General features: G+C 41.2%; 1 protein-coding gene across 7 annotated transcripts; it reads right to left on the bottom strand.

Moving 5' to 3' along the window:
- Positions 1 to 45,662: 45,662 nt before the first annotated feature.
- On the bottom strand, positions 45,663 to 137,557 carry LOC108700468 (kinectin). 7 transcript variants are annotated; one of them, XM_041575133.1, is made up of 46 exons: positions 137,400 to 137,557; positions 121,158 to 121,728; positions 117,261 to 117,416; positions 115,171 to 115,344; positions 113,467 to 113,597; positions 109,263 to 109,376; positions 108,613 to 108,753; positions 104,427 to 104,533; positions 101,850 to 101,982; positions 101,670 to 101,757; positions 100,656 to 100,801; positions 98,968 to 99,036; positions 97,112 to 97,143; positions 96,818 to 96,896; positions 95,658 to 95,705; positions 93,692 to 93,729; positions 90,597 to 90,687; positions 89,898 to 89,966; positions 89,335 to 89,372; positions 88,250 to 88,340; positions 88,087 to 88,121; positions 87,814 to 87,904; positions 87,398 to 87,466; positions 85,306 to 85,343; positions 84,058 to 84,148; positions 83,235 to 83,303; positions 80,980 to 81,017; positions 80,799 to 80,889; positions 79,914 to 79,979; positions 78,612 to 78,652; positions 76,198 to 76,288; positions 76,032 to 76,109; positions 74,995 to 75,032; positions 73,471 to 73,561; positions 71,924 to 72,010; positions 66,882 to 66,971; positions 65,399 to 65,479; positions 64,924 to 65,013; positions 64,651 to 64,743; positions 62,535 to 62,606; positions 61,192 to 61,275; positions 60,215 to 60,298; positions 56,627 to 56,710; positions 51,050 to 51,142; positions 48,550 to 48,673; positions 45,663 to 46,276 (listed from the first exon to the last, which is right to left on the bottom strand). In XM_041575133.1, exons 2-46 carry the CDS (start codon positions 121,681 to 121,683, stop codon positions 46,272 to 46,274), a joined length of 4,185 nt encoding a protein of 1,394 aa, XP_041431067.1. In that variant the 5' UTR covers positions 121,684 to 121,728; positions 137,400 to 137,557; the 3' UTR covers positions 45,663 to 46,271. The 7 variants fall into 7 exon arrangements, with proteins under 7 accessions (XP_041431067.1, XP_041431070.1, XP_041431071.1 ...); XM_041575136.1 differs by lacking the exon at positions 60,215 to 60,298; XM_041575137.1 differs by lacking the exon at positions 71,924 to 72,010.
- Between the last annotated feature and the right edge of the window lie 6,622 nt (positions 137,558 to 144,179).

Below are 144,179 nucleotides of genomic sequence, written 5' to 3'. Positions count from 1 at the left end.
GCGGATTTCTAATGGGGAACTGAGCGCAGTATTCAGCTGTCACTCATTCGTCATGTGGATAACATTAGCTGAAACGAAAGTTACCAATTTATTTTAAAAAAAAAACCATGAAGATACTTCTAAAAATCCAGCTAGAAAGGCTGTGCTCACAGTGCAAGTAAAGTGTCTTTGATCTTAATAATGATCTTGTAGACTACTTTAAAAACCTGTTTTTTAAGGGCAGAGACACACGCTCAGATTCGGGAAGATTAGTCGCAAAGCGACAAATCTCCTCTTCTTTGGGGAGACTAATCTCCCCGAACTGCCTCCCACCAGCTAGAATGTAAATCGCCGGCGGTATGGCAATCGGTGCGCTTCATTTTCCGAAGTCGCCTCGCGAGGTGACTTCGGAAAACGAAGCGCTCCGACTGCCATCCCGCCGGCGATATACATTCTAGCTGGTGGGAGACGTTTCAGGAGATTAGTCCTCCCTGAAGAAGAGGCGATTTATTGTCGGGCGACTAACCCCCCCCCAAATCTGAGTATGTGTCTCTGCCATAAATCTCCCAAATCTGAGCATGTGTCTCTGCCCTAAAAGTGTGCAATATACTGTAGAGCAGGGATCCCCAACCTTTCAAATCCATGAGCAACATTCAGAAGAAAAAGGAGTTGGGGAGCAACACTAGCATGAAAAATGTTCTTGGGGTGCCAAATAACTGCTCTGATTGGCCACTTGGTAGCCCCTATGTGGATTGTCAACCTAGATTGAGGTTCTGTTTGGCAGTACACCTGGTTTTTATACAACCAAAACTTGCCTCCAAGCCAGGAATTCAAAAATAAGCTCCTGCTTTGAGGTCACTGGAGCAACATCCAATGGGTTTGGGAGCAACATCCAATGGGTTGGGGAGCAACATGTTGCTCATGAGCTACTGGTTGGGGATCACTGCTGTAGAGAGAGAAAACATGACTTTTTTGCCTCCATGGTCAAGGAATTACCTGCTCTACTTTCAACCTGACCAAACAACAGTAGACATATCTTGCCTTATAGAAGGACAGCTTGGCATGAACTCTACTTAGGTGTTGCCATAACCACAACTCCACATACTGTTAAAATAATAATGTCACGCAATACATCTATAGAGCTTTCAGTACAGTTTCGGCTCCATCTGCATCTCTGATTACTAAAGAGGAACATAAATGGCTCACCAGGCCATTACTACCAATCATGAAGCCATTGCCACTGGGCACGAGAAGGTCTATCATAGGTCAACAAATGGTAAGTCAGGGCAGCAGATAATTTAATTTAGGGATCTCTAAAGGATCAATTCATTCCATATAGGATGGACATTAACAGAACAAAATTAGCTTTACTACAAACCAGCAAGTTAATAACTGCACATGCATGTAAACAGATCCCATTTTTTGCTGTGCCATGTACATTTCTAAATAAATATAATTACTAGTACAGCAAGTACAAAAGAAGCCTGGACTTTAGCTACAGTTTTCCATTAAGTCACACCATCCATCATCCTGCAGGAACTTATTTGCATATCAGCAGGACCAGCACTCAGAGGTTAACACTCACTCTACAAAAATACTTAATGGTTACTAACAAGCGCAACACTTCTAATTGTCTCTCTAAATGATTGGTTAGGCATAGGGTTAAATACATATAGGCAATCAAAACAAGACTCTGGCCATACTTGCTAAAATTAGGAAATGTATTTATTTTTGCTGGGTTGTTTTTTTTTTTTTGCATATTTTTTTATAGAGTCCTGATTAATCCACATTAGACTATGCGCATTTTTACCAATCTTCCAGGCACGGAAGGATTAAATTAAACATTGTGGTGATGGCAGCTGGTCTGTTCTAGGTTGATAAGTAGTCCGGTAGCCGTATGTGCTACTTATCTGATCGCTTTGCCAAAAATATAATTACTTTCATACATCTGAAAACACACACATTATATATATATATATATATATATATTCACACACACACAAACGTTTACACACACACACACACAAACACATATACATGAAATTATTGTAAATACTTTTTACCATGTTGTGCACTTTGCTACTTTTTTAATCATGTTTTCCGGTTACATTTATCTATTACGAAAGTCTTTATATTAGAGAAGTCCCAAAGTCTTAGTCTGGGGGGTAAGTTTAGAGTTGTTGTTTAATAACAGCATGAGATTGAAGTGCTGCAACTTGTTGTACCGAACCTATAGGGCACTCACTCACGAGTGGTTGTAGCTGCGCTTCCCTGCGTTCCGTTTTTCTGCGTTCAGCCGCAGGGGAGCGCAGGAATAGACGCATTACATTTTATCCAATGGGGCTGTACTCACACAGGCGCCTGTAGGTGCCTACACGCACCTGTGTGAGTACAGCCCCATTGGAAAACATGTAATGCGTCTATTCCTGACGCAGGGAAGCGCAGCTACAACCACTCATGAGTAAGAGCCCTTATAGGGAGCACCTGCAAAACCAAATAATCTTTGCAAATCCTATTGAAAGATACAGTAGATACATATGAGTAGGTGTTAAAGATGTAGGTTAACAAAGAAACATTATGGGAAATGCTTTGCTTTTGCTAGAGACTGGCAATGTCAGACAGGGATCACATGGGAATGTGGCGGTCAAATTGTCTGGTGTGCCATAGCCGTAGGGCATTATTGGGTAACATTAAGGGGCAGATTTATCAAGGGTCAAATTTTGAGTTTATGGGAGTTTCTAAAAACTCCCGTAAACTCCAATAAACTCGAAATTCGGAAGGAAAAAAAAAGACCAATCGACTTTTTTTAAATTCGGGTGAATAGGATTTACCTGCAAACTCGTATTGAATTTGATCAAATTCAATATGAGTTTTTTCACAAAAAAATAAAAAATATTTTCAAAAGTCCACTAAACAACTCCAAATTGATTGTAGGAGGTCCCCCATAGTCTAAAACGCCAATTCGGCAGGTTATAGATGGCGAATAGTCGAATTCTAATTCTTTTGAATTTTGAAATTGGAATTCGATTTTTTTTTTGTAACTCAAATCGAATTTGGACTATTCCCTAGTCGAATTACACTAATATAAACTCGAAATTCAAATTCGAAAATTCAAATTTTCAAATCGATCCTTGATAGATCTGCCTCAAATTGAAGTCTTAGTTGAGAATATAGGGAGAACATTTAACAGAAACCAATAGTATTACAAATTCTCTGGAGGGGTATGGTTAGCTAGTTTTGGGTGTGGATTAGTTTGTTATTAACTCAAGCGTCTGTACTTAGTTAATTGAGTGAGCTGCCGCCCCCCCCCGCCCCCCCGCCCTCTCGCCCGTGGGCCGCCCCCCGCCGTGCCGCCCCCCTCGCCCTGCCTCGCCTCGCCCTCCCCCGCTCCCGGCTCCCCCCGGCCCCCTCCGCCCCCCGACTCCCCTGCCCCCGCCGGTCCGTCCGTCCCCCCCTTGTCGCTGGCCCCGCGCCCGCCTTCGGTCTCCCGCCCCTCCCCTGCTTGTCCGCCCCTTCCCCCCGGTGCCCGCCCTGGGCGCCGGGCCTGCCGCCGCGGTTCCCGCTCCGGCCCCCCCCCCCGCCCTTGCCGCCCTCCTCCCCCCCCCCGCGCTCGTGTCCCCGCCGCCTCTCCCCGCCCCTCGCTTCGCCCCCCCGCCCCGCCCATCGCCCCGCCTCGCCCCCCGCGCCCCTCGGGCCCCCCGTCCCCGCCGTCCCGGGCCCCCCTCGCCCCCCCCCTGCCTCCTCTGGCCTTGCGGCCCCCGGTCCGCCCGCCTCCGCGTTCCCCCCCCCCCCCCCACCCCTCCCGCCCCGCCTGCCTCTCCGGCCCCCGCCGCCCCCGCCCGCCCTGCCCCCCCCCTGCTCGCCCCCCTGGCCGGCGCCGTTCGTCCACTTGCCCTTCCCTCTCCCCCGCGCCCCGCCGCCCCGGCCGCCCCCCCGGCCCCCTTGCCCCTCGTCCCCCCGCGCCTCCTGCCCCTCCCCCTTCTGTCCCGCGCCCGCCGCCCCTCCCCCCTCGCCCCCTGGCGGTTCGCCCGCCGGTTCGTTCCCGCCTTCCCGTCGCCCCCGCGGCCCCCCCTCCCCCCGCCCGCCCCTCTTGCCGGTCCTGCCACAGCCGCCGCCGTCCCTCACCGCGTGCCCCTTGCCGTGACATTCCCGTGCTCCGCGCGTTCCCCGCCCCGGCGGTCTCCGGCCCCGGCTGTGGGCCTCGTCTCCCGGTCCGTGGCCCCGCCCTGCCGCCCGCCTCGGGCTGCGCCGGCCCGGCCCTCCCGCCCGCCTCCGCCCGCTGGTGCCCCGCCCCCGGCCCCGCCCGCTGCTCCGACCCCCGTGGCCCCCCCCCCCGCCCTGCCGCGTTGCGCCTGCGTCCCCGGCGCGCGCCCCGCGCCGCGCCGGCCTGGCCCCCGGTCCGGTCGGCCCGCGCGCGCCGCCCCGCCCCCGCCCGGGGGCCGCGCCCCCGGTCGTCCGCCTCCCACGCGCCCGCCCCGCCGCTCCCGCCGGCCCCTCGCCCCCTCCGCCCGGGGCCCCCACGGCTTGGTGTCCTGTGCGTCGGGTCCGCCGGGTGCCCCCCGCCCGGCGCCCCCTCCCGCCGGCGGCGCCCTCCCGCCCTCGCCTGCCGCCACGCCCCCGCCCCGCGCTGCTCGGCCCCCGTCCCCCCCCCGCCCCGCTCCCCTCTCCCGCACCCCGCGCCTCCGGCCCCTCGGGCCTCGGCCGGGCCCGGCCGGGCGCGTGGGGCCGCCTCGCGCGCCCGCCCTGCCCGCCCCCTGTCCGCCGCCCTTCCCGCCCTCCTCCTCGGCCTCCGTTCCCCCCTCTTCTCCCTGCCGCTCCGGCGCCTCCGCCGTCCGCCGCCCCCCTCGGCTCCCCCCCCCTCCCTGCGGCCCTGCCGCTTGGGGGCGTCTCCCCCGCCCCCGGCCGGGCCGCCCCCCGCGCCCGCGCCCCCGCCCCCTCGCCTCTGCCCGCCCCGTCCTCCCCGTCCGTCCCCCCCCCCCCCCCCGCCCCCCCCTCCCCCCCCCCCCCCCCTCCCCCACCCGCCCCCCCCCCCCCCCCCCTCCTCTACTCCCTCGCCCCCGCGCCCGCCGCCCCCTTCTTCCCCTTCCCCCCGGCTTCCCGGCCCTCGGCTCCCGGTGGGGTTCCCGCGCGCGGCGCCCCGCCCCGCGCCCGCTCCCCGTCCGGCCCCCGGCTCCTCCCCGCCCGCCTGGCTGGCCCGGTGCTTCCGCGCGCTCCGCCCGGCCCCTCCTCCCGCCCTGGCCGCCCCTCCTTCGCCCCTGCCGCCCCCCCCCCCGTCCCGCCCCCGCTCATCCGCCCGTGTCTCCGCGCGGGCCCTCTCCTCACTCCCCCGCCCCTCGCCCCCGGTCCCTGCCTCTGCGCGTCCCGCCCGCCCGTGGCTCTGATCGTGGGCCCTCGGCCCGTGCTCCTGCCTGCCCCCCGCCCTCCGCCTCCCGCTCACCTCCCTCCCCCCGCCTCCCCGCCGCCCCCTGCCCCGCCCGCGTCTGTTCCCCGTCGCCCCGGCCCCCTCTCGGCCCCTCCCCCCCGCCCCCTGGCTGCGCCCCGCCTCCCCCCTCCCGCCCCGCTAGCCCTGCTTCCCCGCCCGCCGCCCCGCGCCGGCCGTCTGCTTCTCCGGGGCGGCCGCCGCCCCGCTCCGCCCCCCCCCTCGCCCGCCCCGTGGCTCCCCCCCCTCGCCGCCTGGCCCCCTCTCGCCCTCCCCCCCGCCGCCCTTCCCCGCCTGCCGCCGCACCGCCCTCCCCCTCCGTGTGTCCCCTCTCCCCCACCTCCCGCCGCCCCCGCTCCCCCGCTCCGCGTCCCCCGTGGCTCTCCTCGTGACCCTGCCCGCGCCGCCCGCCCCTTGGGTGCTGGCGTTGGCTTGGGGCGGCTGGTCGGGCCTTGGCTGGGTGTTCCTCTTTGGGGGCGGGTGGTGCGCGCCGTGGTGCGCGGGGTGGGGGTTGTGTGTGTGTCCAGTGGGGCGTTGTAGGGCGTGCCGCCGCCCCGCCCCACGCCCCGTCCCCTGCCGCGGGGCCCCCGCCGCTCCGCCGCCTCCCCCGCCCCCCCCCCGCCGCCCCCGCCCCCCTGGCCGCCCGCCCCTCCCGCTCCCTCCCTCCCGCCCCGCCCCGCCCGCTCTTGGGCGCCCCCGCTCCCGCGTCCCCGGACCTTCGGCCCCGTTTCGCCCCCCCCCCCCCCCTGTGTGCCGCCCGCGCCCACCGCCGCCCCTAGCCCCGCCCGGCCCTCCCGCCCCCGCCGCCCCGGGCTGGTCCGCCCGTCCGCCGTCCTCGCCGCCGCCCCGCCCCCGCCCGCCCCTCCTCCTGCCTCGCTGTCCTGCTCTTCCGCCCCCCCTGCCCCCCGCGGCCCCCCCTCTGCCCTCCCGGCGCTCCCCCCCCGCTCCGTCCTCCCCCGCGCCCCCCGCCCCTCCCCGCCCCTCCCCCCCCCCGCGCCTCCCTCCGCTCCGCCTCCCCGCCCTCCTGCCCCCCCGCCCGGCCCCTCTCTCCCGCTCCCTCTCGCGCCTCCCCCCTCCCCTCCCGGCCTGGGCCCCACCCCCGCCGCCGCCCGCCGGCCCTGCCCGCGCCGGCCCCTCCGGTGCCCGCTTCTCCGGCGGCCCCGGAGCCTAGCTTTTGTGGGATAGTTAAAACTCCACACTCTCGACTAGTTTAATAGGACTCCAGACTTTGATTAGTATTTTATATGGTACTGTGTAAGAAAATGGTTTTAAGTGTAACTGAGCTGTATTGACTATAACTATAAAATCTAAACTATAGTAGTGTTTCTACGTCAGTTTTACCAGTGCAGGGCAACACTACATGATATTTTCATTGCTTTAAGGATAGGGCCACACGGGAAGATTCGCCACGTCTTTGAGTCGACCAATCTCCCTAAATGGCTTGCTGGTATCTCGTACCCGCTAGCGATAAAGTCGCCTGCGCCTATTCACGCGCGGCGATGCGTTTTTCAAAGTCGCTCGAAATTGCCTCACGAGATAACAGAAAGCCATTCAGGGAGATTAGACGCGGCGATTAGTCGCCAGGCAACCCCGTGTGGCCTAGCCCTAAAACACTTTCATTTTTTTGAGTTGCTGTTCCTTTAAGGAGGAGTAGAGGGTGCAATTCTTTGGTGTTGATGTGGATCTTAGCAGTGGGGACGCAGCGGACAGAGCACCTGATATGATATGGAACAGCTACAGGGAAGGTGAACTTTGAGTGGTCCTTTTGTTTTTCAGTGAAGTGTCTAAAAATGGCAAAACCCCTTGCCGTATCCAAAAGATCTTATTTTTTTCAGGAGCTGCAAATTTGGGTACCAGCTGTCAGTTTATTCTATTAGGTAAAAGCCAGAGTGCCTCTTTTCTTTTTAGTTAAGCAAAACAGATGTATCTTTCCCCTTCTTTAGTGTCCTTCTGGTTATTTATAGAACTTCCTTTGATTCTGTTATATTCTCATTTTTTACTTTGTAGAGATCATTCAGCTTTTAATGGAGCATGAACAGTTTTGATCAACATATGGCACTACAAGTTAGTCTGCTCTTAATCGGCCTAATACTTAGAAAGACTGTCCCCCTTGAGGCCAACATGAAGCGACAGTGGTGACAACATTTCTAGAGGTTTTCGGTAAACGTCTTTACTCAAGTGTTTATGATTTGTGCTCACTAAGAGCTGAATAATCCAATCTATACTCACAGACGAGTGGCTGATTATTATTATAACTGAAACCTACAACTCATTCCATAATTTATTACAAAAAAGGATCAGGACAAAACATTACATTTATTATGTAGTCAAAAAGGATTTTGCTTTAGAACAAAAAAGAAATTATAGGCGAGTCTGTTACAAAGAAACATCACAATATGAGTATGGGATCTATTATCTGGAATGCTTGGGACCTGGGGTTTTCCTGTTTTTGGGATCTTTACGAAAATCTTTTCCACAGCTGAATTTGTGTTTGTGCAAAAGAACCTTGAGACTTTTTTTTATCAAGTTTCTCAAACGCAAAGAGAATGCTGGTCTAGAGCATAGCGTTCGAATAATGAAAGTAAACATTTGATTGGTTGATATGGGTTACATGAGTTGGGAACCAAATTTCCATGTTATTACATAGTTATGGTATTTGGTTGGTTGTAAATTCACCAAGTGCAAATTCATGGCGGAATTCTGCCACATCGAAAAAAAATTGGACCTCACATCAGAATAGTCGCACATAAAAATTGTTGCACGTCAAAATTATTCGGATGTACATTGACCCATTTGGACAAAATAAGCGTGCATATAAAAATTGACGCGGGTGTCTAAATTGGCACAATTTTTATATGCGCGCCTATTTTGTCCAAATGAATTAAAGTCAATGGGCGTCCAAATAATTCGCCGATCACTACTTTTTGGGACTTTGGCTCTTCGTGACTTTAGCTCTTCGGGACATTGGCTCTTCGGGACTTTGGTTGTTCGGGACTTCGGGATCACTCGCCGATCACTACTTTTTGGGACTTTGGCTCTACGTGACTTTGGCTCTTCGTGACTTTGGCTCTTTGGGACTTTGGCTCTTCGGGACTTTGGTTGTTCAGGACTTCGGGACTTTGGCTCTTCGGGACTTTGGTTCTACAGGACTTTGGCTCTTTGGGACTTTGGCTCTTTGGGCCTTTGGCTCTTCAGGACTTTGGCTCTTTGGCAGGTGTGGCACACGGCTATTTTGAAAACTGCAGCACATCCGGGCTTCCCTTTAGGCCTGGTAAAACAGTACCCCCTGTGCCCCCTGATGGCGGCCCTGGTGTCACACACAATGTAACCTACAACACTTAAATACCCCTCCGAATTGTGTCTGTAAGTTGTCCTCCCACTTAGTCTGTAAGCCCTACGGGGTAGGGTCCTCCATCTTTTTGTCTCCTTGACACTGAGCACTTAATCTGTATTGTAATTATATTTTATATTTATGTGAATTGTATTTCTAATAATGTCCTTATTGTTAATTATTATTGCAGTGACTCCTTGTTTGTTACTACTTATTTATTGTTTTGCTGTGCAGTGCTTTGCTCTCAAGGAGCGCTATACAAATAAAAATATTTTTATATTTTTATATGCGCGCCTATTTTGTCCAAATGAATTAAAGTCAATGGGCGTCCGAATAATTTGCCGATCGCTACTCTTTGGGACTTTGGCTCTTTGGGACTTTGGCTCTTCGGGACTTTGGCTCTTCGGGACTTTGCCCCTTGATGGCGGCCCTGGTGTCACACACTGTAACCTACAACACTTAAATACCCCTCCGAATTGTGTCTGTAAGTTGCCCTCCCACTTAGTCTGTAAGCCCTACGGGGTAGGGTCCTCCATCTTTTTGTCTCCTTGACACTGAGCACTTAATCTGTATTGTAATTATATTTTATATTTATGTGAATTGTATTTCTAATAATGTCCTTATTGTTAATTATTATTGCAGTGACTCCTTGTTTGTTACTACTTATTTATTGTTTTGCTGTAAGGTGCTTTGCTCTCAAGGAGCGCTATACAAATAAAAATATGCATAGTTATACAACATGGGTTTCAATATAGCAGCACTGGGAATCCTGGGAATCGGAATTCAGCAACAGCAGGAGAATTTTGCCTCTGGTCTTCAACGTGCACAGCAGTGGTACTGTACAACCAGAATAATAGGAGTTCCCTATTATACAGACCACCCGACATTGCAAGTGATTAAACATCATTCAGTTCACTGGATTATTTATATGGCCCTTCATCAGTCTTGTAAGGGCTTCCAGCATATACCAGCACTTTTGTCAGGGACTGCTGTGCAGATAGTGTTATTACAATATGAAGGGACATAAAGACTGCAAACTCAGTGGAAATCCCTCATTAACTACAAGGCGCTTGTCTGTGGAATGTGTGGAATTTCAGCCACGGTGTGATCTATCTTTCATTGTGTGAACAAGTAAATGAATGACATTGAAACCTTGTATATCCCACTGAGAGGCCCTGGTAGAAATGCTTTGGGGTCCCATTCAGGAACAAGGCCACCAACCACATCAAATGGAAATGTGCCCAGCATGCAACTTTCTGTGAATCTGTGGTTGTTTCTAAACAGAGCTAAAGAAGTCAAACCCACGGGGATAAATAAGGATTGTTCTGCTCTGCTCAAAGAAGTGTTTTGTTGAATGTGATTGAGCTGGATTCCCAACATTCCCTTTCCTACTCTCTTAGACACCCACCATCAGAAACTGCCATTTCACTACCCCCAAATTCAAAGGGCACAGATTCTTTAGAGAATGTAGATCCTCTGGAAATAAAAATAATCTTGCTTTAGTTAGCTTTATTCATTGTGGATTATAATTGCCTTAAACTGTTGATTTAATGCCTTTCTTTAATGCCATTATATTATTGACTAAGGTGTATGGGAAAATGCACCAATGAAATAATATTGCCCTTATTCCTTTGCGTTATAGTATAGTAGTATACAGTGTCTGCTCCACATGTGGCGCTCATTTGTGAATATGATGTTTAAAATGCCTGTTATCCATTTTCTGTAGTGATTATACTAGAATTTCTAGGGTTAGTATGCCTGTTATCCCTTTTCTGTAGTCATTATAACAGCATTTCTAGGGTTAGTTTGCCTGTTATCCCCTTTCTGTATTAATTATAATAGAATTTCTAGGGTTACTATGTCTATCTCTTTTCTGTAGTGATTATAACAGCATTTCTAGGGTTACTATGTCAGTTATCCCTTTTCTGATATAATTATAATAGCATTTCTAGGGTTAGTATGCCTGTTATCCCTTTTCTGATATAATTATAATAGCATTTCTAGAGTTAGTAGGCCTGTTATCCCTTTTCTGATATAATTATAATAGCATTTCTAGGGTTAGTATGCCTGTTATCCCTTTTCTGATATAATTATAATAGCATTTCTAGGGTTAGTATGCCTGTTATCCCTTTTCTGTAGTAATTATAACAGCATTTCTAGGGTTAGTATGCCTGTTATCCCCTTTCTGTATTAATTATAATAGAATTTCTAGGGTTACTATGTCTATCTCTTTTCTGTAGTGATTATAACAGCATTTCTAGGGTTACTATGTCTGTTATCCCTTTTCTGATATAATTATAACAGCATTTCTAGGGTTAGTATGCCTGTTATCCCTTTTATGTAGTAATTATAACAGCATTTCTAGAGTTAGTAGGCCTGTTATCCCTTTTCTGATATAATTATAATAGCATTTCTAGGGTTAGTAGGCCTGTTATCCATTTTCTGTAGTAATTATAACAGCATTTCTAGGGTTAGTATGCCTGTTATCCCTTTTCTGATATAAATATAATGGCATTTCTAGGGTTAGTATGCCTGTTATCCCTTTTATGTAGTAATTATAACAGCATTTCTAGGGTTAGTAGGCCTGTTATCCCTTTTCTGTAGTAATTATAACAGCATTTCTAGGGTTAGTATGCTTTTTATCCATTTTCTGTAGTAATTATAACAGTATTTCTAGGGTTAGTATGCCTGTTATCCCTTTTCTGTAGTAATTATAATGGCATGTCTGGGGTTATGTTTTGATGTTTTGGTAAAATGGGCATAGTGTTTAGGGACATGGCCATTTAGTAGCCATGGTCCAAAATAATGTGTTGGACAACCCCCCCCCCCAAAAAAAACAACATAATATAGGGGTTTGAATTTACTTCAATAGGAAATAAATTTACAGATAACTCTAAAATAATTTAACATTTTTAATAAATGTATTACAAAACCCCATCCCCCCCTTGACCAGTGGGTCTGCTTCCTCTGTATTTACTCCACTGGTGTTCCCCTTTAAGGCTGAATTGAACTTGTCTGTATCGTTTTAAGCAAAGTTTTTTTTCTATTTAACAAGCAGTCATATTTAGTGCACACACAGAACATACATTCTTTATTAAGCACTGCACAGTGATAAAAGTATTCATTAAATGAATAGGTTTCCCAGACTCCGGCTTTAACTGGAACTGTTTCCATGAATGGTTTTTATACATAAATCATGTATTGAATATTTCATTCTGCGCTATAAATATATGAAGAAATAGCAGAAATGTGTTATTATAATCATTGCCAGAAGTAGGGAAAAAAAATCAAATTCTTTTTAATGTCTTAGCTACAATATTTACAGTGTTTCCTGACCTGGTAACCCCTGTGTATTATTGCTGAATGCTTGAGTCAGGTTGCAAAGGAATGTTGAATTTATAGCACCTCATAAACTCCAGAGATCAGCGTATCTAAATTAAATTAATATGTTGCATTCATGCAAAGATGTAAATAGTTATAGAAATCGAGCAAAAGCCAGAGAAGGATATAAAAGCCAAAGGCTTATTGTTCTACAAGCCTAGAAAATGCTCAGTAGATTTACCTTCTGCAGACCTACTCTCTTCCAACAGCATTTTGCCTAAAACTTACTGTGACCCAAGTAAATCAATATGGGGCAATAAGCAAGTGATAGGGTTCAGTAATCTCTTTAGCAGGCTGATTTTTAGCACTAGAGTAATAACCCATCATTCTGCTTCATTGAACAAGTGAATCTCTTCCCAATATGTCCACCTTGATTTGGAGGATATGGAGCTGATCCAATTGTGGGCCCAAGGGTCCAACGATCAGATCACAATGCCATGAATACAGACAGGGCCGCCATCAGGGGGGCACAGGGGGTACAAGTGTACCAGGCCCAGGCCTGAAGGGTGGCCCGGCAGTGCTGAACTTTTCGAAAGAGCCGGGCCCCTCTTGACAGCGCCAAAGCCGTGCCACCCTTCCAAAGTCCCGAACAGCCAAAATACGGAAGTCTCAAAAAGCCAAACAGCCGAAGTCATCATCATCATCATCATCATTTATTTATATAGTGCTGTCAAGATACGCAGTGCTTTACTGCAGTTATAGCAAACAGGGAATAAATGGTGGATAACAAACAAGGATTACAGAGTACAATGGGGTTAGAAGGACCTAGAGATTAGAGTTTACAAACTAAAAGGTTAGGGTACAATTGAGACATTAGGATTATATAAACATTTTGTCATTTTTGATACATCAATGATTAATTAAGGTACATCGAATAAGCCTCTTTAAACAGATGGGTCTTTAAGGAGCGCTTGAAAGTTTGGAAAGAAGGAGAAAGTCTGACAGCTTGTGGCAGAGAGTTCCAGAGAAAAGCAGAAGCCCGAGAGAAGTCTTGTAGACGAGAATGGGCAGAAGTGACCAGAGGAGAAGTGAGGCGAAGATCAGAAGCAGAGCGAAGGTTTCGTGAAGGAGTGTATTTGGAGATTAGAGATGAAATATAGGGAGGGGTTTCATTATTAAGGGCCTTGAATGTGAGTGTAAGTAATTTGAATTTGATTCTAGAAGAGATTGGGAGCCAGTGAAGGGACATACATATGGGAGCAGCTGATGTTGAGTGGTGAGATAGATGAATGAGTCTAGCGGCCGCGTTTAGAACAGATTGGAGTTGTGAAAGGTGACTTGTTGGAATACCTGTGAGGAGTAAGTTGCAGTAATCAAGGCGGGAGATGATGAGAGACTGAATCAGTGTTTTAGTTGATTCTGAACTGAAATAGGGTTGTATTCGAGCAATGTTGCGCAGTTGAATACGGCAAGATTTTGCAAGTGTTTGAATGTGTGGTGAAAAAGACAGATGAGAGTCTAAGATAACTCCTAGGCAGCCTGTGTGGTGGAATGAAAGGTGGTGTTGTTTATGGTGAGTGATATCTGAGGGACAGGGGAGGATATCAGAAGAAGTGCCCTTGAGTATGAGAGCTTCTAAATGGGAGTAAGTAGAGACACCATGATTGAAGACCAGATAGTATCAGACAAGCCCTTTTATGGCATTATTTACAAAAATGGGGTTGAAGGGGGTGTCGTGGTTAGTGATGGGCAAATAAATTCACCAGACACAAATTTGTGGCGAATTTCCACGTTTCGCCGCAAGCAAATTAATTTGTGAAACTGCGGCAACAATTTCCCAACAAAAAATCCAGTGCATCCAAAATTATTCAGACGATGATTGGACCAAATAGTCGCGTGTATAAAAATTGTCGCTCGCATCAAAATAATTTTGATGCCTATTTACTTCAATGCTTTTAATGAATTTCGCCCATCACTATTGTTGATGCAGAAAATAATCTATTTAGAAAAATTGCAACCTGGCCCCTTCTTCATTATATTCTTGGAATTGGGTTTTCTATTGTTATGCCACTGAAAAAGCCCCATATGCTAGACCTAGCTAAGTACTTGCAAATATATAGTATCAAAGTAACAAATGTTCTCCTAAAGTTCTAAAAATTATACATAGTTAGTTACATGTTCTTTCACTGTGGGTTTAGCTAACTAAATTTAGCAGCATCAGCCTACATACAGACTACAAGCTGCCAATGTTGAAAGATTTACAAAGAATACAATTACCTTGCTTTGTGGATTGTTACGATCCAGAGAAAGAGATTTTTTATATATTTGGGACCTGCAAAAAAAAATTGATGACAAGCTTTCCGTACTAAAAATATACTGACATTGGATTGTGCCACAAAGAGCAGTATTATCCGCATTCTTTGTAATTTCTACTCAAGCTCTAGTCATTGTGGAGAAGAAACAGAAAGGTTATTTTTTATTAGCTTCCATTTAGGGAAAATATCTAGAATTTTAAATTAAGAGAAAGTTAACAGAAAGGCCTCCACTATTACTGCTAGGAATCTGCAGATATATATTATTTTAAAGAATCTCTTGGACTTAACATCTAGGGTGACACAGGGAACTTTCACCATCTCCATTGATTGTACAAGAAGTCAATCCTGTTATATTTTGGTAGCCGAGGATGAGTAGAGTATAACAGTGCTTTAATAGCAGGCTCATGCAGCCATTACATAACAGTAAGCAACTCTAACACCACATTTATTCTTGGCACGAAAAAGTTCTTTATAGCAGTTAGAGCAGTTTCATAAGTATCATCAGGTAATGGTAATGTATAGAATATACGCTGTCCCTCTGCTCCAAGGCAGTGAATAAGTAAAGCACGCTTTCTAGCAGCAGAAATCTCCCCTTGGTCAGCAGCAATAATGTAGTTTTCAAACATAGGGATCCAAGCAGTAAAAGGTATTGTATGCTCACTAGGGTTTGGAAGAAAAGCTGCAGGCTGCTGCAGAGGTAGAAGAGACATCTCGTTGTCAGTTTGTTATGTTTTGGTAGCCGAGGATGAGTAGAGTATAACAGTGCTTTATTAGCAGGTTCATGCAGCCATTACACAACAGTAAGCAACTCTAACACCACAAATCCCTTCTGTGAAAGCCAACATAAGTTCAGCCCTTGTGACTGTGAGGGAAATGCTGAAGACTGATAAGTGGTAAGTCGGTTAACAAAACTGAATGTGATTTGGTACTAAAGTCAATGGGCGTGCGTTTAATTGTCACCGGCATCTGAATTGTCACAGCGGCAGAATTGTCGCTGGCATGGGAATTGATTGATTTATTCGCCAGTGGCGAAACACGGAGATTTGCCGCATATTCGTGCCTGCCGAATAAATTTGTCCATCACTATTTAGCATGCTTTTCCAATCATAACATCTTGATACTTGACATTTTGAAGACAAGTACTGTAGGAAATGTAAAGGAGAAGAGGTGAAGTTGAACAGGTGGGTTCAATACCACCAATTTTTTTTTTTTTTTTAAAAAGTAAAGTTAGTTTACATGTTTTTTGAATATGTAAAAAAAATTAGAAGAAGGGGTGGAACCATTATTATCAGAGGGAGGTCAAATAGTTGATGAGAGCAAGGAAAAAGCAGAGATTCTAAACTGTTATTTTTCATCTGCCTAACTAACTGAGGAACCAGCTAATGAAGGCTTCCTTTTTTACATCCCAATTCTAATATAACTATTGATGCATAGGTGACTTAGGAGGAAATTCAAAATAGACTTGAACATGTAAAGGTAAACAAAGTACGAGGATTAGATGGTATTTATCTCAGGTTACTAAACAAGCTTAGCTCTATAATTGCCAAACCTCTAATTGCTAATGCTGTGCCACTATTTAGTTCCCTTAAAACTGTTGCCCTGTTAGGAATAAAGGATACAATATGGGAATACATTGCATTACAAATCACAATGCTATGGGGCAGATTTACCAAAATGTGAGGTTAGAGCAGGGGTCCCCAACCCCTGGGCCAGCCCAGTACCAGTGCCGCAGACAGTCTTGAACTGGGCTGTCAAGCCTAGGGGACAATTAACACAGTGCATTGAATTGGACGCTGGACCCCTCACGACCTCTTCCAACCCCCCCCCAACTCCCTCCCCCAGTCCTTGCAAAAAAATTTGACTCGACACCGATCCCTGGGCAAAAAAAGGTTGGGGAACACTGGATTAGAGCTCACCACAGAAAAATTCACTTACTTGACAAAGGGACTCCTCAATTGACCCTTTCGCTTTCAGCCATCCCACTGAACCCATTGTTACATACTGTAATGAAACACCAGGTGCCAAAAAAGGTGTAAAATGGCCATTGCATTTATTCACATTTTATCAAATAAATAGGACCTTGCCAGCCTCACCCACGGCAATATTCAAAGCCAGAATTCCATAAGAGATCACTACTATGCTCTGCCTCTCCTCACTAGAGATCAGCACTATGTCATTATATCCACCACTGAGTATTAGGCTACCTCTGCCTACAAAGAGGATGACCCCAAACTTCAAAAACCATCTGGAGGAGCCTCAGTTAAATGAGCTGCCCCTTATCTCACTTCCTAAAAGGCTACAGTTAGGGAGGGGTTTGTTTATACAGAGCCAAAGTCAATAAGAACTGGACTGTTACATATTTTCAAATGAAATTCGTAGGCAAAAAAGTATGTTCAGCACAAGCTCTAGTCATTAAACTAATAGAATAAGGGGAAAAGGGTATACTTAACTCTGCTCTATATCTTGGAATAAAGTATTCTTTTATTTATGGACTCTTGTTAACAGGGAGCAAACAATGAAGTAGCCATATACCAATCACTCATATCAAGCATTTGGGGGGACCATAAATGCTTCTGGCAACGGTTTCAAAGCCTTCAAAGGTCTGAGAAAGTAATGGGTTATTTCTTAATAGCAGGTCAATTATATGAGTCAAAAGGTCACTCTTCTAGGGTTATGGCATGCCAGACATTTAGATCATATGAACAAAGTATAGACAATCAAAAAGAGAGAATGGCCAAAAATGATAAATGCTACAAGTAGTATGATGCCTGCGATTTTCATCCATATCACAGTGGTACCATTCAGTAAAGCCAAACTATTCAGTATATTTTATCCTTCCAGATCAAGGGAAAAAATCATAGGGAATTTGAATTTTTTTTTTTAAATCTGAATTGAATTTGGACTATTCCCTAGTCGAATTACACTAAAATGAACTCGAAATTTCAATTTAAAAATTCAAATTTCGATTTGACCCTTGATAAATCTGCCCCTACATGTTTCGGGCCAGCATGTCTTTTGTCAAGTGTCTTGACAAGTGTGTAATTTCTGGTTATATTGTAACCCATGTCGTCTTTTTGTCTTTTTAAAGACTGCATTTGTGTTCTTTTCTTTGCAAAGTATTACAGGGGACATTTACCATTAGGAAGACAATGTGCACAGTGTGCAAATTGCAAGAAATAGACAAAATGCACCCTTGATTTTTAGGAAAAAGGAGATGCCCTTTAAATAGGTGTAAATATGTACGATAGTAGTAACCTTTAACATTAGTTCCACTAGCCAATATATTGCTGCCTCCATTGCATTCCAGAAGCAGTATGAATGCTGGACAGGATTCTCTGGATATGCACATTCTATTTTTATTTTTACAAAATGTATAGTCCGTTACCACTCATTAAAATGTTCAGCCTATAAATAGCCTATTCTAAAATAAACATTTGCCGGCATCAAAAGATTTTTGACGCGCGTCGGAAAAGTCGCGCGTCAACATTATTTGGACGCCCATTGACTTTAATCAAAAATTGACAAGAGCGTGAGAATTGATGTGGGTGTCAACATTTGTATTTTGCTAATTTTGCAGGAAATTCACGGATTTTTCGCCAAAGCAAAACTGGACAAATTTGCCCATTATTACCATAGAGCAATCAAGGAAAATGCAGGTGCTTTATAAATAAATGATCATAATATTTTAATTATAATGGCTATTAAAGCATCTGCCTAGTATCTGCGACTATGTTCTTATGTCAGCCCCTGACAAAGGTCCAGTTATTTTGTTTGCAGCCCAATGTGTTGCCAAGTGAGTCATGCAGAAAACGAAGTGAAGCGGATCATTTCAATAATCTCTTCACACCTGAGTGGCCGTAATACAAGGTCAGAGCTAAGGCTGTTTGATCACTCATTGCTCCCATTTGCTTGTTACTTAGGAAATGGTCCCCTTAGAGAGTAATTTGGGCTTTGCCAATAAATGGCTCGGTGGAAAGCATCAATTCACATCTGTGATGTGCTGGGAATTCCCATCTTGCCGTCATATATTATTTTGAGGAATGAGACTGAAGTGAAAAAAGGAAAGATCAAATCACTGTAGAACTGGCACTGAGGAGCACAAGACAAACATGTCTAATATAATTTACAAGACTGTCAAATAAAAAATCCTTATTTAGCTTTTCCCAAATGTATAACTCAGTGTAAAAATATCATGTAAAAACAGTTTATTTTAACCTCGCAATTTTTTATTTGACTATATTAGCACAGGCCAGCACAGTCAGCCCCTTGACCATGCAATAATGTACACAGTGATGCAGAACATAGGGGGTTATTTACTAATCACGGAATGCCCGAAATTCCCCGATATCCGAAAAATTCTTGATTTTTTTGTGTTATAATAGGCTTAAATCTTCTGGAATTTATTAAACCCCGAGGGCTAAAAAGCCAGAATATAAAACCTGTCATCTCAAACCTGTCGAGGTTGCATAAAAGATTTTTGGTTGTGTCGGGGGTTTCGGGTAATTTCATGATGTTTTCAGGGGGAAAACTCAAAAAATTCGGAGTTTTCAGGGGAAATTCACGAAAAAATATTGAAATTCTGAGCTTTTTCCGCAAAGGTAATTTTCAGGAAAATATAATAATAAATAAGCGTGGAAAACCCGAGCGGTTTAGATCGGAGTTTGTAGCAGCCGATATTGAGATAAATTCGGACTTTGATAAATAACCTCCATAGTGTGCAAAGAACAAATAAATGGCCCATTGCAGACTTTTTTTTTTTTTGCTTTGCAAACCTTTACATAACTCAATAATTCTGGATGTTGTTTTTTTTTATAAATAGGCCCCTATCTGTAACAATTACTGTCTCTGATGTCTACAAAGTAAAGGAGAACATAGAGTAACAGCTGCCTGGTAGATCTAAGAACAACACTAAATAGTAAAAACCCATGTCTCACCGAGACACATTCAGTTACATTGAGAAGGAAAAACAGCAGCCTGCCAGAAAGCATTTCTCTCCTAAAGTGCAGGCACAAGTCACATGACCAGGGGCAGCTGGGAAATTGACAAAATGTCTAGCCCCATGTCAGATTTCAAAATTGAATATAAATAAATCTGTTTGCTCTTTTGAGAAATGGATTTCAGTGCAGAATTCTGCTGGAGCAGCACTATTAACTGATTCCTTTTAGAAAATGTTTTTTTTCCATGACAGTATCCCTTTAAAAACTGTGAGATCTGGCATAAGATCTTACAGATGTTAGTGCTGCAACTGTTGCCCCATGCTATTCCCGGCCTTCTAAATACAGAGAAAAACTATGGGGATTGTGTGTGTGTTTTTTTTAGTACAAATAACCATAATTCATACTGGACTGAAAGCAGATGGAGTATGGGTGAATGGAAATCTTTTGTATTCCTGCTTCTGCTAAAGGTGGAACAATAACTTTAATATCTCCCAAGGTGATGGGAGTAAACAAAAAAAAATCCACAGGTCCACAGGTAAGGGAGTAAGTAAGAGAAGGAAAACAGCAGCCTGCCAGAAAGCATTTCTCTCCTAAAGTGCAGGCACAAGTCACATGACCAGGGGCAGCTGAGAAATTGACAATATGTCTAGCCCCATGTCAGATTTCAAAATTGAATATAAAAAAAAATCTGTTTGCTCTTTTGAGAAATGGATTTCAGTCCAGAATTCTGCTGGAGCAGCACTATTAACTGATTCATTTTGAAAAAAACATGTTTCACATATTGTAAAAAAAAAAAAATGAACTATGGGCTCCTTTGTAAAAATTGCAAACACAATCCTCATTTTAAACGCTACCTTGGAAACGTTTCTTTGTGATCGTGCTGTAAGGTAAACGCTTATCCGTGTGTTCAAATATCCATCAATTAGCGATTGCAGTGAATCCCCCGCTGCGTTTATGATTACAGACGCATTAATCTAACGAGCGTATTGTACGCCCTCCAAGTGGCGTTTTCATGGAACAGATGTTGGCTCCAGCCATTTGTTTTCCCCTGTTCTAACAGATGAGACGGATGCGCATGTCATTTCGCTACTGGGTCAAAAATCCTTCTAAAGTCGTAAAATGCAAATGCTAAATCTACTACTGAATAAACAAGCATAATAAGCTGGGAAACAAAAGCCTTTTTCAATTTAAATGGGGTGGCTTTATTCTTTTATGTAACAGACCTGTGTTCTAGGCCCATAAAAACCCTGCCTTACGTTCTTGGCTCTTGATCCTATAATTTCGGCTGACGGAGTGTAATTTAAAGCCTGTTTTGAGAATAACATGAAGATGAAAGTTCTGATGACCTCTCCCATGTCCACCAATGTTCAGCAGGGATTATTTTTTACAAGTTAGGGCTCTTATGTTGTTACAGCCATCAAACTGTCACGCATGAAGAATTTATAACCTTACGTTTTACGACTGATTTGTTTTTTTTTTGTTTGTTTTTTAAATGTTATGTTAGTAGTGTTCTATAGACCAATAAATAAAATTGCAGCAATCTTACATCTCTTCTGCAAAATTAAAAGGTTATCATTATACTTGTGGTCTGCAGGATTATCATAAACAATACAGCCCCAATTACAGTTTAAAAGAATATCCGGTTTATGTGGATAAAGGACACCGTTGCCTCAACCGAATTAGCCCCAACAATTATTTCAAGCAATTATTCTTATCCTTCATTTTATTTATACTCACCACAGTTGTATGCAGCACTATACAGCCTATATATATATATATATCCATTCATTATTTTATACATTGCCAATATTGTACGTAGCCCCCATGAAATAAAGAATGGACGAATTTGACCAGTTTCGCTTCGCCAATAATTCGCCTCCGGTGAAATGTCGCAGACGCCCATTAAAGTCTATGGGCGTCAAAAAATGTTGTCGCGCGACTAAATTATTTTGACGCACGTCTTTTTTTTTTTTTTGACACACATACAAGTCTATGGGCGTCATTTTTTTGGCAAAACGACGCGAAAAAATTTGCCTATCCCTACGTCGATTACTTCTAATAAATTGACTTTATTTCCTATATTGTAAAAAATAGAAACAAAGGTAAGTTTAACTATGAATTATGATAGAATGGCTAATTCTAAGCGACTTTTCAATCTGCCTTTATTATTTGCTTCTTTCTTTTGACTTTTCCCAGCTTTCAAATGGGGGTTACTCCATCTAAAAAACAAATGCACTGCAAGGCTACAGATTTATTGATATTGCTACTTTTTATTATGCATGTTTTGTTTAGCAATGCACCAAACCCACTATTTTGGATTCGGCCGAACCCCGAAACGTTCGCTAAAGATTCGGCCGAATACAGAATCCGAATCCTAATTTGCATATGCAAATTAGGGGTGGGAAGGGCAGTGTCGGACTGGTCCATCGGGATACCAGGAAAACTCCCGGTGGGCCCAGGTATCAGTGGGCCCTCCTGCTTCTAAACATTTTGCCCATTTCATGGTTATTGTCTATTTCTATGAGAATAAATAGATGGAATAATAGATTATAGTATTTAAAGAAAAGAAAATAGGAGAATAGAGGTTGAGTAAGGAGAGGAAGAAAATAATATTTAGAGTGGGCCCCTGGTCTAAGGGTTTTTGGTGGGCACCTGGTGTCCCAGTCCGACACTGGGGAAGGGAAAAAATTTTTACTTCCTTGTTTGTGACAAAAAGTCAAGCGATTTCCCTCCCTGCCCCTAATTTGCCTATGCCAATTAGGATTCGGTTTGGCCAAAAGTAATTTGGACCCTAGCAACCAGATTGCTGAAATTGATTGAAATTGTGTAAAGTATTCGGTTCCAAATGGAATATGGTCTATGTGACCCCTTCATGTAGAAGTCAATGGCAGATGTCCTGTTGATATCCTGATCTGCACTGCTTTTTGTTCAATAATCCGAAAAAGCGTCAAATCCCAAAAAGTCGCGATGTTCTGCAACAAATCCGAAAAATTTGTATTTCGCGGTTTTATTGAGATTTTTCCCGCACAAGAAATTTTCAGAAAAATGTATTGATAAATAGGGGGATAAAGTCAGTGCGGATTTGGTCAGAGTAGTTTTCAGAATATAGCGAGAACTTTTTGGATTTTGATAAATAACCCCCCTAATGTGTAACACTATTTTGGTTCAGCATTTAGTGCCCGCAGGGATGTTACAATAATATTATAATTAATAATTATTATTTATATGAAATACTTAACTGTACACTCTTCACTCTATTTCAGTACAAAGAGAACTGGTGTAGGTGGCTCTTAACAAATTGGAGAATAAATTAGAATCCAAGAAGGCAGCTAATATCAGCAGCATTCTATATTACTCATATTATATTACTATATATATATTATATATATTATATTACTATATATTACTATAGATATTATTATATTACTATATTGCTCATACTCATATTATATTACTCATTCTATATTACAGAACAATACTCAAGTCCAGAGGGATAGTGGGTAATGTAATAAAGGGGGCAAAGTTTGCTATAAATCTAGTCAAGTATAGCAAACACTCAGCACCCGTTATCCTGAAAGACAGTGGGGTAACTAGATATTTTTGGGCCCCACAGCAAATTGTTTTTTTTTACCCTTCTGTGTAGGGTAGGGGGGTATACACTTATCAAAGGTATAGGAGGCGTCTAGAGGCTCTTGCATTTGCAAAAGGAGCTAGAGTTAGGGGGTTATTTATCAATGTCCGAATTAATCTCAATATAGGCTGCTACAAACTCCGATCTAACCCGCTCAGGTTTTTAGCGCTTATTTATTATTATTATTATATATATATATTATTATTTGCTTTGCGGGAAAAGCTCAGATTTTCACTATTTTTCCGTGAATTTTCCCCCGAAATCTCCAAATTTTTCAGAGTTTTCACCCGAAATCTCCAAAAACATTGTGAAATTGCCGGAAACCTCCAACACAACCAAAATCAATGGGACTGTTCCCATTGACTTTTATGCAACCTCAACAGGTTTGAGATGCCGTGTTTTTATATTCGGGATTTTAGCCCTCGGGGTTTAATAAATTCTATATTTTATAAAAAAACTTTTTCATATGACTGTATTTATACATTGCCGTTAGTGTAGGGGGTAGGGTTTTTTTTTTATTAAAGGTTTGTTTCTCCTTTAAGGCAAAGTGGAGGGGCAGGCAATATATGATTATCAAGTAACATCTTCTACTATTTGTATTCCGCAGATAAAACATTGGAAGAAGAATAAATATATTGTGCATCTGGCCATTGCAGCTATCCGTAAATCTATTTTTTTGCACTAGATTCAGGAAACTTCCCCAGATTTAAAGGTTATCTCATCTCAGGCAGTGTCGGACTGGCCCGGCGGGACACTGGGAAAAAACCCGGTGGGCCCTGACCCTTAATGGGCCCCCTCCGGGCCAGTCCCCTCTCCCGATTGCCAAAAGAAAAGTTTTTTTTAGGCACTGCGCAGCGTCATGTGCACATGCGCGGCACCTATTCATTCTGGAGCGAAGAGTGGCAACTTCACACGGGCGCGCAGAGCGCACGCTCGCCGCGTCAGAGTAGGGGGGCAGGGGGTCGGAGGGGGCCCTAGACATTAGTCCCGGTGGGCCCCCCAGTCCGACCCTGATCACAGGTCTCTCTGCATGGATGAAGCAATAGGTTTAAGACATGGTAACATGGGCTTTAGAGAGAATTTTCTAAAGCTTTGGTCTCCATATTTTAAAATTCTGGAGTCTGAGGATAAAGTCTTTATGGAGAAGTTTATGTATAATTCTGACGAAGGCTCTTCTCTATATATTCACTGCAGTTCCAAGATTAATTGACGAGGTGATAACTCTGTCCATTAATTTGGAAAATATTTTGTTTGTTTGGTCGGTAGAGAGGAAGATCTTATTTTATATAACTTTACTTGATGATTTTTTGTTATTTGATGTTTTATTTGTAATGGATTGTTATGTAATAATTCTTTTCTTTTATTATGTAAATTGACTCATGACTCATGGTGAGCTTTGCTATTTTCGCTCTGTCTATGCAAAATACCAATAAATATAATTGGAAAATAAATAGAAAAAAAAAAAAGAATCACAACAAATATAAAACAATGCAATGAAAGCTTTTTTCGTTTTACTTTTTTTTTTCATATTGCATGCCATTGTTCAATGTGTCACAGTCTTTAGTTATCAAACTCTCAATGCACGAGTCCAAACTCTAGATTGTCGGAATTCAGTCATCAGTCGATTTATGAGGTCATCGGTCAACTAAAATAGTGTGGATTGTGTCTGATAGATTTGATTCCAGACCCCACATAAACTACATCTCTCCAAGGTAACACTGTTTACCAAAATAAACATGCATTTATTTATTCTTAAAAAAAATATATAGTGAATAAAGTACCCCCTCTTGTAAAATATAAGGATATTATAAGTTACCGAGGAGTTTCATGACCCTATAAAAACACGAGGCCGAAGGCCGAGTGTTTTTATACAGGTCATGGAACTCCGAGGTAACTTATAATATCCTCATATTTTACAACTGGGGGTACTTTATTTATTATAATACACAAATTTTAGTGAGTCATGTGACAGAAATTACATCACTACTCACCGTTTATAACTGATGACATCACTACTCACCGTTTATAAGGATATAATTTACAAGATATTCATGGCTTTTGTGTATTATATATATATATATATAATACACAAAAGCCATGAATATCCTGTAAATTATATCCTTATAAACGGTGAGTTCTGATGTCATCAGTTATAAACGGTGAGTTCTGATGTCATTTCTGTCACATGACTCACTGAAACTTGTGTATTATAATAAATAAAGTATCCCCAGTTGTAAAATATGAGGATATTAGAAGTTACCTCGGAGTTCCATGACCTGTATAAAAACACTTGGCCTTCGGCCTCGTACTTTTATATGGTCATGAAACTCCTCGGTAACTTATAATATCCTTATATTTTACAAGAGGGGGTATTTTATTCACTATATATATATATATATATAAACTGAACAACAAAAAACTGCACTCACAGGACTTGTTAGGAGAAAAATAAAATTATTGCAAAGTTTCGGCTCCTATACTTGAGCCTTTTTCAGGTGGTGAAGAAGGCTTAAGTATAGGAGCCGAAACGTTGTAATAAATTATTTTTTATTTTTCACCTAACAAGTCCTGTGAGTGCAGTTTTTTTTGTTCAGTTTACATAATTTTTATAACCTGCACCCTGGCAGCTGCTTATTTTTACAAGAGTGCTCCAGCTCTATGAATGATATATGTATATATATATATAAGGCAGGAGTTTAGGAGCTTAGTTGTTAGATTACATAGCACAATAAAAGAATTCTGCACTATCATTGTGAATGCCCTTTGTTATATGAGACAGGGTGCTGTAACATTTCATAAGGAAAAATGGCACATTATTAATACAGCCAGTTAGGTCATGTCACATAAAAGTTGAAATGTTGCTCAGATGAAAACTGAAATCATTTATCATTGCTGCCTCAAATAGATAGAAAAAAAGATAGAAATAGCTGAATGGGCAGGTAATGATCTGATAACTTTCAGTTTTTAGTTTGATGTAAGGCATCAGTGGGCAATACCAGATTTCGAATGCTTCTGCCTCCCCCCCACGGCAAAAAAAAAGTTACAGACGCAATTACTAAACCCAGCTAAGCCTAACAAAGTGCAAGTACATTTATTTTAACTGAAGTTATATAGTTCTGCCTACAAATCACCATGCTGTTGTTGAAGAGTAACATTGTCCCAATGAAGACTCACTGTGACATGTATCACGGGCATCCAAGGCTATACATGACCAACTGTGATGCACTTTATAAACCAACTGGAATGCACTTTAGAGACCAACTGGGATTCACTTTACAGACCAACTGTGTAAAAACAAAGGGGCCAAGTACAGAGCCCTGTGGGACTCCACTGACAACAGTGTATTAAGAGTGTATCAAAAGCTTTAGCAAAGTCTAAGTAGATCACATCCACTGCCACCCCAGAGTCGAGGTTCCTGCTCACCTTCTCATAATAGGCAAATAAATTAGTTATGTTAGATTGGTTGTGTAAAACCATGCTGGTACAAACTCACTTAACAGATACAATCCCTGTATGGCCTTTTGCAGCTCTAGCAGCATAGCAAGTTTGGGCAAATCTCTAGCAAGGTACTTTCTGTCAGGGGTCCTATCAGCTCCCAGAAGTCCGGACCATGGAGGAAGCCCAGGGTCAGAAGTCCAGGTCGCGGTAGCCAAACGGTTAAGCAGAAGTCATGGTCAGGAAACAGGCAAGAATTCACAAGGCAGGCAGCAAGGGGTCAAAGTCCAGGAATCAATCAATATATAATAATACAGCACCCAGGTACTCACAGGAAACAAGACCTATAATTGGGCAAGGATTTGGTGTCCTGGGTGCCCTTTTATTTTGATTTTGGCGCAGCAGTACCCACGTGTCATGCATGGGTGCCGCCATCTTGGATTTGTGACCACCGGGAAGGTAAGACGTGCCCACGGGCGCTCTTGGTGGTCCTAACAGTTGTCCTAACAATTTCAGAGCACACTCATGGATTTCTGTGACACTCCACCATGCTTAAGGTCCACTCTGTGGCTTAAAATCCCTTTATGGGTTCTCTATTCTAAACCTACCTTCCATATCCATGAAATTGATAATGCAGTTGGTTTTAGTGATGGGTCAATCTCACCAAATATTTGCAAAATGGTAAAAATTACCTAAATGCATTGAAGTCTATGGGCAACAAATTTTTTTTGACACGTGACAATTTTTTTTCACCCATTAGAGTCTATGGGCGTAATTTTCGTGGCAAAACTCATCACTAGTTGGCTTCTCTCTGGCTTTAAGAAATGACCACCCCTTGGTTAGTTCTAAAATATCTCTGCTGGTTATTTTGTACTGTATATTATGAATACACGTGCATAATTTCTTTTGTTGTATGTTTATTTGGCAACATGTTAAAACATAATTTCCTTTGCATTGCCTTAAAGGAATACTATACTCCCAAATTTAATACTTAAGTTTTATATCAAATTAAGTGGCATACTGACCCAATAGGCTGGATTAATTATATCTTAGCTTGAATGAATTACAAGGTACTGTTTCATTATTGCAGAGAAAAAGGACATAGAATTAGAATTATCCGTAATTCTCAGCATTCTGGATAAAGGGTTTCCAGATAATGGATCCTATATCAGTATAAGTAAATATTGCCCTTTTACATCTCATGCCTTGAGCCACCATTTTGTGATGGTCTGTGTGCTGCCTCAGAGATCACCTGACCAGAAATACTGCAGCTCTAACTGTAACAGGAAGAGATCACCTGACCAGAAATACTGCAGCTCTAACTGTAACAGTAAGAGATCACCTGACCAGAAATACTGCAGCTCTAACTGTAACAGGTAGAGATCACCTGACCAGAAATACTGCAGCTCTAACTGTAACAGGAAGAGACCCCCTGACCAGAAATACTGCAGCTCTAACTGTAACAGGAAGAGATCACCTGACCAGAAATACTGCAGCTCTAACTGTAACAGGAAGAGATCACCTGACCAGAAATACTGCAGCTCTAACTGTAACAGGAAGAGATCACCTGACCAGAAATACTGCGGCTCTAACTGTAACAGGAAGAGATCACCTGACCAGAAATACTGCAGCTCTAACTGTAACAGAAAGGGATCACCTGACCAGAAATACTGCAGCTCTAACTGGAAGAAGAGTGGAAGCAAAAGACAGAACTCTGTCTGTTAATTGGCTCATGACATACCTCCCAACTGTCCCTTTTTCGGAGGGACAGTCCCTCTTTTGACAGCTCAACCCGCAGTCCCTCATTTGTACTGGAAAGTCCCTATTTTCTCTGCACTGAACAGCCAGAAAAAGAAACAAAGTTTCTCACTTAATTGGCTTTTAGCAGAGAGCCCAGAACAGCTAACAGGTGCAAATAAGATACTATGTAACAATTTTGAGACACAAAAACACAGTTTAGTTGAGGAGAAATATTTTCAAATTTTCATAACCTGGCAAATTTTGTAAAATGAACATGGTAATTAGGGGGTGTGGCCACAGAAAGGGGTGTGGTCAAAAAAATTGCTGCACTACGTGCGGGAAAAAATTTTTTGTCCCTCTTTTTACTTCCAAAATGTTGGGAGGTATGTCATGTGACCTAACATGTATGGTTTGTTTGTGTGCACCGTGAATCCTAGGATCCCAGGGGGCGGCTCTTATTTTTTAAAATGTTACTTTTCTATTTATGATTGACTAGTAGCGCAAAATACTAAAAAAAGGATATTATTATGAAAATGGTTTATTTACATGAAGCAGGGTTTCACATATGAGCTGTTTTATGAAAATCAATTTTATAGAGACCTACATTGTTCGAGGGTTATAGTTTCCTTTAAATTCTCAAGACTCAGAAAATAATTTTTATATAAATCCTTTACTTTGTTTCGTAAACATGTAATCCCGACAGCATTTTCCTGTCGCTGGTGTATCCTGACACTATAACAGCCTCCCTCCTGTTGTTGACACAGCGTGATTAACGCACAGCTACAAATTTAATACCATTGATCCTGCAATTGCGGAAAGAGTCAAGGGAGGGTTTTATTCATTTCCCAGACACAGATTATCACTAAAATTGCAGGTATACACATTATATGGAGTCTGCTCTGTCAAATCTGATATTATCCAAGCTTCCGGCGAATGGGAAGGTAGCCTGAAATTCAGCTTGACCCCAAAATAAAAAGATAAAAGGTTGACCGCTTATTTCCAGATTAGGTCGTGGACAGGATATGATACCGTACGAAAGAAGTGAAAATAGCACTAAATGGCTTGTGTTTGAATTCCTGTGGGTCTAAAACAGCGTGACAATAAATTGCATGTCAAGGGTTATTGCCAATTCAACAAATGTCTGTTATCTTGCTGGATACGGCCAAGACACAGAATTCTATGTAACTGTTAAATCACTGTAGTCAGGTGGGAATTTTAAAGGACAAGTATATCCCTTGTTCAACATGAATTAATTGATTAGGGTTTGTACTGAACATGTGTTCTGCCTATTGTTTGTATCAGGAAATATCTCTCTTTTATTCATTATTGAGCAGACATGGAGACTGAAACTATTTTATATTTGGGCCTTGTGATGTACTTGTGGAGTTATACAGGTACCAAAGCATTATTGAAGCCTGGGTGCAGTCCCACAATGTGAATGCAAGAGGAAATAGACATCTGCACTCACGGGTGTTATGTGCAAAAATATAAATTTATGGAAATGTATACAGCTGTAGGTCCTAATGCATTTAGTGTGTTAGGACCTAACGCGTTTCGTGCACAAAATGCATTAGGCCATGTCTTAATATGTCCTAATAAACTTTTTGTACTTTTTTTAACTATCGCTTAATTAATTTTTGGAGGATCTCACATTTTTGATCTCTACTTTATGTACATGAGCCTTTGGACTAAGGCGAACTGTGAGTATGGCCTCCTTTTCTCATATTTGATCTATAAAATTGTTTTCACTCCAGTAGTGCTCATACAGGTTGGTTGCACTATTTTCTTTTTCTAGTTCCAAGCGAAACATTAGCCTTACCTTTGCCTAAGCAGCCACTGTGTCACTGACTGACTGATGGAAGCTCATTGCCATCTCCCGCAGGGCTTTTATTGTATTTATTCTCCTATTAGGGCAGAGATACATGCTCAGATTCTGGGAGATTTAGTCGCCCGGCAATAAATCGCCTCTTCTTCGGGGTGACTAATCTCCCGAACTGCCTCCCGCCGGCTAGAATCTAAATCGCCAGTGGTATGGCACTCGGAGCGCTTCATTTGCCGAAGTCGCCCAATGTTTCCTCGTGAAGCAACCTTGGGCGACTTCGGAAAATGAAACAAACCGATAAACATCCCGCCGGCGATTTAGTGGGCGACTAATCTCCCCGAATCTGAGTGTGTTTTTCTGCCCTTAAGGGAAACCTGACATTTCTAATGTTTTAATCATAACGTTGTGATTTTCCTCTGGAACAGAAAAAAAAATATCACAATGTTAGTTGGAAATTATATATATTTTATTCCAGGAACGTTCAGAACGGCAAATGATGTGCTTTAACACAAATCACAATGGTCTCCAGGCTTCCACCTACTCCCTCATCTGCTTCTACTTGGGATGGAGGCAACTCTACATAATTGGTGAAAACAGTCGCCTCAGTTCTGGTGTATTTGTTACCTTTGAGAACTTTCTTCCCAAGTCATAACCAAAGCAGCAGTTTTTCCCAGTTGATAAGATACTGAAGAAACTGGTTGTGTTAATTCTGGAGGTACAACTCCAATCCATTTATGTTTACACAGTGAGAATTCTCGCGCACATGTGCTAATGGGATTAACATTATAATTCTAGTATCACACAAGGACAGTTACAAACACTTTATTCATTAATCTGCCTTTTTTTCCCCCTCAATAGCTTTGTACGCCATGTGAATTAGATTTTGACTGTGTAACTGTGGCAGCTAAAGTGAATTATATTAATGGGATTTTTATTCCAGTGTGGCAGGAGATGCTGTGCTCCAACTGATAAAGCAAGTGTATAGGACAGAGAGAGGGGGGATATAACGGTACTTGGTACTCATGCTCACTGGGCTCTGAGCAGCTGTTGAGGAGCTAAATTTAAAGGGATCCTGTCATCAAAACACATCAGTTAATAGTGCTACTCCAGCAGAATTCTGCACTGAAATCCATTTCTCAAAAGAGCAAACAGATTTTTTTATATTTAATTTTGAAATCTGACATGGGGCTAGACATATTGTCAATTTCCCAGCTGTCCCCAGTCATGTGACTTGTGCCTGCACTTTAGGAGAGAAATGCTTTCTGGCAGACTGCTGTTTTTCCTTCTCAATGTAACTGAATGTGTCTCATGGGACATGGGTTTTTACTATTGAGTGCTGTTCTTAGATCTACCAGGCAGCTGTTATCTTGTGTTAGGGAGCTGCTATCTGGTTACCTTCCCATTGTTCTTTTGTTTGGCTGCTGGGGGGAAAAAGGGATGGGGGTGATATCACTCCAACTTGCAGTACAGCAGTAAAGAGTGATTGAAGTTTATCAGAGCACAAGTCACATGACTTGGGGCAGCTGGGAAATTGACAATATGTCTAGCCCCATGTCAGATTTCAAAACTGAATATAAAAAATCTGTTTGCTCTTTTGAGAAATGGATTTCAGTGCAGAATTCTGCTGGAGCAGCACTATTAACTGATTCATTTTGAATTTTTCCCATGACAGTATCCCTTTAAGGGTTGTAAATTATCAAGTAGAAAATGAGATTGGTCTGTAATATAATCTGATGCTACAGGTTTGCTGATTATTAAACTCTAATGCTAATTACACTGGTTTCTGTGCTGCCATATTGTAGTTATCTGTATTAATTAGGGATGCACCGAATCCAGGATTCGGTTCGGGATTCGGTTCGGGATTCGGCCAGAATTCGGCCTTTTTCAGCAGGATTCAGATTCGGCCGAATCCTTCTGCCCGGCTGAACCGAATCCTAATTAGCATATGCTAATTAGGGACGGGGAGGGAAATCGCATGACTTTTTGTCACAAATCAAGGAAGTAAAAATGGTTCCCCCTTCTCACCACTAATTTGCATATGCAAATTAGGATTTGGTTCGGTATTCGGCCGAATCTTTCGCGATGGATTTGGGGGTTTGGCCGAATCCAAAATAGTGGATTCGATGCATCCCTAGTATTAATTACTTATCAGCCTTATATTGTCACATTTTTAGTCTATTGAGGGAATGTAATAAAAGTAGCAAAGAGCAAAACAATTGGCTTGCTCCATGTTGCAGGACAGGAAAATGAGTCACAGTAAGACTAATGGAGATTAATGGAGAGACAGTTGAAATGCCCTTAATCAAAATGTCCTCACAAGCAGAGGTTCCAACACCAGTAGGGCTTGGATAGCAGTGGGTTAAATGATCTTTATTTCTGGTGAAACAGACAGAAAAGCTTAGTATCTACTGGTTCAATTATTAGAACATGGCGGATAAGTAGGGTTGCCATCTTTTCTGCCGGTGGAGACTGGGCAGGGGAGGGGCCATGATGCGGAGGGGCAGGGCCATGTTGCAGTTGGTGGCGAGACGTGACATCAGGGGCGTTGCGATGATGTGGTTGTTGGCAATTGGCTGTTCGTTGTGTCAATCATGGGGAAAGCCCGGTTTCCCAAATTAGTAATTTTGACCCGGGCAGCCCTTCAAATTACCTAGGGCTGTCTGGGTCAAAACTGGACAGGTGGCAACCCTACAGATAAGCCTGGACTGCCCCATGCTGGTTGGCGGATTTGACCCGGAAAACTCATGTCCAGGTCAAGACAGTCTGCCAGGTTTTCCAAAAAAAGGGAAAAAGGGGCAGTACCCCTCTGCTCGGATTGTGAGCTGCACAAAGGTAGTAACCCTAATTTGGGCCTTGTTGTACTTGGAATGTCAGGGCCTATTTTGACTCCCAGTCCAGACCTGCTCCCTCTGCTGTCCAGGAAGTAGACAACAGGAAAATAAAGACAAGACAATAGTAACACACATATCCAAAATGTCTACAAAAGCAGAGAATCCTGTATCAGGAGGCCCATGAATTATGTGCAGTTTTACTACTGTATATATTTCAGAGATGTCAAATAAATCAATGTTATAGGGAACCCACCATGATTTTACTGTGGGGTCCACTGACATTTATTTACCCCACTGTTTTCAGCATTTACATAAGGGACGTTAAACTGGCGTTTAGCTACAAAGGCTGGAGAGGAGAGAAAGAATGAGATATTCTTCATGTGAATAGATTTTGTTTCCATAAAGGGCTGTTTTTCCCTGGGCCCCTCCGACAAGAGCCCCGTATGGCCGGCACTAGCTGAGGTGTCTGGAACTTGTATAGACCCTGCTGGGATAGAAAGGCTTTCCCTGTTGTGTTCTGTTCACTGTAGGAAAAAACAGAACTCCTGGCAGTTGCAGACGGTGGAATTCTTTATATAGTCTGGAGATTTGGCAGGTGGATGTCGTGTTTAATGATACATTGCAGAAAGAACAGAAGAGGACTCTCCTTATGAGAACACGGCACTGAGGCAGGTGGGCTCTTGTTACTTGGATTAAATAAAAGACAGCCGCAGGCTCTGCATCAGAGTGACAGTCCCACTTAGCAAAATTTATTGCAGCTGAAAAAAGAGGAAAGGCTTGAAGCCATTAAACATCATTTATATAAATCTCAAAGCCACATATTATCATCTGTTTGCATTTAGCTATAGTATCAATATCTAATAACAACAGATCTCTTCATTGGCCAAGTGAACTCGTGTACATGATTAAGGAAAGGTTAGGGATACTGTTAGGGGTGTTTCACAGGAGATTCAGGGGTTCCAGGTGGACACAAGCCATGTCAGACATAAAGCAGTTTTCTTTTTTTTAAATCACCCTAATCAGGTAGGTAGTGATAAATAATATATGGGGCCAAGGTTGGACTGCTGCATTGGGGGCCCACTGGAACTTCAAGTGAAGGGCCCTCCTGGTAGTCACGGGGGACCCCCTCCTGACCTTTAATCTGCCTGCCCCGAAAGACTCTCTGCACACCAGCACGAACACGCTGAAGAACACGCTGAAGAACACACTGAAGACGCTCCACACTTTGGGCCCACTGGGTTTTCTCCTGTGTCCCGCTGGCCCAGTCCGACCTGTATGGGACCTCATTTACATTTTAACTAAAATTAATCTTTCAATTTACTGGATTGCCCATGAATCCTCTCTGGTCTGTGTCTGTATTACTGTACCACTGTAGTGACGGGCATGTCCTTACAATCCTTGACATGTGCCAAATACCTGCCTTATTTCCGCCAGAACTGGCCAAGAAATAATGAACTCTTACAACTTGTCTTACATTGGAATCTTTGTTGACCACAGCTTTATTACAAGACATGATCATTAACAAAACATAACCATAAATATAAATAACAAATAGATATTAGCAGTATGTAACGTATGCCAAAACCCAGAGTAAACCCCGAGGTCCCAGTCACGGCTCGTGCTTCTGCCTATAGCAGCCTCCTTTGGCTTCGGGAGGAGCCCTCCATTACTTGGATGCCGGCAGGACTTACAGTGAGAGGACCAAGGGGAGAGTTCTAGGTAAGTACGGGAACCGTAATGTATAACTGGAACGGAGTCAAGGGAGGTCAAGGGACAGGCCTGGTCAAACCAAACAGACAATACAGTACCAAATCAGGAAACAGAAGTATAGTAGAGGCCACAGGCCTAGCGTGAATTCGCAGTGAATTTCCGCATTTGACGCCGACGACAATTCTTGTCGTCAGTGTCAAAATTAGTGAAACGGGACAAATTAGCCCAATCAATAGTGGTAATGCAGACAGCAGAGGAACACTAGGTCCCTGGTTCAACTCCAGGCAGGTTATCACACTCCACATTGCCAACCAACTATCCCCATTGCCAAGAACCTGCCACCTGCCTGTGACAAGGAGCTATCATCTTCAGAATTCTAGTCTGACCATAAGCCCCAAATATTCACCATACCATGTCAACTTAACCTGTATCCCACCAACACCGGTGACAATAAGCACAAAGGGTTGATCCAATGGAAGGAGGGTGGGACTCTGCTTCCTCTATCCAAAATGGATACCCTCCCTAGTTGTTGCTAATTCAAGTTAACTAAACTCCACCTCCCAACATTATGTAACTAAAGGTGGCCATAGATGCACAAATAATATCGTACTAAACAAATTTTCGTACAATATTCGTTGCGTGTATGGTGGGAAACAAGCCGACCAATATCGGCAGAAGACTTGGATATCGGTTGGCTCGTCGATCAGGTTGGATGGAAAATTTTGATCTTTGATCTTTTGATCTTCAAAGGCACCCCAACATCGGCCATTTTTAAGTGCTGAATCATCAGATACAGGTAAAATTCTATTGTTTTTACCTGTATATCTGACGATTCAGCTCTACACGTGTGTGTTGAAACGAACATCTTTCTTGGAAACATCTTTTCCAAGAAAGATCGTAATTGTTATGTCTTTGGCCACCTAAAGCCCAACTACTAACCCCTGCCTGGCAGTTTTGTCCCGTCCCCGTCATGAGCTTTCAGTACTGATGCATTGCTTGTACATAGCAGGAAGCACAAAGTTTTTTTTCAGTGAATATAAATAAATATTCTAGAATTATGGGAAACCAAATTTGATTATAAGGTGCCTCAAAGTTGACCAAATTCAACGGCAAGTGACTGTGTCCAACCAAAAATGGGGGCTTGATCCCAACATGCCGTAAATCTCCACAAACCTTTGTATGACATCATTGTTTAACAGTATAATAAGTCAGCTCTTCTAACAAGAACACGCTGTGACTTTGTTGCAACCACACTGCTTCTCATTAGGTTCTACCCCTACACAACTCTGTAAAGCTGACCATAGACCCAAAGATAAAGCTGTACAAATCAAAAATTCGTGTGGATCGTCCCGACATTTTTGCTACCATGGCGATCGGTTGTTTCGTCGATTGGACAGGTTAGAAGATTTCTGTTAATGATAATATCTCTGCGATATCAATGGGTGACTGTCACTACTATTTGTCAGATATCATTTTCATACGATTGCTGTCACCCCAGAACATCATCTGATTTGTTCATTTACTACTTTATTTAATCTGAATGGTGGGTTGCAGGTCGGAAGATTGCGGATACAAGACTAAAATCTGCATGTCTATGGCCAGTCCAGACTGTCACTTTAAAGGAGAATTCAACCCCCCACTAGCCCCCCTCCGCTGGCCCCCTTCCCTGCTAAGTGTTACCCCAGAATTGTGTCCCCTGTAGGATTACTGACCGCACATGTAGAGTGAGAGGCGCCATCTTCCAGCACGGTAATCTTCCGGTCTTCTTCCTCCCCTTCGGCAATATCCGTCACCTCCGGCGCTTTTGAAGTTGTTGCGAGCCGAAGATTGATCCAACTGCGAATGCGCCAATACGGCACTCACTTTACACAGATTAGAGAAGCACCAAAGATGACGCCCATGAGCTCCGCTGTGCTCACTCTGCATGTGTGATCAGTAATCCTACAGGGGACACAATTCTGGGGTAACACTTAGCAGGGGGGATTTATCACCGTGGGGGGTTTAGTTCTCCTTTAAAAACCTGACAGTTGGGGGTATACGGTATAGACAGAGTGATGTGACAGGTGTGGGGGAGGGTAATTCAATGGATTCAAAAAAAATTAGACTAGAGGGACATCCCTTACTATAAAACTATCCATTTTAAGTAAAAAAAAAAAATCCTGTTTGGATAATATGATATTCTACTGAAAATCTCATCAAGAAGAAATAAAAATACCTTTCAACTTGGAAATGTTTTTTTATATTCAAAATGTTTTTTTATATTCAAAATTGAATATAAAAAAATCTGTTTGCTCTTTTGAGAAATGGATTTCAGTGCAGAATTCTGCTGGAGTAGCACTATTAACTGATGCGTTTTAAAAAAAAAAAATTTTTTCCGATGACAGGATCCCTTTAAGCAATGTTTATATTCGATATCTCATGTACAGTTATGGTGCTGCTCTTCCTTCAGTTTTCAAAGTGGCACCTTAGTTTCCATCAAGCACTGAAGGAGGAAAAAGTGCTAAACTGGTAAATCAAAATATCCCGTGAAAGAAAATAGAAAATGGGTTCTTTCATTTCATAAATATTCTCTATGACAGTTTCAAAACATGTGGTTGTATTCTTTCCTGTTGTCTGACAGAAGAAAACACTTCTCTTTATCCTAAAAATACTTCTCCTTGGCCAGACATACTTCCTTTTTGAACCGCAGTGTCCATCAGTCAGACGTAAACACGTCACATGTTGCCTTCAGGCCAGTAAGAGGCAAGTCCATATAGTCCTTATTGACTGAATGTTAGAATTACCCATCTCCCCAATACACACACACAGGCTGCAACATCCTACAGACGACTCAGTCCAGTTCTTTGATGTTTGTGATTTGGTGGCTTCCAGTTTAGCAGGCCACAAAATTCTTGGAAATGTCCCCATGCATTCCTTAGGTAATTGCTTGGAACCATCATTAAAGCAACTTGCTACATTGCAATTCTGTATAGTTGTGCTCTGCGTCACTCAGTCCTTCGTGCATTCTGTTCCGGGGCCACCGGGGCTCTTGTCCAGGGCCGCTGTCCCCTCCAGACGCCCCTCCTATGACACCCTGCATGTGCAAAAGGAGCTGTTTTTTTTTTTTTGTAGGGCCAGGAGATTGGGTCCAGCCCGGCAGGGGCCAACCGGGTTTTTTCCCGGTGTCCCGCCAGGCCAGTCCGACCCTGACTGCTGTAGAGGCAGCGCACCCTGTTGCACCCACACTTTTGCTAGAATTTTGGGGGGAAAAAAACATAGTTATTGTGCTTTGCGCATTTCATCAAGGTAAGTAAATGCGACCCTATGATCCAAGGATTTCTCCTTGCATTAATGGCCACCAATGAGTATACATACTGTAGGTATTAGTGTGTATAGTAAGGGACCGCTATATTCTGTTTTGGGAGGAATTCTGTAATTTTAGCATTGCCAAAAACATAAGAAACCACGTTGCTCTGAAAGATTTGTAAACTACCACAGGAGGAAACATTATCCTGATTTAGAACTAACATCAGTGATGTGGTTTTATTTTTCATGACTGTTCTGGTTGTTTTGTTTTCGCAAACATCCGATAAATTGAATAAATAGCCAGTCCAAGTCCTAGGGGTGTATTATGTAGCTCCGTGTATTATTATTATTATATGCTATTATAACCAGATTTAGGGCAAATCTGTCTTCCTTTGCTCCGAGCACCACATTTAAGATGGCCATAGACGCAGGACCGCCATCAGAAATCGCAGGGCCCCCCCCCCCACATTATAACAAAATTGGTGGCCAGGGCCCCTTAAACGTCCATGCCTTCCCAAAGTCAGCAGCTCTCAGAAAGATGGGGGGCCCGGATAATCAAGTAAGTGTGGCGTGGCCGGGCCCCCCTTACCCTCGGGGCCCCCTACAACTCTCCCCCCTGTCCCCCCTAATGGCTGCCCTGCATAGACACAAAGATCCTCATACGATTTTCAGACCGGGTGTGGAGAGTCCAGACATTTTTTGTCCCATGGAGATCGGTCGTTTGGTCGATAGGGAAAGGTTAAAAGATTTCTGTCGGCTGCCGATAATATCTCTGTGTGTATTACCAATTGCTCTTACTTACTCATACTGTCTATCATAAACTCCTAATGTGTGCTGGAATAGGAGCAAGCTTGCCACTGTCTAGAACCCCTCATTCACATGGTCCATTTTTGCATCTTTCACCACTTTAAGGTCCTAGCTTCTCCTTTACTTAGGCCTTCTGCCTCAGGCCCTTCAACCCACCCAAACTCTCCTTTGAGAACTCTATGCCATGGGATAGAGAAGAACAAGAAGGACATAGAAGAAGAGCATAGAACAGGCGGAAAAAAAATATATAATTGAGTTTTAAAGGAAAGGGATTATTCTGACTCATCCTCCCAACCTTCCATTACACACACATATATATATATAAATTTCCGGTCTTACATTATAGTAGTGGATAATAAATAATAAATCAGAACTCTGAGGATAATGGTACACAAGGTACTTTGAGCACAAACCCTCCATAAAGAATGCAAATGAGTGTTGTAGTGAAAAGAATACGTTTCCAATCTAAACAGAACATTCATAACAAGGAGTTCTGTCATTAAAGTGGACTGGGCCATTACTCTATAAGCTGCAGTACAGATATTAAACACTCCAGACTCCACAAGGATTAAATTGCTCCAGCCCAGTGTGAATGACAAAACCAACTCTCAGTATTAAAGGAACAGTAACACCAAAAACTGAAATTGTATCAAAGTAATGAAAATATGATGTAGTGTTGCCCCGGACTGGTAACACTGGTGGGTTTGCTTCAGAAAGACTACTATAGAGAAGGGCTTTCAGTTTTGGGCAATTAGAGCTCCTGGGCATGCAGCATCCAGAATTGCCCCGTGTGCCTTTTTCCTAAGGGTATAGGTACACAAAGGGGGAGATTAGTCGCCCAGTGATTTACTGCACGGCCAGACGTGGCGTTTTTACGTTGCGTTTTTTTAAAAAGAATCGACGGGTGTAAATACGCCACTGAAACTACATGCAACCGTCAACATGCGTTTTTCGTGCGTTTTTCAGTATGTAGGTTTCTTTTCCCAACATGCACTTCTCATTGTTCTCATTGAGAATTTGGACGCCATATTTAAAATATGCTGCGTATTTACGCAAAGTGTGGTCTCAAACCTGCAGATTAGTGATGTGCGGGCCGACCCGAGGGTGCGTTCGGGCCGACCCCTGGACAAAATGCGCGGGCGGGTACGGGTCAAGCTCTTCTCCTGCTCTCCCCGCGATCTAGTACTGACGGCTTCCGGCGCCGGAATTTATAGACTTCCGCCTTCCCCGCCCCTTTTGTGATGTCACTGTGGGGCGGGCGCGGGTAGGGAGCGGGCGGGTTACGGTCGGGTGTGGGTCGAGAAATTCTTAACCCACACATCACTAGTGAAGATCCCATAGAGTATATTGACTTGGTAGTTTCTTGACGTATTGGCGTTTCTGCTGAAAAACGCCAATACTGGCGTCCTGTGGCAGTTTGCAAGCGCCCTGAATGAATTGCCATAGTGCGTTTTCCATTCGTTTCAGTGGTAGTGCAGTTTATGCGTATTTATGCCTACCGGAGCTTTTTTAAAAACGCAGCGTAAAAACGTCACGTCTGGCCTTGCCCTTAGATTGTAGCTGGCGGGAAGGCATTGCGGGGAGATTAGTCACCAGAAGAAGAGGCGATTTGCCGTTGGGCGACTAATCTCCCCCTAATAGCTTTGTGTGCCTCTACTCTTAAAGGGGAAAAGGGTTTATTGAGAGCAGTAATAGGATTTATTGCTGTGGTCAGTTTCTCTTGGCTCAATTGCAGGCTACGGGCTGAAACAGAATAGGGAGAGAAATGAATGGATTTACTGTAATACCATTTAATATTTAACAGTGTTTTGTTATTTAGCCACAATTTCAGATGTCATATATGTGTTCATTCCATGGCTCTGCTTAATTTGCTTCAACTAAGGCTCCTTATCCCTTTCACTGTCATAACTAATCAGCCACAGGCCTTTCAAGCAGCAGCGCAGTGATAATAAAGGGCAATTGATCCTGCCTTGTCTTGTAGCGTATATATATCTAGAATTCCTGCCACAAAGCAACACACAGTTTCTGTTGTTTGCCAAGAAGGAAACATCAATAGTTATAGGTACCAGTAAACGGATTCCCTGTTGCGAGAATAAATAGTGCAAATAACTTTCCTGCCAGTGATGAAAACATTTTTACAGATCTAAATCTGCAGCTGACAGTTGGTTACCACTGAAGTCTACAGCAGGCAGTCAATAGTAGCAGGCGTTATATGTTTGTATATACAAATTTGCAGCGAATTTCGTCGCCAGCGAATAAACTCGCAAATCTCCCGAAAATTCGTTTTTTTCATGAAAATGTCCAATTTTCAAGATTTTTTGTGTGAAAACCTTCAAATTTCACGATTTTTGAGTGGAATCCTCAGAATTTCACGATTTTTGAGTGAAATCCTTCAAATTTCATGATTTTTTGGTGAAATCTTCAAATTTCATGATTTTTGAGTGAAATCCTTCAAATTTCACGATTTTTGAGTGAAAACCTTCAAATTTCACGATTTTTGATTGAAATCCTTCAAATTTCATGATTTTTTGGTGAAATCTTCAAATTTCATGATTTTTGAGTGAAATCCTTCAAACTTCACGATTTTAGAGTGAAAACCTTCAAATTTCAAGATTTTTGAGTGAAAACGTCCGAATTTCACGATTTTTGAGTGAAACCGTTTGAATTTCACGATTTTTTCGGTAACTTTCCAGTTTCATGATTTTTCGTGAATGTTTCGGCTGTTTGCAAATTTTGTGGGAAATTCGCAAATTTTCTGGCGAAACGGGACAAATTCGCCAATCACTACTTGTGACATTTTAGCTTCACAGGATCCCTTACATTAGTGCATATGTGTGTTTGTGCATTATTTGCTTTGAAGAAGAGCAGGTGTTTCTACCGATCAGCAAATTAAGGGTTAAACGGTGTATTCTTAGAGCTTGGGATGAACTTTGTCTCCCCTGTTTGTCAAGTGAGTCTCTTTGCTGCTAGAATTGTTACTAAAAGCTGTGCATTGTCTTCTACATCACAACAACTTACATAACAAATGTCAGTGTAAGCAAAGCAATAAATGTAGCTCTGCTGCCCTTGGAGTGATCACTTAAATGGACACCATCAAAGAAATATAAGATTTATCCTTTATAAGTGTAGGGGACTGTGACCCTATGTATAGTGCAATTCACTAAAGATGGGTCACCAAGGGAACCCTTAGCTACTAAACGGAGTAATTCCCCATTTCCTGGTGTATAGCAGGACTCATTGCTATCTTGGGTTTGGCCACAAGGTGGCAGCATGCTCTGATATAAAAGGGTGAGCCATGTGGCTCTAGGGGCTTTTTGCCAGATGCTTCTCCCAAGAACTCTCCAAAGAGGAGGGGGGGAGAGTTCCAAGTGGAGCCCTTATTAGTCAGGACCAGTCAGGGGTAGCTAGGTCTTGTAATAGCCTCTCTAGGAGAGTCAGACAGATATAGAACTACCTATATTGAGTAGGTTTTGGGCTCCACCAAGGAGATTAGAAGGGATTAGACTCCCCAGGGCCTTGGTTCTAGACAGGGAACAATAGAAAGGTAACAGGGATTTAAGGTGGATATACACAGGCATATTAAAGATGGTGATATCGGTCCTTTAGAACGATTCAGCATTTTATCGGCCCGTGTGTGTGGGCTTCCGACGGGTCCTCCCGATCAATATCAGGCCAAAAATCTGCCATATATCAGTCGGGCAGGTTTGATTTTTCCTGCAACCGAGTACCCCATCTGCTAGTTGATGCGGGCCTTTGACCTATCGTCAGCCATTTCTTTCATTATAATCCGTTGGTGGGCATATCGGTTAAGATCCTCTCATTTGGCATCCTTGCCAAATGAGTGGATCTTCTAGACCAGTGATCCCCAAACAGTAGCTCATGAGCAACATGTTGCCCCCAACTCCTTGGATGTTGCTCCCAACGGCCTCAAAGCTGGTGATTATTTTTGAATTCCTGGTTTACAGGAAAGTTTTGGTTGTATAAAAACCAGGTGTACTGCCTGTAGGCTACTAATCCCACATAGGGGTTACCAATAGCCAATCACAGCCCTTATTTGGCACCTCCCAGGAACATTTTCCATGATTGTGTTGCTCCCCAACTCTTTTTACATCTGAATGTTGCTCAAGGCTGAATAAGGTTGGGGACCCCTGTTCTAGTGTGTGGCCACTTTTGTTCCCCTAACAAAGAGTCCCCTGAGAAACAGGAGAAACTCAGGGTGGAATGATATTCCTCTCTCAATTGTTATAAGGGAACATTCTGCCATTGATCTCGATTGTGAGTATGTACTGACTATGTGTGAGATATATATATATAAATATATAAATATACAGCATGGGCAGGGCCAGGACAAGTTAGAGAGGTGCCCAAGGCAACCTCTCCTCGATTGTGAGCATCCCCAGTCCCATGGGTGCACTGATGAGCCACAGTCAGAATGGCTAAAACTGCCAGAATATGAGATCCTCCAGAACTAGGGTTGCCATATGCCCAGTTTTTACCCAGACACCCGGGTTTTTGGAAGGGCCTGTCCAGGTGAAAACCACGCCACACCCCCTGCCCGGAATTAAGCAAACAAAAAAAATGGCAACCCTAGTTGTCACCCTGTCTGTATTTCACAGGCCAAGCCAATAAAATACCAACCAGGGCTGGTATAGGAGCCAAAAGGAGGTCCTTTATTAAGTGTTCACAGCTTGAAGAATATCACATGAACAATAATAAGGTTTCTATTGACTGCAGTGGTCGGGAATGTGAGAAGCTCATTGATAGAGGGAAACCTTTTACAAAGGAAAAGACTGCTGCTTGGCCTCTGGAGCACATTAAACAAACACATAATAAGATGGTTATACATTAAGTGTAACCTGACTCTGAGCATATTACTAATACTCCGTAAATCTTCACCCCAAGCATTGGAAAAATCATCCCCACCCAGGCTCACAATCAAAGCTGCCGATTCCTCTGCCCACATTTCTGCAGATCCTACTGATTTAGCCATTACTTTTATGTTTTTAAACACTTCTTGCAACTCTTTCTTTACACCTTAGGCCCTCTATCCACAAATAATCTCACGCTTCCATGTATTTAATTAATGGGACTGTCAAACATGGGATTGAAAAAAAGAAGAACTTACACTCGCACACCCAGGCCGTCCGAAGTCATACAAATTCCAGGTGCTAGATGTTAGAGGAATTGGACGACCTCAAAAACAGCGTTGACACAAGACACACCAGCACAACATGGATAATTCTAGCAGGATTTAACGAGCAAGGTTAAATCCTGCTAGAATTATCCATGTTGTGCTGGTGTGTCTTGTGTCTAAACATGGGATTGAATTAATTGGTTTGGCAACATATACATCCCTATAATAGTTGGTGTGATGGTTCCTGGGGAGGTAACCTGCACTGATCTGATGGGATGTCATTGGGCCTCTGCTGCTACTTTATTTTATTAGAGTGTGAGCTCCAGGGACTATTGCAAAATGGCTGGTGAAGTGGCTTCCAATATAATTGCCCCTACTGTGAATGTGATTGTTTGTAACAATGGTAGGGCAATTCAATTAAAAGCCAATCATTTTATGCATGTTATTTCTGAATATTGATGTTTACACGTATGTATTATTTAATCTAGTTTTTATTAAATGAAGGCACAATTCATTTCCAGATTCTTAACCTGCCTACTTCTTATTGGTTATTCCTACAATATTGGTTTGGGCAGCTTTCTATTCCAAGGATCAGGAATAATCTCATTAGCCACTAAAAGGCTCCCTCTAGAGGAGACGACACTCACTACAGTCTGATGTGGGTCCATCGCATGAGCAATTTATTTCCAAGAGACTAAAACAAGCAGCCCCTTAAATTGATTTTTATGCTTCACTTTTATTTATTGTTTACATTGCAAAAAAATGAGAAAGGCAAATTTTATGCAACTTTTCAAGTGGTCTGTTATTTATTTATTTTTTTATAGTTTCTCAATTATTCTTCTTCTGACTCTTTCCAGCTTTCAAATGGGGGTCTTTGACCCCATCTAAAAACAAATGCTTTGTTAGGCGACATTTTTTGTTATTGCCACTTTTTATTACCCATCTTTCTATTCAGGTCCCCTCCTATTCATATTGCAGTCTCTTATTCAAATCAATGCATGGTTGCTAGGGGAATTTGGATCCAAGCAACCAGATTGCTTAAATTGCAAAATGGAGGGCTGCATAATTATGTTTTCATCCCTTGAGTTAATGCCTTTTTTATACAAGACAGAACTTTATTTGCTTTAGTAGCCACAGAATGACACTGCCCAGAATTAGACAACTTGTTATCTACAAAGACCCCAAGATCCTTCTCATTTAAGGAAACTCCCAACACACTGCCATTTAGTGTATAACTTGCATTTATATTATTTTTGCCAAAGTGCATAACCTGCATTTCTCAACATTGAACCTCATTTTCCAGTTTGCTGCCCAGTTTTCCAGTTTAGACAAATCACTCTGCAAAGTGGCAGCATCCTGCATGGAACCTATAGTTCTGCACAATTTAGTCTCATCTGCACAAATAGAAACAGTACTTTCAATGGCCACCTCCAGGTCATTAATAAACAAGTTGAAAAGCAAGGGACCTAGTACAGAGCCCTGCGGTACTCCACTAACAACACTGGTCCAATTAGAAAATGTTCCATTTCCCACCACTCTTTGTAGTCTATCTTTTAGCCAGTTCTCTATCCAGGTACAAATACTATGTTCCAGGCCAACATTCCTTCATTTAACCACTAACCTTCTGTGTGGCACTGTATCAAATGCTTTAGCAAAGTCTAAGTAAATCACATCCACTGCCATCCCAGAATCAAGGTCCCTGCTCACCTTCTCATATAAAAAGATGACGAGAAGTGAAGTTGGCATGAGTGGCAGGTAAGTGGATGAGGAATGTGTCATTCTGCAATGACAACCCTTAAGGTGATATATCACTGACCTGAGACCTCACTCTTAGAGCACCCTCACCCCCTGCATGTTGTGTAAAGTAGTTGACATATGGCTGGAAGGCTAAGACTTTCCTCTCCCTGCAGCGGGCAATTCCATACCACAGGGCTTAGACAAAACAGCCCACTGAGACAAAAGTGATTGATTTTTTTTAATTTTATTGAGTTTGCATAGCTTTTTAGAGTTTTATTTTAAAACAAGTGAACCTCTGCATTAGTGACTGATCTCATAAAGAAGGCGGTGTTTGAATACGTTTCCTTTTATTTGCGGACACCATTCCAAAAAACGGGTTTGAATTCGCAAACCAAAAAGGAGTGTTTACTTGAGGTTGAAATCAGAGGCCTCTATTCCCAAAGTGTATTTAAGTAAAAGAGTGTACAATATCTGTAATAAAACGATATATAGAATTCTTCCATCTGTATCTCTGCCATAGTTGAATCTTCTGGATAAAATAGGCTAAAAGGAACTCTTTTTATTTACGGCTTCTCCGGGAATGTAAAGATCTACATATGCAAACAGATTTGATCAGGTTTTTTTTCTTCTTTTTTTTACTATAAAACTAAACTGTATGCGGAGAGGTTTCCCTTTGTCTTAAATCAGTAGTTTAAAAAGACGTTAGAAAAAGATGTAGCTCTGTTCAGTGTTTTCTGACAAAGTAGAAAGGGTGAAAACATAAATAAGGCTTTATTTTGGCAAAATATAATACAATGCCTCCTGCTCCGTCCTCAACGGACTCTTCCCTCTGTGACTTTATCCTGCGAAGAAAATGGACAGAGTCAATGGCGAGAGCTCAACTAATCACAGGGCGGACTTTCAAGCTCCAAACTTATGGAGGTTTTAGTCAAACGACTGAATAATTCAATATTTAAGGTTACGGAACAAAAAACTGAGCATATCAGAGCATATCATTCTGACAGCCTATCAAACGAGTTGCTAGGAAAAAGTGAGATGGTAGCAACCAGATAATTAAAATTTTGCTTAAATTAGGGATGCACCGAATCCTGAATCCTTCATGAAAGATTCAGCCAAATACCGAACCAAATCCTGATTTGCATATGCACATTAGGTTCGGGAAAGGAAAAAGTGGGACATTTTTTTTTTACTTTCTTGTTTTGTGACGGTCACTAGAATTCCTCCACCCCTAATTTGCAGATGCAAATTAGGATTGGGTTTGGCCAGGCACAAGGTTGAATCCAAATCCACTTGAAAAGGGCAGAATCCTGGCCAAATCCCGAATCGAATCCTGGATTTGGTGCATCCCTAGTTTTAATGTTTTATGTTAAATATAGGCAAAGCACTCTAAATGAACTACAGATACCACCATCCCACTGTTTGTGTGGGGTTGCTGGGAGTTCTGGGAGACAACTGGTTGCCAATAATTACTGTAAATAAAGTATGGCAGCTTCATGGCACTAAAGTTACCACTGTCTGGCACTTTTGTGCCATTTGGCTTTCTTGTATGTGTAAGTAGAGAGATATAACAGACAGTCATGCACTAGCCCTTAGACCAGCCCAATGAACACTGGGATCCCTGAACGCCAGTCAAAAACTGTTCAAGAATACGCTCTCTTGAGCAGGGCCCTCTTTATCTCCCAGTGTGTCATCTATATGTTCTATTGTACAATACATGTCTCTGCTTTAGAGCAGAGACACACGCTCAGATTTGGGGAGATTTAGTCGCCCGCCTCTTCCTCGGAGCACTTCATTTTCCGAAGTCGGAAAATGAATCGCTCCGAGTGCCATCCCGCTGGCGTTTTTAATTCTTGCCGGCGGGAAGGCAGCTCTGGGAGATTAGTCGCCTGAAGAAGAGGAGGTTTGTCGATGGGCGACTAATCTCCCTGCAGGCCTGAAAACCACTTCTGATTTATCTAAGATAAGATAGGAGTCTTTCGGGTTCTTTTACAGAAACCTTCTCTAACAAATGTGAAATACTTTACAACAAGTCAAATTTATACCCGACATATTTATTAGAGAAAACACCTGGAACTGGAGCGAAGTTGCAAGGACCATAAGTAGGCCAAGATTTAAGGGACAACACATTCTACTTATAACTGCAGTTTATATTTTCCATTAAATGCATAAAGTAGGGCATGGCTTACTGTGCGCACATCAAATCCCTTCTAATTATACTTTTTTATACCAGAGGGAGATCAGTCATATTGCTTTCCCAGGAAAACGGTCTTCGAGCTATAGAAACAGCATAGAAACAGCACCCCTACCAAGTCAGGAGATTGTTTTTACTGTAGTGACCTATGGAAAATGACTGAAGGCAAGCAATAAGACAGACTTTTATTTATACTTTGAGAAGTTCATCTGCAGAGAGCGTCCCTGGAGACTAAAAACGGTCGTGGGGCAGAGACATCATAAGGAGTTACCATATTAGAGGAACATCAGCACAGCTTTATATATGTAGGGATGCACCGAATCCTTCTGCCAGGCTGAACCAAATCCGCATATGCAAATTAGGGGCTGGGAGGGAAATCACGTGACTTTTTGTCAGAAAACAAGGAAGTAAAACATTTTTCCCCTTCCCGCCTTTAATTTGCATATGCAAATTAGGGTTCGGATTCGGTTCGGTATTCACAAAGGATTCGGGGGTTCGGCCGAATCCAAAATAGTGGATTCGGTGCATCCCTAATATGGTGATATAAAAAAATAAGTATGTAGGGTTAACACACACTACAGTGCAAAGGCTGAGGCTTTGAACAGCTTCCAATGCCAAAACTTGGGGCAGCCTTTTGCCATTTTAAAATTTGGTAAAGGTTGCTGTTCAGGGTTACCGAACAACCGTGGAAGAAAACGATCTCAGATCATAATCTACATTTTCTGGCACTTGTAAGGGCACTAAATAAAACTGTAACTGTTCTTTATGTCTGATAAATACAGGTCTAGACAGTGTAGTTCCAGTTTACTCATCACAATCCGGAATCCTAAAGCAAATTAATTGTTTTAGTGTGCATTTATTATTAGAACATTTGAGTCATATATTTACACTTCTTTTTGTTCGAATTCTGTATTCTATTCATACCTATTATCTGAAAGGTTTCTCTTCCCTTTGTAAGTTGCTGGTTTACTGCCTGAAGACACTGCTGTAACTTTGTCACTGTCTGGCTCAGACTTGGCATTAGCTTTTCTTTCTTTTCTTGCTCCTCCTGTCAATGTACAAAGAAACAGAAAGGGTCACATCTGAAAATGTATCGGGTTTATAATAAAAGATTATATATAATAGTAGTAATGTAATGTTTAATGCAATTTTCAGATTTTTTTTTTTAAATAATTGGGTATAAATATGGAAATATAATTGTAAACCAACCAACCATTATGCAAGTTTCCCATATTCACCTTTGCAGCACCAAGGGGCCCATTCACTAAGCTCGAGTGAAGGAATAGAGGAAAAAAAATGTGATTTTCGAATGTTTTTTTTGGCTACTTCGACCTTGGACTACGACCTTCGAATCGAACGATTCGAACTAAAAATCGTTTGAATATTCGACCATTCGATAATCTAAGTACTGTCTCTTTAAAAATTTCTTCGACCCCCTAGTTCGCCACCTAAAACCTACCGAGGCCAATGTTAGCCTATGGGGAAGGTCCCCATAGGCTTTATAAGGTTTTTCTGATCGAAGGATAATCCTTCAATCGATGGATTAAAATCCTTCGAATCGTTCGATTCGAAGGATTTAATCGTTCGATCGAACGATTATTCCATCGATCGTTCAATCAAACGAATTGCGCTAAATCCTTCGACTTCGATATTCGAAGTCGAAGGATTTCAATTCGGCAGTTGAATATCGAGGGTTAATTAACCCTCGATATTCGACCCTAGGTAAATGTGCCCCCAAGTGTCCTATATCATGAATGCAAATATATAGAGAGGACGGAGGAAACAAACTCTTACTAACTAGAGCAGTGATCCCCAACCAGTAGCTCCCAAGTAACATGTTGCTTTCCAACCCCTTGGATGTTGCTCCCAGTGGCCTCCTCAGGCTTGGAAGCAAGTTTTGGTTTTATAAAAACCAGGTGCACTACTAAATAGAACCTCAATGTAGGTTGACAATCCACATAGGAGCTACCAAATGGCCAATCACAGAACAGCATTTGGCAGCCCAAGAACATTTTTCATGCTAGTGTTGCTCCCCAACTCTTTTTACTTCTGAATGGGTTCAAAAGTTTGGGGATAACTGAACTAGAGGATCCACCTTAGTGCCGAGTTAAGTGAATAAGGTGTAACAAGGTAAAACCGCATCCTCACGATGCCTCTTGCTCAGTGCCTACCCCTCACTATTTACTTATTTAGAAAATATTCTTTATATTCTTTTGCCAGAGAAAAGTAAGGGGTCAGTGAAAGAGGAATATAATTTTGCAATATTTCAATATAGGCAATTTCTTGAAAGCTGTTGCACAAATTAGGCTATGTGTGCACTTTGTAAAAAACGGTGAGATCTGGCATAAGATCTTACAGATGTTAGTGCTGCAACTGTTGCCCCATGCTAATCCCGGCCTTCTAAATACAGAGAAAAACTATGGGGATTGTGTGTGGTTTTTTTTTAGTACAAATAACCATAATTCATACTGGACTGAAAGCAGATGGAGTATGGGTGAATGGAGATCTTTTGTATTCCTGCTTCCGCTAATGGTGGAACAATAACTTTAATATCTCCCAAGGTGATGGGAGTAGAAAAAAAATAATTCACAGGTCCGCACGTAATGGAGTAAGTAAGATATAGTATAAGATATAGTAAAGGAGCATGTTCCAACCAGTGGCTGAGATGTTAGATCATTGCTGCACAAACATGTAAAAACACTGGACAATAAAGAGTCTGATCTGAAAATTTGAGCAGTTGTCTGAAAATTGAATAATTACTGTGACTTGAACCAAAATTATTTCCACCCAAATCTGAATGGAATAATTGTGAATGTATTGACCCCCCACACACTTTCTATTTGCCTTTTCACTATCCAGATGTAACCCCAGGAGGAAGAAGAGAATGGAGATCAATATTATCTAGAACCTAATGTGAGGTGCAGATGGCAATCATAATTCAAGTATCGAAGAAAAAATTGTTTGCAGGAAATAGTACATATCATTACATCGTATATGCTACGAACAGGCCAAACGATTGTTCTAGGGCAGGGGTCCCCAACCTTTTTGTACCGTGAGCCAAATTCAAATGTAAAAAGAGTTGGAGAGCAACGCAAGCATAAAAAAGGTCCCTGTGGGTGCCAAATATGGGCTATTGGCTTCTGGTAGCCCCTACATGGACTGGCAGTCTATGATTGTTTGGCAATACATATTTTTATGCAACCAAAACTTGTCTCCATCCCGGGAATTAAAAACGAAGCGCCTGCTTTGAGGCCACTGAGAGCGACATCCAAGGGGTTGGTGAGCATCATGTTGGGGATCACTGTTCTTCTGCTTCTCTTTAAAAGGTGGCCAATATAAGGGCCAATGATCATATCAGTTCGATATATATCCCATTTAAAGACGGCTATATCGATGAAAGACTTAGTGCAACACTATGACCCACCATTTCCGGAGAAACGTCGCTGTTCTCAATGACATTGGCGTCTCCTGATGCTTTGAGGATTTCCAGCTGAATGAGATCCAGTGATTTCTGGGCCTGAAAAGATGCAGAATAAACATGGAGCACTTATCTGGAAACCTGTTATCCAGAACATTCCAAATTACAGGAAGACAATATATATTTATATATAAATAATTCTATTTTTATTTAAATGTTTAAGTTATTTTTAACAGACTTTAGATAAAATTACAGGGAAAAAAAACTCTTAACTGGAAAACTCCAGATCCCAAGCATTCTGAATAATAGATCCGATACCTGCATATTAATATTCAGAGACTGTTTAGACTTCTTTTAAAATTTTCACTTTCTCTATCATACTGTGCGCAAGGGAAACAATGCAATCTGCACGACCCAGCTACAACATTTTAACCTTTCTTTATAAACTAGAGAGAAGAAAAAAAAACATTCCAAATGACCAGGAGTGCCCATCTACATCCATAATAGCATTGTTAGCATTCTGTTCTATGGACAATATTACTTAAATATTGATTTATGAGAAAATGTATATTGTTATATTTAAATATCTATTCCTTATGTAACCTTTATAAAATAAAAAAGAATTAAATAGGAGGGTGATTTGGACAAGCTGTTTGTTGACAGTGTCTTGACATCTAGTGATCACCAGCTAAAGGTCTACTGGTAGATCCCGATCTAACTTTCGGGCACCCCGGATATAGACACTGTATCACTTCCTTATAATGGTTCAGACAAAAAGGCCCCTAGAATGTTGGCCAAGCAAGACTGTACTGGTCCAGCAGAACTTTAGCTGGACGCAGTCCTTAATAAGGTCCTCCAGACCTTATAATGGATCAGACAAAAAGGCCCCTAGAATGTTGGCCAAGCAAGACTGTACTGGTCCAGCAGAACTTTAGCTGGACGCAGTCCTTAATAAGGTCCTCCAGACCTTATAATGGATCAGACAAAAAGGCCCCTAGAATGTTGGCCAAGCAAGTCTGTACTGGTCCAGCAGAACTTTAGCTGGACGCAGTCCTTAATAAGGTCCTCCAGACCTTATAATGGATCAGACAAAAAGGCCCCTAGAATGTTGGCCAAGCAAGTCTGTACTGGTCCAGCAGAACTTTAGCTGGACACAGTCCTTAATAAGGTCCTCCAAGACCTGCATTCCCTGAAAAAAACGCAATTACTAACTTTAGAGCACTGCAGAGGTTTATAGCCTTAAACTCCAAATATCCAAAAAATGTAGAACCCCCTGGAATCCTTTTATGGTCATTATGACGTACAAGACATGCAGAACAAAAAAAAAACAGAAAAAATATCAGATAATAACTAGAAAAATTAAACAAGTATAAGAAAAAAAACAGAAAATAAACAAAAAAACAAAAACGGCATGCACAAAAAATATGTACGCTGCACATAAAATCTAAAACAATGAATAGAAAATGTCAAAATACAAAAAACATAGAGATATATGAATTAAAAATCGACTGGCAAAAAATCAAAAAATAAAAATATTCAATTATCAAGAAAAAAAAAAAGACAAAAAAGAAACAATCAGTTGCAAAAGGAACAATAAACAAGAATGGCCTGAGAAATGCAACATCTTCAAAAAACAAAAAAACACTTATCGCAATACACTGTCAAAAATCGAAAAAAAACCAACAGACAAAAAAATAAAATGTAAAAACTTACATAAAAATGCAAATATCAAAAAAAAACATAAATATAATAAAAAATATAACTAAAAATATAAATTCAAGAGATAATAACTACAAAATAAAAAAAAAATAAAATATAAAACAATAAAACTGATTAAAGAGGGACAAATAATAGTAAAAAAGAAAAAAAACCAAAAAAAAAATCATAAGCCTCGAAAAAAATATGCCACTCTGAAAAAAGAAATCAACACCAAACTACAAGAAAAAAAAAAATAACAGATAAACGTGAAATAAAACACGAAAACCACAATGAACATATTAATGAAAAAAGAACAAAATACAAAATTATCATCAAAAGCCTCAAAAAAAAAAAAAAATAAAATGCAAAACAATATCCTACGTAGACAAGAAAAAATGGCAAATTAAAAAAAAAAAAAAAATAGCACAATAAATAAAATAAAGAAAAAAAAGAAATAAAAAATAAGACAAATATCACAAAAAAAAAAAATAAAAATGCGCAATATAATCCCAAAAATATAAATATCAACACAAAATAAAAAAAAAACAAAAAACTGATATAAAAAAATCAAGTAAACGCATGATAGCTAAATCAAGAGAATACAATAAAAATGAAATTCAAAAAAAACGAGAAAAAAAAAAAAATCGCATAAGAAAAGAATGAAAAATCACTGAAAAGATAGATCACAGAACAAATAAAATAAACAATACTACAAATAAACAAGAAAAAACATCACCAACTAATGTAAATAGGAAATCAAAAAAAAAATGAACGAAGTAACAAAAACAAATGAAATAGACAAATATTAAAAAAGCCACGTATAAATATCTTAAAAACAGAACTCTAAGAATTTGCAGCTAAAGATCCCAAAGAATTGGAAAATGTGAAACCTGAACAAATATAACAGACAATTACTGATTAATTCTATAACCTTATATTATAATTTTTTCATAAATTGCACATTGAAGAGCATCTTGTTTCAAGCAAGTAAAGAAATTATTTCAAAGACTAATAAAAAATAGCATATCGGTTAAAGAAGGCAAATGGAATACCAAAATGAAGAAGAAGGACAGTGCATCTAGAAACAGCAAATAGTAATATATACAGAACAATTCTCATTTAAAATCTTATTTGCAAAAAAAAGTTACATTGTAGCAAGAAATAAATTGTTTAATAACTTGCTTGGTCATAAACTGAAAAGCTAAAAAAAATACTAAGAAATTAAAACAACTATTTATTAAAAAGCTTTGACCTTGAAGCAATTAGGTATCGTAGAAAAAGCTTAATACAATTACAATTCTGAATACATAAAACAAACTACATAATTTTCTATCATTAATATATAATATATCTGGTGGATTATGACGAACACCATTAGATCATTATGAAAAACACTGTGTCTCTTATATTTCAAATTCATTTTTCGTATCCTTACTTAACAGTTTTCTGTTAGGGAAGGTACTTAGCATCTACAACGAATTTAATAAAGAGTCTTACTTTTGTCAGCACAGATTTAAGAGAAATATATGGACATTTTTATAAATCAGTCGAAATGATTTATTAAGTTGGCGAAAAATTTAAAAATTAGAAAGCCATAAAATTGAAAATAAAGATATCATAATCATGAAAAGTCTACACCTGGGGAAAATCAATTATTAATTTATTTGAAGTGAGGCTGAAATAACAAAACGTATTAATTCAAACCTTGTGGAGAAATGAAGCAATAGTTCCTTACATTTCACCTATTGAGATTTCAATAAGAAACATCTTGCCCTAACTTTCACATTAATAGGATAGAGTTCAACTAAAACACATTTGACGTCCTTACGAGTATGCGGTGAAGATATTGTATTCACAGACCAAATGGTTTCAGTCTCTTTGTGAATCACTAACTCTCAGATTATCTGAAGTATTGGCTGAACGAATCATAGAACTTTTACACAAGTTCAACCAAATAAATTAATATGCAATTAGGTATTGAACTTTGCAAGTTTGTCTAGGTCAAGACTTTTTGTGAGCAGGATTAAGGCATTGAGCCAAATCCAACTAATTAACTTGACTGAAGCTGAAAAACATATTAATCACTTGTTTTACCTGCACCCAGCACGAACAGAAGGATGGATGTATTTACTTTGTAAATAATCCAGTGTGCACAATCTTATGTCAATAGATTAACTCTAGGAAGTAATATATTATTAAAAGAATTTCTATAATTAATTAAGTTAATATTCTTAACATTGTAAAGGATAGTTATACAAGAAAGTATAAAAAAAGAAACATAATAGTGCACACCAAAATAAGTGTCTAAATTTATGACAATTGTGAAGCGTAATTGATTGATACAGATATCATTGCAAAAAAATATAAATATTATTAAACTCTAACACATTTCACTGACAATTGTTCACTGTGGCGGGAATAGATGAGTTTCATTTACCACAACAAAACCAATTTGCAAAATAGACAAAAAAGCACAAAGATAAATAAAAATAATGGCTTACCATTTTAAACTGTAAATTTAAGAATAAATATAGTAAGAGGAGAATCAGAAAGGGAAAACTCACTCTGATGGAGAATTTATGAAGAGACTCGAAGTCGAATGAAGAGGATTCACTAAAATGGGAAATATACCTTACCTTTTACATACTATAAAGAGACAATTTCAATAAGGGTTAAACTGCAAAAATAAAGAAAAACATTATAACGCAAACCCAAAAAATTTACTAATAGATAAATCATTTACACCTATAACCTTCCATGAGAGCATCATTCTCAGAAATGAGTTGTGTATCTGTAGTTCTTCTTGAGCATGAAAACAGACAAAAACAATGAAAAAATAAAAGCCTTGTTACAGTTTGTCGAGTTAAAAATGAGAATGTCGGGCCAGTTGAAAACTGCTTAAAAAAAAAATATAAAATAATATATAATCAGTGCTCAGAAGTAATGATTAAGTGACAAAATCAAGAGTTTGCAAACTGGTCCACAAGACGTCTTGAAACTGGATCCCGACGCAGAAGAATGCCAGGTGACAGACACAAAAATAAACCTAGCTTACCAAACCATTAGCTATGTAATGGTCCAAATGTCAATGAGCCATTCCTCCAATGGTCTATAACAGACAAGAGACAGATGTAGAGGGAAGTCTTGAAAATATAAAACTAAAGTATGGTCAAGGTTTTCTGTTGGGACTCCTTGCAATCATCCAAGTCCCAACTGAAGAAGAGAGTCAATAAAACATTATTCTGAATCAAGCTCTTCATAGAAAAAAAGTACTCTTCTCGAACAATAAAAATGTCGAAATCAAAAAAAAAACCAATGGCCAAAAACAACAAACGTTCTTACTAAATAAAAAAAATAAAAAAAATAACAAAAAAAAAAAAAAAAGATTAAATTAATCAATATACAAGTATGACTCATAAAGTAACATAATAGAAAAAAATAAATTTATATGTATAATACAATTAGCCGTTATTGGAAAGTTTATAAAATGTAAAACAACAAAAAAAAAAACATCTCAAAAATAAGAAATAAAAAAAAAACTGGCATGGCAAAAAAGAAAAAATATGGTTGTAAAAGAACTGGGAAATACAAATATAGAGGGAAGAAGAAAGAGAGACATTTAGTGAGACCCTCATCCTCTTCTAGGTGAAAAGTATATAGTGACCCAGGTGACGTTTGGAAACTGGAATTGAATTTGCCTTTAAGATACAAATCTATAGAGTTAATAGCTGTTGTGACCATTGCTACAGATCCAATAACCTACAGCAATTAATGAGATTTTATTGCATTATTATTATGACTGTAGAAGATCAATAGCCGCTGGCCGGTTGCTATGGGTTATATTTGCTATCAGCACCATGAATATAAGCAACTAAAAGCCCTTACCTCATGCAGATCACTTGCTACTTTCTGCCGCTCGCTCTGTTCTCCTTCCAGTTTCAGTAATGTTTCATTCAGTTGAGACTTCAGCTATAAAACAGGTGGTAACATGGGTCTCAGCAATTTTCATATTATTGCACTAGTAATAAATGCAAGTCGTTTACATATTTACATGCTGCTCTTCTGTAGACACAGCCTGCCACTGACAATATCACTTTAGAAAGTACATCGCCCAGTTGTAGCATCTTCAACATGCTTTTGTCTGTCCCCCAAATAAAACTCTAAGGGGCAAATTTACTAAAGGTTGAAGTGACGAACTCGGACAAAAATTCGCCAGCGTGACATCATTTTGGTACTTTGCTGATTTACTAACGGTCGCCGGTGTAACTTCGCTTGTGAAGGAGATAGACTGTAGCGGTACTTTGTTCCCTGACGCCTGGCGAATCTGCACTCTGGCGAATGGACGTAAATACGCAAATTCTCTAAGATGTAGATTTTACTGAACGTTAGCTCTTACGCCGGACTTGCCTTCGCCACCTCAGACCAGGCGAAGTGCAATAGAGTAGATAGGACTTCCTCACAAAATAGTTGAAAATTTTTCTAAGTCACAAAAACACTGGCGTCTTCTCCTTTTTCAGGGTGATAGGCTGAAAAATAGCATACATTTTTTTGGGGTAACCGGCTTCCATTTCCTAACATATGGGACATAAACTCTATTTTATTTTATTTAGGTTTCCCGGGCTTGTGAAGTGTAATGTTTTTGCTGCAACATATACGTCCATTGTACTTTAACTTCCCGCCGTATGCAAATTAGGCAACGCTAGCGCAACTTCACTTCGCTTGGCACAGTAATGCTGGCGCAAGTTCGCCAGCGTTCGGCACCCTGGACGCAACTTCGGATTTTAGTGAATTAGCATTGTCCTGGCGAATCTACGCCTGGTGAAGTGTTGCGCTGTGAGCGAAGGCGTCCCTGGCGAACGTTCGGAGGTTAGTGAATTTACCCCTATATCCCAGCATTCACAAGTGATCAAAAAGGCAGCACATTATACACAACTGGATGTACACAGAATAGACATCCCTGATCTGATTGATTTAATGTGTACACTAGGGATGTACCAAATCCGCTATTTGGGATTCGGCCGAATCCCCGAATCCTTTGTAAACGATTCAGCAGAATACCGAACCTAATCTGAAACCTAATTTGCATATGCAAATTAGGATTGGGAAAGGAAAAATTAGACCAATTTTTTACTTCCTTGTTTCGTGACAAAAAGTCACATGATTTCCCTTCCCGCTGCTAATTTGCATAAGCAAATTCAGATTTGGTTCAGCCAGGCACAAGGATTCGGCCGAATCCAATTCCTGCTGAAAAGGGCCGAATCCTGGATTCAGTGGATCCCTAGTGTCCACTGAGAAATCATTCTTCTGTGTGAGATGCAAGACCAAAGCAAAACAATTATAAGCATTACGGCTCCAAAACTACAGTTCTAGTTAGGGTTGCCACCTGTCCTGTTTTGACAAGGACAACCCGTTGTGATGTGCGGGCCGACCCGATACCCGCGGGTCGGGTGGGTTTGGGTTGACCTCGCAGTGCTCCTCGTGGGTGGTGGGCGGGTGCGGGTTGAGCTCTTCTCCTGCTCTCCCCACCCGCCACCTTCAAATGCCGGCATCCGACTTCCGGTTTTATAGTGTCGCATCTGCTCGCCCCTTTTGTGATGTCACTGTGATGTCATTGGCGGGGCGGGTTGGCGCGGGTATAAGCAGGGTGGGTTAGGGTCGGGTGCAGGTCAGGGAAACCCTGACCCGCACATCACTAACAGCCCGGTATTTTGAAGGGCTGCCCGGGTCAAAACTAAAACGAATTTACTGTGGGGCCCAATTTCATCTAGTTACGACACTGAATCAGTGAATCCCTATTTTATTTCACCTTTGGTCGCCCTGTGCTCTCTGAAGTCACATGATTTTTAGGAATCATATTTGTTTTGGCCAGGTGCTACACATTCAGCCAGATCAGTTTTATGCATTTGGATCAGCAGTCACCGTTTAGGACTCTCTCTATTCAATCATTTGTTCTCGAGCTGTGGCTTAAACCAGACACAAAACTGATGCCACAAATACAGCAGATAAATGCAACTGTGGAAATGCTGGGATAGCGGAATATGCTTTATAATACACAATGATTCTTAGAAATCCTACTTAGAAATGTCACTTGTTATAATCACAATGTAACCTTCGTCTGAGAGCTCCATGACCTGGATAAAAGCACTGAGCCAAATCTCATCCCTAATAATAATTTAACAACATGAGCATTAAACTGGTGCTTCTCCTTTGAATTAAGTTTTTAAATGTTTTAGAATTACTAATTCTAAGCATTCATTTTATTAATTTATAAATCTTTTTTGAATTGTTTGTCTTTTTCTTCTGAAACTTTCCAACTTTCAACTGACCCCATCTAAAAAACAAATGCTCTGTAAGGCTACACATGTATTGTTATTTCTACTTTTCATTGCTCCTCTTTCTATTCAGGCTTAGTTTTTCCTTTAAAGGCAAGCTATAATGGCTGTCAGTATGTACCCCAAAACTATTTAGTTGTAAATATCAATCACACCGTGCTCCACACACTGAAAGCAATGTTACATCTTCTGTGTTAGTTCTGCTCTGGCCAGAAAGTTATTTTTTTCAGTTTTTTCCATACATAGTGAAAACTCAAGAGAAACATTTCCCTTTAAAGCAATACTGGAGCGCACAACCAAAAGCAGGTCGATGCCCGGGTGCCAGTCAAAAAAAAATTAGACAAAATTTATCCCACCGGGTGACGGCACACCAAGGAATATATAGGCAAACAGCATAAAAGGTTAAATTAAATCAGGTTTATTTGTTCCCAAATATGCGGTTTGCCTATATATTCCTTGGTGTGCCGTCACCTGGTGGGATATATATATATATATATATATATATTTTTTTCTATTTATTTCACATATACAGGTATAGGATCCCTTATCCGGAAACCAGATATCCAGAAAGTTCTGAATTACGAAATAGCCGTCTCCCATAGACTCCATTTTATCCAAATAATCCAAATTTTTAAAAATGATTTCCTTTTTCTCTGTAATAATAAAACAGTCGCTTGTACTTGATCCCAACTAAGATATCATTAATCCTTATTGGAAGCAAAACCAGCCTATTGGGTTTAATTAATGTTTACATGATTTTCTAGTAGACTTAAGGTATGAAGATCCAAATTACAGAAAGATCTGTTATCTGGAAAACCCCAGGTCCCGAGCATTCTGGATAACATGTCCCATACCTGTATATATATTTATTTTCTATTTATTTCACACACACACACACACATATATATATATATATATATATATATATATTCGATTTATTTCATATATATATATATATATATAAATCTGTATAAGCTCTGCTGTATAGTTACATCATTTTTATTTATTTTAACAATATATCACTGTTCTAAATTGATACCCCCTGTTGAAGAGACAATTTGGAAAGCAGCCACCAGAATGAAAAGCATTACAAGCGCCACCCAAAGACAAGCAGAAAGGAAGGGCCTGTTCCGCATCTTACCAAAATCAGCTCTTCATTCTGCCTTATGGCTTCTGAGTATGAACCATCAAGCTTTCTCTGCAATTCAGTCAACAGATCTTTGAGCTGAAATGAAGTTTAGACCTTTTAACACTGGGGTCCTCTATGTGGGTTCCCTAGAGATATTACATGATCAGAAAAAAGCAGAGTCTTCCAGAAAGGCTTTTTAAAGAAATCTGAGCGATTTTACCTTTCAAGGACAGTAGCAAATACTAAAGGGAAAGTATACCCTATTTATCAATAATTTCTTGATTTGGTTTATCTTCAAATGATTTCACCCTAAGATGACTGTATATATCTATTTCCATTTATAATTCCTGACTGTAGACACAACATTTTCATGAAATAAAGATGCTGTGCCTCGCTAAGGGCAGAGACGCACGATGCGATTTGGGGAGATTAGTCGCCCGGCGACAAATCTCCTCTTCTTCGGGGCGACTAATCCCCGTCAGCTAGAATGTAAATCGCCAGCGGGATGGCACTCAAAGCGCTTCGTTTTCTGAAGTCGCCCGAAGTTTCCTCGTGAGGCAACTTTACATTTTAGCCGACTGGAAGGTAGTTCGGGGAGATTAGTCGCCTCGAAGAAGAGGAGATTTGTTGCCAGGCGACTAATCTCTCCCAAAAGCATCGTATGCCTCTACCCTAAGGTTTCTTCACTGCACTAATCTAGTCACTTGGCCAATATCGTATCCCTTATTTAAATCCCGAAATATTAACTGCATTGCAACCCTGAAGCCAAGAAAAAAAAAAAAAGATAATATCAAAATATTTTTCTTAAAATTGCAAATCTAGAAGACTTGCCCATTCACATAAACGACTCTATAATAAAATGAAGCACAGCCAATGCCGAGATGTCTTCATCATCCTATTGTTTTTTTTGTTCTTTTGTATAACGCAACGTGAGCCCGGCTACTGGTTTATGTGCGCTGAGACTATAGTGGAGAGTGGAACCAACTTGCCTCTCTGACTTCTGAAACGTAAGTGCTTCTCTCACTTTCCGCTTTCTCCAGCTCCGATTCCAAATGATTTATATCCTTTTGCAACTGGAAAGACATCAAGCAGTTAGTCAACATCTCACTAATAATACACCACATAATGGAAAAGTTAGCTTCTATGTTTGGTTGAAGAGTAACTCCAAAACACTATAAGGGCAAGGCCAGAGGTGGCGTTTTTATGCTGTGTTTTTAAAAAAAAACTCCGTCGGGTGTAAATACACCACTGAAACCACACACGACTGTCCATACGCGTTTTTCAGCACGTAGGTTTCTTTTCCCAACATCACTTCTAATTGTTCTCATTCCCCATAATTCCGCTGGCTTTGGAGGAAGACATCTTGGAAGAACTTAAAGGAGAAGGAAACCCCCTGGGCGCAAAACCCCTCCCCTGTGTTGCCACCCTCCCTCCTCCCCCCTGGCCTACCTGTCCCCCTGGGCAAATGCCCCTATCTTGTTACTCACCCCTCTGCGCAGGTCCTGTCCACGGAGTTCACAGTCGACATCTTCTCCCACATGCGTCTTCTTCCTGCTTTGAACGGCGTTTTGGCGCATGCGCAGTAGGAGCATTTACAGGTACGGATCTACTGCGCATGCGCCAAAAGTCACAAAGTTTTCCGATTTCACTTCGTGACTTTTGGCGCATGCGCAGTAGAGCCGTACCGACGAAATGCTCCTACTGCCCATTCGCCAAAAAGCCGTTCAAAGGAGGAAGAAGACGCGCCCGACTGAGATTTTTTTAAAAACGCAGCGTAAAAACACCACGTCTGGCCTTGCCCCAAGGGGCACACTATCCACTATATAAATAAATTAGAATTGTTCAAAGATATAAAAAGTCACAGAGGAGTTACATGACCATATAAAAGCACGAGGCTGCAGGTCAGGTAATTCCAAGGCAACTCTAAATATCTTTTCTAAATGTAAAGATATTTAGCAAAATTTATGGAGTACATTATTCATTATAATCTACAGTTAAATTTATACAGGTTAGTTAAGAGCCTTTCCCCCAAAATGGCTGGTACAAATGTGGCATAGGGAATTATTTTCCAGCGCTTTATTTTACAAAACAATAATAATTGCTTATGTTAAGGCTTTTAGACAAGCGACAGGTACTGTGTAAGGGGAGAAAAAGTGATAAAATGGCACATGACGACGTAGGAGCAAGCTATTGATATGGATATCATTAACAGTTTGATCCCATAGAGAAATGACCAAACTGTAGATTATTAAGGTTTATTAATAATATTTACTCACACCAATATCTTTTATAGGCCACATGATATATGCCTGGGATTATCTGTTATACCTACATTTTCGGTTGCCTTGTCTTTCTTTCTCAAGTTCTCCAGTTCCTTTTCCAGGGTACAAACTGTACATTTTACCTGTATTAGATCCAGTTGTAAAGTCAAATACAATGTAGGCAGCAGTGCGGGTAGAAAGAAGTCACACTCGTTGCTATATTCGCCGTTTCAAGCAAAGTAAAGTCAGTTATAGACCATAAAGACAATGCTCACAACCCCCAGCAAAGCAGCAGCCACCTAAGGCATAACTGGGAATATTTAGCGGTTTCACTTGCAATAACTAACTCTTTGGCACTCACTGGTGACCAGGAGCATGTGCACTAACATACAGGACAATGTGGGTTTCCAGATTTCATGTTCCTGTTCAGTGAGACATGATGAATAAGTGAAGCAGCCAAACATGGTAACTATGAACCTCACTATGCAGCTGGGGTCTAGTACAGGGGAAACAGGGCCAATCTCTGGAGTCTGATTAACTGCCATTACATCTCCTTTAAAGGAGAAATAAACCCCCTATTAATCAAAAATCCCCATCCCCTTCCGCCCATTGGCCCCCTCAATGCTTTCTCCCTACTTAGTAACTCAGTGGAAAAAAGTATCCCTATCATGTACCATTGGCATAATTATGCAGAGTAGCGCAGCGGAGCAATTTGGCACTGTCTTCCGTATCTTCCGATACTCTTCTTTTCCTTTGGCAATCTTTGGAGCTTTCCGCGCAGTAGGCACGAATACCAGAATGGTCCCAAATGCGCATGCGCGAAAAAGCTCCATGCCGGAGCTCACTTCCGCGGGGAACCAGAAGATACCGAAGATGGCGCCGGGGAGCTCTGCTGCACTACTCTGCATGAATATGCCAAGGTACATGACAGGGACACTTTTTCCAATGAGTTACTAAGGAGGGAGAAAGCGGTGAGGGGGGCCAATGGATGGAAGGGGAATGGGGATTTTTGGTTAACGGGGGATTTAGTTCTCCTTTAACTACTCCTCAATAAGTATTTGGGGACTTGCTTACTACCATTGCTGCCAATAGCAACTAATCAACAATTCATTTTGATCAATCAATAACAAATCTAACCTAATTACTCTGGGTATTTGCACTGGTGTCATTTAGTTAAAAATCTGCCAATTTGGCCTTGAGCATCAGCTTTTACCGCACACAGAAACAGTCCTACAGTTACTATTTTAAGGAAAGTAGGTTCATCAAGGCAACAGACATTATATCTGTTTACTACAAAGAATAAGGAATACTAGATCAATGTTTAAAGCTTTGACACAATCAGCAAGCAATATATATATATGATGCACAATACATTTAATTATTTATATAAGGCATGATTTGTCTTTAAGAGGGGTAGTGTAGAACCAACTGTTTTAATCAGCATATCTGTCCTTATGTAGCAAAAAGTGAGACTGATTCTGTTCAACAGGTTTAGGAGGTAGCTTCCATATAAAGGGGTCATATACAGTATTGGCACCTCATTAGACAGAAACCATGCAATAATTTTATTTTATTTGGTAGTATCCTTGATGCAGGGGTTTATTTGCCAGTATGTCTGACTGTCATGAGCTATTAGATCAGGGCACATGTCGCCAGGTTAAATCAATAAATACAGTTGCTTGAGGAGGGTGTGGTCCTGAAAGGAGAAAGAAAGGCTTGGTGCACTTGGGGGTGCCAAATGTTAGGCACCCCTAAGTGATTATATTGACTTACCTGAAACCCCGGGCTGGTGCTCCTATCAGCAGAAAACTGCACCGGCCCAGGGTTATACCAGTGAGCACCACGGATCAATCCACTTCCGGCTTCTTCTTTCTTCAAATTTCCCGGGGCAAATGAAGTTGAACGAAATAGACGACTTTTTAGTTAAAATACGGCTTTTTATTCTACTGTGCACGCGCAGCCGCGCAAAGACAGTGGAAGACAGAAGAGGATCGCTCCGTGGTGCTCACTGTTCTGTTTATTGGAGCACCAGCCCGGGGTTTCAGGTAAGTCAATACAATCACTTGAGGGTGCCTAACATTTGGCACGCCCAAGCGCACCAAGCCTTTCCTTCTCCTTGAAGCCTTGCTGCCAGCAGGCAGTTGGAGACTATACTAGAAACTACAAATACTAGAAAGCATCACTTACCTTATCTAGTTCCTGCTGTGATTCTTCAACCTTCAACTTCCACTTCCCTTCCTCTTCCTCAACACTGCGCTGCAGCCTCTGCAGAATTCCTTCCTGCAAACAAATGGTTTAAGTCTTGCACACTTGAACTAACTTTTTTTTTTTTTTTTTGCGCAGACTCAATTACTGATAAAACTTTGAGCCACAGAATACACATTAATTGATACCCCCTTTAATTATAAGTCTCACACCAAACCAATATTAATTAAGGATTAAGAAAGAACAAAACTCAACCGTTTCTGCCAGCACAGATTTGTACTTTTCACACTCAAGCTGCAACATCGTATGGGTCTCCTCTCCTTCCTTCAGCTTCTCCTCCATCACCTGAAAAGGAAAAAAACAAAATATTATGGATCATTGAAGCTGCCATGCTTTGGGGCACATTTATAAAAAGGGAGTGCAGACATTATATATTTATCCGTCTGCTCAAATGCCAAAACAAATGGATTAAATCTGTCAGTGCCAATTTTATTTTCTTTTTCTTAAATGCTATCTTGTTGCTAGGGTCAGACCCGCTTCCTGAATCCTGTTCACGCGCGCGCGGGAGGAAAAGACGCACAGTCCGACCCTGGGGTCAGCTACCTCAATGATGCCATATATGACCAGCTGATTTGGCTGAAATCAGGCAAACTGCAAGACTATATATCTGGACATGTATGGGCAGCTTTACATTTGCAAAAGGTGAACCATATGCACTCATTTCACTTACCTTTAATTTCTCAGCTCCCGCACTTTCATTTAAACAATTCCTTGCTCCTTTCTCAAACTCCTGCACCCAATCACTGTGACACTACAAAGCAAACACAAAACATTTATTAAGGGTTTCAGAATGTAATATGATTGCTAATTTAAAGGAACAGTAACACCAAAAAAAGTATATTAAAGTAGTGAAATACTGCCCTATAGTTCATATAAACAAGCTGCTGTGAAGCAATGACAGAAATCGGGAAAAGGCTATATGGCACAGGTTAAATAGTGGATAACAGATGACATTATGTTCTAAAGATCTTATCTGCTGTGTAACCTGAGCCTTTTCTCCTTTGAATGGCTGCCCCCATTGCTACACAGCAGCTTGTTTATATAAACTATAGTAGTACTTATCTGTTATCTACTGTGTATCCTGTGCTTGAATGGCTGCCCCCATGGCTACACAGCAGCTTGTTTATATAAACTATAGTAGTACTTATCTGTTATCTACTGTGTATCCTGTGCTTGAATGGCTGCCCCCATGGCTACACAGCAGCTTGTTTATATAAACTATAGTAGTACTTATCTGTTATCTACTGTGTATCCTGTGCTTGAATGGCTGCCCCCATGGCTATACAGCAGCTTGTTTATATAAACTATAGTAGTACTTATCTGTTATCTACTGTGTATCCTGTACTTGAATGGCTGCCCCCATGGCTACACAGCAGCTTGTTTATATAAACTATAGTAGTACTTATCTGTTATCTACTGTGTATCCTGTGCTTGAATGGCTGCCCACATGGCTACACAGCAGCTTGTTTATATAAACTATAGTAGTGTTTCTGAAGCAAACACACCAGTTTTACCAGTGCAGGGCAACACTGCATTAAATTTGTATTACTTTAGAACAATTTCATTTTTTGATGTTACTATTCCTTTAAAGGACCAGTAAAAGCAAATAAAAATTTTAAAAAATTCGTTAGTATGCTACGAAAAAAAGACACCAACACATATTAAACTTTAAAGTCGCTAAGTCTTTATTAAGAAATAACTTACCGAAACTCTGCTTCTGCTCAACTTAAAAAAAGGCGATCGGCGATCCATCGTGCGGCGCTCCATTTCTCCCCGCCTTCCTTATAGGAGATAGCCAGGGAGGAGAAATCAGGCGCCGCACGATGGATAGTCGCCCTGTCGCCATTTCTGAAGAGGAGAGCAAGCGGAGTTTCGGTAAGTTATTGCTTAATAAAGGCTTTATATAAGTTTAATGTGTGTTGGCGCCTTTTTTACATAGCATACAACAAATTATTTTTTTAGAAAATTTTTGCTGTTACTGATCCTTTAAAGAGACACTGACACCAGAAAACAAACCTTCTTTTACATCTCTCATAACATTGTCTTTATTATTTTGCCATAAAACCCTGGCTACATTTAACAGTCATCTTTTAGAATTTAGGGATTTTGAAAGACGAGCATTTACACATATATTTAAGAAATGAATCTCTTACCAAACCCACTGATACGGACACACTGGGGAAGAGTTTCTGCAGGATCTGCCTGGCTTGTGTCTCAGCTGTTTGGGCAAGTTGTTGCTGTTCCTAATCAGAGAGATGGCAGAGTTCTATTAATACACAGGATGAAGATGGAAGTGTTCCTTGAGCACCGACAAACACATATGAACACATAACTAATCACTAGTGATGGGCGAATTTGGGGCGAAAAATTCGCGAAAGGGCATCCGTTTTTTTTAACACCGGCGCAAATTCACTGGCAAAAATGCGCCAGCGTCCAAAAAAACAGATGCCGGTGCCCCTTTGTTTTGACGCCAGCGAATTTTCGTGGCGGTTTAGCGAATTTATTCGTGGCCGCGAATTCTCGCCTGGTGAATAAATTCGCCCATCACTACTAATCACTAATAAACATGACAACATGAATTTCATGCCCATACAGATAAATACTTACAAATGAACAATGACCCACCTAACATTACAAATCGGGCTGATTGTTTATTAAATTATAAGTAGGGATGGGCGAATTTGACCCGTTTCGGCAAAAATTTGCAGACGCCCATTAAAGTCTATGGGCGTCAAAAAGTGTGACGCGCGTCTTTTTTTTTAACGCACGCCGCCATACAAGTCTATGGGCGTCATTTCCACTGTGAGACAAGGCGCAAAAATTCGGCCATCCCTAATTATAAGTGCACTTGTAAATAAATAAATAAAATGTCTTCTATTTTTTTTTTAAATTTATTTTAAACAATTAGAATTCTGAAATAACAACGACTGTTTTTATAGCTATTCCTCTATATCTTCCATATCCTAGTTGTTTCGTTTTTAAGGGTAAGGCGACACGAGGAGATTCGGGGAGATTTTGTCGCCTAGCAACTAATCGCCTCGTCTTTTGAGCGACTATTTCCCCGAAGTGCCTCAGCGTTTTTCCCCCATAGGCTACAATGAAAAGTAGCCTGTGCTAATGCACACGCGGCGATGTGTTTTCTATAGTCGCCCGAAGTTGCCTCACTGAGCTCAGTAAGTGACAGCAGCACAGAGCATGTGCAGTGAATCAGCAGAAAAAGAAGATGGGGAGCTACTGTGGCATCTTTGGAGACACAGATCTTTACTGTTAAAGGGTAGTGGTTGCCTTGGGCTGGTACAGAAGCACAAAACAATGTACAACATTTCTAGCTGCTTCTTTAGTTTAAAGGGATACTGTCATGGGAAAAACATTTTTTTTCAAAATCAATCAGTTAATAGTGCTGCTCCAGCAGAATTCTGCACTGAAATCCATTTCTCAAAAGAGCAAACAGATTTTTTTATATTCAATTTTGAAATCTGACATGGGGCTAGACATATTGTCAATTTCCCAGCTGCCCCAAGTCATGTAAGCAGCACTATTAACTGATTCATTTTGAAAAAAAAAATTTTTTCCCATGACAGTATCCCTTTAAATTTCCTTGTCCTTTAAGATGTTACAATAGTTAAAGACAAAATATAAGCAATAGGCTTACTAGTGCACACTGATCAACATGTATTGCCCTTTAATCATTGGCTGCCATAGCACATAACTCCTAGTAGTTTCTTTTTAAGCTGGACAATTATTTAAACTGATAAAAATCCTACAAAATTAAGTATTTTGCCATTTTGGTACACATCGTGTACCCTAACAACCCTGATCAATATTCTATTTAATATGGATATTGTTTGGTTTTTTGAAAGGAAAATTTAAACTTCCAGTGCGCCATGTTTTTCCAGTCCGTGGGGCATTAGCAGATGGCAGGGAAAGTAAAGAATAGCCACAGCTGTACAGTACAGATGGAGATATAGAAGGACTGAAAATAAATAAGCAATTATCTTTAGTCTCCTGATTAGTAGTTCTCATACAAGCAAAATATACACATACCTAGAGATAGGTGCTATAAAGTATTTTGTTTCCTGTCAAACTGGGTACAAGTCCAACCCTACTAACAGATACTAGGGGTTTATTGTATCTAGACAGCTTATTTGATGACGATATACTCCTACTAACGTTTGTTCAATTTCAACTGCTGGTGTGTCAAATTAAAGGGATACTGTCATGCAAGTTAGAGTGATATCACCCCCCCCCCCTTCCCAAACAAACAAAAGAACAATGGGAAGGTAACCAGATAGCAGCTCCCTAACACAAGATAACAGCTGCCTGGTAGGTCTAAGAACAACACTCAATAGTAAAATCCAGGTCCCACTGAGACACATTCAGTTACATTGAGAAGGAAAAACAGCAGCCTGCCAGAAAGCATTTCTCTCCTAAAGTGCAGGCACAAGTCACATGACCAGGGGCAGCTGGGAAATCGACAAAATGTCTAGCCCCGTGTCAGATTTCAAAATTGAATATAAAAAAATCTGTTTGCTCTTTTGAGAAATGGATTTCAGTGCAGAATTCTGCTGGAGCAGCACTATTAACTGATTCATTTTGAAAAAAAATGTTTTTCCCATGACAGTATCCCTTTAAATGCATCCTTTCTAGCAGTGCCACCACAACCTTGATATGTGTATTTAATACTCTCTGCAGCCACAGAGTACTAGGCCGCAATAAAAAAATAAAAAAAAGGTGAGCTCCCGCGGCACTATAAAAGTGCAGTAGCGTTGGTCCCTTAAAACTCCAGATTCTTATGCAATGTAACAGATTAAAAAAAAAATTTAAAAAAAAAAAACGTTTGAAATGAAACTGCTAAATGTGTAATATGCAACAGCAACCAATCAAACATTTAATTACTGTACAGTAACAGGGATATCAATCTAATTGGTTGCTGTGGGCTACTGCACTGGTGCCTCTGTTTCCAAGCTGTTTCTACAATAAAAACAAACCTTTAGAATATCGTTTTAGAATATCTTTCTGGTTCTAATAATATAATTATGGCAGCATGAAAGACCATGTATTTCCCATTGTTAACTAGATTCCCTTGGGCAGACACTCCCCTTGAATTCAAATGAGACACCATGAAATAAGACAAACACACAACATGACACTGAGTGAATGGACACAAGGGAGACGTCTACACAACACACAGGAGAGACACAAAGGCAAGGGCAGAGCATAGAACATGGAAATAGGGCCCAGAGTTGTGTGTGTTGGATTTGCAGCAAAGTGCTTTCTTTATTTGTCTTAAGCTCCACAGTGATGGAAGAAAAAGAGCCTTCATCATGGAGTAGCCTACAAATGCAGTCCCACTCCCTCTGCAACTTTAACTTGCCAATTATCACAAGGCTACTACTTGTTGCGGACAATCTCATTTTTGAAACAACTTTATAGAGACGGAGAGGAAAAAGCAATTAAATAAGGTTTTTGGAAACCTCCAAAAATGAAGTGGCACAGTTCTACAATGTGCTTAATGTATACAATGAGTTCAGTTAACAAACATTTAATGTGGGAGGTTTAGAGTTTTTCTACTTTGAACTTTTCTACAGCTCACAATTTAAATCAAATATTTGCTCATTTATTTAAATAATCACATTATTTAAAAAAAAAAACTTAAATTTTTAGAAGCTCAAAAATTGGATTGAATGAATGACAACTTTCATTTTGAATTCTACATGAACCTGTAGATGCAGAAGTTTTACATACGAGTAAAATGTGTTTGATAAATACTAAGCATTTGACTTTTTGAAAATATAAATCGAAGTTTTGACTTGTGGGCAAATCATGATTTGGGTTGCTTTAAATGCTAAAAAAAAGGTAACCACACACGCTAAGTCTTTGGCTGCATCCTTGATTGCTCTTAGGGTTGTCACCTTTCCCCGCAATTAACCCTGGAAGGGGCAGTGACTTAAAGGGATACTGTCATGGGAATTTTTTTTTTCCCAAAATGAATCAGTTAATAGTGCTGCTCCAGCAGAATTCTGCACTGAAATCCATTTCTCAAAAGAGCAAACAGATTTTTTACATTTAATTTTGACATGGGGCTAGACATATTGTCAGTTTCCCAGCTGCCCCCAGTCATGTGACTTGTGCTCTGATAAACTTCAATCACTCTTTACTGCTGTACAGAAGGTTGGAGTGATATCGCCCCCTCCCTTCCCCCCCAGCAGCCAAACAAAAGAACAATGGGAAGGTAACCAGATAGCAGCTCCCTAACACAAGATAACAGCTGCCTGGTAGATCTAAGAACAACACTCAATAGTAAAAACCCATGTCCCACTGAGACACATTCAGTTACATTGAGAAGGAAAAACAGCAGCCTGCCAGAAAGCATTTCTCTCCTAAAGTGCAGGTACAAGTCACATGACCTGGGGCAGCTGGGAAATTTACATCATGTCTAGCCCCATGTCAGATTTCAAAATTGAATATAAAAAAATCTGTTTGCTCTTTTGAGAAATGGATTTCAGTGCAGAATTCTGCTGGAGTAGCACTATTAACTAGTGTTTTGAAAAAAACATGTTTTCTGATGGCAGGATCCCTTTAATGTCGGCAGCCGATGACGTAATAGGTCAATTAAAAATGGAAGAGGGGCAAGACAATGTCAGGGACGGGGCTGTGACGATCAGCCGATCGACGTGTCAACCTTGGGGAATCCTGCCCGGTTTTTGTAAAAACCAGGCCCGGACAAGCCCACCAAATACCTAGCTGTCTGGGTAAAAAATTGGACACGTGGCAACCCTAGTCGCACAAGTTTGCAAGCCATTGGACTGTGTATAGTTCAAAACCCTTGCCTCCCCTCAACTGATACCTGACTGATTGGTGATCATTCAGATACTGATATGTTCAGGTGGAATATTTTGGAAGTCATCTAAGGGAAATCAACAACTGACCAGATTTTCAAGTAATAATAGTGGGATGCTTCCTCACCTTTTAAAAAAACAAGCACTCGCACATCTCCCAAACATTGGGAGTGCATTGCAAAGCATGCCATAACTGGTCTCCATAAACTCTCAAAACTGGGTTACCAAGTATTTCCAGCATTTAACTTTGTACAAGGGGGTTGGTTTAAAGTTGCAAAGAGAGGGCAATGCTCAAATCAAGGCAACGGCAGATCTCATCCCCAACTGATGCACGGTTCCCCCATTAGTATTACAACCTTGGCCGTCTTGTTCATTCTCTCTTGTAGCATTTTTTCAGTGGATGCCAAAGCTTCCATTGCTTTCCAGTTTTTCTCCCGAAGGTCCTAATTGTTTTCAGAAAGAATGATTTCAGTCGATCCGCACACTATAATGGCGCATTTCAGTAATTTGCATTTAGAAGGCAGTTTTCTGCATTTGGCCAAATTAGAATACACAGGTTTCCCTACTGCAAATCCATCTCTAATATTTAATAATCGTGTTCTGTTGCATTTCAGTTTTTGAGCAAGGCGGGGTCAGAGAGCGCTTTGACACAAGGACACGAGTTTCAACAGTTTTATGTTTAGCTATTTTTTATTAAAGCTATTTTTTATACAAGTTACCATTCAAGCTAACCAGAACTAAATGGGAAAGAGAGTTCACAGAGGAAAGGAATAGACACCAGCCCACAAAAATAAAAGTTTGGAAGGATGCCCAGTTACAAAACCCAGACAGTAGATACCAGCCCAGAAAGAATATTGGGGTTCAACGACCCAAATATAATTGTCTAGAGAAATATCGGAGAACATGCAGGCAGTTGGCTTTTTTTCAACTCTATTACTTAGCTGATCTATCAGGTAAGAATAATAAACAGATGTAGTTCATCTTTTCTGGGCTCTTTCAAGGTCTATACTGCTTCTAAATCCTTCCAAACGCCATCTGGTCAACAATGACTCCTCTGCGAAAATGCGGAATAAAACAGGCACTGGGTTGTAATGTTAAGGCTCTAAGGGGAAATTATGACTAGAAAAAAACTGGAATATGGTGTGATTTATACTTTTTTATTTATTTTTAAAGTATGCATGGACAATAGGTGGTCCACCAGATGGCATTAAAGTTCAAAATATCCCTCTTCTAATTGAAGACTGATACGAGATGTTGAAAGTCATATGGAGGGCCAAATGCTGTCCATCAATGGTTTAAACCAGGGGTCCCCAACCTTTTTTACCCATGAGCCACATTCATAAATAAAAAGAGTTGGGGAGCAACACAGGCATCCAAAAGTTCCTGGGGTGCAAAATAAGGGCTGTGATTGGCTATTTGGCGGCCCCTATGCAGACTGGCAGACTACAGTTGGCTCTATATAGCAGTACTCCTGGTTTTTATGCAACCAAAACTTGCCTCCAAGCCAGAGGCCACTGGGAGCAACATCCAAGGTGTTGGAGAGCAACATGTTGCTCCCAAGCTACTGGTTGGGGATCACTGGCTGAAACCATTCACTTGGAATGATTGAACTGGCTAAAAATGTTGATTTAGAATCCTTGTGATGGTTTGTAGGAACAAAATGTGGTTTATCCCAGTTTACTGCAAAAAAAAAGCACATGCAATTCTATCACATTCAGTTTCTAAGGTACAGGGATCTTTATTAAAACATTGAGGAATATTTTAGCCTTTTACTTTTTGCCTGGCACAATTTTCTTTCAACATGTTTGTAGGTAAATCAGAAGTCTTCCTCTATCTGCGGTGCAAGGATTTGCTTAAGCGATGGCACATCAAAGCAAAATAAAAAACAAGGAAAGGCACTTACATTATTCTTCTTTCGTTGCTGTTCCACAGCAGATTTTAGTGATTCCAGCTCACTCTGTAGCTCTGTTATATGTCGGTCTTTCTCTGCAAGTCTAAAGATCAGGTTTAGATAAGCTGTAAATACCCCCAACTAAATGTGGTCTTCTATCACTGCAGTAGTGGGCAGATTATACAACTGAAGGAGCCGAGAACTGGTTTACTTGGCACATACACAGCTGGCCAAAATACCAATACAGATTCAACAGCAGCTGAATTGACCATTAGGGTTAACTGTACACTCCATGTAGATCAGGGGTCCCCAACCTTTTTTACCCGAGAGCCACATTTAAATGTAAAAAGAGTTGGAGAGCAACACAAGTATGAAAAAGACCATGGGGATGTCTAATAAGGGCTGTTATTGCCTATTTGGTAGCCCCTATGTGGATTGGCAGCCTACAAGAGGCTCTGTTTGGCAGTACATCTGGTTTTTATACAACCAAAACTTGCCTATAAGTCTGGGATTCATAAATAAGCACCTGCTTTGGTGCCACTAAGAGCAACATCCAAGGTATTGGTGAGCAACATGTTGCGCGCGAGCTACTGGTTGGGGACCACTGATGTAGATGATGATTATATGCATAAACTGGTATAGGTATGGGAACTGTAATCCAGAATGCTTGAAATCTGGACTTTTCATGTTTTTCCATATTTTTCCAATTTGGACCTGCATATATTACATCTACTTAAAAAACAATAAGGATTGTTTTGTCACCAATATGAATTTATGCAGATCAGTTAGCATCAAGTACAAGACACTGATTTATTATTACAGAGAAAGAGCAAATCGCTTTTGAAATTTTTAAAGATCTGCTTAAATGTCTTCCTTTAACATGGAGCTTTTTGATAGCTGGTTTTGGCATAAGAGATCCAATACCAAAAAGCTTATTTCAACCCACTAATGAAGGCTGATTTGGACAACATTTTACTAAAACCTAAACTTGTGTTTCCAGCTGTAGTTTGTACAAATCAGTGATAAAGTCAAATATTCTTTTTTGCACAGCTCGATATATTTGGAAGTGATACGGCTTGGTTTCTGCAAACTGTGCAGTGCAATGGTCTACATTATCTACATTGTCCTCTAGCTGTTGTCAAAATACAGGCCTCAGGATTGGCATACTGAGGGCACAATTGTATTAATAATATAAAGAAAACTCTTGCATACTCTTCCATACCCCAACCTATTTTGTAACAAAAGAACCTAAAAAGATTTTATATTAGGACAGTTATCACCATGGAATCGGAGAGATCAGAAGAACATCCTTCAAGTCCAAGTTAGGAACAAATAGGATCAATGTCCACTTGAAGTGCAACTTATAATTGGTGTAACCGTGGACGTAACTGTTCCTATTTCTGTTCTGGTGAGTTTGAAACAGTGTATGATAGTGTTTCACAATAAAAAAAAATATATTAACTGCTGTAGTAAGTAGCATAGAGAACTATTAACAGTTTCAGTTATGATGTGATATGGTGAAAGCATTTGACTTACGTCTTCAATAGTTGTTCACTATGGACAGCAGATGAGACCTAAAATAAGATGAAATCAATAAAGTTACAGCAGTAGTGGCTTAACCAATAAAACAAACATTATCATAGCTGCCACTAAATTAAAATGGTGTCATTTTGTGTACAAACAATAACTGTAATGCATCTTTACCAGCTCATCCCACTGTTACAGAGCGACCCTACTTTATTCTGCCCAAGCCCAAGGTACTTGTCTAGTTCCAGAGGCTAAAACGTTCATATACAGTGTATATGAAACATGTGTTGTATTTACATGTATACATATATAGCACATCTATATTCATTTTAATAAGCTTATTTTGGCAAGAACAATGCCATTTAGCAACCTTAAAATAGAATATGGAATCCGTAAGATTTCAATCACTCAAAATATGTTTTGGATATTTAATTTCAATATTTTATATCTTTTTTTAAACTTTACCCTTTTCACTTCAAATAAGCTCTTAGTTATAGTAAAGGTTAACTATTAATTATTTTTCTGGGCCCTAATGTCTAAGGTCAGTTTAAAAAAAGAGAATACTGCTGCAAAAAAAAAAAAAAAGTTATACAATTAATCCAATCTAATCTAAATTAGGTTTGTTCATATAAGGGTAAGGTCACACTGGGCGATTCGGGGAGATTTAGTCGTCGCACTAATCGCCTCTTCTTGGGGCGACCAATATCCCCGAACTGCTTCCCCCTGTCTTCCGCCTGCTAGAATGAGAAATCGCCTATGGCGCTTTGTTTTCCAAAGTCGCCCAAAGTTTCCTCGTGAGGCCATGCGAGTGCCATGCCACAGGCGATTTCTCATTCTAGCAGGCAGAAGACAGGGGGAAGCAGTTCGGGGAGATTAGTCGCCCAAAGAAGAGGCGATTAGTCGCCGGACAACTAAATCTCCCTGAATCTCCCAGTGTGACCTTACCCTAAGAGAAGGTACCATAGGAAATTTGGGAGGGGAGGATGGAACTTGTCTGGGATCTCAAATCTCAGTCTCAATCACACATTGGTGCCAATTGCTCATACCTGTTCTATTTGCTGTTTGTGTTTCTGTTGCAGTTCAGAGGCCTGAACCTTCAAAACATTGTTTTCAGCTCTTAAAGTCTGTTTAGAAAATATTATTATATAAAAGTCAGTCCCTCTTGTGATTCTAAAATTTCCTGCTACATAGAAAGTGAATATCTTGCTGTACCTGTAGTTCCTGAGATTTGTCATTAATAGATTTCTCCTTCTCCAGCAGTGAGGCCTCCGTGTTTCTAACCTTCTCTTCTTGCTCGGCCAGCCTACAGGGTGTAAAATAACAAGTGCAGTTTGATCGATGATGCTAAACAAATCACATATCCCACAGCTGCCTAAGAACAGAGGTGATATATTTGTATGGTGTTGCAGTGGGTTTATATTATAACTACCCAGGAAGTGCTGTGACTTGAAGGTAAACAACAGTTGTCATCACTAACACTGTCTTACTTGATATGGGATTCATTGAAGTATTCCAAATTATGTCCACTTTTACAGACACATTATGCACATTTGGAGACAATAAGTAGGATCTCCTACAATTCTTTTATTCAGCAATGGCTGGTTCCTTCTACCTAACATTTTTTACCTTAATATTTTAAAGGGATACTGTCATGGGGAAAACATTTTTTTCAAAATGAATCAGTTAATAGTGCTGCTCCAGCAGAATTCTGCACTGAAATCCATTTCTCAAAAGAGCAAACAGATTTTTTTATATTCAATTTTGAAATCTGACATGGGGCTAGACATATTGTCAATTTCCCAGCTGCCCCTGGTCATGTGACTTGTGCCTGCACTTTAGGAGAGAAATGCTTTCTGGCAGGCTGCTGTTTTTCCTTCTCAATGTAACTGAATGTGTCTCAGTGAGACATGGGTTTTTACTATTGAGTGTTGTTCTTAGATCTACCAGGCAGCTGTTATCTTGTGTTAGGGAGCTGTTATCTGGTTACTTTCCCATTGTTCTTTTGTTTGGCTGCTGGGGGGAAAAGGGAGTAGGTGATATCACTACAACTTGCAGTACAGCAGTAAAGAGTGATTGAAGTTTATCAGAGCACAAGTCACATGACTGGGGGCAGCTGGGAAATTGACAAAATGTCAAGCCCCATGTCAGATTTCAAAATTGAATATAAAAAAATCTGTTTGCTCTTTTGAGAAATGGATTTCAGTGCAGAATTCTGCTGGAGCAGCACTATTAACTGATGCATTTTGAAAAAAAATTTTTTTCCCATGACAGTATCCCTTTAAGGACAAGGAAACCAAACCACATCAAGTGAATCCAAAATTTAAGTTAAAGTCTGACTTTACCCCACACTTATCATCCAATACTATTGACAAATTGAGAGTCGTAAGAGAGGAGGTTACTTTGGAACTGCAACGGCAACTCGCTTATAGGGACAGTTTAGTTAAAGTTGAAAGAAAAGACTTAGGCTATAAGCACACAGGCTGTTGTCTTGGCTGTTGTCAGCCTGTGTATTTTTGCAGGCCAAGAGAAGCAGATCTGCTCAGTGCCCCTGCTCCATTGATTTGAATCCAATCAGCCTGGGTGCGCTCACATACAATGGAGCTGAAGCTGAGGTTAGCCCAAATCAGGCCTGGACTAGGAGTCAATATAGGCCCTGTCATTCCAAGTACATAGAGGCCCAAACAGCCCCCTACCAGTCCACTATACGGTAACTTTCTATGGAGCCGTACAGCAGCCCCTCTGGCATTTGCGAGAACCCACAGATTGCCAGTCCGGGCCTGTCCCAAATGGAGACATCTCTGGGCTGATCTTAGCTTCAGCTCCACTGTGTGTGAGCACATACAGGCTAACATGATTCAAATCAATGGAGCAGGGGCACTGAGCTGAGCTCAGGTAAATGACAGCAGCACAGAGCACGTGTAGTGAATCAGCAGAAAAGAAGATGGGGAGCTATTGAGGTCATATTTGATCATTATTTGCTAAAGGGCTGTGGTTGCTTTGGGCTGGTGCAGAAGTCTTCAACATAATGTACAACATTTCTAGCTACTTCTTTAGTTAGGCTTTAATTTTCCTAAGTCTCAAGTGCCCTGGTGACAAACTGGATTCAACCACATTGGAATCCAGATAAAAATTGGGTGAACATGATGAGGGTTTAGTTGAGAGAATGATATCTCTGTAGAAGCTTCAAAACTGAAAAATGTGGCTCGGTCAATCAAGAATGGCAGCTTCCATAAGAGTAATGTTTGGTTTGATTAAGTAAACCATAGCAAAGATTGTTACCAGCTAATGGAAAGCAAACCTATCTCACTACCACAGTCTGATCACTTTAATACAACTGGATATCTGGGATTGCAGGAGGGACCTTGAGCAGTACATGGATAGGTTGTTAGTAGGCAGCATACAGTAGAAACCCAAAACCGGTGGGGGGGGGGAGAAGGAAGGAGACACCACTTGTATGTATGGGACAACGAAAAAACACTTCCAGTTATAATTTGTAGACCAAGTATGTAGGAAATGATCCTAATTAATTATTGAATATTAATGTAACCACATCTCGCAATATTGAGCAGCAAAACTGTCAGTATGACCTTTCTACATGCATTATCTGAACATTATTCCAAACATACCGACTTTGGAGATTCTCAGCTTGCGATGATGTAGACTCACTCTGCAAGGAAAATTTTTACATAACTTAATAATACGTCCCAAAAAAGTTTCCTAAAGTATTTTTTTATCAGACCCCTGCATAGTTCACCAACCTCTGGACCCTCCAATAACCCAATAGTGTATATACAGTATTTCAGAGGATGCAAAGCAGTCATACTTGTGGGGGGTTATTTACTAAACTCCGAATGCAAAAATCACAAAAAATTTGTGATTTCTTTTTTTTTTTTTTTATAAAATCGGACTTTTAAAAAAAATCACACATTTTTCTTAGTTTATTAAACCCCGAGGATGGAAAAGTTCGAATCACAAAATCCCACAGACCAGTCCAGGTTGTATATAAAGGTGGCCATACACGGGCCGATAAAAGCTGCCGACAGACCGTGTTGGCAGCTTATTGGCCGTGTATGGGCCCCCCCGACGGGCTTCCCCAATTGAGATCTGGCCGAAAGTCGGCAAGATCTCGGTTGGATGGGACGAAAAATCCCGTTGGATCGCGGGATGCGGTCGTTGATGCGGTCACGTGATCCGACCGCCCATTACTATTCGTTAGGATCCGATTGTTGGGCCCTAGGGCCCATGATTGGATCAGCCCGATATTGCCTATCTCAAGGTGGGCATATCGGGGAGAGATCCGCTCGTTTGGCGACATCGCCATATGAGCGGATCTCTCCGTGTATGGCCACCTTAAGTCAATGGGAGAAGTCCCAATGATTTTTTGATGTGCACTGGGTTTTGTGCAATACCCGGGAGTTTTCAGGCAAAAAGCTGAGTTTTCAGGTAAAAAATCTGGAAAAAAAATTGAAAATCGTATGAAAAATCAAAAAAAAAAAAAGTGAAAATCTGATTTTTTTTTCCCCCACAAAGCAAATTTTTGGGAAAATGTAATAATAAATAAGCGTAAAAAACCTGATTGGATCAGATCGGATTTTGTAGCAGAAAATATTGAGATAAATTCGGACTTTGATAAATAACCCCCGTGGTTTCTCCTTTTAAGGTATCCAGAAGTATCATTGTCTGTGTATTCATAATAACAGAAAACAGCAGAGCAAATCAGAATAGCTCCTACTAATGGAAATGTTCTCATGTTTGGGGAATATTTCTGGATGTCTATTAAGCACTAGAAGCCTTCCAGCGCTGTAAATAACTTCAAAAAGATCTGATATTATAACATTTACCGTTTTTAGAGCATCTCAGGACAGTTTTTTTTTTTTTTAAAGAAAAATGTTAGCCCCTTAACTCGCAAAGTAAAACATATCACTCACCTGTTGAAGTTTCTTTTGTACTTCTTCAGTGTGAGCTTTCAGAACTTTACATTCTTTATCCAGATCCTTAAAATGGAAAAAAAAAAAAAATTTAAATAAAAAATACAAGTAAAATAACAAGTATATTTACTAAAAACACTGAGGGGCAAATTCACTAAGATTCGTAGTTGCGCCAGGCGCAACTTCGCCGCGCTTCGCCGCACTTCGCCAGGCGTTGTTTCGCCAGCGCTCCGCAAATTCACTAAAATCCGAAGTTGCGCACAGGGGTAGCGTAAGGTTGCGAAGTTGCGCTAGCGTTGATTCGCTAAGTAAAGAGAAGTTACGCTAGCGAAGGTTAATTTGCATTGGCGCCAAATTCAAATTTCGAACAAAAGTTGCCATGAGTCAGGAAATGTGGGGGGGAAGGAGGGGAGCCCTAAAAAAAATTTCGATCTTTTTCAGCCTATCACCCATAATGTAGAAAACACGCCAGCGTTTTTTCGGGACTTAGAAAAAATGTTGACTTTTTTTGAAGCAATCCCCATCTACTCTATTGTGCTTCGCCAGGTCTGAGGTGGCGAAGGAAGTCTAGCGTAAAAGGTAGCGTTCAGTACACTGCGCGCGTTAGTAAATTTGCGTAGTTACGTCCGTAGCGAAACTTCGCCAGGCGTAAGGGTGCGAAGTAACACTAGCGAATCTACGCCAGCGTTCGTTAGTGAATTTGCGAAGTAACGAAAATGCCCAACGCTACCGAATTGACGCTATCGTTCGGCGCTTAATGAATTTGCCCCTGAGTGCAGTAACCCATAGCAAACAAACAGCAATTAGGGTTTACTGCACAGAGACATCTTGCCTAGTCTTATTGAGATCTAATATATGTTAGTGCTCACGAGTATTAAGAGTCACCTGGATTTGTCTCTCTCGATCAACAATATCTTTCTCACGTTCTTTGAATCGCATTTCTATGTTTTTTAATGAATCTTCTTTGTTTCTCAGCCTGCAAAATGAATACAATAGCATTGAACGGGACACGATAACAGACCACCTTGATGAAAATCGATATTTAGCAAAAATAATTCCTACTTACTCGTTCTGTAGTTCCTGCACTTGTGCTCCATTGGAAAGCTGAAAGCAAAATGTAAATGTATGATGCCCATAATATAGAGATGCAAAGGTGTTAGGAGTGCACTATAAAAGCCTGAAGGATTCCTAAATTGAGCTCAGTCATTCTGTCGCCTCACACTCCGTATCTATACCAAGACTTGAATTAGAGAGTCCTACTAAGGTTCATTTCGAGTGCTTTAGTTGCAACTATCATCTAAGCCAGGGGTCCCCAACAGTGGCGTAACTAGTTGTTACTGGGCCCCATAGCAAATTCAATTTAGGGCCCCAAAATATTTATAAGTTGGCCTATTTTACCAAGATATATTAAAATTGATAATTAATTAGGGTCTCACTGGGCCCCCTACACTCCTGGGCCCCCCTGCAACCGCAGGGTCTGCTTCCTCTATAGTTACGCCCCTGGTCCCCAAACTTTTTTTTACCTGTGAGCCACATTCAAATGTAAAAAGAGTTGGGGAGCAACACAAGCATGAAAAAGTCCCTTGGGGTGCCAAATAAGGGCGGTGATTGGCTATTTGGTTGCCCCTATGTGGACTTGCAGTCTACAGGAGGCTCTACTTGCCACTATACTTAGTTTTTATGCAATTAAAATTTGCTTCCAAGCCTGGAATTCAAAAATAAGCACCTGGTTTGAGGCCACTGAGAGCAACATCCAAGGGGTCGGAGAGCAACATGTTACTCACAAGCTACTGGTTGGGGATCACTGATCTAAGCTGAACACACATATTCACAGCTCAGTCTGCTGTGCAGTTCTATATGCACAACTGTTACCAATAAACACAAACAGATACAAAATGGCCTATTTCATCTACATTCAGCATTAATAGCCATCTAGAGAGTCTTAACTGTGCAGCAGAGTAGCGGTTACCAACCCAAAGCATACTTTTAAAGGAGAATTCAACTGTAAATTTAAAAAAAAAAAACCTACCCTACATAGACCCCCCTCCCTCCGAGCCTAGCTGCTACCCCCGGGCAAATGCCCCAAAGTCTTTACTTACCCCTCGGTGCAGATTCTGTCCAGCGGAGTTCACGGCAGCCATCTTCTTCTCTTCGGTAATCTTTGGAATGAAAGCGGCATATCAGCGCTTGTGCACTTGGAGCAATCTTACGCTTCACGACAACTGTGCATGCGCCGAAAGTCACTGGAATTGGCGAAACGCCGTTCTCATTCCGGAGATTAAAGAAGAGCCGGAAGATGGCTGCCGTGAACTCCGCTGGACAGAATCTGCACCAAGGGGTAAGTAAAGACTTAGGGGCATTTGCCCGGGGGTAGCAGCTAGGCTGGGGGAGGAGGGAGGGGGTCTATGTAGGGTAGGGTTTTTTTTTTTATTTAGGGTTGAATTCGCCTTAAAGTCATGAACATGTACACTCCTGTATGATATAGTTCTATTTGGGATGATTATAGGAGAACTAAACAAGGCTAGATATATATTTTACATACAGAACTTACTCCACCAGCCTAAAGGTTCAGCGTCATCATAATATTAATGATCCGGGCCTACAAAGTTGTCACAGGAGGGTTGCCATCTTGGAAGTGTGAGACTACACATGCCGAGTGTGCTCTGGGCAGCTGCTGAAAAGCTAACCTTAGGGCAAATTATCCAGCAGAAAATTAGATTCACCTGACATATAAGCTGATGCTAAAGGACCAATTATTAAATTCCGGTGTGTTGGTTTCAGAGCTGCCATGTTCTAATGATCTGAATTAGTCACTAATCAGCCTTATAGTGTGACATTTCTATTCTATGTGTACTGTATATTGTGAGTGGCTCCCTAAGCTCAGTAAGTGACAGCAGCACAGAGCATGTGCAGTGAATCAGCAGAAAAGAAGATGAGGAGCTACTGGGGCATCTTTGGAGACACAGATCTTTACTGCTAAAGGGCTGTGGTTGCCTTGGGCTGGTACAGAAGCACAAAACATCATGTACAACATGTCTGCCCTACTTGCTTTAGTTCTCCTTTAAAACAAAAAGTCAGGAATCTGAGCATAAATTTTATTACACCGAATATCCACTCAGAACCGGCAGACCCCTTATTTGGAAGTCTTGCATCTCTTAAACATTCTTAAATTAGACTCTCTCATGTAACTTTAAAAGAAGGAGAATGCTATACATGTGCTATTCTGAGCATCTTTCCTGTATAAATACTGACATGTTCTAAACACCAATTACCTCTCCCATCCTATTGGACACTAAACAACATCTTTCATGGACTGGTTACCTGTTCAGCCTTTTCAAGCTGGCTATTTCTTAAAGCTTCCTTCAGAGATTCCATTTCCTGGTTCAATGCCTTTGCAACAACAAACGAGACAGATGGGATAGGAGATCAACACACAATGGTGACACAACAGATGCAAACAGCCAATCTCTTCACTGCTGGATGGGAATCTTCCAGGGGGGTTTCCCATATACAAAATCTTTGCCAAAATGGCTACACGAACAATGCAAAATTATAATGCAATTAAATTAAATTAGGGACGCACTGAATCCACTATTTTGGATTCGGGTGAACCTCTGAATCCTTCATGATAAATTTGGCTGAATACTGAACTGAATCCTAATTTGCATATGCAAATTAGGGGTGAGAAGGGAAAAACATGTTTTACTTCCTTGTTTTGTAACAAAACGTCATGTGATTCCCCTCCCCGCCCCTAATTTGCATATGCAAATTAGCATTCGGATTCGGTTTAGCCGGGCAGAAGGATTCAAATCCGAATCCTGCTGAAAAAGTCTGAATCGTGGCCGAATGCCGAACCAAATTCTGGATTCGGTGCATCCCGAACTTAAAAATGGATGTAGAAAGTTTATGGAAAGACCATGAAACTGTAGGAAGAAAAAGGGGTTACGCCCCGAAACATTGCATCCGCAAATAAACGAGCAAGGGTTTCCCTGCTAGAAATATCCTGTTGTGCCGGTGATTTCCTCTTCTAAGACCATGAAACTGCCCAAATAAAGTCACAAACTGATTTATATATGAAAAGACCCCATCGAGAAGTGAAGGAGGAAAGAAATGGAGAGAAACCATAAAGAGATTTATCCAGTACCCTAACTGTCGCCTCCTGGCTGTTGACTTTCTGCTGCTCGGCCTGGAGAAGATCTTGCACAGATTTTATGGTTCCCTCCTTCTCATGGATCCTAAGGGACACAGTGTGAATTTAGGATTTGCTCAGACTATAGCAAAGACCTATGTTTGGACTTAGTTTGGACAGATATACTTAGTAAACCACACAATTTCCCCTACTTCCACCTACTTAGTTTTGCTATGCTCCGTTTCACTCACTTCAGAAGAATAAATGCAGTATTTATTTTGTATAGTCTACCTAAGCAAACTATATTATATGGAGTAATTTTATGCAAACCCATACAAATACTAATCATAATCTTACTCTTGGTTCTGTATAAATCATGAAACATTTGGGGATTATCAGCACAATTGGAGTGGGTGGAGCAGACTTACAAGCTGTTCTTGCTGAGGATCCTGTACATAGCGATACAATGATACTTCTAGACCAGGGGTCCCCAACCTTTTTCACCCGTTACATAGTTAAATTGGGTTGAAAAAAGACAAAGTCCATCAGGTTCAACCCCTCCAAATGAAAACCCAGCCCCATACACACACCCCTCCCTACTTTTAATTAAATTCTATATACCCATACCTATACTAACTATAGAGCTTAGTATCACAATAGCCTTTAATATTATGTCTGTCCACAAAATCATCCAAGTCCCTCTTATAGTCATTAACTGAATCAGCATCACAACATCACCCGGCAGTGCATTCCCCAACCTCACTGTCCTGACTGTGATGAACCCCCTACTCTGTTCCTTTAAATGAAACTTCTTTTCTTCTAGTCTAAAGGGGAGGCCTCTGGTACGTGATTCTCTTTATGGGTAAAAAGGTCCCCTGCTATTTGTCTATAATGTCCTCTGACCCGTGAGCAACATTCAGATTTAAAAAGAGTTGGGGAGCAACACAAGCAGGGGAAACGTTCCTGGGTGCCAAATAAGGGCTGTGATTGGCTATTGGAGCCCCTATGTGGACTGTTCACCTACAGGAGGCTCTGTTTGACAGTACACCTGGTTTTTATACAACCAAATCTTGGCCTCCAAGTCTGGAATTAAAAAATAATCTCCTGCTTTGAGGCCACTGAGAGCAACATCCAAAGGGTTGGAGAGCAACATGTTACTCACGAGCTATTGGTTGGGGATCACTGTTCTAGACTTTTCTTATAATAGAAAAAAAAATTATAAACAGCAAAATATTAAACAATAAAAGCAAGTATGTGACTTACTGATTTTTAAGTTCTTCCAAAACAGAAGTGAGTGATATCTGATGAATAGAACGAGGGTAAAAGTGACAAATTATTCATAGAAAATAAATAAAATGTTTATCCTACAGCCATTAGCTTTTGCATGTAGTTTTAAATAATATTGAAGCAGCAAACAGGGGGCAGGGAACACTGACAAATCCATCATTAGTGCAGAAATCAAAGAGAAGCTAAATATTTATACACTGTACCCTTCCTCCAAAGTGGAGACTATATCCCCATGTCCCTCTGCTCTCAAAGACACCAGAGGGGGAAAAGTATAAAAAGCATTAGAAGACAAACAAATTAAAGGACCCGAGTGAGCAACACAACTCTTTTAGATTGTTAAGGGTTTCTTTCAAAGTATCGTCCTGCTAATGAATCCCATATGCCATTTTTTCTCAATACTCAATGTATAGAGGAGTTGGGTTATACTAGGTAAAGAGCACAGTGTCTGTAAGGGTTTAGGTAAGTAACTATGTTTACTAAAATGGAAGAGACACTACCAGAGCAGTAAAATAATTAGTAAAATAATTTTAAAAAGACTGCTGATAGGTATGTTTTGCATTGAGAACGTTTCAGTTCTCTTAAAGGAACAGTTCAGTGTGAAAATATAAACTGGGTAAATAAATAGGCTGTGCAACATAAAAAATGTTTCTAATATAGTTAGTTAGTCAAAAATGTAATGTATAAAGGCTGGAGTGAGTGGATGTGTAACATAATAGCCAGAACACTACTTCCTGCTTTTCAGCTCTCTAACTCTGAGTTAGTCAGTGACTATAAGGGGGGGCCACATGGTACATTTCTGTTCAGTGAGTTTGCAATTGATCCTCAGCATTCAGCTCAGATTCAAAAGCAACAGTTATGACCCATGTGCCCCCCCCCTCAAATCTCTCATTGGTTACTGCCTGGTAACCAATCAGTGGAAACCAAGAGAGCTGAAAAGCAGGAAGTAGTGTTCTGGCTATTATGTTACACATCCAGTTACTCCAGCCTTTATATATTACATTTTTGGCTAACTAACTATATTAGAAACATTTTTTATCTTGCACAGTCTATTTACCCAGTTTTTATTTTTCACTGAACAATTCCTTTAAAGCGGAACTATAAGCAAAAATGAAAATTTATTATGAGCTTCAGCATACTGAAATAAGAAGTTTTCTAAACACAACCAATAAAATATTCTGAACTGTTTTTGAAATAATCAAGTTTATCTTCACTATCCCTCTCTCAGCATCTGTTTCTCTTCATTCTTAGTGATGGGCGAATTTATTTGCCAGGCGCGAATTCGCGGCAAATTCCCCGCTGACGAATAAGTTTGCAAAGATTAGCCGTCAAAAAAAAAAATGGATGCCAGCATCCTTTTTTTTGGACGCCGGTGAATTTCCACCAGTGTCCAAGTAACAGACGCCGGCGTCAAAAACGAGACGCCGGCGCCGTTTCACGAGTTTTTCGGCGAATTCGCCCATCACTATTCTCTCTTCATGCAGCAGTTGGGTGTCAGATGAATGATCCAATATATCTTATAGGGGAGCTCGCTTTCCTAGCAGATGTATTAGAGCTCACTCACTGATTCCAGTATAAACAAAGTCTAACAAAATTTGCACAAATTCTGCATGTAGAGAGACAGAATTTCTGGTGATTTTAATAAAGTGAGCTCTAACACATCTTTTAGGTAAAAGGAGCCCCCCCTATAATATAAATTGGATCATTCGTCTGTCCTGAATGAAGACAGAATGAGGAGAAACAGATGCTGAGAGAGGAATAGTGAAGATAAACTTGATTATATCACAAACAGTACAGAATGTTTAATGGATTGTATTTAGGAAGTTTCTTATTTCAGTATGATGAAGATTATATTAAATTATTTTTGTGATAGTTCCCCTTTAAGTGCAACTACAAAGTGGGTTACGCACAGGCAAGCAAAAAGAACCATATCAATTACAAGTAGGTGCTTACATACAGTGAGAGTATACTAAAACAAGTCCACTTTTCTGTTTGTTTCTCAAGTGAACACTGAAAGCAGCTCGAGCTGAATCCTACCTTGTTATATTCACAACAGAAATGTTATATTTACCTGTGCAGTTTGCTGTTCCTGTAGGGTTTTCAAGCCTGACCGCATGGATTCATTTTCATTCCTCATTGTCTTAAAATAAATAAACATGTTTTACAGGCCAGTAATATCCTCGGATACACGATCAACGTTCTCTACAGACATTTCTCTCAAAGATGCCTCAGTGGCACCAAGTGGGAGAGGCAGCACTATTTACACATATATGTGTTTGTCCTTAAGGGATCCTGTCATCGGAAAAAAAAATGGTTTTTTCAAAACACATCAGTTAATAGTGCTGCTCCAGCAGAATTCTGCACTGAAATCCATTTCTCAAAAGAGCAAACAGATTTTTATATTCAATTTTGAAATATGACATAGGGCTAGACATATTGTCCCTAGGTTACCCTAGGTTAGTGTGTGTGTGTACATTTAGCACTTACCCTCAGCTCTTCTTCTTTGTTGGCCAACTGTATGAGCCCAGTCTCCAGAAGTTCCTCTACCGTTTTGATTTTCTCATCTTTCTCTTGTGAACTAAAAATGCACAGAAAGATAATGAGCAACCGACAATGTGTGAAAAGTACCCATAAATGTTCCAAAAACAACCGCTAGTGATATTGTGATTTGTAATTGATGTTGACAGTTCTAAGTAGCCCTGGCTATCATCATTGTGCTGTGCAAGCCTATTAGCACTTCTCATCAGCATGTCTGCTCACCTTTTCTCCAGCTGTCCCAATGTATCCTTATTTGCCTTACAGAGTAAAGACAAAAAAAGAAGATAAAGGAAAAAAATGTTAAAATCAGAAGTAAGAGACCTTCAACAATCAGGTTGTGCATGGATTCTTATTTGTAGGCAAAAGAACTTTAAAATGCTATTACCTTAAAATCCTCTATGTTGCTTGACACCTTTGCAAGCTCAGCCTTCAGTCTTTCATCCAGTATTCTTATTTGCTCATCCTTCTCCATGACACTAAAAAAAAAAAAAAAAAATATTATGAGGCCAAAAAATGAACAAAAACATGGCAATATGCCACAGAGACTGGAAAATAATCTGGCCAATTCACTGGCAAAATCAGTCCCATCGCCACTAATAAAGAAGAGATCCCTAGTACTGGCTAGGGATTGGATGGAAAAACAAACTATAAGAACCCTACTGTAGGAATAGAACTATGATGTGTTGCTCCTGAAGAATATTTTGTTACATCCAATGATTTGGGAGCACCATGATGAGACAGTGCTTCCTCTGGCTCGGATTCACTGGCCACAATTAAGTTAAAGGGATACCGTCATGGGAAAAAACATTTTTTCAAAATGAATCAGTTAATAGTGCTGCTCCAGCAGAATTCTGCACTGAAATCCATTTCTCTAAAGAGGAAACAGGTTTTTTTTATATTCAATTTTGAAATCTGACATGGGGCTGGACATATTGTCAATTTCCCAGCTGCCCCAAGTCATGTGACTTGTGCTCTGGTAAACTTCAATCACTCTTTACTGCTGTACTGCAAGTTGGAGTGATATCACCCCCTCCCTTTCCCCCCAGCAGCCAAACAAAAGAACAATGGGAAGGTAACCAGATAGCAGCTCCCTAACACAAGATAACAGCTGCCTGGTAGATCTAAGAACAGCACTCAATAGTAAAATCCAGGTCCCACTGAGACACATTCAGTTACATTGAGAAGGAAAAACAGCAGCCTGCCAGAAAGCATTTCTCTCCTGAAGTGCAGGCAGAAGTCACATGACCATGGGCAGCTGGGAAATTGACAATATATCTAGCCCCATGTCAGATTTCAAAATTGAATATAAAAAAAATCTGTTTGCTCTTTTGAGAAATGGATTTCAGTGCAGAATTCTGCTGGAGTAACACTATTAACTGATGTGTTTTGAAAAAAAAAACATGTTTTCCGATGACAGGATCCCTTTAAATATTCATTTACTGTTAGATAACTATAACAAAGTTGTATTACCTTCGTTGCATCTGTTCCAGCGCATGGTTTAGGATAACCTATATGGATAAATAAACATTAGTGTACACTTAGGCCTATTATGCCACACAAACATTGATCTTCAAAATGCATTATAAATTAATAAAATTGTTTTAGGTACTGCACAGAGACTACCATCATTTTTTGTTCTTCTCAAACAACAGATGGTGCTATTTTGAATACAGATTTAGGGAAAGTACAGTGGGCATTGATATATCAGTTGTCTCTAAAGATGTAAATCAATGCTACTAATACAATAACTTTGTTCACCGATTTTTTTTTTCTGTTCAGTGGGAACGTTAACCTGGATGACTTTCCAATGACAAAAGTCACTCAGATAAGTAAAGTACCCCCCCATGTGTCAGTCACTCCTAATGGTACCAAAGGGGATTTGTGACCCTTTAATTGCTGAAGTGATTAATAACCAAACATTGTCACAACCCATTTCTAATGTGCCAAGCTGAATCTTCTTGGTTTCCATTTGTAATGCTCAAGGTTAAATAAAATACATGCATGATAGTAAAAATGTAAGAAAATCCTTCTACCGTTTCATCCTTTAAAGCGTGAAGAGACTGCAACTCTGATTTTATTGCTGCGTTGTCTCTTTGTACCATCTACAAAAAAACAATTCAAAAAGGTAAGATATCACATACATGCAAAGAAAAGGGAGACTATGGGGCACATTTACTAAGCTCGAGTGAAGGATTCGAAGTAAAAAAACTTAGAATTTCGAAGTTTTTTGGGTACTTCGACCATCGAATAGGCTACTTGATCAGGACTTCGAATCGAACTAAAAATCGCTCAACTATTCGACCATTTGATAATCGAAGTACTGTCTCTTTAAAAAAACTTCGACTACCTACTTCGCCACTTTAAACCTACCAAGCTACAATGTTAGCCTATGGGGACCTTCCCCATAAGCTTTCTAAGCTTTTTTGGATCGAAGGAAAATCCTTTGATCGATGGATTAAAATCCTTCGATTCGAAGGATTTAATAGTTCGATCGAACAATTTTTCCTTCGATCGATGTCGAAGGATTTTACTTTGATGGTCGAATATCAAGGGTTAATTAACCCTCGATATTCGACCCTTAGTAAATGTGCCCCCAAGTCTTATGGCTGTAACGGGAAAGGATTAAAAATTAAAAAACGAATGCATTATCCTTATTTACAGGAACTCTGAGTCCTATAAACGTAAAACAAATAAGAATAGTGAAAGAAATGAGGGTGCCATTTTTACTGTACCTTCAGCTCTTCTTTACTGTTGGTGAAATTGACATGTTCATGAGTAAGAGAATCGTGCATTTGTTTGATCTCCTTCTCCTTCTCAACAACCCTACCAAAACATAGGGAAAATGCACACAAGTTAAATGCAGAATAGGAACAATAGCCATGATACTGTACAGGCATTCAGTTATCAAGGGTAAGTATAATTAAAAACTAAAAATGTATTTGTTCTGGCACAACCTGCAATTTCTACACACGGATACCAGTTGCCAATATATGTGTGGGATATTTTTTTTTTTTTTTTTTTTTTTTGAAATATGTTTTTATTGATTTTCAAAAGTGGGGGGGGGGTACAGAAAAAAGAAAGGAAAGGGGGGAGGGGGAAAGGTCAAAGCCAACAATATCAAATCATGCAGTACAGAGGTATGAAAATGCAATACTTCATATCAGAACAGTACAGCAGAGTACACCCGCTAGAGTTATCGCCAATTACATACATGTAGGAGTAAATGACAAAGCCCCCCAGCCTGGGGAGGACCTAGTGCATGGGTGTCAGGTAGGCCTAAGGATACAACCGAGTCACCCTGCTCAGGACGTAAAGAGTAGTGCATAGTCATCCGTCTCCCTGAATAGCAACCATCTCAACCATACATCCCTATATTGTAAGTGTTGCTTACTAGAGAAAGTGGATAACTCCTCGAATTTGGCAATTTCATTAACTTTCACGGCCCAATCCTTAACAGAAGGAGGGACGGTGGATTTCCACAGTCTGGGGATGAGTGCCTTAGCGGCATTTAGCAGATGTCGCTCTAAAGATACATCTGAGGGACCATCCACGTTCTCCAGTTCCCAAAATAGTAGGATATGAGCAGGGGAGTTGGGCAACTGCCTCCCTAATATAATAGAGCAAAGACGTAGGATCGTGGCCCAATATTCAGCGAGGTCGGGGCATTCCCAAAAAATATGCAAAAGAGAGCCGACATTAGCTTTACACCTCCAACACAAATGACTAACAGTGGGGTAAATGCGGTTCAATTTGACCGGTGTGTAGTACCACCTACATAGAATCTTATAATTTAACTCTTGAATTTTGCAGCATCTAGAACTGAACATCAGATTAGCTATGCCCCGTTTATGCAAATCTTCAGGGATATCTAAGCCAAGATCTCTTTCCCATGCCTTTATAAATGGAAGTTGCTTCCTTGCCAACACCGGCCCCAACATATCATAAGTAAGCGATATCGTGTGTGACGGAGGGAGTTCCAAAATGCATAATTTTTCAAATGGAGTTAGTGGTCTCCCCAACACTTTGTCGCCTCCCAGATAAGCAAAGAAGTGTTTAATCTGACAATATTTATAATCTTGGAGGGATGCATTAGGTCTGGCTTGCCTAAGAAGCTCCAAGCTAGCGAGCTGCCCTTTCTCCAACACATGTACAAATTGTAGGTGGCCATCTAGCAACCACTCGTGACATGCTTTGGGTCTAAGTGCCGCCGGAAACGCCGGGTTGTTCGTGATCGGCATAAGGGGCGAAGGGAAAGATGTAATACTAGGGCTGCATTTTACCAGATCCCAAATCTTCAGAGTGTTTTTAAGTAACGGGTGCGAGGGATATAATATCCTCCGATGTAGCTTATCAATCCAAGGCAAGTGCAGAAGGTGCGTACCCGAGGATTGTTGTTCGATTTCAACCCATCCCTTATTGTCCACATGGTAAGACCAATCAAGTATCCTATTAAGTATCGATGCTCTAAGATATCGTGTACAGTCCGGGAGGGCCAGACCCCCATCAATTTTTTTCCTGTATAGGAGAACAGATTTGATTCTAGGGGATTTGTTATTCCAGATAAACTTAACAATAGAGGATTGAAAAGTCTTCAACCAGTTGGTAGGATAGAGAAGCGGGACACATTGGAACAAATAGAGCAAACGAGCCATGACATTCATCTTAACAACATTAATTCGGCCCACCCATGACAAAGGCTGCTTAGACCAGGCACGGAAATCTTTAGCTAACGTGTTGTGTAATTTCTTACAATTGATCTCCACCCAATCATCATAATCTTTTGTAGTGTGGGATATTTTGTACAACAAATTCCTAAACCTTACATTCCCAGCATGTGTGTATTGGTGGCGCTGGAAATGGTTTCCAATGGTTTCCAAAGCAGAACAAGTTCAATAAATTGTTAACTTGCAGAACTAATGACTAAAAAAAAGGACCTTTTGGCTTTGATTGTGCATCAGTGTCATGTTTATTGGGATTCCCATTCCCATTCCCATTAAAGGGATCTCTAACTACTCCATGCAGTTTGCTAAACTTACTACTAAAGAAAGTGTCTACAAATATGGCACAAAAACATCTCTTACTTGGCACTACAATAAGGGCAGAGACACGTTTAGATTCGGGGAGATTAATCGGTGTGCTTCGTTTTCCGAAGTCGTCCGAAGTTGCTTCACGAGGAAACTTCGGAAAACAAAGTACTCCAAGTGCCATGCCGCCGGCAATTTACATTCTAGCCGCCGGGAAATTAGTGACCCCAAAGAAGAGGCGATTTATCGCCGGGCGACTAAATCTACCCCCCAAATCTGAGCGTGTGTCTCTGCCCTTAGGAGTCCTTTGCAGAACCTAGATGTATTGGTCTGCGAATAAACTTTAAATTTTGTAGAGGCTGTAACTCCTGACCAATAAAAAAAAGTTAAGGTCGAGGAAAAAAAGTCATCACTGAATGAATTATAAAATGTGCCACAGCTACTGTATGATGTCATGCTTCTACATCTTATCTAACCAGTGTCGGACTGGCCCGGCGGGATACTGGGAAAATACCCAGTGGGCCCCGACCTTAGTGGGCGCCCGCCGGGCCAGTCCCCCTCTCCCAAACAGTTTTTAAAAAAAATAAAAAAAAATTCAGCGCATCGCAGCGCCGTTTGCGCATGTGCTCCGAGCGCCGTTTCCGTATGCGAGATGCGCCGCCTGGTCAATTATGCCGAGCGGCGATTCACCTAACAAGTAGGTAGCGGGGGCCAGAGGGGGGCCCTGGACACCAGTCCCGGTGGGCCTGGGCCCCCCAGTCCGACCCTGTATCTAACTATTTTAATCAATAAAATAAACTTACGTTCTCTGAAGTTCTTCTACAACAGCCAGAGCTGTAGACTAAATAAAATAAAATGAAAAGATGTATATTAAACAAATAGATAAACCCAAAAAATTATTAAAAACAGATTATATGTCCTAGTAAACATCAGGAGCAGGCTTCAAAGTTTTTCGGATTTTTTAATTTTGGGCCAAGCTATTAACACTACTGTGCCAAAAATACAATTTCTTTATACCCACAGGCTAGAATACATGTTAAATTCCACTAAAGCAGGCCCCCTAGAAAAGAAAAACACTAAAGATCTACTTAATACAAGCTGAGCATGTGATACTAGAAATCTACACGGCCTTTAGATCTGTCTTTAGATCTTTAGTCTGCATCAGTGTGAAGTTCAATCTGGTATTGTAAAAGAAAATAATGATTCAGTGAACTATTAATAGGATTTTTAAGGGAGTCCACCAGCCAAAATTAAAAAAAGAATACGGAGATATAGTACTTGCTATTTTATATATTGAAACCGCAATATGAACATTAAAGGGATACTGTCATGGGAAAAAAAAAAAATTCAAAATGAATCAGAATTCTGCACTGAAATCCATTTCTCAAAAGAGCAAACAGATTTTTTTATATTCAATTTTGAAATCTGACATGGAGCTAGACATATTGTCAATTTCCCAGCTGCCCCAATTCATGTGACTTGTGCTCTGATAAACTTCAATCACTCTTTACTGCTGTACTGCAAGTTGGAGTGATATCACCCCCTCCCTTTTCCCCCCCAGCAGCCAAACAAAAGAACAATGGGAAGGTAACCAGATAGCAGCTCCCTAACACAAGATAACAGCTGCCTGGTAGATCTAAGAACAGCACTCAATAGTAAAAACCCATGTCCCACTGAGACACATTCAGTTACATTGAGAAGGAAAAACAGCAGCCTGCCAGAAAGCATTTCTCTCCTAAAGTGCAGGCACAAGTCACATGACCAGGGGCAGCTGGGAAATTGAAAATATGTCTAGCCCCATGTCAGATTTCAAAATTGAATATAAAAAAATCTGTTTGCTCTTTTGAGAAATGGATTTCAGTGCAGAATTCTGCTGGAGCAGCACTATTAACTGATGTGTTTTGAAAAAAAAAACCTGTTTTCCGATGACAGGATCCCTTTTAAGTACTTTAGGCCAGTTCGATTCCTGCCATTTAGAAGCCAAGTGTAACCCTAACTGAAGCTGTTGGTACCAATATAAAGTTAGCTCTAATATGTACAGATATTGGATTGTATACCTGGAAAACCAATATCCAGAAGGCAAGCTAGAGAACTACAAGAAGGTCATGTCCCATGGAGACAATTTTCAGCAAATCATTTTATTTTTATTTTAATTATTTACCTTTTCTCAGTAAGAATAAAACAATGCCTTGTACTTGATGGTAACTAAACTGCATCAAACCATATTGGTGGCTTTCTGGGTAATGGATTTTCTATCTGTACAAGAAGGGTGTTATTTGGGCTGCTGGAGGACTTCCAAGATGTAATATTATTGCTAAAGCTCTCAGTCGCAAGCTGAGTAGTATTATTTTATTGAATTGAGAGAGTGTTATAGAGATACCAAAGCCTATCTTATGTGTCTGCAGTCTGGAACCAGCCTCTACACCAGTGATCCCCAACCAGTGAGCAACATGTTTCTCTCCTGGTGGCCTCCAAGCAGGTGATTATTTTTGAATTATTGGTTTAAAGGAGAGGTTTTGTTTCATAAAAACCATGTGTATTGCCAAACATAGCCTCCTGTTGGTTGCAAGTCCACATAGAATCTAACAAATACCCAATCACAGCCCTTATCTGGAAGCCCTATTAAATTTGTGCTTATGTTGCTCTCCAACATTATATAGCTCTACACTGTGCTTTTGGCTTAAAAAAAAACCCAGTCAAAGATGTAAAGGTGGTAAGTTGAAGAGCCATAGTAGGAGGCCAAGATCTAAAATCTACTGTTCAGTTTACCTGTGCTGCAATTTGTGTATGATATTTCTTTCTTTCTTTCAGCAGCTCCTAATAAAAGAAAAGTCAAAGGAAACGAGTCAATACATGAAGCCAAGCTGATCTTCCTGTAGCTTTGTAGCACAGTATTGCACCAACACATGCATTAAAAAGCATCTTTGCTTTGATCCCAACCAGGTCCGGACTGAGAATTAAAATAGGCCCTGGCATTTCATGTACACAGAGGCCCAATCAGCCCACATAGAGGCCAAAACAGCCCCCATCAGCCCACTAAATACTGACTTTTTATGGGACCTTATAGCAGCCCCTCTGGCATTTGCCAGAACTCACAGATTGCCAGTCCGGGCCTGACCCCAACCCAAGTGAAATGGGTCTATTGCCTCCTGAAGGACACTACGCAGATAAAATGGGGAGACTTTCTTGCAGAATGAGGGATATACTGACAAGTTAGCTATAGGTATACTGTACTTTTTGAACTGCTGAGCAAAGTTTTATGGACAGTGCTGAGCTTTTAACAGCAGGCGACAACTGTCATCTAGATGCTGCACTTTTAGGGCAGAGACACACGGGCAACTTCCGAAAAATAAGCACTCCTGCCGGCTAGAATGAAAATTGCCAGCGGGAAGGCAGTTCAAGGAAATTAGTCGCCCGAAGAGATTTGTCGCTGGGCAACTAATCTCCCCGAATCTGACCGCGTGTCTCTACCCTACCGAGAATTTGCAACAGCAAAACAACTGCTGTGTACGTGACAATTAAATTAACTGTTTTTATATTATGAAAGAAGACTAAATTCAAAGAACAAATTCCAATATCCATTAAACAAAACTTATCAATGCTATGCATTTGTTATTGCAATTGAAAGTCAGTTTCATTCTCTGCACTTTTGGTACACACTCCTGAAACAATGATGTAGAAATCAATTGATTAACAGACCTGGAGGAGAACTGACCCCACACTGCTCCAGGTGTCAGAACCAGTGAATAGTTATAGATAAATAAAATACAATACATATAACATTAAACCACTGAAATGGTTTAATTAATGCATTTTTTTTAAAGTTGTTTTGAATTACATTCTTTTAAATTATGCAAAAACACATTTTTGGTGGAGTTCAGCAGAAATATCTGTGTGAAGAGCATACAGAAATATCGGGATTTACCGACCTTCAGCTCTTCTCCACTGTTTGCAAATTGAGCATGTTCCACTGCCATCTGCTTAATTTCCATGTCCTTCTCTGCAATCCTAAAAGCAGATCAAGGTTAAGGTTATAACAAGAACAGTTTTGGCTACAAGTATGGCACATCCAAAAGTACTTACAAGATCTTTAAGAAATGAAAGCCGCACCCACCCCACAGAATTTTTTTTTATAATAAACCGAATAAAGGCTAAATTAGGATCTTGTAATGGACACATCAATATTGGGTCAATGCAGCAGGGAGCAAAACAAAAGAACTTACGTTTTTTGCAGTCCTTCAACAATGACAGAGGACTGTAAGTTAAAAAAAAATTATAGTCAGGTATTTCTCTTACTGGTTTGATACAAAAAAAAAAAAAATTATATATATATTTATATGTTATTGAACAGAATGCTGCTCTGTGCCTAGTTAGTAGGTGGTACAAATACAGTGTGTGCCTTCTGGACAAGATTAGTACTTGTATGTTATGTCTATCTATACAGTAAGACCTGATATTTCTGTTATTGCTTAATTTTAAAGGCAATGTCTTGAAGTCCCAACAATTTGCTGTCACGCCAATGTTTGTCCTGGTTTGGCTTCAGGTGCCCTAGTTTTATTTCAGTAACAATTCATAATCTTAATGGTCATTGATAATCTTAGGCTACTGGAGGGTTGATATCACTCCAACTTGCAAAATACCACAAGTAACATGGCCGAGGGCATCTGGGAAACTAAGAACACGTCTAGACCCACATCAAAAATAAATCTAAAACATTCCGTTGACTCTTTTGAAAATTAAATTTCAGTGCAGGATTTTGCTGTAGGAGCGTTATTACCCGACGTGGGGTTTTCCGGTGAAAGAATCCCTTATGCTCTTGTACACTTCAAATCCCAGAGCTGTCAAGTTTAGTTAAATGTTGGGCTAAGGAGTGACTGTCAAAGTACTCTGATGGATGAAGTACTATTCCCAACTGTATTATAGCCTATTATTGCTTATCAACACCCATTGGCCATTAGTATGAAAGAGGTTAAAGTCTGATGGTCTATGTTAGCCCTAGGCCAGGGAAAAGGGAAGAAAATGTTCTTTATAAAAAGCACAGAAACAAGTCGTCTTATAAGCAATGGTGACACCATTCCTAGCAACTTGTCACTATTACTTTATGTCGCATCAAGTCAATGCAATAAATTCAGCCACAGGCAATATACAACAGGCCGGGAACAGCAAGACTTTAGAATGCCCTGAATGAATGCATGGTCTGTATGTCTGGAAATTTTTAAGTAAATTCTGTAAGGGATAATGCTTAAAGGGATACTGTCGTCATTGGAAAAAAATGTTTTTTCAAAATGAATCAGTTAATAGTGCTGCTCCAGCAGAATTCTGCACTGAAATCCATTTCTCAAAAGAGCAAACAGATTTTTTTATATTCAATTTTGAAATCTGACATGGTGGTAGACATATTGTCAATTTCACAGCTGCCCCAAGTCATGTGACTTGTGCTCTGCTAAACTACAATCACTCTTTACTGCTGTACTGCAAATTAGAGTGATATCACCCCCCCTCCCTTTTTCCCACCAGCAGCCAAACAAAAGAACAATGGGAAGGTAACCAGATAACAGCTCCCTAACACAAGATAACAGCTGCCTGGTAGATCTAAGAACAATACTCAATAGTAAAAACCCATGTCCCACTGAGACACATTCAGTTACATTGAGCAGGAAAAACAGCAGCCTGCCAGAAAGCATTTCTCTCCTAAAGTGCAGGCACATGTCACATGACTTGGGGCAGCTGGGAAATTGACAATATGTCTAGCCCCATGTCAGATTTCAAAATTGAATATAAAAAAATCTGTTTGCTCTTTTGAGAAATGGATTTCAGTGCAGAATTCTGCTGGAGCAGCACTATTAACTGATTCATTTTGAAAAAATGTTTTTTTTCCCATGACAGTATCCCTTTAATTTGCTTCATTATTATGCTGGGCTTTTGTAAAGTGTTCTGAACATACATTATCTAAGGCTTTGTCAACACAAAGGACAAAAGATGGATGAGCATAGGTGGCTAAAACATGAAACACTTATATACTGGAGGAAAAACAGATAATCTAATCAAGGTCAATTTAAAAGAAACTTTACTAATTTACCTGAGCTGTAATCTGTGTGTGGAATTTCTGAACCTGGGCATTCAGCGCTTCATTTTGTTTCACCAGATCCTTGGGTAAATACAAAGACATAAAGGCAAAGTGCAGTTTAGCTGCAAATAGTCCTGACTGGCCATGTAATTACACAGGATAAGAAAAAGTCCCAAATTACTGTTTTCAAATAATTAGCCTTCTTATTATGAACCTGAATTCAGATGTAATTGCAATCTAGCCAATGTAACGCTCTCTGCCAAGGAGTGATTTTTGGGAACTTAAAGGAACAGTAACACCAAAAAATGAAAGTGTTTTAAAGTAATGAAAATATCATGTAGTGTTGCCCTGCACTGGTAAAACTGATCTGTTTGCTTCAGAAACACTACTATAGTTTATATTAACAAGCTGCTGTGGAGCAATGGCTGAAATTGAAAAAAGGCAATATGGCACAGGTTAACTAATGGATAACAGATAACACCATTAGACAGACAGAGCTTATTTGCTATCTGCTGTGTAACCTGAGCCTTTTCTCCTTTGAATGGCTGCCCCCATTGCTACACAGCAGCTTATTTATATAAACAATAGTAGTACTTATCTGTTATCTACTGTGTATCCTGTGCTTGAATGGCTGCCCCCATGGCTACACAGCAGCTTGTTTATATAAACTATAGTAGTACTTATCTGTTATCTACTGTGTATCCTGTGCTTGAATGGCTGCCCCCATGGCTACACAGCAGCTTGTTTATATAAACTATAGTAGTACTTATCTGTTATCTACTGTGTATCCTGTGCTTGAATGGCTGCCCCCATGGCTACACAGCAGCTTGTTTATATAAACTATAGTAGTACTTATCTGTTATCTACTGTGTATCCTGTGCTTGAATGGCTGCCCCCATGGCTACACAGCAGCTTGTTTATATAAACTATAGTAGTACTTATCTGTTATCTACTGTGTATCCTGTGCTTGAATGGCTGCCCCCATTGCTACACAGCAGCTTATTTATATAAACAATAGTAGTGTTTCTGAAGCAAACACACCAGTTTTACCAGTGCAGGGCAACACTGCATTATATTTTCATTACTTTAAAACACTTTTATTTTTTTATGTTACTGTTCCTTTAAATGGTGACTATCATTCTTCATCAGTCCATTAACATCTAAGCTTTAGGGAAAATCTAATCTGATAACAGGGGGCCCCGTTTAGGGTTACCACCTTTTCTGGAAAAAAATACCGGCCTTCCTATATATATTTATCTTTTTTCCCTATTAATAACATTGGGATCAACCATCACCGGCCAGGTGGCAACCCAGCCATGTTTGGGCTTGTAAAAGACTCTAAAGCAGGGATCCCCAACCCTTTTGAACCTGTGAGCAACATTCAGAATTAAAAGGAGTTGGGGAGCAACATATGCATGAGAAATGTTCTTGGGCTGGCAAATAAGGGCTGTGATTGCCCATTTGGGAGCCCCTATGTGGATTGTCAACCTACATTGAGACTCTGTTTGGCAGTAGATCTGGTTTTCCAAGCCTGGAATTCAAAAATAAGCTCCTGCTTTGAGGGCACTGAGAGCAACATCCAAGGGGTTGGAGAGCAACATGTTGCTCACGAGCTACTGGTTGGGGATCACTGCTGTTGTTGTTTTTTCTTAAGAACAGACACAGATTTAAATGAAGGACAGCAAAAAAGGCAGCCATACCTGCACCTGCAGACTGTCTCCTTGACCAGCATCCATGAGTTGCATGATTTTCTGTTCCAGCTGTTGTTTGGAGACCATAGTGTCTGTAAGCTTGCTGTGTAGGCTCTGAACCTCACTATCCTTGGTGATCAGCTTTCCTTGCAAATCTTCAGGAGGAGAGAAATTAAACTACTGAGATCCTGGCAATAGTTTTTCATTTAGTTATAAAATAAACAGTATAGTTTAAGTCAACTTCTGCCTCTACAGTTGCTGAATAAAATGGATTTTACCCTTAAGGGCAGAGACACATGCTCAGATTCAGGGAGATTAGTCTCCCAGCGACAAATCTCCTCTTCTTCGGGGGGCCTTATCTCCCCAAACTACATAAATCGCCTTCAGGATGGCACTCGGTGTGATTAGTTTTCCGAAGTCGCCTTAAGTCTCCTTGTGAGGAAACTTCGGCGACTTCTGAAAACGAAGTGCACCGTTTGCCATCCTGCCAGCGATTCCCATTCTAGCCAGCAGGATGGCAATCGGTGCGCTTCGTATTTAGAAGTCGCCTGAAGTTTCCTCGTGAAGCAACTTCGGAAAACGAACTGCACCGATTGCCATCCCCCGGCAATTTAGATTCTAGCCAGCGGGAGGCAGTTCAAGGTGATTTATCACTGGGTGACTAAATCTCCCCGAATCTTCGCAAGTGCCCTTACCCTAAAAAGTATTTTATAAAAAATTATAAAAAAAAAAGTATAGTCCCCTCAAGTTCAGCATCAACTGGAAATATCCCCATTGTGACTACACCTGACATTGGCCTTGTACATTGTTGGTCTTCTAGTATTAAAAACATTTCCTGTTTATAAATAAACATCTAAAATTGATCAGAAAACAAATGTTCTTGTGTATGCCAACTTAACTGTAGTGGATGTTGTTTTTATTATTGCCACTTTTGTTTTAACCTCTAAAAGTCATCTATTTATCGTTTATCGACAGATAAAAAGCAGACAGATGGTCTACTAATAATACAGGTTGCTGTGTCACCTTGCTGTGCTACTTCAAACTCCGTAATTCTTGCTCGCAGATACTTTTCCATTTCTTTCCAGCTCCGCTCAGCCTCTTGCATCTGGGCCTGGAATAGAAAAGAAAAAACATCACCAAGCAGTGAGTAAGGTCAAATCTAGCAGCACCAAATCTGTCAAATACAAAGTGGCAAAGTGCTACCTTTAGTTGTACCGCAGCTTGTTCCGAGTTCTTCTTCTGCAGCTCCTCCTGCGCCACCCTGTTATTCTTTTCCGTGAGCTCGTTCATCAGTCTGGTATAATCCTGGCGAAGTTTGTTAAGATCACTGGATTGCCTGAGAATATAAAATATATATAAAATGCATTACGTTTCATGGAAACAATTTGACTTAATCCATATTTTAATTAGAGGTGCACCGACTATCATTTCTAGACTCGTCCGAATACTTTACATAGAGATTTGAAACCTAAGTTTAAAAACTAAAATCCGAAAAAATTGCATCAAATTTAAACAAAAAAAATCAGCCAGTTCAGTTGCCCAGAGCGTTAAAGTCACATAAATGTTAGTGTTTATATTTAATGCACCTTAACACTAAACATCCTGAAAATGCACTGGGATTTGGTGCACCGCTAATTTTAAGGGGTAAGGTTTGAATTCTGACACTAGCCTGAACATTAAATGATTACAAGCCCCGTTGTCTGATCCTGTCAATGCAAATTGCCCTTTTACAGATGATATTTAATGCAATAAACTCTCCACGGCAGTGCTGTCCATCTTATGTGCTACAGAGGACCTGGATTTTTTCTGGTCTACATGGTGGAGGGCTGATAATGGAAGCCAGTGTTAGCCACACCCTGTTTTATACCACACCCACTTTAAACCACACCCACTTTAAACCACAAAACCATGTCCACATTAATAGCACACCAAAAAACCAAATGGTTGGTGCTCACTGCAGGGATAAAAAAGTTAAGTCATATTAAGACATACCCTTAAATCCATATACCTCCTCCTCCCCTGTAGATAATACAGTAGCCCCCAGCACATGATTAAATACCTTAGGGCCCCTTAACAATAATTTTGAAATGCTAACAAACCCCCAGAACAAATACCAGACTTATGTTTCACAGGCAGAGCAGGGCACACACAAGGAGCATAGGGAAGGCAGAGAATGGCACACCCAAGGACAATAAGGCAGGCAGAGTTTGGCACACCCAATGAGAATAGGCAGGCAGCCTATGGCACCCCCAGGTTGGTATGGTACACACAGGGAGCATAGGGCAGGCAGAGTATGGCACACACAGGGAGCATAGGGCAGGCAGAGTATGGCACACACAGGGAGCATAGGGCAGGCAGAGTATGGCACACACAGGAAGCATAGGGCAGGCAGAGTATGGCACACACAGGGAGCATAGGGCAGGCAGAGTATGGCACACACAGGGAGCATAGGGCAGGCAGAGTATGGCACACACAGGGAGCATAGGGCAGGCAGAGTATGGCACACACAGGGAGCATAGGGCAGGCAGAGTATGGCACACACAGGGAGCATAGGGCAGGCAGAGTATGGCACACACAGGGAGCATAGGGCAGGCAGAGTATGGCAAACACAGGGAGCATAGGGCAGAACAGAGCAGGAGACAGGGAAACCCATCAGGGCCACTCTAAAATGTACTACATACAGTGACACCGTGCTGGTGCACCATAAGCATTTTGAAACAGGTGAACAATGTTGGCAGTTTCAGTCTGGGTCTCAGGTGTGAACAGTACAGGACTTTAGGATATGAACAATAGAGGTGTCACATGTGTGAGCAATGCAGGGGATTATAGTCTGAATTTGAGGTTTAAACAATGCAGGGGCCAGTTTAATCTCTGTAGTGATACCTATTAAATCTTACACATGGAAAGCAGACACAGCAGGCAGACTTTCATGTGGAGGGCCAGGCGGAGGACCCGGGACAGCCCTGCTCTATGGCATGAGAACCAAGGTTGATGGCACACAGGTGTATCTTACACCGATGGTTTTTAAACTGTGAAAAAGTGGCCAAATGCAATTGAACTGCCTGCCAACTGCAACCTCGTGTCATGGGCAAAAACGCACACTTAATGGATTTTGGTCCAAAAACTACAGATCACCAGAGTTTTCCATTAAAGCCAATGACAGGAGACATGGGCGGATTTGGGTGATGCTCCACAAGCTGTAAATGTGGACAAAGAAAAAAAAATGTGGCCAAAGAAAAAACACTGTGTTATCAGCATAAAGTTGACAATACCTGGTTAGGTATCCATACATCCAACTGGTTCATACCAGTAGTCAAACAAGAGATTCTGGTACAATTTAGACAGTGCAGCTAATTCTTTGGGCCCATGCATGGAGAACAGCCAAACAGGGTCAACGACCCAGTTGCCCATATCTTTTCTTGTAGACAGTGTGCAAGTACCGATAGCTGGGTATGAATACAAAATGTACTGACCACTCCACAATTTGTTGTTGTAATGGTGTTACGTGAAGTCACAAGTATAATCAGTTCTGATCAATCACTTTGGCTTCATAAATGGACAAATCGTATGCTATGATAGAATTTTGGAGACCAAATATTGGCATATTTAACACACCAGTTTCAGACAATATAAAGTAGCATGCGAATGTGCCTGCAGTTTTTTCCCTACATTACCATGTACGTTTCCTCTTCTAAATGGTCTACAGATACAGTTAGTTCTCTAAGGAAACCATTTATTCAAAACTAAATGTGATGTCCATTGATAGCTCCCGTCACATACTTGCTCTCCATCTGATTGGTGGCCGAGCTGACGGCATCTCTCAGGATACTGTTTTCCTGTTTGAGGTGCGAAATCTGGTTATCCAACTGCTCCCGAACCTGCTGAAACTAAAGAAAATTCCATTCAGTACACGTGGTACAAACACTGCCATAAACACAGCATACTCTTGCTATCCATGTCAGGTTTTATATTAATATACCATGACCCAGTTTCAGTGACATGAAAAATGAAACCCTTATGTCAGTTAGCAGGGTTTCCAACATTGCATGGAATAAAATCCCCCTTACATATATATATATATATATATACATACATACATGGGTTTATACATTTTTGAGGCGGCTTTAAAATGGCAAATAAAAACCTTAAAGATAGAAGTACTTGGTTTAACATAAATCATTTGAAAAATATATTTGCGATCACCTCAATATATATATAGAGTTAGTTCTTGACAACCCCTAGGGGCATATTTATCAAAGGTCGAAGTTAAAAAACTATAAAAAACTATGGCGTTAGGGAGCGAAGTACCGCTAGAGTCTATCTCCTTCGCTAGCGAAGTTACGCCAGCGATCAGCGAAGTTCTGAAATGACGTGATGCTGGCGAATTTTTGCCAGCTTTAGTCACTTCGCCCTTTAGTAAATTTGCCCCTAGTATGCTGCTGGACATTGGTTATTTATAATTAAAGTGTTGTGCATGCAGTTACGCTGAAGGGCACATCTCTTGGCACCATCTGTTCTCAGCTTACATTCTTCCCTGGTATTAAAGGAAGCTGAGCCATGGCTGAATCCTGAGAAGCTATGAATATAACCGCCCTGACTCAGGTTATTTAAAGAAACATTTGGAATAGCCCCTTGGCCACTGAATAGCAAAACATAATGCATCGCTGGGGCACAACAAATGCTTCCAGCAGTGTCTTCAGGCAGTAAATCACCATCACATGCATTTGTTATGCTCCTAGCCCTCTCAGTAGCCTAAACTGATGATATTCTTCATCATGATACTCTGTGTGTTGCCTGCAAACATGTGGCATAATACAGATTAACAACAAACCAAGACCCAGAGAATCTACAGGGAGGTTCATTTACACAGACAATGAAAGGGTTAAAGATTCATTAATATGAAAGGGTAAAACAACTCTAAAAAAAAGGTGGTTTATTGTTACATTGCATGTATGGGGTCTATTATTTGGAAAACTTGGGACCTGGGGATTTCTGGATAAGGACAGTTGTGTAGCAATGGTGCCTTGGGTCCCCACTTAAAAAAATGCATATTTTAGCTTTTCTGAGATAAAATCCGCCCCATGTGCATGATGTGTGCACTCAGCAAAGGAAGGTTGTGCTCACCACTAATTTTTAAAACCATTAGGCGGGGGTGCAATGAGGGTGTGACCACAAAATACATATAGACAAATACAAGAGTCCTCTGCACTCAACCCATTATCAATATATTTAAGACAGAGACATTTTGTGCTACTGCTACTGAAAAATGCCTTCCCCTTTAAACAACACAGGGATTGTTTGTCCATATATTGCAATATATTTCAGCTGAACAACTACGTCAAAGTCATCCCATATCTGGCCAGTCCTACGCTCAATTTTCATCTGATTCATTAAGAATTCTATTGCTTCATTATACATTTTACACAGGGACTAAGTTTTACCTGCAACTTACTAGATGCTTTGTGGTCACAGCCTCATTGCAACCCCGCCTAATGTTTTTAAAAAGTAGTGGTGAGCACAACTTTCCCTTGTTTGTTATAGTTTATACAGGAGCAGTGACCAGCTCCATGTTGTAGCTCCCACCCTTCCCAGCTATAGTCAGGTGATCCCACTGGTGTCTAATAAAAGGGCAGCCAAGTTTGGGAGTTTTACTTTGAAAGCATCTAGTAAGTTGCAGGTAAAACCTAGTCCCTTTGTAAAATGTATAATGAAGCAATAGAATTCTTTTTTTTTTTTTTTTTTTTTTATTTACTTTTTATTGTATTTTCAAAAAAAAAAAAACAAATAGCATTATTTAGCAAAGAAACTGTGCATAATATGGTATGTTCGTTATGACAGATTGGGTATACAAATATCATTGTTCCATGGGTGTACCAATCAAATTCAATCACTGTCAACAAGGTTTCTTGATATCTGTATAACACAATAACATTTGAGAATAGAGAGAGACAGAATAGAAAGAAAGATGGGAAAAGGAAAGAGTAAGAAACATTGGAGAGAGGGAAAGGAGGGGGTAGAGGGAGCTTCTTTATCATGTCATTTGCGACAGTTAGGAGGTAGTTGTCATCAATACAGATACATGAGTTGGTAAGAGAGAGGAGGAGGAGGGGGCGAGTACCTTTTTCTTTTTTCATTTCGCCTTCTTGCTTTGGAGGTGCTAGTTAAGTTCACCTCTGAGGGAGCTTTCTGCCCACCATTTGGTACATCTGAAGGGGGCCAGTAATTTTTGCTGTTTTTGTCCTTCCAATGTGTCTAGGTATTTGCTCCAAATATCAAAGAAGAGTGAGCCTTTGAGTTCCTTATCTTGTAATGCCAAGACCCATTGGAGTTGCATTGTATACAGTAATTTGCGGTTCCAAAGTTGTGTTGGAGGTGGTTGCGTGTTAGTCCAATATTCCAAGATGGTCTTAACTGTTGTTAGTACCATTATATCTGCGAGTCTGAGGTTACCTTTGAAGGTGTTGTCAGTGGGTGTGGGATATAAACCCAACAGAATTCGTGGGTCTGCTTGGGTTACTATGAATCCACACCAACTCGCAATATGTGATAGAACTGTATTCCATAAAGCATTTAATTTAGTACATGACCACAATGCATGCTCCAAAGTGGCGTCTGCATGATTGCACTTTGCGCATTTGGGCGTCTGTGTTAGGCCAATTGTGTGTGCTATTTTGGGGGACACATATGCTCTATGGAGAAGTCTAAGGGCCACGTCTTGGAAATAGACTGCTGATAAGGCTTTGGTGCGTTTCATATATGCCGTGGTAATTTGGGTTATTGTCGTGTTTGGTATTATATTTGGCCATCTCGATATTCCTTCTGTACGTAAGTTGTAGTCTATAAGTGGTCGAATGATAGCATATACTCCTGATGTTGTAAGAAGCCGTCCCTTATGCGCCTTTATTAAGACATCCAATGGATTATTTGTTAATTGTGCTTTTATACCCCGAGTCACTAGTTCCGCATAGCTTTTTACTTGCAGGTAGGCAAAGATATGATTGTTAGGGAGGTCATATTTGGATTGTAGGTCTGGGAATTTATAAATTGTACCCGTGCTTGGGTTAAGTAGTGAGCCAATCATGGTTAAGCCTTTGGAATGCCATAGTTTGAAACGGGGGTCTGCTTTAGCATCTTGGAAGCGTTTGTTGCTTAATAATGGCAGGAAAAGTGACAGTTTGTATGTCCCGAATAATTTGGTTCTGATTTTTTGCCATGCTTCAATTGTGGTGTGTATCAGCGGATTGGTTTGGCAGTGGTCTGGAATTTCCGAGGGTAGGGCATGTAGCAGATATGCTAAAGAGATATTTGGTGTGAAATTTTGATCTCTTTGAGTATCAGTGTACATACTCTCTCTGTTGATCCAGTCTTTGGCTATTCGCATAAGACTAGCCAAGTTGTAATATTTTAATAATGGTAGGTTAAGGCCACCATTGCTTTTAGGTTGTGCTAGTTTCATTAACGATATCCTAGGTCTTTTACGTTTCCATATGAAGGCTTGTAGTTTTTTGTCGAGTTTAGTTATGTCAGAGGGTTTTATTATAAGTGGTAACACCTGTACCTTGTAATATAGCCTAGGAAAGGCAAAGCAATAGAATTCTTAATGAATCAGATGAAAATTGAGTGTAGGACTGGCCAGATATGGGATGACTTTGACGTAGTTGTTCAGCTTAAATATATTGCAATATATGGACAAACAATCCCTGTTTTGTTTAAAGGGTAAGGCATTTTTCAGTAGCAGTAGCACAAAATGTCTCTGTCTTAAATATATTGATAATTGGTTGAGTGCAGAGGATCTCTTCTATATGTCTATATGCACTCAGCAAGGGACAGATGGGAGCAGGTCCTTTCCTTCTGTATGCCACTAGCCCAGCAGTCCCTTCTTGCTGATTACTGAATGCCATTGCAGAGCAGGTAGACGCACAAGAAACACCATAATAAAGAAAGAAATCCATAACCACTCCCTTACCTTCAGTTGCATTTGCTGTGCCTCTTGGTAGCTGCCGTGCATCTTGCTCTGATAAACCCCGTGCTCTTTCTCCAGCAGAGTTATCCGCTCCCTTGCCTTTGCTTCAACCAAGTTCAACTTTTGCTTTTCTGCTACAAGCTCCTAGGATATAAACATTAAACTGGGTGTTATAATAAGGAAATCGAACATCATCATCGTTAAAATGAACATTAAAGCAAAGAGAGATTTGGTGGGGAAAACAGCTGACCCCAGAGAATTACCCCTTAGACCAGGGGTCCCCAGTGTTTTTTACCTGTGAGCCACATTCAAATGTAAAAGAAGTTGGAGAGCAATATAAGCATGAAAATAGTTAATGGTGATGCCATATAAGAGCTGTGATTGGTTATTGGTAGCCCTTATTTGGACTGGCAACATATAGGGGTTCTGTTTGGCAGGTCACATGGTTTCTATGCAAATACAGTTTGCCTTCAAGGCAGGAATTTTTTTTAAAAAGAAGCAACTGCTTTGAGGCTACTGGAAGCAAAATCCGATGGGCTAGTGAGCAACATGTTGCTCGCAGGCTACTGGTTGAGGATCAGTAACTTAGTTTAAATGTATCAAAGTCTCTTCAGTCCATTTGAGGCTAATGAATCAGTGTGTCCGGGTATTACCTGAGTGAGCTGCTTGCACTGTTCCTTCACTACTGATGCTTCGTCTTTGGCAGCAATTAACTGTTTTTCCTTTTCCTGCAGCTGAAGGGCAGCCGCTGCATCTCCCCTGTTGGCCTAAAAACACAAAAGGTTTGAATTTTTAGAGATGTTGTTAGCAATGTGATACACTCACTTTTTTTTTAAAGGGATCCTGTCATCAGAAAACATGTTTTGGTACCTTTCCTTCTCCTTAAAGGGATACTGTCATGGGAAAACATGTTTTTTTCAAAACACATGAGTTAATAGTGCTGCTCCAGCAGAATTCTGCACTGAAATCCATTTCTCAAAAGAGCAAACAGATTTTTTTATATTCAATTTTGAAATCTGACATGGGGCTAGACATTTTGTCAATTTCCCAGCTGCCCCTGGTCATGTGACTTGTGCCTGCACTTTAGGAGAGAAATGCTTTCTGGCAGGCTGTTGTTTTTCCTTCTCAATGTAACTGAATGTGTCTCAGTGGGACATGAGTTTTTACTATTGGGTGTTGTTCTTATATCTACCAGGCAGCTGTTATCTTGTGTTAGGGAGCTGCTATCTGGTTACCTTCCCATTGTTCTTTTGTTTGGCTGCTGGGGGGGAAAAGGGAGGGGGGTGATATCACTCCAACTTGCAGTACAGCAGTAAAGAGTGATTGAAGTTTATCAGAGCACAAGTCACATGACTTGGGGCAGCTGGGAAATTGACAATATGTCTAGCCCCATGTCAGATTTCAAAATCGAATATAAAAAAACTGTTCTTTTGAGAAATGGATTTCAGTGCAGAATTCTGCTGGAGCAGCACTATTAACTGATTCCGTATCCCTTTAAATGCTTGTCTCTCCTACTTCTTTCTCCACCCATATCCATAAGATATATCCATAAGATGTATCCATAATTATGGCTACAAAATGCTGTAGCGGAGTCTTTATTCTCAGTTTTACTTGTTTGTTGACAGCAGGTTGTCCCATGACTGCCTTGGAAAAATCCTTCCATGCCTTACAGTTAAACAATGGGTTCCTCTATTAGCAGAATTTATTGTTAGTGGAATGTATTGTTAGACTTCCTATAGTAACTGTTAATGGCTGCCATTTGTTCCTGGAGCACATCCAGAACACAGGAATCTGCCCACGACCATGATGTATTTCAAGGGAAAATAATGTGGAATTTTTTTTTAGGTGAAGTAGCTGGTAGTTTTCTATTGACAGCTTCAAGTCACTGGGTTATTGTGACATTTTAATAACACCGCAGTAAAAGAGAAGTAATTCTTTTAAGCTGAAGTCATTTCATGGCATATTATTCCCGCATGTCTAGCCTTATATGATGGAAGTTCATGCATCACCACCAACCAATAAGTATGGCTGACAGTTAAAATTTACATTACAGCAATAGGAAGCAACACACAAACACACATCAGAACTGCTGCCCAAACTGTCAGCGAAGCTCAAGCTGGAAACAAAGCAACTGCGACAGAGAAATATGCATTAAAGGGGAACTATCTTGAAAATGAAAATTTAATATAAGCTTCCTTGTACTGAAGTAAGAAACGTTCTAAATACAATCAATTAAAAAGTCTGCATTGTTCTGAAATAATCAAGTTTATCTTCACTATTCCTTTCTCAGCATCTGTTTCTATTCATTCTGTCATCATGCAGCAGTTGGGTGTCAGATGAATGATCCAATAAATCTTATAGGAGGGGGGGCTCTCTTTCCTAGCAGATGTATTAGAGCTCACTCAAATAACTGATTCCAGTACAAACAAAATCTAACAAAATAACTGCCTTTTGCACAAATTCTGCATGTAGAGAGACAGGATTTCTGGCGATTCTAATAGTGAGCTCTAATACATCCTCTAGATATATTGGATCATTCACCTGACACGCAACTCTTGAATGAAGACAGAATGAGAAACAGATGATAAAAGAGGAAAGGATAAACTTGATTATTTCAGAAACAGTACAGCATTTTTAACTGATTGTATTTAGAAAGTTTATTTCAGTATGATGAAGCCAATATTAAATGTTCATTTTCGCGATAGTTCCCCTTTAATGTGCAAGCACTACAATATAGGGGCAAATTCACTAAAACGCGAAGCGCCGAACGCTAGCGTTAGTTCGCTAGCGTTTGGCATTTTCGTTACTGCGCAAATTCACTAACGAACGCTGGCGTAGTTTCGCTAGTGTTATTTCGCACCCTTACGCTGGCGAATTTTCGCTAGCGAAGTAACTACGCAAATTCACTAAAGCGCGCAGTGTAGTGAACGCTACCTTTTACGCTAGACTTCCTTCGCCACCTCAGACCAGGCGAAGCGCAATAGAGTAGATAGGGATTGCTTCAAAAAAAGTCCAAATTTTTTCTAAGTCCCAAAAAACGCTGGCGTGTTTTCTACATGATGGGTGATAGGCTGAAAAAGATCGAAAAAATTTTTGGGGCTCCCCTCCTTCCCCCCTACATTTCCTGACTCATGGCAACTTACCTAGACAGTGGGCACATGTGTAGGGCAAAATAAAATTTTTATTTGCTGAATTGAAGGTTTTCTTGGCATTTGTAGTGCAGATACGTATTCCTCCATTGAAATTTGAATTTCGTGCCGTATGCAAATTAGCCTTCGCTAGCGTAACTTCGCTTTACATAGCGAATCAACGCTAGCGCAACTTCGCAAACTTACGCTACCCCTGTGCGCAACTTCGGATTTTAGAGAATTTGCGGAGCGCTGGCGAAAATTCGCCTGGCGAAGTGCGGCGAAGTTGCGCCTGGCGCAACTTCGCATCTTAGTGAATTTGCCCCATAGTGTTTATTAAATACTAGAGATGAATTATAAAAGAGGAATATGGCTCAGGTTTTCATTCCCACCAAACAAATTCTATCATTGAAGATCACACTGGAGAAAGCAGCAACGTTTTGTTTTGTCTGCTACAAAAATAGTTGCCAAACTAAACTGCTATAGTGTAATAGACTATCTACTGTGGGACCTGGACCAAGTATAAAAACCCTAAAAACCTCTCCCCAGCATATTTTATTTATTTTTGGTACACAAATTATTCCTAATCTTCTTATTTGCACTCACTGACCTGGGACCTGCCACACTATTTACGTTTGAGGATGCAACTGCAATAAGAGTAGTTCCTATATATAGTGAATAAAGTACCCCCTCTTGTAAAATATAAGGATATTATAAGTTACCGAGGAGTTTCATGACCATATAAAAGTACGACTCCGAAGGCCGAATGTTTTTATACAGGTCATGGAACTCCGAGGTAACTTATAATATCCTCATATTTTACAACTGGGGGTACTTTATTTATTATAATACACAAATTTTAGTGACTCATATGACAGAAATTACATCACTACTCACCATTTATAACTGATGACATCACTACTCACCGTTTATAAGGATATAATTTACAAGATATTCATGGCTTTTGTGTATTATATATATATATATATATATATATATATATATATATATATATAATACACAAAAGCCATGAATATCTTGTAAATTATATCCTAAACGGTGAGTTCTGATGTCATTTCTGTCACATGACTCACTGAAACTTGTGTATTATAATAAATAAAGTACCCCCTTGTTTTGAGATATGAGGATATTAGAAGTTACCTCAGAGTTCCATGTCCTTCGGCCTCGTGTTTTTATATGGTCATGAAACTCCTCGGTTACTTCTAATATCCTTATATTTTACAAGAGGGGGTACTTTATTCACTATATAATACACAAAAGCCATGAATATCTTGTAAATTATATCCTTATAAACGGTGAGTAGTGATGTCATCAGTTATAAACGGTGAGTAGTGATGTAATTTCTGTCACATGACTCACTAAAATTAGTGTATTATAATTAATAAAGTACCCCCAGTTGTAAAATATAAGGATATTATAAGTTACCTCGGAGTTCCATGACCTGTATAAAAACACTCGGCCTTCGGAGTCGTACTTTTATATGGTCATGAAACTCCTCGGTAACTTATAATATCCTTATATTTTACAAGAGGGGCTACTTTATTCACTATATATATGTGTTTGTGTCTTTCCTAGTTTAGCATTGCTGGCAGATGGGCATCAACAGCTGGAGGGCCCCCTAAACAGTTCAGATACAAAAAACTGAGTCATCCCATTCCCACAATCTTTCCATCTCTTTAGTGCACTTAGACAAGGAAACATTGCTCACCTTGTGTATAATTTCTTGTACAGCGTTTGATTTAGCCTTGAGCACATCCACCAGAGACAGTGCTTCTTCTTCTGTAAACACCATGCTTCTCAGGCTCACAATAAAATCCTTAAACTTCACTTCAGCATTTTCTACAAAAAAAAGTACAGGAAAAAAGTTAACCCAATCCTTGTCTAAGAAATTTTTTGTGCCGCTTCTTAAAGGGGAATTATCGCGAAAATGAAAATGTAATATAAGCTTCATCATACTGAAATAAGAAACTTTATAAATACAATCAATTAAATATTCTGTACCATGTCTGAAATAATCAAGTTTATCTTCACTTTTCCTCTCTCAGCCTCTGTTTCTGCTTATTCTGTCTTCATTTAGGAGTTGGGGGTCAGAAGAATGATCCAATATATCTTATAGGGGGGCTCCTTTTGCCTAGAAGATGTATTAGAGCTCACTCTATTAAACTCACCAGACATCATGTCTCTCTACATGCAGGATTTGTGCAAAAGACAGTTATTTTGTTTGTACAGGTATGGGATCCGTTATCCGGAAACCTGTTATCCAGAAAGTTCCGAATTACAGAAAGGCCATCTCCCATAGACTCCATTGTAATCAAATAATCCAAATTTTTAAAAATGATTTCCCTGTACTGGAATCAGTTATTTGAGTGAGCTCTAATTCATCTGCTAGGAAAGGAGCCCCCCTATAAGATATATTGGATCTAACTGTCAATGAATATCTGACACCCAACTGCTGCATGAAGAGAAACAGATGCTGATAGAGGAATAGTGAAGATAAACTTGATTATTTCAGAAACAATGTAGAATATTTAATTGATCATATTCAGAAAGTTTCTTCCATCAGTAAAATTGAAGCTTATATTAAATTAAAATGTTCACAATAGTTCCCCATTAAGTCTGTCATATCTCACTACCTCACACATAGTGTGGACCTTTTACACAGTAGATAACAGATAAGTACTACTATAGTTTATATAAACAAGCTGCTGTGTAGCCATGGGGGCAGCCATTCAAGCACAGGATACACAGTAGATAACAGATAAGTACTACTATAGTTTATATAAACAAGCTGCTGTGTAGCCATGGGGGCAGCCATTCAAGCACAGGATACACAGTAGATAACAGATAAGTACTACTATAGTTTATATAAACAAGCTGCTGTGTAGCCATGGGGGCAGCTATTCCAGCACAGGATACACAGTAGATAAGAGATAAATTCTGAGAAATCCCATTCTATACTAGAGCTTTTCTGGTATCTGCTGAGTATTCTGTGCCTTTTCTCCTTTTTCCTTCTTTGAATGGCTGCCCCCATGGCTACACAGCAGCTTGTTTATATAAACTAAAGTACTACACCACTTTTACTAGCGCAGAGCAACAGGACATTATATTTTCATTACTTTAAAATACTTTCATTTTTCCTTTAAAGATATGCCAATGTCATATTCAGACACAAAGACGCATTAGCAGATTAAGGGCCTGATTTAAGATTGCTCAAGCATTAAGGCTCGCAAAATCATTAAGGAAACGCTGGTTGTATTTCCTAACTCATACTGAGCTTTGGGCCATACTTCTACATTTGTGGTTTAATAAAATAGGCATTTATTAATAGGTCCCCAGTTTGGTCGGGCCCCTGGTTGTGTTCTGCCTGGCGGTGACATGATAAAAGTCTACAAACCAAAACCCCTTTTCTTACCTTTATCTGTAACTGTCTTCATCTTCTTGCCACTGCTTTTTGGGGGATTCTCCGGCAACTCCGATTTCTCCAAGTTGGCCGTCTCTTTCTTTTCAACCACATTCAATTCCGAGTTGTCCATTAATGGGATATAAACAGTGGGCTGAATTAATGGCTCATCCACTAGGCCTGAAACTGAAGGTATATTTCTTATTTCCTTTTCCAAGGAGATCTGATGGTTTGAATCCACAGCTGATGTACACAACATTATAGTGTACAGATATTTATAGATTATTATTAGATTATCGCTAGATACATTTTTCATCAGTACTGAAAAGTTTACAATCCTGCTGCCGACAGTTGGCTTTTGAATAATATTGTGTGTCACTCTCTAACCAATCGTAGCGTTCCGAGAGGTAAAATACAAGAGGGCTCATTAACATATATGCTAAATTACAAATTAATTTTAAAGGACCTTGCCAAATGCTGGAGCTAGATTTATATTGAGATTGCACAATGGCAAAGTAGGACATACTTGTAGACAAGTGAGGCAATAAAAGAAGTATAGGAAATGTGCTAGCAAATGTGTAAGGGTCAGGACACACGCTCAGATTCGGGGAGATTACCGTATATACTCGAGAATAAACCGAGTTTTTCAGCCCCCAAAATATGCTAAAAAACTCCACCTCGGTTTATACTCGGGTCAAACGCAAAAACGGTCGCCGGCGCCTAAGAATAGTCGCCAGCGTCCAAGAATAGTCTCCAATAATATTCGACGGCGTCCAAGAATGGTCGCCGGCATCCAAAAACGAGACTCCGGCACCTCCAATGGGAGCAGAAACCCTCAAATTTTTGATTGAAACTTACCAGAAGCTGCTGCATTTCTCACCCTAGGCTTATACTCGAGTCAATAAGCTTTCCCAGTTTTTGGAGGTAAAATTAGGTACTTCGGCTTATACTCGAGTATATACGGTAGTTGCCCAGCGTCAAATCTCCTCTTCTTCGGGGCACTATTTCTCCCAAACTGCCTCCCGCCGCGATTTACCTTCTAGCCGGCTGGACGCAGTTTGGGGAGATTAGTGCCCTTTGGGGAGATTAGTTCCTCACGATGAAACTTCGGGTGACTTCGGAAAACAAATTGTTCCGAGTGCAATCCCACCGGAGATTTACATTCTAGCCGGCGGGAGGCAGTTCGGAGAGATTAATCGCCCCGAAGAAGAGATTTGTTGCCGGGCGACTAATGTCCCCGAATCTGAGCGTGTGCCCTGACCCTAAAGGAGGCCATCAAGGTAAGCACAAAGGAACATACAGTAAGACCAGGAATGAAAAGCTAATTCACAAATGATGTTTTTTGATTTAAAATGCAGCTAGAACAGATGATGTACATAGTGAACTGGCCAAATCAGATTTTAATAGAGCAAAGCTCTAGCAGCTGGGGTTAGAATCCATTACAGAGAAAACAAATTGGGAAAAGTCATTTTTGTTTGTGATTTTTCCATGTGTCAATCACACCCCTGTTTCCACCCACCTACACCTGAATAATGACAATATTTAGGACACAAATGGGTTAATGTAATAAAAGTCGGTAACAGAAAAACTATTCGCAATGCGAAAAGTTATGCCTTTTGCTTTGCGCAAATTTAATATAGCTTTTGCGAAGACAGAAACTGTTTAGCGACCACTTCCGACAAGACCGTTTAAGAATTTTATAGTATTCGCGGTAAATGTAATAAAAAGTCGTTATGTTTCCTCCAAAAGATTACGACACCTTCAAGCACTTTTTAAGAGTGCACAATTAAAATTCGCAATAAAATAACAGTTTAAGGAACAATATTACATTGCGAGATTTTTATTCCTATTGGTGTGAATTGTTTTTCTCTTTGCGACTAAAATACTCCTTTAAGAATATCCACTAAATTCAAATCATGCTCAGTCTTAAGATTCCCTTCAAATTAAAAATTTAAATTCAGTGATTTCATCCTTCTTTAGATTTTGCGTAGTATGAAAAGCCCCTAATTTATCTTTACAGTTATCATCTACAATGTACATCTTATTATTTTAAAAACTTCAGCATTTCCCCATAGTCTTGGTGCGTTTCTTTTCTTACATACCATTTTCTATTTTTTGCTTTTTAACGTTCGTTTTCTTCTTCCCTCCTGCCCCGCTCTCTTGTGGCTTCACCTCCACTGGTGGGCTAAGGGGCTCTTGTTTTTTAGAAGAGGGGACAACCTGTTCATTCTTTGTCTCAGGACTCAGTGGTGAATCATCTGATTTAAAAAAACAGCACATGATAATTATTGGCTTTATACCCCTTTATTCAAAATATGTTCAATAATTAAGGCTCAGTAGAATATACAGCCTTCCTATAATTTTCATTAAAGATACCTTATCCTTACCCAGGAGGTTTCCCCACCATAGCTGCTCTCCCACTTTCCCAGTGACAAGGGAGACTTCTAAACAAATAGATGATAATGGCATTTCTGAAGCAAACACACCAGTTTTACCAGTGCAGGGAAAACTTAAATTATATTTTTATTACTTTAAAACAGTTACAGTTTTTGGTTTTACCATTCCTTAAAGGCACAGCCTTAAAGGGATTCGGTCATGAGTTTTAAATTCTAAATTACACTGTTTATACTGCAAATAATTCACTCTACCATGTAAAATTTCATTCCTAGCCCAAAAAGTGTATTTTTTCTTAGTTGTTATATTGGTGTGTAGGTGCATCTCAGATCATTTTGCCTGGTCATGTGCTTTCAGAAAGAGCCAGCACTTTAGGATGGAACTGCTTTCTGGCAGGCTGTTGTTTCTCCTACTCAATGTAACTGAATGTGTCTCAGTGGGACCTGGATTTTACTATTGAGTGTTGTATCCTACAAGGGAGCTGTTATCTGGTTACCTTCCTATTGTTCTGTTGTTAAGCTGCTGGGAGGGTGGGGGAAGGAGGGGTGATATCACTCCAACCTGCAGTACAGCAGTAAAGAGTGACTGAAGTCTATTAGAGCACAAGTCAGATGACTGAGGGCACTTGGAAAACTGACAATATGTCTAGCCCCATGTCAGATTTCAAAATTAAACATAAAAAAAACTTGTTCTTTTGAAAAACGGATTTCAGCGCAGAATTCTACTGAAGCAGCACTATTAACCGATTAATTCTGGAAAAAAAACATGTTTTCCTATACCAGTATCCCTTTAAATGCTCAACTAGGAGAACGCCTGGCTTTATGTTTATCTAAGTTATCGCTATAAACTTTGTTTTTCTGCATAAATGCAAATCCTTGTCTTATTGTTTTCAACTTCCCTATTGTACAGTGCTAAGGAAACTGTTTGGCAGCATGAGACTATTAAAAAAAAAAAACACACACATAACCTTCTACATATACTAGTGCCCAGCAACCTTCTCGTATAAGCAATGTCAAATAATAAACAGAGTACATAAACAAAAGCTTCTACACTCCCCAACTGGTAAACCAGCTCCTTTTGCCCATTCCACTAACACCTTTAAAGGAGAAGGAAACCCCCAGGGCGCTAAACCCCTCCCCCCCTCCCCTGTGCTGCCCCCCTCCCTCCTCCCCCCTGGCCTACCTGTCCCCCTGGGCAAATGCCCCTAACTTTTTACTCACCCCTCTGCGCAGGTCCTGTCCACGGAGTTCGCAGTCGCCATCTTCTCCCACGCGCGTCTTCTTCCTGCTCTGACCGGCATATTCTGGCGCATGCGCAGTAGGAACAGGTACCGGTACGGCTCTACTGCGCATGCGCCGAATGTCACGAAGTGAAATCGGAAAACTTCGTGACATTCGGCGCATGCGCAGTAGAGCCGTACCGGTACCTGTTCCTACTGCGCATGCGCCAGAATACGCCGGTCAGAGCAGGAAGAAGACGCGCGTGGGAGAAGATGGCGACTGCGAACTCCGTGGACAGGACCTGCGCAGAGGGGTGAGTAAAAAGTTAGGGGCATTTGCCCAGGGGGACAGGTAGGCCAGGGGGGAGGAGGGAGGGGGGGCAACACAGGGGAGGGGGGGAGGGGTTTAGCGCCCTGGGGGTTTCCTTCTCCTTTAAGGGATTCTGTCATGATTTTTATGATGTCGTTTTTATTTCTAAATGACAATGTTTACACTGCAAATAATTCACTCTACAGTATAAATTTAATTCCTGAACCAGCAAGTGTATTTAGTTGTAATATTGGTGTGTAGGTGCATCTCAGCTCATTTTGCCTGGTCATGTGATTTCAGAAAGAGCCAGCACTTTAGGATGGAACTGCTTTCTGGCAGGCTGTTGTTTCTCCTACTCAATGTAACTGAATGTGTCTCAGTGGGACCTGGATTTTACTATTGGGTGCTGTTCTTAGATCTATCTACCAGGCAGCTGTTATCTTGTGTTAGGGAGCTGTTATCTGGTTACCTTCCCATTGTTCTTTTGTTAGACTGCTGGGAGGAAAGGGGAGGGGGTGATATCTCTCCAACTTGCAGTACAGCAGTAAAGAGTGATTGAAGTTTATCAGAGCACAAGTCACATGACTGGGGGCAGCTGGGAAATTGACAATATGTCTAGCCCCATGTCAGATTTCAAAATCTCCCCATACGCCATACTTACCCCCAGCATAGATTCTTCCAGCAAAGTTGCACATGTCCATCTTCCGGCTCCTCTGTAAAATGACTGAGAGATTGTCAATCTGTGTGTAATTCCGCGCATGCGCAGTTGTCGCAAACAGGAAACTGCTTCAACTGCGCATGTGCAGAAATACCCATCTCTCAGTCAGCTTACAGAGGAGCCAGAAGATGGACGCGTGGAACTTCGCTGGAAGAATCTGTGCAGAGAGGTAAGTATGGAGTATTTCCCTGTGGGGGTAGTTAGCCTGGGGGAGGAGGGAGGGAGGTCTAACTGGGGTGGGGGGTACGTGTTTTTTTCCCCACAGGTTGATTTCTCCTTTAACTAAGCCAGTCCTTAGTTCGGCATCTTGCCAGGGAGCTGATCTTGGCAGGTTGCATTTGAATCATATGAATATCAATTCAATGCTTTTTAAGAACGTGTCACTACCCCTTTATGTGTCTAGTAAGGGGTTGTGAGTATTTTAGACATAGTGGTAAGTTTCCCTCAGCATTTGCTATGAACAAAGCTACAGGAGATCTTGACTAGGTCTCCTCTTGGCTACTTTAGTGCAACAAGTTTGAAAACCTCTACTCAACACTGTCCATCAGTTCTAATAATAATAATAATAATGAGCTTTTACTGGTCTCTCTCACTATACTGTTCAGACCTCTTCAGCCTGTCAATGTACTGTGTTTGCACAGGATTTCTCTTTCTATACACTATACAAGTTCCTAATCCTGTCTCGCTATACTATGTTTAAACAGGCTGTCGCTCTGTGTGTATATACTAACTAGCATACATATTCCCTGCCCCCTGTATTTCTCACCATACTGAAGTTGGCCATACACGGGCAGATAAAGCTGCCGATATCGGTCCTTTAGACCAAATCGGCAATTTATCTGCCTGTGTGGGGTCTTTCTAATCGATATCTAGTCACGATATTGATCGGTAAGGTTTCATTTTTCTGCCGACCGACCCATCCGAGCCCATTGCTCCTCGTTATAATCTGATCATTCAATGTTGGGATTACCCCGATATAGCCCTGCCATTGGTGGTCATATCGGTGAAAGATCCGCTCGTTTGGCGATGTTGTCACACGAGCGGATCTCTTCATGTATGGCCAGCTTTAGCCTTTAAAGCAATGATCCCCATCCAGTGGCCTGTGGGCAACATGAACATGAAATCCTAGTTTGGAGGTAAGTTTTGGTTGCATAAAAAACAGTTGTACTGCCAAATAGACTCTCCTGCATGCTGCCAGTCCATACAGGGGCTACCAATAGCCGATAAAATCATTTATTTTTCACCACCCAGGAACATTTTTCATTCTTGTGTTGCTCCCCAACTCTGAATATTGCTCATAGGTTAAAAAAAAAACTATGAATTCCTAATGGCATATTGTGTACTGAAAAAAAAAATACCTCTTCCATTCTTTTGCTTCTTCTGTCCTGCTTTCTTCTTAGCTGCTCCGGTATCTGGAGGTGGTGGCGTTGATTGTTTGGTAACTGGAACAGGTTCCGGTTTCTTACTTGGTAATTTTGTTCCATTGATTTCTTTGTTGACTTGTTCCTCAACTGGTTTTGACGGTTTCTTGTCCTTTTTCTTCCGTTCTTTTATATTTCCAATTGGCTCTGCCGAAACAACAGGGGTGGGGACAACATGTTCTTCCTCGCTGGAGAGCGCGTCCACCAATTCAAAATCGCGCATGGCTGTTTCAGAGTCTGATTCATGCAGGTTGCCATTCTGAGCTTCTTTCTTCTTGTTCTTTTTTTTGTCGGTTTTCTTTTTTTCTATCTTGGCAGGAGGGGGCTTCTGGTCTTTTTTCTGCTTTGCAAGGACCTCATCATAAGAAGTCTCTTTCATGAAAAGCCAGAAGAAGAGAAAGATGACCATGATGACCACAGACGGTACCAGGACAATAAAATATGTGGATTCATAAAACTCCATTGTGCTTTCTTTAAAAGTTCTCTTGTATTATTGTGGGTTCTGTATCTGAAAAATTAACACAAAAGACGCAGTCATGAGGCACATTCCTGCAGGAGAAACTCGGTTTTGAGTAATACACGACTCTTACATTAAAGAACACAAATACAGTCACATACATTTGATAATTAAAATGAGTTAAATAGTATTCCAAATATGGATGATCTGTTTGCACCCTTCAAGATGTTGAACAGATTTGGGCTGTGATTTAAAAGCTAAATTCCCAATGGAACCCAAAGCCTAATTTGCATATGTACGTAAGGGAACTGGAGGGGGAAGGAAAAAAATTGGATCCTCTCGATCACATGACCTAAAGTAAGTGATTTTAAGAGTTTGGATTCTGTTCGGACAGGCTGTTGACTTAAGGTGGCCATATACTATACACTATAAGGGAGCTAGCACACAGGCAGATTCGGGGAGATTTAGTCGCCTGGCGACTAATCGCCTCTTCTGCGGGGCAACAATCTCCCCGAACTGCCTTCCCCCTGCTATAATGAGAAAACGGCAGCGCCAATGCACTCGCGGCACTTCGATTTCTGAAGTCGCCTCACAAGGAAACTTCAGGCGACTTCGGAAATCATAGTACCGCGAGTGCATTGGCGCTGCCGTTTTTTTTCTTCTTTATAGCAGGCAGAAGGCAGTTCGGGGAGATTGTCGCCACGCAGAAGAGGCGATTAGTCACCAGTCGACTAAATCTCCCCGAATCTGCCCCAACCCTTAACAGGGGAGTTGTTTTAAACACAAGAAACATGAAGTGGCTGATATGAAGACTTAAAAACATTCACTATTGTGGGAACTTTGCTCTTTATTTATTCAAAACACTTTATTCACAGCCTACTTTTCATTGCACATCCAGACCAGCCTACACCTTTGACGTGCATTGCCATAGACGCAAAGATCAGATCGTACCAATCGAGGATTCGTATGATTTTCGGACCGTGTGTGGAGAGTCTGACATTTTTCGTCCTGGCGGAGATCGGTCGTTTGGTCGATCGGACGGTTAAAAGATTTCTGTCGGCTGCCGATAATATCTCTGCGTGTATTGCCGATCATACGATTTTCAGTGGGAGACTGTCACTAGCTTTGTCAGATATAGATATCGTACGATTGCTGTCAGGGGCAGAACATTGCTGATCTGTTCTTTTACTACTTTATTTGATCTGAATGGTTAGTGGCAGGTCGGGAGATGGGGAAGTCCGATCGTGCGATAATTCGTATATTGCATATAGGACAAATCTACTCATTATAATTTCCCAAGTCTTTCTGTTGTCCATCTGTCAGGCTGCGGTTGCCTTTTAAAAAAGCAAATCAGAGGGAAATAAAGTGCGGGTTAGAAAAACCTAATGAGCACTAACTCAGCCATCAGGAAATTCTTTTCCTCTTCAGTTGATGACCCTGATCCAATCAGCCTGTTTGCTCAGCAGTCCAAAAGCCCTCTAGGTAAATACTTTCCATTATTTCGCAGTTACTGCTGCTGCCATATGTTGCTTGCTAAATACGCAGAAACTTGTTTTATTTTCTTGGTTGGGTGCTGCCGTATCAAACCTCCCAACTGTCCTGTTTTCAGCGGGACAGTCCCGCTTTTGACAGCTCAACCCGCAGTCCTGCATTTGTACTGAAATGTCCCGACTTTCTCTGCACTGAACAGCCAGTTTCTAAATTAATTTGGCCCAGAACAGCCGCCAGGTTTTTCTAAGATACTTTTGTAGCAATTTTGAGATAAGCAAATAAGTAATTGTAACAATTTAGATAAACAGGTCTCTTGGGAAAAGTTAGACTTACAGCTTAAAGGGCAATTCACCTTCATTAGTAAAACCTTCAGTTTAGTATTCGGCCGAATCTTTCGAGAAGGATTTGGCCAAATCACAAAATAGTGGATTTGATGTGCCTCCACTAGTAACAGCTGAGAAGCAATTACTATTGGTAATCATTCCTTTACTCCATGTATAATATTAAGGGGCAGTTTACACCTTTATACATCATTCTTTGTGTGCTTTTTATTGTGATGATATGGTACAGGTATGGAACCCAATATCTAGAATGCTCGGGACGTGAGGTTTTCCGGATAACAAACCTTTCTGTAAATTTACGTCTACTAGAAAATCATATAAACATTAAATAAACCCAATCGGCTGGTTTTGCCTCCAATAAGGATTATTTATATCTTGGTTTGGATCAAGAAATCATTTTAAAAATTTTGATTATTTGGAAAAATGGAGTCGGCCTTTCCGTAATGCGGAGCTTTCTGGTTAATGGGTTTCCGGATAACAGCTCCCATTCCTGTACTAGTGGGAAAATTAATGTTTTCCCCTCAAACGGGGTCATCTATTTAAAGGGTTATAATGAGCTCTGTATAATCAATTGCTGAACAGCAGCCTTTGTTAGCTTTTCAGATAAGGAGCAGATTATTATACAGAGGGGTTGTCTGTGGACTAGTCATTCGTTTTACTATCTTACACACTACAAACAGTGACTCAGGAAATAAGACAGGTAGTTTTAGCGCTAATAGGATTTAATTTCCTTGTTTACTTTAAGGTTTAGGGGACACGCTCATTTTCGGGGAGATTAGTCGCCTGGTGTCAAATCTCCTCTTCTTCTGGGCAACTAATCTCCCCCAACTGCCTGCCACCGGCTAGAATGTAAATTGCCAGCGGGATGGCACTCGATTCATTTCCAGAAGTCGCCTGAAGTTACCTCACAAGGAAACTTTGGGCAACTTCGGAAAACGAAGCGCTCCGAAACCAGTCAGTATATGTCAGTCACAGCTCATACAGTTAGTTTTGGGTTTTATCATGTGAGCAGTTTCGAGCTAAGGGGGGCGTTCTCTGCATTTCTCTGCTGGATGAAACAACAAATCGGCCCAAAGCAACTCAGCTAAGGCCAAAGCTCGACTGGCATATGGTTTTATTCTTTTGAACAATTAAAGGGATACCGTCATGGGAAAGCATTTTTTTTTTCCAAAATGAATCAGTTAATAGTGCTGCTCCAGCAGAATTCTGCACTGAAATCCATTTCTCAAAAGAGCAAACAGATTTTTTTATATTCAATTTTGAAATCTGACATGGGCCTAGACATATTGTCAATTTCCCAACTGCCCCAAGTCATGTGACTTGTGCTCTGATAAACTTCAATCACTCTTTACTGCTGTACTGCAAGTTGGAGTGATATCACCCCCTCCCTTTCCCCCCCCCCCAGCAGCCAAACAAAAGAACAATGGGAAGGTAACCAGATAGCAGCTCCCTAACACAAGATAACAGCTGCCTGGTAGATCTAAGAACAACACTCAATAGTAAAAACCCATGTCCCACTGAGACACATTCAGTTACATTGAGAAGGAAAAACAGCAGCCTGCCAGAAAGCATTTCTCTCCTAAAGAGCAGGCACAAGTCACGTGACTGGGGACAGCTGGGAAACTGACAATATGTGTAGCCCCATGTCGGATTTCAAAATTGAATATAAAAAAATCTGTTTGCTCTTTCGAGAATTGGATTTTAGTGCAGAATTCTACTGGAGTAGCGCTATTAACTGATGCGTTTTGAAAAAAAACACGTTTCCCATGACAGTATCCCTTTAATGACTCAAACCCTGTTCTGTTGTTTTTTGCATAGGGAAATGTTCACTAAAATTATATTATTATATCATAAGTTTCATTTTTTAAAACAGACATTTTAGGGTTTTACTTCAAAATAAATGTAGCGATCTAAAGGGATAATCCATTCTGTGCCAAGTTTTTTTTTTACCTGGATATGCCACATCTTGTATCAAGCAGTTATAAGTCTAACGCTGCTTAATCTTAAAATCCTTGCCACACAGAACCTCCAGAATCGGAACAATTGCACCAAATGCTGGTTCTAAATATGCTCCAGTGTGTGTCATACATTTGTAGGGGGGTTGCAAATCAGCGCCAGGCTTTACCCCAGCAAAGGGAATATGAGCCTGGCATCTTGTATCATGAGGCTTCTTCAGTGAGTGGTTTATTCGGCCTCCCAAAATAAGATGCTGAATAAAAGACTGCTGAGTAATGTAGTAAAAATAAAGAGGAATGTTCCAGAGAGAATCTTTTCAGCAAGGGAGTGAATGACTATTCTAGAGAAGCGGGAAGTACCTTTCCATACCCTCCAACATTTTGTGAATAAAAAATGGGACAAAAAGATTTGCTGAGTGGAGCGCACCGAAATTTTTTTGACCATTTTTGTGGCCACATCCCCTAATTACCATGTCCGTTTTACAAAACTTGGCAGGTTATGAAAGTTTGAACACATTTCTGTGGTTTTTATGTGTTATTGCAGTTTTGCAAATGAAGGTGAATTGCCCTTTAGGGCAGAGACACATGCTCAAATTCAGGGAGATTAGTCGTCCGGCATCAAATCTGGTTTTCGGGGCGACTAATCTCCCCGAACTGGTTTCCCTTGCCTTCCTGCCGGCTGCGGGATGGCACTTAGAGCACTTCGTTTGCCGAAGTCGTCTGAAGTTTCCTCGTGAGGCAACTTCGGGAAACGAAGCGCTCCAAGTGCCATCCCACTGGCGATTTACATTTTAGCCGGAAGGAAGGCAGTTTGGGGAGATTCGTCGCCGTAGATTTTCATTCATATCATTGGTTTCTGATCAACTTCTTTGGTCACTAAAATTACTGGTACATCCTCCTTTCATTTAGATGTTGTATGACAGCTGTCTTTTAAAGGGATACTGTCATGGGGAAAAAAAAAATTCTAAATTAATCAGTTAATAGTGCTGCTCCAGCAGAATTCTGCACTGAAATCCATTTCTCAAAAGAGCAAACAGATTTTTTTATATTCAATTTTGAAATCTGACATGGGGCTAGACATTTTGTCAATTTCCCAGCTGCCCCTGGGCATGTGACTTGTGCCTGCACTTTAGGAGAGAAATGCTTTCTGGCAGGCTGCTGTTTTTCCTTCTCAATGTAACTGAATGTGTCTCAGTGGGACATAGGTTTTTACTATTGAGTGTTGTTCTTAGATCTACCAGGCAGCTGTTATCTTGTGTTAGGGAGCTGTTATATGGTTACCTTCCCATTGTTCTTTTGTTTGGCTGCTGGGGGAAAAAGGGAGGGGGGTGATATCACTCCAACTTGCAGTACAGCAGTAAAGAGTGATTGAAGTTTATCAGAGCACAAGTCACATGACTTGGGGCAGCTGGGAAATTGACAATATGTCTAGCCCCATGTCAGATTTCAAAATTGAATATAAAAAAATCTGTTTGCTCTTTTGAGAAATGGATTTCAGTACAGAATTCTGCTGGAACATCACTATTAACTGATTCCTATGACAGTATCCCTTTAAGAAATCCAACTGACACAAAGCTGCATGCACATTTAATTGCAGAGAAGGGGAAGGGGGAATCATTTCTATGGATTATTTCAGAAATTTTAATTTGATTATATTTAAAAAGATATTTCCATGACATTGTGCATATATGAAATTAGCGTTTTCGTGATATTTCCACTTTAATGGTCAACGGAGTCTTTAAAATATAACGCATCGCTTATTCCAAACCTCCTAGGCCACAGACCCCATTTTCAGATTTAATCTGGTTTTTGCCTTAAAAAGGTGTAAAAAAACAAACAAAAAAAAACAAAAAAACACAGATTTGTTAGAACTTTTACATCTTGAAAGCGTATATTATACTGTAAGGTTTTATCATTTAAAACAGTATAATGCATACACAGAGACAAATCAGTCCAGCCCTGAACTCATTATCGAGGTCATGAAAGGTTTGCTATAATTAGTCTTGTTAATCTAGATTTAGAACATACAACTGCTCAGCCTCCACGTCATCTCTCTTCAAGCATCGTATCCGGATACGAAGGTGACAACGGAATGCTGGACATGTAAATGAATATTAATATGTAAAGGGCCACAATAGATTAACTGTGAACACTCTCCGTTCATATTTTCTGACATAATTGCGCCCAGTTGACATTTGGTGAAAGCACACAACAACTTGTCCGTGCTACAAAGTAAATATCCAATGTGCAAATCTGCTTTTTTCAAATCCCTAATCCTTTACAGGCAATTACTGGCAATTATTTGAATAAGCCATTTCGTATTTTGCTTCTACTTTCATGGTTAACGTAATCTTCAATATGTGGCTATCCAGCTGTCAATGAAATAGACAGATTTCCCAGGAACAGGCTATGGGAATGGTATCTCAGCGGCGCCACTGATGTTATGGCAATGAGAGAGACTTTAAACATTCTACAACAGCAGAAATTGTCAACAATTGTAACATAAGTATTAGTGATGTGCGGGTCAGGGTTTCCCTGACCCACACCTGACCCTAACCCGCCCTGCTAATACTCGCACCAGCTTCCGGGGGTCCACCGATGACGTCACAATGATGTCACAAATGGGGCGGGGCGAGCAGAAGCGAGACTATAAAACCGGAACCCGGAAGACGGCATTTGAAGGTGGCAGGCGGGGAGGGCAGGAGAAGAGCTCAACCCGCACCTGCCCGGAGCACTGCGAGGTTGACCCGAACCCGCCCGACCCGCGGGTATCGGGTCGGCCCGCACATCACTAATAAGTATATAATGTAGCCAGTGTCTCCAGGAAGAATAGAGTAAGTACATATAAAAGACTAGGAGAATAAAGAGGTTGATTGAGGAGAGGAAGAATAATAGTTTAGAAAGTGGGCCCACGGTCTACGGTTTTCTGGTGGGTCCCTGGCATCCCAGTCGGACACTGCTGCTGAGAAATGTATCAAGTAATTCTATCAACTAAATGGAGCAAATTATAACAGTTCAGATGCTCCTGGATCACTGAGCTGCCAGACTGAAACACGAATATTAGAATTTATACTTACATTTTGGGGAAACGATAAAAAATATAAAATGGAAAGCAATTGAAAAAAAGTCTTTGTTTATGGTGAACAAGATGAAAACAACACAACTGAAAAAAAGGGTTTGTAAGGTGAAAAAGTCTGCTTTATCTTTACACGAGACACTGGGGCAAATTCACTAAGATCCGAAGTTGCGCCACACTCTGCCGCACTTCGCCAGGCGTAGTTTCGACAGCGCTACGCAAACTCACTAAAATGCGAAGCTGCGCTCAGGGAGGCGAACAGTAGCGAAGTTGTGCTAGCGTTAATTCGTCTAGCAAAGCGAAGTTACGCTAGCGATGTCTAATTTGCATACGGCGCCAAGTTAAAGTACTATGGACGTATATGTAGCACCAAATACATTACACAAGCCTGGGAAACCTTCATAAAATAAAATAAAGTTGTTATTTTGCCCTACACATGTGCCCACTGTATAGTTTAGGTGCCATATGTTAGGAAATGTAGGGGGGAAGCCGGGTACCCCCAAAAAAAATGTACGATCTTTTTCAGCCTATCACCCTTAAAAAAGGAAAAGACGCCAGCGTTTTTTGGTACTTAGAAAAAATTTCAACTTTTTTTGAAGCAATCCCTATCTACTCTATTGCACTTCGCCTGGTCTGAGGTGGCGAAGGCAAGTCTGGCGCAAGAGGTAACGTTCAGTAAAACCCTTTGCCTGGCGCAAGGGTGCGAAGTAGCGCTAGAGTAAGTCCACTTCGCTAGTGAGTTTACGCCATTGTCCGCTAGTAAATCGGCGAAGTAACAAAATGACGTCACGCTGGCGAATTTGCGCTAGCGTTAGCCGCTTCGCGCTTTAGTGAATTTGCCCCATAAAGAGGAGAAAGTTAGAAGTTTAATCAATATGACCAAGACTAAATGGAAATTTCCAGGCATTTGGTTCACCCAAAGTAAGTGAGACTTTATGTTTGCCCATCCAGCCACACCACTATAAAAATTAAGGAAAAAAACGCCATTTAACGTGATAAGTGCATGTGATTAATTCTTTAAACAGCCTTTTTCTGCCTTTTTCACCCATGTCTGTAATTACCTTGCAACAAGGCCTGACCTGCACATTGACTTCCTGATCACTAGACAACATTCTCTGGCGCGAGGGTTTTACATTCCTTCTGTGTTTTGCTTCAGGGCAATTTCAGTTTTCATAGTGAAGGTTAAAGATGACTCAACAACTACCTCTTTATTCAAAAATATATTTATTATCTGCACTGGCAGGCAGAGACTTTTAAACTGGCAGCCAAGGACGACAAGTGGCAGTAAAATCCAGTACATTTCCACTGTCACTTTGTGTCACGTATGGTTTCCCAAAACCCAGAAGAAATGCCAAGGTTCTCATAACGGCTCATGATTCCACCCATAACAGCTGCTTTTTGCTTTGAGAGGAGCCCTCCGCTACTCGGATGCTGCCAGTAGTAATAGGCGAATCAGACCCATTTTGCTTTGCTGAAAAATTTATCCAAATGCCAATTAAAGTCAATGAGCGACAAATTTTTTTTAAAACATTGGAGCCTATGGGCATGTTTTTCGCTCATCACTAGCCGCCAAGTCTTAAAGTTAGAGAACCAAGGAGAGAGTTCACGGCAGGCAAAGGAACCGTAAGGTGCAACAGGAAGAACGGGGTTAAAGGAAAGCAAAGTTGTAGAACAGCCCACGGTCAAAACCAGACAATGCAGTACGAAATCAGGAACCAGAAGCGTACTTAAGAACACAGGCGGGATCAAACCAAACAGTAAATGCAGTACACAGTTAAAACACAGAAGATGGTCAGTACAGGCAGCCAATCAGCAGGGACAAGCAAGGGTCAAGAACGAAGAAACTAGACTAGAAGCGCACATAGGAACTATGTACAAAAGCCCTTCGTTGGGTGAAGATGAAGTCAGATGCGAGGCACCAAATATAAAAGGATGCGCGTTTCAAACCTAGAAGCGGCACACAAAAGAGGAGACGACGGACGCTGCCACAGGCGAGACGTCTATCATTAGAAAATGCGACCCATTGTTTTATTCAATGTTACACAAGTGTAAAAGAGTGGCTAGAATACGTTCACGAGGCCTACACAGAGTGAAGTTCAAGGGAGGAAAAGGAGAAATCAAAGTATGCACAGACAGAAACAATTTCTGTTCCCGATAACAGCATTAAAAAGAAGGGAGGGAAGAGTCATTTTCTGTACTTTAGACTGAATTATATTGCAAAGAGAAGGCACACCTTTGGGTGTGACCAAACGAGCAGTGAAAAAAAGGGTTATTATATATATAGCAAGCTCAACCACATTACAACTGTAGAATTGAAATAAATGTGGAAGTCTAAAGCTACGTTCAAATAAAAAAAAAAAGATATAAAAAAAGTTTTTTGTTATTTGGCAATATTGGTAATAAATTAGGAAACATTGGTTAAGTTTTAAATGGTGGTTTCTGGCTAATGCCCGTTATTGGCAAGAAACCATATGAAATGCGAAGAGAGTCTCTTCCTATGATAAATAATAGGAATAACCCATGAGTATGGCACCCTTGTGTGAGGATTTATAGAAGATAAAGATGCACAAGAATTTAGGCCAATTTAAATTGACGTGTTATCTTTGCTTCAATAGCCCAATTTTATTTGACATGTGCTGTCTCTGGAGTAATTTCAAGACTAAAAATCAATCACTCACAAAAAAAAGGCTAGAGCAGCTGCAGCAATTAAAGTTTTAGCTATAATGGGGGGGGGAGCACGGTACATAGATTTGAATGTTAACCTTACTCATATCTACATATCATGGGTCCCTGCTACATGTATGCTTAGGGCAGAGACACACGGGAAGAATTGGGAAGATTCAGTCGCCTAATCGTCTCTTCTTCCGAAAAGTCTTTCCACCGGCTAGAATGTAAATCGCCGACAGGATGGCACTCGGAGCTCTTCGTTTTCTGAAGTTGCCGGAAACTTTCGGACGACATCGGAAAACGAACCGATCCGAATGCAATCCCGCCGCAATTTACATTCTAGCCGGTGGGAAGACTTTTCGGAAGAAGAGACGATTAGTCGCTGGGCTACTGAATCTCCCCAAATCTTCCCGTGTGTTTCTGCAAAGAATTCTTAAGCACATTATGATACATATGAGTTAAAAGTACTTAACATTGTGAAAGAGTAGCAGTCAACCAGTGTTGTATTAATTAATGCGACTGCTACAATGGAATTCACTGCTGGGCAGTTAGTCACCTACCAGTACTCTTTTGGGATGTCATATTATAGCAAATATTGCCAAATTGTACTGATGAAACCAGTGGGCTTAGCATGTTGGTATTCAATTAGCCTGATTTATACCTGAAATCATATCACCTGTCATGTGATCAATAGGCAAACATCAATGCACAAAATATATTGGGAAGTATGGCTAGCACTATGTAAATAGGACTGCACTGAATCACTTCCTCTGCATTTTGTGATAAAAGGTCATGGGGAAAAATCATTAATACTGTTTAGAGGGCATCTTATTAATTAGTTTTTTTTTATTGAAGGCTATGGGGAGACATCATTTGGATACTTTGCTATAAAATGATTCCAAGCTTTCAGAAGGCTGATCATATTAGGTTTCTTTAGGACAATGTTGCTGGCGATGCCTGGTTTATTTGCACCAAGGTTTTTACAAAAAAAAAAAAAACCCAACAGAAGCCAATGGCATTGTACAGTATTCAAATAGATGCACAAGCATACCCACAGCTATGTATAACAGATACTATACTGTCTGTAAAGAAAATAGGATTAGAGTGACTCCAATGCATGTACAGTTGCATGCTGGGCACTATTTACCCGTGAAAAATATAGTGGCAAAACTGGAAATGAGCGCGTAGAAGAACAATAGCTTCTCGCTGGGTTCATCTGTTGTAATGAGGAAAGGAGACACTGGTATTTATAACTGGAGGTGTCACTACTGTCACTATAGTGCTGGGGTTGCAAAAACACCAAGTTCCAGAGGTGAGAAAAGGCATTAACAGATTTTTTATGACTGAAGTTCAACAAATTTGCATTAAGCAACCAACCTCCAGTCAGGCAGGGGATCAGGGATTTTAGGGAATTAAAAAAAAAACAAACCTGGGAGTAATCGTCAGGGCAGACAGGCAGATTCGGGGAGATTAGTCGCCAGTCGACAAATATCCTCTTCTTCGGCCGACTTATCTCCCCTAACTGCCTCCCCTGCCTTCCTGCCGGCTAAAATGTAAATCGCTGGCGGGATGGCACTGGGAGCGTTTGGTTTTCCGAAGTTGCCCAAAATTGCCTCACAAAGAAAATTACATTTTAGCCGACGGGAAGGCAGGGGAGATTAGTCGCCCGAAGAAGAGGAGATTTGTCGCCGGGCGACTAATCTCCCCAAATCTGCCAGTGTTCCCTGACCTTCAGTGAAGAGACGCTCAGATTTGGGGAGATTTAGACACCCGGCAACAAATCTCTTCTTCAGGGCAACTAATCTCCCCGAACTACCTTCCCGCCGGCTAGAATGTAAATCGCCGGCGGAATGGCACTCGGAGCGCTTAATTTTTCGAAATTCGGGCGACTTCGGAAAAACATTCGATCAGAGTGTTTTCCCGCCGGAGATTTTCATTATAGCCGACAGAAGGCAGAGGAAGGCAGTTCGGGGAGATTAGTCGCCCTTAAGAAGCGATTTGTCGCCAGGCGACTAATCTCCCCGAATCTGCCTTTGTGCCATGATCCTAAATAAGGGCTTGGAACAATGGAGTTTTGGAGTCTGATATGGTACGAAAGCCAAGCCAAGTTTTGCACCCTAAGGGTAGGACTACATGGACGTTTTCGGTGCAATCCGAAGAGCTGCAACAAAACGCCAGCGTCAAATTGCATGCGACAGAAATAAGTGAATGCATTGTCGGATGGTGTCGCAGCGTTGATCCGACGCGACGGTCGGATGCAGACGCTGCATTTGCATCCGACAGTCGTGTCGCGTCGGATCAACGCTGCGACTTTCCAACATTACCATTACTTACCTTATTACCATCGCATGCGATTTGACGCTGGCATTTTGTTGCAGCCGTCAGATCGCACCGAAAACGTCCATGTAGTCCTACCCTTAGTTATGCCACTGGTTAACCCTTCATCCTACACTTCATAGGACAATAAAAAGACGTAGCTAAAGAATAGGCCTGCAGAGCACTAGGTGTCCCACAGGGTTGCAGTATTTTCTAAGATGGATGAGAGTTGTCAGAGGACACTAACGATGGACTATTTTTCTTAAAAAAAGCAAAACATATTTAGCAAAACTAAATCCTATTACAAAGATACCTATACACCAATGTATCTGACCGATATGCCTCTGTATCTTCAGCCACCCACCCCAAAATAAAAGTATAGAAGCCACACAAAATCCATGGCACTAACACATATCTAAGGTAAACTTTTTATTGTGCATTGTTTCTCTAGCAAGATTTTAGCAAAGGCCGGAGGGCCCCATTTGATAGATATCCCAAATCAATGATAAGCCTGAGCCAATCCGTCAGTATGGAACGTCCTCAATTTCTAAAAAGCCTGCAGGAAGGTTAAATTCTATTTCAAAGAACATACGTCCCATCTTCATAGGAAAATAGTCCTGGTAAATGTTACATCTTGAAAGACAGGAAACAACAGCTATTGAAAAGCCTAAGAGGAAGGTGGACTATGATGCAATTACCAGCGGCCACTAGAGATCTCTCGAGTCTTGGTCACAACACGCAGGGCAATGGCTACTATTACCCCAAGCTTAGGGAACGTGTGTAAAATATCACACCATGTAGGAAAATAAACTACATCTGTCAAACAAATGGTATAACCCTGATAGGTCAATTTGTTCCTGACCAGCAAATCATACATGCACCAAGGGGGTATTTTATATGGGGTTGGTTCTAAGCAGGGGGACTCTTAAAGGGGAACTAAAGTCTAAAATGGAATAATGCTAGAAAAGCTGTATTTTGTATACTAAACATAAACATGAACCAGAAGCCTAATTAAAGAAGAAGGAAAGGTTAATATTAAGTAAACTTTATCAGAAAGGTCTATATAAATACACCAGTAAACCCTCAGTAATGTAATGCTTCAGTCCTCTGTCAAAAGAAACACAGCATTTCTTTCCTTCTATTCAGGGGGGGGGGTTCGGCCAATGAGGCTACCTGAGAATCTCGCCTCAGGCGGCAGCGCCCCACTAGGTACCAGGGGCGGCAAAAATGCCGCTCCTGGTAATTTAAGAGCCGAATTTCCAGTTTTCAAACTGGAAATTCGGCTCTTCTAACGCAGAGAACGCAATTATGCTCTCTGCACTAGCGTCCTGGCCCTCTCTGCCGCCCTCGTGGACCCCCTCCGGCATAAAAAGGTGAGCGCACTGGGGGGCAGCAGCAACTGCAAGCTACCTCAGGCGGTGGAGGGGCCAGGATCGCCCCTGCTTCTATTGTGTACTCATGGGCTTCTGTATGAGACTTCCTGTTTTCAGCTTAAACCTCCTTGCCCCAGGCTTGAGCATGCTCAGTTTGCTTCCCTCTCCCACTCTCTCCTCCCCTCCCTGCTGTAATCTGAGCCCAGAGCTATGAGTGAGCAGGGAGAGACTCAGGCAGAAAGTGATATCACAACAAGCTAGAGTCCTGGGCAGGTCCATTTTTTGGACCCCTTACCTGACCTGTACCTGCAACCTGCAATCCACAACCCGGACCTGCATTCTTACCCGCTTAGACCAGCTACCCGACCTGACCTGCAAGTACCTTATCCACAACCTGGACCCGCAACCTGCTGACCATCAAGAATCAGGAAGTGCTGTCATTGTAAACCAGAAGTGACATCATCGGAAGTAGGAGATCAGAAAAAAAGGAGTACAACGGGAAGTGCTGTCATTGTAAACCGGAAGTAACATCATTGGAAATAGGCGTGATCAGAAAAAAGGAGTAAAAATTGATATTGAGAAGACCCACGGCCCGACCCGCACCCAGAACTTCTACTCGCAATCCGCAGGTTTTTGCGGGTAACCCGCGGGTACCTGACCCGCTGCAGGACTCTACAACAAGCTAATATGGCACCTCTACCCTAAGCAAACAGAGACATTGTCAAGAGCCGTTTTTCAATATTCATTTTGTTGACTGTGCAGGCTGGAATAACGTGCACAATAAAGTCTGCACTTACTGATGAAAATAAGGCACACGTGGGGCAAAGATGAGAACGTTTCCAAGTTCAAGCATTCCTGCTTATAATGGAAATATATATTTGTATGAAATTCCAACAGGACAACACTGGACAAGAGCTGTAGGACAATCTAAAGTGTAGGTAGAGGTTGACCTTGTTAGTCAGGGAGGCCCAGTCCTGTAGCACAGTATTTAATACTTAATCACCTTGATGCTCCCAGTCGATCTCCTACAGACCAGGGCTGAGGTTTCTTTGTACTTTGGCAGGAATGAGAGCAAATTCCATTCAACCTGTCCTGTCCATTCTAGTTAGCTGGTAACTTTGACACTCCAGATGGTGCTAGGGGAGGCCCATTTATCAAAGTCCGAATTTATTGCATTATTTTCTGAAAATACCCCGACCAAATCCCCTTATTTATCAATACATTTTGCCAAAAATTGATTTTCCACCCCAAAACTCGGATTTTTTTCAGATTTTTGCCCGAAAACCACAAAATCTTTGGATTATTGCACGAAACAAAGCACGGATCAAGATATCATCAGGACTTCTCCCATTGACTTATATACAACCTCGGCAGATCTGAAATGCCGGATTTTCTGATTCTGACTTTTTCCAACCTCGGGGGACAATAAATACTGAATTTTTCGGATTTTCCAACTGAAATCTTCGGATTATTGAACGAAACCCAGCGCAGGTCAAGATATCTTAGGGACTGCTCCCATTGACTTATGTGCAACCTGGGCAGGTCTGAGATGCCGGATTTTCGGATTTTGACTTTTTCCATCCTCGGGGTATAATAAATCCCAAAAAAATTGTGTTTTTTTTCCCCACTTCAAATTCGGATTTTATAGGGAAAAAATTTTTTTTCAGGTTGTTGGCATTCGGTAGTGATGTGCGGGTCGGCTTTTCCTGGGGTTCCTTTTATAGACTTGTGCCGCCAAAAGAATGCAGAGAATGACCCTTGTCCAACATCTGGAGCAGCAGAGACCCTTCCCTTGTTTTTAGGCCCCTGACTCTGGACTGTACCACTGACACTGGGTACAAGGATAATCGGTAGAGCATGGATTGCAGATGCTCCAATGATATCCATAGGGACAGCCTTACAAGGCTGCAAAGTCACACGATTACAGGGGCAGAGAGGTGTAGTTCAGCAATAGGTTGAGGTTTACATGCTTGGCCACACTTCCAGCTATAGCAGAAATCCAGCTGCAGTCATGATAATGCCTTAGCTCTACTACAGCAGGTGGAGTGAACATGTGTTTAAAGGAATTTAAAGGGATTTAAAGGGCAGCCCTCCAGTCCCGGGAATAGAAAGCCTTCCAGCCCCCCTCCAGCGCACTGAGCAGTTTCTAAAGGAGTGAGACTTATTTCCCAATATTCTGGGTGGTTTTTAAAGGGCAACTTCCTGTTTCCGAACCCAGAGGTTGTTCTAGAGTGGGCGTTGCCATTGGGTGCCCTGCACTGATTGAGAGGTGGGTGTGCGCCGTCCTCACAGATTAAAAAGCGCTGCGAGCCCCGAGCTGCACCCCCGTGACAGTGTGACATTCCCATAGCCCAGAGGGATGCCGGGAGCTCTACTTAAAGGGCCCGCTGGCTCAGTTTTGGGGTATCACGGGCCTCGCCTGCATCTAAATGTGGAGATGTTGCCTATAACACCAGTCACACACCCACACGGGCCCAAGCAGCACGTACAAGCCGACACTCACCTCTATACACCGCCTTGGATCACTTTCCCTCGGGCCGCTACGCTCTGCCTGTGCAGCCGGTCCCCCCTCTTCTCATTCAGATCCCTGACCCTGGAGGAGGAGGGACGAGGAGAGGCGGAGGGAGGGACCAGCTGGGAGTCAGAAGCACGTCAGTGACGTATCCATAAACCACGCCCCCTTGTTTGTCCCTCTCCTCCTCCCTTCTAGTGCCAGGCCGGGAATTCTCCTCACACTGTCCTCTGATTGACAAACATACAACATGTCCCTCATGTGCTGCCATTTACTTGTCTTGTACCAATACTTAGTCCTAAGAATCCAGTCAAAAGAACAGTTTAGTGTAATTTTTTCATTTTATGTGAAGTTATCTGAGATTACCTCCCAATATTTTCGAAATAAAACGAGGGACAAAAATTTGCTTTTTTTCGTTGCTGTTTTGACCACGCCCATTTTTGTGACCACACCCCCTAATTACCATGTTCATTTTACCCAATTTGGCAGGTTATGAAAGTTTGATCATATTTCTGTGGTTTTTTTTCAGTTATTACATTTTTTGCTAATGAAGGTGAATTGCCCTTGAAGCTGTGAGTCTAACTTCTCCCAAGGGACCTGTTATCTTATATTGTTACAATTACTTATTTGCTTATCTCAAAATTGTTACAAAAGTATCTTATCTGCAGCTGTGACTGTTGTGGGCTCTCTGCCCAAAGCCAATTAAGTTGAAAACATTGTTTCTTTTTCTGCCTGTTCAGTGCAGAGAAAATCAGGACTTTCCACTACAAACGAGGGACTGTGGGTTGGGCTGTGAAAAGATGGACTGTCCCTCTAAAAACGGGACAGTTGTGAGGTATGCCACCAGGAAAACTCCCGGTGGGCTCAGGTGTCAGGGGGCCCATGTGCTGCTAAACATTTGGCCTATTTCATGGTCATTCCCTATTTCTATGCAGGTCTGGACTGGGAGTCAAAATAGGCCCTGGCATTCCAATACAGAGAGGCCCAATCAGCTCCCCACCAGCCCACTAAATAGTGACTTTCAATGGCATCTTATGGCAGCCCATCTGGCATTTGCTAGTCCGGGCCTGTTTCTATGAGAACAACGAGACTAAATAGATGGAATAATAGATTATAGCATGTAAAGAAAAGAGACTAGGAGAATAGAGGTTGAGGAGAACAGGCAACAGTGGCACAAATCAAACTGCTTGAAGCTAGCATTCATATAATATTTCACTACAAATGGATCTGGAACTTGTTTTAATCTGACAGATTATCATTCAAAGGCAAATGCAGTCCTGTATATTAAAATTCCTATGACCACACTGGTGGGAATTTGTGATTCATTATAATAAACTATATTAAAAATAGCATTTGGAGCTCAGTGAACTATATAAAGGTACATAGACCATAGCATGTGTTCATACACATCATGGAACTGACTAGTGATTTCTAATCTTACAATCGACTCCTGAGTCAGTGGCATCATTAGGATTCCATGGGACCAAGTGCAATTTAGGGTCTGGGACATCTTCTTGCCTCAATTTCTACCGGCTTTTGATGAAAAACACAATGGCTTTTGCCCTAGTTCCCCTTCAACTCTGTAGACCTCATATGAGAACAACTTTAAGATTATATCGAAATTATTTAGAAAATATATAGAAAGTAAGGCCCCACTTATATGACAACACAACCAGTGTGCAGACCCAGGAGTAGAGAGGACCCTTCTGTTCTGTTAATTTCTGAACAAACATCAAGAAAATGCAGCATGTTGCCCATAATGGGACTGCACTAGGCAAATCCATAATGGAGACGGGGCTTGGAGTCCTTGTAGATGATAAACTTGTCTGTAGCAAGCAATGCCAGTCAGCAGCATCAAGGGCAAATAAGGTCTTGACTTGTATTAAATGGGGCAGAGAGTCACGGGAGGAGGGGGTCCCACTGTATAGAGCACAAACAGGACATTATTGTATTAGAGAGGGGACAGAGAAGGGCAACTAAGCTGGTAAAGGGAAAATCTTAGCTATGAGGAAAGACTGGCCAAATTGGGGATGTTCACGCTGGAGAAGAGGCGCTTAAGGGGTGATATGATAACTATGTATAAATATATAAGGGGATCATATAATAATCTCTCTAATGATTTATTTACCAGTAGGTCTTTCCAGCTGACACAAGGTCACCCATTCCGATTAGAAGAAAAGAGGTTCCAGCTAAATATTGGGAAGGGGTTTGTTACAGTGAGAGCTGTGAAGATGTGGAATTGTCTCCCTGAATCAGTGGTACAGGCTGATACATTAGATAGGTATAAGAAGGGGTTGGATGGTGTTTAGCAAGTGAGGGAATACAGGGATATGGGAGATAGCTCATAGTACAAGTTGATCCAGGGACTGGGCAATTTGGAGCCAGGAAGGAATTTTTCCCCCTCTGAAGCAAATTGGAGAGGCTTTCAATTGTTTTTTTTTTTTGCCTTCCTCTGCATCAACTGGCAGTTAGGCAGGTTAAAATAGAGTTAAAGGTTGAACTTGATGGACGTGTGGCTTTTTTCAACCTAACTTACTATGTTACTTTGTTACTATGTCTAAAAAAGTGATAAAACATGAATGGAGTAAAATGCAACACTGAACACTCATGCGTACAACCAGGCAGAATGTAATGGAATCAATTAGCTGATATGTTTAGATGCATTCAAAGCTGCATCTCAAATGAGCATCAAGTGCATTTAAAAATGCCTGTGTGTAAGAGCCCTAAGAGCTATAAAACATAAACGTTTCAGTATGCATTCCCATGCTGTGGCGTTTCGGTGTGTTCCCCAGCACAGGGAAGCAGGAGTTAACTGAGCCCATTAACATGCATGTATTGTGTACTTACAGAGCCACCAAATGCAGAGACGCAACAATTGACTCTGTATACTTCTGCGTTCCGATGTGGTGGAATGCAGGCCTGGTCTGGCAAATCCCAAAGGAGTTGCTTTAAGTTTCCATAGACAGTCACTATTTATTGAGCTGGTGGGGTGCTGTTTGGACTTCTTTTTGTACCTGAAATGCCAGGGCCAATTTTGATTCCCAGTCTAGACCCTGTGGAATGCATCAAAAAGCCACCATAATGCATATTAAAAACACAGCATGTTGCGTCTCAACCTGCGTTCGTCACGCCTACACGCGCCTGTGTGAGTACAGCCACATTGGAAAAAGCTAAATGCGTCTATTCCTGCGCTCCCCTGCGGCTGAACGCAGAAAAACAAAATGCAGGGGGGCGCAGCTTCAACCGCTCGTCAGTAAGAGCCCTAATAACGTAAGGGATCTTACTGACGAGCGATTTTACCTGAGCTCCCCTGCATTCCGTTTTTCTGCGTTCAGCCGCAGGGGAGCGCAGGAATAGACACATTACATTTTTTCCAATGGGGCTGTACTCACATAGGCGCGTGTAGGCGCCGAACGCAGGTTGAGACGCAACATGTTGCATTTTTCCTGCGTTGGGCGCCTACACGCGCCTGTGTGAGTACAGCCCCATTGGAAAAAACGAAATGTGTCTATTCCTGCGCTCCCCTGCAGCTGAACGCAGAAAAACGGAACGCAGGGGAGCACAGCTACATCCGCTCGTCATTAAAAGCCCTTAATTCCAAACCAAAGAGCTGCAGAATGAAAAACATATAATTGAAAACCAGCAATAAAGATTGCCATGGTGCTTATTCTGCCACGGTACTACAAGTTAATTTAAAAGGGGAACAACCTCTTTAAGCAGCAATAAATGCACTGCAATTCCAAAACAACACTTGGATTAACTGTTCACAATACAATGGGCAATTAAATATTGTTTCTTTGGGGCTACAGATATGCCAGCAAATTGCCTTCCCGTGGTCTATTGTTCATAAAGTGTAACGTGAATGTGAAGTGGAAAGTTGTATGAGTCAGCTCATGTGTTCATGAATTTATGTACTTGCTAGCTAGAAGCAATGGATTTTCTGTATATGACTTTTCATTCTTCCTGACATATCTGATATTCCCATCCATCTCTCCATCCCATTTTCTCTTGCTATTCCCACTAGTACCTGGTACTAGTTATTATATTTTTATATATATATCATAATATTATATCACTTATGGTCCTCCCTTCCATATATTTCATCCATGTCTCCACCTCCATTTTCTATTACTATGCCCAGGATCCCACATTTAACCTAAAGCCCAATTTTCCAAAATCCCTACTCCCTACACCGATCTCTTGTCCATGTTTTTATCTCCCTAAGATGCTGCTGCATTCTTAACTTTGCAAGTGGCACAGATAACATCTCGGATATAATTTCTTTAGAAGTTCTCACTTTAGTATTTCACATAAGTTTTTAGAAATGAATCCCCCCACAACTTTCTAACTTTGTAATTGGTACCATTAACCTCAACTTTCCCTTCTAAACCCCCTACTTCATTGGCTCATGCCAGCGCTTGCCCAGTGAACAGTTTAGCTCCCCCTTATTTGCACCCCTCCACAATGCTATCAGATGCCCCTTCGATTCTGAAATTAAGGGTACAATTTTGGAGCGATCTGACGCACTGCGCAAAAACACAGGCGTCAAATCGGATGCAACGGAAATAAGGTAAGTGAATGTATTGTCGGACGAAGTTGCAGCGTTGATCTGATGCGACACAACTGTCGAATGCGACTTCTTCCGACAATGCATTCACTTACCTCCGATTTGATGCCTGCGCAGTGCGTCAGATCGCTCCAAAATCGTCCGTGTAGTCCTACCCTAAACGCAAAATCCACCTGCATCTGTGAAAAGTAAATGCTCCCTGGAACAGCTGCTTCATGATTGAATACACCTGGCAAGGCATTGGGTGGCACCAACAAACCCCACTAAAACTCATACTTAAACTTGTTACTTAATGGTCTATATCAACGAATATCCTTTTCCAATATTTACCATTTTTAGTTTTAAACCACTTTGAAGCATAATACTGAGTTCAGTCAGTTTCCTGGACTGAATACATTTTCTTATTTAAACCTGCTTAATAGATATACTTTACATATATAATCCACTTCCTTCTTTTTGTTTTATAAATGTTCAACTCAGCCCTATGTGGAATTGTAATGGCTCATAAGGGTCATTAAAATGCTCAACTGTATATACCAGGGTATAATCTTGTTCCATTAATGCATCACAAATAATCATAACTACTGCCATTGTTGGTCCGACTAGCACTCTTTTTAGGGCTATTACAGACGAGTGTTTTTACCTGCGCTCCCCTGCGTTCCGGTTTCATGCGTTCCAGGGAGCGCAGGAGTAGACGCCTTGAATTCTTTTTAATGGGGCTGTACTCACACAGACGCATGTCAGCGCCAAATGCAGGTTGGGACACAGCATGTTGCATTTTTCCTGCGTTCAGTGCTTACAGGCGTCTGTGTGAGTACAGCCCCATTAAAAAGAATTCAAGGCGTCTACTCCTGCGCTCCCTGGAACGCATGAAACCGGAACGCAGGGGAGCGCAGGTAAAAGCGCTCGTCTGTAAGAGTAGTATTCCCTGCTCATTTCTTTCTATATAATGTGATAGCAGTCTGGCTTTCTACTACAGTATGCAAGTGATCCTGGGCAAATGGATAGGGCATTTTAAACCTTCTAAAAGCAAGTTTCTTAACATTCCATGTTTAAATAAGTTTCAACTTTTGGCCATGAGATTCAGGGGACTTGCTTCTCTCCCTTTCATTAAGATCCACTCATAGAGCATCAAGGGGCCACTGCAAAACACATAACTATCCGTCTAAACTCTGGCACCTCATTAGGGCTCTTACTGACGAGCGGTTAAAGCTGCGCTCCCCTGCGGCTGAATGCAGAAAAATGGAATGCAGGGGAGCGCAGCTTCAACCGCTAGTCAGTAAGAGCCCTAATGAGGTGCCAGAGTTTAGACGGATAGGAAAAATGCAGCATGTTGCGTCTCAACCTGCGTTCGGCGCCTACACGCGCCTGTGTGAGTACAGCCCCATTGAAAAAAGCTTAATGCGTCTATTCCTGCGCTCCCCTGCGGCAGAACGCAGAAAAACGGAACGGTCTGTCGGCAGCTTTTATCGGCCCGTGTATGGCCACCTTTAGTATTTCCTGTAGGCCCAATAATTCATATATAATCACTTTATTGAATCCCCTGTGCCTCATCTTCATGCAATGGCTGTGTTTAAGCGATCTGGTATCTTGAGCAGGGAGCAATTAAAAAAGCTGCACTAAAGTAATCTGAATGCGTGTGCTGCTGCACCAAGGAAGGTTTCCTAAAGGCAATGTAAAAAGAGAAAAAAATATATTTTTTGCCTGCACAATTTCTCACAGAAAATAATATTCAATACATTATAATAGTAATCACTGTGCATTCACGGGTCAGGCATTTATTGCTTGAATGTGCCAGTGTGCATGTCTAGCAATATCCCAAATGCACTGATAGGAGCAGGGACATTATTATTGTGGCCTGAGGGTCTTCATCAGCAGGTTCCACAAGTTCAAATAAATGAACTATATTACTGTGTGTTGCAATATGATTGCCTGTATAGGCACCCTCTTGCTTGTCTTTATTTTAAAAGGAGAACTAAAGCTTAGCTAAAGAAGTAGACTAGAACTAATTACTACATGGCAGCACAGAAACCAGTGCAATTAGCATCAGAATTGAATAATCAGCAAACCTGTAGCATCAGCTTATATTACAGCCAGAGAAGCTCATTTTCTGCTGGATAATTAGTGACGAGCCCTAAGTTTAGCTTCTCAACAGCCAATCAGAGCCCACTGAGCATGTGAGTGTCACAGACACTTTCCAAGAT

The sequence above is a fragment of the Xenopus laevis genome, chromosome 8S, assembly GCF_017654675.1.
Source record: "Xenopus laevis strain J_2021 chromosome 8S, Xenopus_laevis_v10.1, whole genome shotgun sequence".
Taxonomy (NCBI): domain Eukaryota; kingdom Metazoa; phylum Chordata; class Amphibia; order Anura; family Pipidae; genus Xenopus; species Xenopus laevis.
The sequence above is the reverse complement of the archived record's forward strand: the minus strand, read 5'-3'. Positions and strand labels throughout refer to the sequence as shown.

Excerpts from the sequence above, each read along its gene's own strand:
- LOC108700468 (XM_041575133.1), bottom strand. The coding sequence starts at position 121,683 with ATGGAGTTTTATGAATCCACATATTTTATTGTCCTGGTACCGTCTGTG. Across the intron at positions 108,754-109,262 it reads AGTGCAAGCAGCTCACTCAG|GAGCTTGTAGCAGAAAAGCA; the intron begins GTAATACCCGGA and ends TTTATATCCTAG. Across the intron at positions 96,897-97,111 it reads GTTGAAGGACTGCAAAAAAC|GATTGCAGAGAAGGACATGG; the intron begins GTAAGTTCTTTT and ends ATCTGCTTTTAG.